Below are 144,179 nucleotides of genomic sequence, written 5' to 3'. Positions count from 1 at the left end.
ATAAGTTGCCTTGGCCTTTTGCATTTATTTGTTGTAGTGATTTGTGGGGATGTGTTATCCCCCATCTTGCGTCGCCCCTTATATTTATTATCAAAAAATAAGTTAATGTAATTAATAATTATTTAGTCATAATTATTTAAGTAACGAATTAATCAATTAATTACATTAATTAATAATTACAAATTATATTAACTATTAATCAACGTAATTAATTACATTACTTAATTAAATACATTAATCTAGACCATTTTTGAAGACGAAACCGGGCCGGTTTAATACTTGAAACTGGTCTAAATCGGCTTAAACTTTATTAATTGTGGGTGGATGTCCGACCCATTTACTTCATCTTCTTAACCCGGAATTAATGAACAGTGTCGTTCGACACAGATGACAATAACCGAACTTGGGGTGGGTTCCTCGGTGTTTGTTTCTATCCCATTCACCCCCAAAAATGTCGGAAATTACTGTTTTAGATTTTGGAGTGTGTGATATTGCTCCTTGTTGGCGGACCGGGTAGGAAATGGGATTCATCTACTGATATTTTCCTTGTGGATTCTCTTCTGGTTCTGAGTTGCCAAGTTCTATCTTTTCTACAATACTAATCTGAGTCTAGTTTACTAATTTTTTTTCTACTTTGGAACCTTGGTTATCGTACTTGGTTTGACTCGTAATCTGGTTTTGAACTGGTTCATACACGTACTTGTGTCTGATTGAAAAAGACACACGGAAAGTGAGAAACTGATTTTCCAAAAAACCGATGGAGAGTCCAAAAACGACTGAAGAACCGACGGAGAGTTCACTTATTGGTTAGCAAAGAAAAATCTGAGAGTCTGAGACAGATTCAAGTACCGCAACATGCTCCCCTATTCAAGTATGAAACGTTAGTCTGAGAATGAAAGATCGCAATGAACTCTGCAAAAGCATCACTATACATACCTCTTGAATTAAGAAAAAACAATAGAGATTAAAGGAAACAGTTGGAATCAAAGAACACAGAGAAAAAAGGTGCTCGAATGGAAAAAATAGAGGAAAATCGTACGTTATCTAAACATACCTCTTTAGAACCCTACGTTCTCTAAAACTCTATTTATATATAAGTTCATTCAAAGAAAACCGATACGTGATTCCCGCTTCTATCCACGACGTGGCATTTCCCTTTTTTTTCCTACTTTTTCCTTCAAACCAAACACAACCGTTTGGTTTTATGGGAAGATTTGGGTGGAATGGAAAAGTGTAAAAATCTAATTTTCCATTGTTTGGTTTTATTGGGATGGGATGGGATGGAAAAATGTAAAAGGGGACCCCGAAGTCGCACTATTCACCTACATTCGAGACGAATAGAGGCGAGTTAGGTGATGGCTACCCCCTTCATCTCCCACCACTAAAATGGGACTGTTCATCTTCCTCCTTCGTTCAAGCCGAACAGAGGCGAGTCAGGTGACGGCTACCCCCTTCAAACCTTCCCTTTATCGATCCAACCGCTCTATAAAAGACCGAAAGGTTCCTTTCCTTGTCAAACCTTCTCTATTGATCCTCTTTTTGCTTGCTTACACAATACTGGTTCTTTTGTTACAAAAACATCTCACTTTCTCAACCGATACCGACTGCACCTCTTCGATTTCTTTTCTTCTGTTGGTTCGACGAGGATGAAAAAAATCTAATTCAAAAGGAGTTGTGGAGAATGGAAAGAATGAGGCGATTCGTTGGGAGCTTAGACCTGGTTGTATGCTTTTATAGAAGGAGGATGGAATAGGTGCTTCAAGACCTATGATCAAGGTCAAGGTCTCTCATGGTTTTTACCACCACAAGATCAGTGTTCCTACTCAGGCCACTTTCGGTAGTTTCTTTCTTTTATCGATGGTTTATTCATTGATGCTTGCCCATTTGTATTGTCCGGTGTTTCTCAAGTGGGTTCTCTAATTTTGGTCATTCTCACATTCTTTTCAGGCTATTCTTCCAAAAATCATTCTAGATTTGCTAAAATTTGTCTTAATGATAGATTTGGCATTCAAGTTAATTTTCACATTCTTCTTCTTCTTCTTCTTTCAACCTCTCTGTTTATTCCCAATTGACATGGTAATTTGTATGGTCGTGCTCTTCTAACTCTGCCGTAACTTGTTCAGTCATCATCGTTGCCGCCTTCGGCTCATGCTCTTCTAACTCTGACAACGACGATCCCACCATGGTCATGCTCTGACATCGCTGCCACCTTACAGAATGAGGAAGGGAGGAGAGAGATTGCAACTCGAGTTTTCCCATCGGGGTCACACTGTTTTGGTGCGACCCCGAATCCATGCTTGTACCAAATAACAATTATTATTATTATTATTAAATTTTGTATTTCATTTATATCATAAATAAAATTAACTTTTATTTTAAAACTTTTATTTTAAGAATTATTTTGATTTAATATGATGAATACATAACATTAGAAATGTTACCAAATGTTTTTGATAAAATTCTGTACATTTTCATTTTTGGTTTTCTATCTTTTTTAAATACTTTTTATTCAATTGTGGCATCATGGGTTTCTTAGAAAAGTTGGATCATTGACCCACCATCTAAATAAGAAAATAACTTAGCTTTCAGATTAGTTTTAAATTAGAAAAAATTATAGTTAGAATCGGTCATACATTGAAAATTAGGCTACAGGTTAGTCTAGAGATCAAAAAAACTTTGACAATCAATTCTAAATTTCAAATTATAAAAACCCCTACCATGTCATTGGAGGCTTATGTGGCTATTGCCAACATGAGACTCTTAATCCATGTTGGACACAACAAAAAGCTTATACTGAAATTGCCCTTTAATTCTAGGTGATTGGAAAATAAGAAATGGTTTTTAGTTTCTCTCCTACTCCCTCCCTCCCTCTCTCTCTCTCTCTCTCTCACACACAAACATACACACACAATCATCTCTCTCTGCTCAACGATTATGTGATTTTAAAATAAATAAAAATGGTTTTTGGTTTCTATATTTATGTTCTCTCTCTACCTATCAATTTCTCTCAATCTCTCTCTACTTATCATTCCCACTCAATCTATCTTAATATATTGTTCTCCCTCAGTTTCTCTCACACTCCTCCTATTGTTTTTTTTTCTTACACATTTATATGGTATTAATCAGACCATATAAAAAAACATGAGACCAACTTGGTATAGTTCAAAAATCATTACACCAATTTGATAAAATTTTACAAGAAACTCTTGGCTATGAAATTTACACCAACTTGATAGAAATTTATAATTGGATTGTACAAGTGGTTGGTCCCTTTAGTTCTTTTATACAGTTTGATTAATATTATAAAAGTTTGTATGAAAAATAAAAAAGAATGAGAGAGATAGAAGGAGAAAGACTAAGAAAGAATGATAGATATTGATGGAGAATGAGATATTAATCAAGAGGGAGACTGAGGAAGAAGAATGAGAGAGATTGGGAGAGGGAAAGAGGGAGAGAGAGAGAGAGAATGGAAGAGAAAATGTGGTTTTGATTTGGCTACATACCAAATTAAACTGAGAGAGTGGGAGATCGAGAGATGACTGAAAACCTATTTTCAGTCCCATGCTATCAACATGGGACGTGGATTAAGAGTTCCATGTTATCAAAGGGAGCAATATAGAAACTGAAAACCTATTTTTGGTATAGGCTTTTTTTTTTATGTCCAACATGGATTAAGAGTCTCATGTTGTTAACAACCACAAAAGCCTTTGATGACATGGTGGGGGTTTCATAATTTGAAATATAGAGCTAGTTGTTAGGATTTTGTTGGTTTCTTGACCAGCATACAACCTAATTTTAAATGTATAACCGGCTTTGACTATAATTTTTCTTTAAATTATATGTTTCATTTACATTATATAAATAATTTTTACTTATCACACTTAATTTTTGTATATCTATGATATTATTTGATCCAAACCACTAACCCACCACCCAAAAAGAAAAATAGTTTGATTTTTGGGTTGACATTAAATTTTGTATTACATTTCCATCATTGAATTTCTTTTATTATGTATAATACTTTTTTTTGTTCAATATAATGACTGCATAATATTAGAGATGTATCCAATCTTTTATTGTTTATAAATATATATAACATTAGATATGTGTGCAAAATTTTCTCTATCTTTTATTTATTTTTTTATTCTTTGTATTTTCTATTTTTTAAAATTTTATTATTTGACTATGATATCACTTAATTTCTAGGTAGATTTTAAATTTGGCATTCCATTTTCATCATTAATAAAAATATTTCTTATATTTCATACTTATTTATTTTAAAACTTTTATTATTTAATTATAGAATAATTTATTAGTCCATTTGACCCCAAATGATCGAATTGCTTGCCCACCACCGGGAAGGAAGAAAATGGTTTTGTTTTCAAATTACTTTTAAAAATATTTAATTTCATACTATTAAAATTAATATTGTGGATTTAATTACAAGAATTTAATGATGAGAAAAAATATAGGACTTAATGAGAGAATAGGAAAATAGTTTTATTTCTAATTGGTTTTAAATTTTACATCCAATTTATATCATTAATAAAAACATTTCTTATTTGTCATACTTATTGTTGTTTAATATGTATGTTAAAAATGCTCCCAATTCTTTTTAATTTCTATTTTTTCATTTTATCTATTTTTCATTTGATTATTTAATTGTGGTAACATGGATTAACCCATTTGACCCAAAATGGTTTAATTTCTTACCACCACCTAGATGAAAACTCTATTTTTTCTAGGTAGATTTTAAATGTACAAGCTTTTATGTTATTGGAATTATTAATTTATTAAGTATGGATTTAATTAATAGAACTTAATGATTAGAAGAAACAAAAATGACTTAAATATAAGATTCTTTGAACATGAATGCAAGTTAATAAATTAAATATTGGATTTATTGAGAAGGAATTGAAAGCAGTGAATATCATAAAATTACCTCTTTTCAACTTATTTAATATCAATAACTAATTACCCTATTTGCCCTCACTCTTTATCAATAAACTTAAATGTAGAGGGGTAAATTTTGTCCTAAAAAAATTCTAGAAATATTCTTGAGGCATGCTTGCCCACCACCGGGAGGAAAGAAAATGGCTTTGTTTTCAAATTACTTATCAAAATATTTATTTTTATACTATTAAAATTAATATTGTGGATTTAATTACAAAAATTTAATGATGAGAAAAATATATCTTAAATAAGGATTTAATGAGAAAGAATAGGAAAATACTTTTTATTTCTAATTTATTTTAAATTTTACATTCAATTTCCACCATTAATAATAACATTTCTTATTTATCATACTTATTATTGTTTAATACGTATGCTAATAATGTTCTCAATTTTTTCATTTTATCTATTTTGTAATTTTATTATTTAATTGTGGTAACATAGATTTACCCATTTGACCCAAAATGGTTTAATTTCTTACCACTTCCTAGATGAAAATTCTATTTTTTTCTTGGCAAATTTTACAAGTATAAGATTTTATATTATTGAAATTATTAATTTATTAAGTATGGATTTAATTAATAGAACTTAATGATGAGAAGAAACAAAAATAACTTAAATATAAGATTCATTGAACATGAATGCAAGTTAATAAATTAAATAATGGGTTTAATGAGAGGGAATTGAATGCATTGAATATCAGAAAATTAATTATTTTCAACTCATTTAATATCAATAACCAATTATCCTATTTGCCCTCACTTTTTATCAATCAATTTAAATGTAAAAGGGCAAATTTTGTCCTCAAAAACAAAATTCCAAAAATATTCTTGAGGCCATTTGTGCTTTTTAAAGTAGTATAGATTTATTTATAACATCATGGAATTATCAATTTGACCCAAATTGTTGAACTATTTACCCACCAACTAGATGAAAAATATGATTTTATTTCTATGTTTATTTTAAATATATAAAATTTCATTCTATTAATAATTATTGTGTATGGATTTATTAGTAGAATTTAATGATGATAAACAAAAAAGTATAAACGTTGAATTCAATGAAAGAATGTGATTTATTTAATGACTCAAATGTGAGATTTAATGAGAGGTAATTGAATGTATTTAATGGTATTCTTTTATTTACATTTTCCGCCCTTTCAATGGAGATGAAATAAATTCAAGAAGAGGGGTATTTCAGTAAAGAAATTTTCCAAAAGACAATATCTCCCCATTCACACTATTATAAGTAGTATAATAAAGACCTATGGGCTACATCTTACCACAAAAACAGGGCTAAATCTGTTTTACCTGTTTGCTACTTCCCAAAACAAAAGAAAAAAAGGTAAATCTGTTTAAGAGGAACTATATTAACAAAGGAATTATATTCAGTCGGCACTTGTTTATTCCACTTTTTTTTGGAACAAAATCTTGTGTAGTATATGGTTTAGGCATTTAGCTCTTATGCAAGTGCAAGCTAAATAGTTGCATCGTGATGAACTATATTAACATATGTCCACCAGCCACACTTAAAGTTGAATGGCAGATTGACATTACTTGATTTAATTCATTTTGTTTCTTGGAATATATCTGATGTGGCGTAATCCGGCTGCTCCCTGCTGGATTTGTTCTGGCTGCTCGCAACGATGAGAACTAGATTCCTGAAAGAAATGAGTCAGAGATCCCAGGGTTGGCTCACCTGACGAGAATACTCTAATGGCTAAGTTAGAGCACAATGATAGTGGAGAGAGCTTGATGATGATAACAGTGAGAGAGCTAGAAAGCTAGAGATAACACTCACAATAATAAGAATAGAACGTACCTCACCCCCGGGGGGGCGGAGTCTTTATATACTGGGGTCAATGCGGGTTGGCGAAACAGTTACTGGATCCTAGCTGTGACGGGACTTGCTTGCGTGTTAGGTGGGCGAAACGCCATCCAACGATAATATTGTCATACGCCGTCGAACAGTAATACTATCACACGCCGTCAAACGGTAATACTATCCCTTCTCATCAGAATCGGGGAGTTGGTGAACTAATGTGACCGTTATGAGGTATGACTCTGTAGGATACAGAGTATTGTGGTGTGCTCCTCGAGGTTGCCATTCGGAGGTCTGAACGGTAAGCGAGTTGCCTGTAGGATATCGAATTGTTCGATGGCGAGCTAACTGGTAGCGAGCTCCTCGAGCTCGTGCTCCTTAGGTCCACCCCAGCACGTATTCCGAAGTCCCCCATGGACCAAGGTGATCCATTGGTCCTGGTACGGTTTGTAACGAACTTGGTCTTGTTTTGTTTCGATCTGGTGCTAAGATGATCTTAGCTCGAAGTGACTTTAGTTCAGGGTACCTACCTACCCTAGCTCGCTTTGTAGCGAGCTTATTCATGCTGAGTTGTCACCCACATTGAGTCATGTCCACGTGTCAACCTGTCACGAGGTCGGGCCAAATCCTCCTTCATCAATATCATTAGAATACAAGAAAATAATTGTATTATGATGAATTACTTATGAAATGTCTTTTTTTTTTTCCTTTTATGATTTGTTGAGGTATGCATCAATTAGGAAAGTTAAATGTTGTTGAGTGTTGACACCATCAAAACTTTATATACAAAACCCTTTTAAAATCACTTCCAAGTCTGAAGGTCTACAGAAAGAATGGGCTTCCTTCTTGGTCTTTCATGATTTCTGAATTGATCTTTTTCTTTAATTTCAATTTGTTCATAAAAGTCCAATTATTTTTTTACATTTAATTTAGGTTTTCTTTCTAGATTGATGGTTTAATTGTTAGTTATTATTAAAGACTAAGAGTCTAAGAGTCTAAGACCGTGGTTTGACTTCCCAGGCACTAAATCAAAAGATATTCGTTTTTAACCCTATTATTAAGAATTGCCATTCAACATGCCTACTAGGCTACTATATGCACAGTTCAGTCCTACTCCTAGTTTGTAAGACACTAAGACCCAATGAACTTCATAGACTCATACAAGAGGTTAGTGAATAGGTTTAGTGCAATACAACTATGTAAGTATATGATATTTTACTAATTGAGGATCCTCGTGAATTGGTTTGACAAAATATACGAGTAGGAAAATAAGTATATTATAAAAAAAAAGAAAATATTTTGCATCCTCTACAGAAACCTATATAAACATATTTTAATGAATGAATAAATTAATGAATACTTATAAATAAAAAAAAAATGAACAAATGAATGAAAGAAGAGTTTTTTCTACTAATATTTATGTTGTTGACTCCAAACTTAAGAAGGTGCCAACTCCTAGAGAAACCTAGTGGTTTTGACTCCATTAGAAGCCTAGTGCATCCTCTAATATTGCCCTACTCTTTTCTTTTCTTACTCTTCAGTCTTCACTCTCTTTCTTAAATATTAAACAACATAGTCCAAACCTGTTCCACTTATTAATTTAAACAAAATTGATCATAAGGTATCTTGTTGTGCAAGAATGCCATCACCCCCTATCCATGATCACAATGTTTCATCAACAAATGTTCCCTCAACCTCAGTAGGACCCTCACCCTCTCATTCTGTGTTTGGTCCTTCCCCTATAATCATGGTTGACATTGCTTATGACTCATCATCAAATGAGACAAGTCAACAACAAATAATGCAAGCAATCCCATTGACACTCCTTCTACCGCAAATGGTACTCAGATTGAATCTCAGAACCCTATTGAAGAAGATGGTCTAATACCAAAATAAAAGACAAAAAACTTTAGATGTATGGAAAGAGTTCAAAGAGGTTGAGCTTGTTGATGGAACAAAGATGGTGCAGTGTGTCCATTGTAAGAGTAAATTATCTATACAATCTACTAGGGCAACATGTCACAAGGGGGATTTAAAATCAAAGAAGATTCAACAAGTCACTTGTTGAACTTCTATGAAAATTGCAGGCCTGGGTTTTGGCTTGTCAAGAGAGTAATCTACCTTCTATCTATTTTAGATATGGATTTATGGGAACAACTTTCAGTCCTTCCTTGTAGCCATTGTCAACCCCAACAAAGAAGCCCTAGAGCGTTGGGCTAAAGAGAACGGAATAGTTGGGACTTTAGTTCTCTATGCAAGAATCCCATGGCAAAAGAATACATCTTTGGAGAATTCACCAAGATTGCCAAAGAAAAGAAGGTTTCTTTTTTTTTTTCTTCGCTTGCTCTAAATATAGACTTTACTCTCATTTGGGACATGAGAGCTCCCACTACTTGAATTTAGGTGGTCCTGACTTGTCATTGTTCTTCGCAACTTAAGGGTTTTGCCCCTTTCTTAGAATTCCAAAACGTTCCCCTGATTTTAAATTGATGGGAGATCCGCCCAAAGTTTTCCTACTAATAGATGGCTCATTTCAAATGTTATCTATCTCTGCAATTATGCATGCTTTTTCCTTATTAGTTCTGAATTTGTACCCAACATGTGTGCTTTCCTTTGATTGGGTCTACATGACTTCCCTCTTATTTAATGTCAAACCCTCCTTCCCCCCCGAAAAAGAAAATTAGAGAAAAAAATGACTATACACTATAGTGTTCATGGAACCATGGGAGTCATGCTAGAACTCACAAGCCATCAACTCTTGCTTGGATGGACATAGAACAAAAGTTCACTACATGGGGGATTTAAAATCAAAGAATAATATTGTAGAAACAGGGCTTGGATCATCTAATTGTTATTTGTTACATGGTTTGTTTAATTCTTTCCCATTGAAGAAGCCCTTGGATTGAATTGTTTACTTCAAGGTAAGATGCATGTATAAGAAGAGAGGAAGAGATGAAGGAGTGATCACTGTAAAGAAAAGAAAATTCTTTCTTCATTCATCATTCTTTTTTAATTTCATCATTCACAACAACTTGCAAATTTATTTTTCCAGTGTTTTATATGTTTGTGCATGTTGTGTACAACCATACAGTATGCCTAGCTTTATTGACCGAATAACTTTTGTCTCAGATTGTCATCAACAACATGTACAAAAGTGTGAATTAATTTGATCCTGGAACAAAACCCCTGCTAGGTTTAGGATGCCATATCTTGAATAGTTTGCTTGAAAAGGAGAAAACTGATAGAATCCCAAAATGTTTTTCATACATTATATATATGCAAATCACCTCAAATAGGCTACTAGGAATTGGGAAATAAAGTCAAAGAAAATACTAATAAGTAATAACATTTGAAACACTAAAAGATACCTGTTCCAAGGCCACAGTGACATAATCCCTCATTAGCTCATGTGTTTCAGAAAGCTCGAATTCGAGCTCGAACACATAAATTCTATAATCGAGCCAAACTCGAGCTTCCATTTCTAATTCGAATCAAGCTCGAGCCCGAGCTTGAGCCTTGTATTTTTCTACCGAACCGAGCTTGAATACTCAATTATTTGGCTCGGCTTATGTCCACCCCTAATCTTTGTTCATCGTCTTCTTGACGGTGAACAAAGAACTACCACCGAAGAAACCTGTTGGTAGACCAGAGTTGTACCCTTTGTTAATCAGTGTACAAAAACTCAAGATGCCAACAATGAATCCTCATGAGCAATGGCCATGAGAGACAATTGGCACATGTCTGATTTAGTTATAGAAACAACACTGAGAAAAAATCTAGCCCGATCTCCCCACATCTCCACCTCGTCGGAGGACCAAACCAAAGAATTTAAGAGGCTGCTACATCCTAAATTGCTTTGCCTGCAAAGAGAGATGTTTGCATCTCATATGCAAATAGGAGTTGAGCGAAGGGGCCTGTAACATACCTACAATTGATCTATTGAGTGGGGACTCATGTAGTGACGGCCTAGATGGCTGATTTACTGAGACGAGATCAGATCATCGTCTCAGCATAGCTGATGGAAGACTCGACCGATGATTTTGAACAATGGAGCTCTAAATGGAGCAAAGCTCTGAGTTTCATGCTCGTTGTCTTATGAGTTGAGGGGAAGATTTGGTCTACTAGGTCGCCACGACTAGGATAAAGACAAATTTTGGATGGGGAAACCGAAGAAGGTGGAGTTGGCATCGACAAAACAGGAGCCATATTTATATCGGAAAGCTACAACGGAGATGGTGGGGTTGAAATCACTTTGACGCTTGGAGGACTCGAGATGGTTTCATAATTGAACAATATGTGATTACAAATCAGTAGTTACTCTATTTTCTATGTTGATGCCCAAGCTCAGTTTCCTTAGTCAATGTAACTAAATTGTTCAGTCTGCATACATCTTTGGTCTTGGAGTTACAGATTACAAATCCCTTCAGCACCTGCACCTCGGAGAGCGAGCCAAGACTCTTGGGGATGTACTCTAGCAAGAAACAATCAGACAAGTCCAAGTGAGTCAGGCTCTTTAGAGATGCTATCCCAACCAGCAGTTCCTCCAAATTTTGACATGCTCGGAGAGATCCAGAATTTTGATATTGGTGAGCTTGTCAATCGAGGTTGGAAGCTTCGTTGTTACATATATGCCCTGAAGACTCAAATAACTCAATTGCTTCATAGATCCCAAATATTTCAGAAAAACTTTGTCCTCCACCTCAACGTGATGCTTCGGCCATCTCTGCCATTTACCCAGTTGAAGAACAACCAACTTCCTCGTCATCGATAACCCATTACTCTTGCTATCCTTTTTGAAATCAAGATACTGTGTATTCACATTGAGCAGTGTCTATAGGTCCTCGTGATAGAAATTTCATAGATCTGGAGATCCTTTATTAATTGTCACCAAGCACGCTCAGTAAGAAAATTCACTTGTGCCATTTTCAGATAGGGAAAATTCAACGAGAGATATGGGATTTCCGCTCAAATCGATGTTAAAGAATCTCACTTCTTTACCAACAGAAATCACCATGCGTTGAATCCAAGGTTGCATTTTGCAACACTTTGCTGCTTTACATCCTCCTTTGTAGATGGGCTCGATCAAACCAACACTCATTAGCTTATGGAAGCATTCATTTCCCATCTCCCTGGCGCTATGGCTTGCGATGGGAGTTACAAATCCCTCACGCTTGCGCAATATGCGATTGAAGAGGTTTTTAATTGCCGCTTCCATCCATGAACTAGTTGTTTTCATTGTTTGTCTTGCTCTAACTCACTTATGACTCTGGACTCTATGTCAATTGTTGCTCTAGACTTTATGTCATTTGTTGATTTTCTTCTCAGAATTATAGATCTAGAGTTTACATTTCCTTTTCTCTCCTCCCCTCATCAGCAAACAAAAGTTCTTCAAGAACGAATTGATCGGAATTAATGTTTTACTTTGAAAAATTAAAAGAGAATAATTGATAAAATAGTCTACAAACAAAATGGTCAACCCCCCGTAACTACGATCTGCACGAGAATTCACAACTCTGTGCAAAGGCCTACCTACTCCCAGAGTGATGCAAACAAGGCTGGTCATCTTGCCTTGAACAACTCCAATCACCAAGGGCCTCCCGAAGAAGAGCTCCAACAGGGTTTCATTATTTTATTTTGAAATTTTGAAGAAGAATAAAGGGCAAAATAGTCTTTTTTGTCTTTCTATTAACGGGCACTGATGGTAAGGAAAGTATTAGTCAATTGTCATAAACAATAGGGGTAATGTTAGTAAATTTTTAAGTAGTAAGGGTACACTTAGTCAATTAGCTAAACCATAAGGGCAGTTTAAGAAATTTACCCAAAAAAGAGAGAAGCTTTTAACTTGTAGTTAGAAAATAAAAGCTTTAAGTTGTGTCCTGGTCTATTATTTGTTATTTCTCAAAGCAAAAAAAAAAAAAAAGAAAAAGAAAAAACACAACACAAACTCTATAGTTGTTAGTTCTTATAATGGAAGGAAAAAATGTTAGAAGTTCAACGGGAATATGATTCCTATATAGGTTGAGATGCTCATAGAACTGGAAGATAACTTATCCACCTACTCTAAAGTACAATTTATGATTCAAAATGTTCTAGGGACGTTAGAGAATCCCATAGGCTGCATTTGGAACCGATGCAAAGAAGTGTGAATGCAAATATGTAGAATGTAAAACGGTCCATATAAATTATAAAGTTGGGTTAGTTTTGCATTGACAAATTTACCTTTTTACCAAACAGACTTTTAGTTGTAATGGATGCAAAAACGAATTCCAATAAAGCATATGCATTTTTTTATCAAAAGCCCACTTAAAGGCAAATTTACTTCTTTTTTATTGATGCACTTTACATCTTATTATCAATGTAAACATGCATTGAAAAAATATGTTTTCTGTCATTATTCAATGCATAAATGTAGTGTTACCAAACACAAGTAAAAGTGAACCAAAGTTCAAATTTACCTTGAACCAGGATTTATACTTCATTTGCATCATTTCCAAACACAGCCAAGAATATTTCTACAACGAAAGGTATAGATAATACACGTATGTTAGAAATCCTATTCTCCGTTGTTCGATCCACTCCAGAGCCTTGTTGGAAATCCTATTCCCTCAATATTCAATTGGGCATACCTAGGAGAAATTTGTTAGAAATCATATTCTCTTCATTCTGTTCCACTCCAAATCCCTGTAGGCCATTCTACATCAATTAGTGAGTCCCATAAGAAGAGTTCTACAAGGTTTAAAAATAGAGTAACAAAACACAATATAGTTTGCTCTTTCATCTGAACTCTCAAATCCTACATTGATCTAAACTCTCAAAGAACAAGAAAAGCATAATCAGATCGGCCTTACCTTTTTGTAACTCTCAATGTGTTTGCCTTCAATCTCTCTCTAACTCTCAAAAGAGATATCTTGATCACTTGATGTAGAGGGAAATCGATGGGAGCATGCAAGTTAAGTGCTACGTTGGTGCAAGAACGGAAAGAAACATTCAATTAATAGATGTCAATTAGGATCTTAAAGCATATTAAATATTTTATTCTCTATGCAATCAAAGCCGTTTACTTTTTACTAGTGGGGCCCCGTGAGATGCACGTGATGGGGCATTCCTCTTTAACATTCACCTCCGTAGTCAAGACACACTACCCCATCCCTGCCCCATCCTCGGTGGCGGGGCGGGTTTGAGGCAAGACACCCATTCTCTATTGGGGATAGGGAATTCCCAAATTTTCCAAACCTAAGGCAATCACCTAAATATAATCTAATTTATGGATATTTTGCAAATAAGATTATGGGAACTTAGGGGGTATTTTAGGAATTAGATTATGACAATTTAGGGCTACTTTATAAATGCAATTGTGGGATTCCTAAGATTATAAGAATATGAGGAAAACTTAGAGATATTTTAAAAATCAACATTAAATCTACTAATATTTTACTAATTTATCATTGAGTTTGGGAAATTATATGCAAACCCCGTCCCTTCCTTGTCCCTAATTTCGAGCAAAAATATTTTCCCTATCCCCACCTTGTCTCTTTCCCATCTCTATTTAAAGTTTGAGAAAACTTGCCCCATTGGGGGTGGGGCTAGGTAGGAACCTTGTTTTACTGGGAAAATTTCCACCCCTACAGTTCTAATAATTTTCTATAACTAATTAACTAGCAGTAAATTAAATAACAATAATTTCCAAAAATTATTATTGACTAGAAAAATGTATAGTAAATTAATTATTTATAATAACAATAAATTAATGTGACTTAATGTAAATTATTTACTTTTAAGCCTAAATTATTTATTAATAATCAAAGTGATGTAATTATAGTAAATTAATATAATTATGCTAAATTAGAATAATTTTAATTAAAAGTAGATCATTTGTTGTTAATTAATGTAACCAAGTATGGTCGAAGTCAAGCAAGTGGTCTAGACTGGTGTAAATAGATATAATAACTTTCCGAAATTATTTCATAATTGTTTATTATAATAATTGATGGAGGGTGATTTGGCCCGACCTCGTAGCTCAGGTACACGTAAGCATGACCTAGCTCAAATAGTGACTTAGCATGACAACGCAGCGGACAAGAGCACAACTCGGTGGGGAAGTCCCACCAAGTTTAGCACGACAACTCAGCAAGTAAACTACTCGCCGAAAGCCACCTCACCCACACCTCCTCCCCGGGGTCGAGGGACTTCGAGGGGTCCCGAGTTCAGGGCACCCTGACCCCTTTAGAGATCTGAGCTCCTCCCAATGGACCTCGGGCCACTCCCAAGCAAGAATGCATCGATTCTTCTTTGAATGCCCCAAGGCACAAAGACCTCGAGTCGGTTAGCTCGGCATAACTGGCTGCAGGCAGGCCATCACTTAAGGGACGGCCCAGCTCAGGGCAATTCGCAGGAGAACAGCTCGGTATACCATAGGAGGGCTTCCTGCCCGACCGTCATACCAAACAAAACTGCGAATTGCAGGCATGTCCCCTCGCCGCGCCTGTCACCTTTAGGAAGGCGTCCCATACCTAACAGACACGTACCCTGCACGATAGCCCCGTGCGTGCCACCTTAACCTTGCCTGAAACAGCTATGGCAGACTGACAGTGGCGGTTATACCTACCCTATCAGAAGTCAGAGGGCCGGGAGCAACGGAATTCAGCTATAAGGAACTTACCCTCAAGGAACAAAGGATCTGGGATCACTAGCGTAACCTACACTCTTAGCCTTCATTCTCTCTTTGCTTCTTGTACACAATACTAACTTAGGCATCGGAGCGTTCCCGCCGGGAAACCCCCCAGGAGTTCTTCCGCCTTCCTCTTGTTCCAGGTACATCTCAGGAGCCAAGCGAGCGCCAGCTAGGAGTGACCGGATTGTGCTACATCATTTGGTGCCATCTGTGGGAATCACTTCAAAAAGCCTTTCTCTCTAAACTTTTTCAGTTCCTTCTTCTTCCTTGAAACAATCCAACGCTCATGGCTTCTTCTAGCAACGTCAGAGGAAGCACGGAGATGGATAACTCTAGGGAACAACCCCCGCTTCCTACTGTCTGTATCGGACAGATCATCGTCCCCCTCTCAGTGGACGGAATCCCCAGCTTGAATGTGCCACTCATAATGGCACCTGTCATCGCCCCACTCCCCGCTACAGTCAGAACGACATTCATCGAGCCTTCGGTCGTGCCCCCAGCGGCCAACCCGAACCAGCTGGAGGACCTGGTGCAGTGCATAAGGGCCATGCAGGCTCAAATGCAATAGTTCCAACAACTTCAACTCTATCAACAACACGTACTGCACCAGGTTCCCAGTATCAATATCAGCAGCAGTTCCCCCAACTGCCCCAACCTCAGCTTCAGTAGCCTCAACTCTCGCCTCAGTGCCTAGCTTCGCAGCAAGCCAAATCTCGTCGCCAGAGCAAGCACTCCGGCCGAGGAGAGGCCCCCCAAAATCTCCCAAAAATCCAGGCCTCCCCCCATGGCAGACGGGAGAGACTGGCTACCCCGATCTCACTGCGGGTGGACAAGTCGGTAGGACCCCTGCTCAGTAGGTCTACGTCGCCTCGACAGTCAAAGATTGTAACCCTGATCCTTGAAAACTGGTTCGAGATCCTGGCAACAGATTCCAAGTAGGATCCTTCTGTCCACAGCCATCACCAATGAACCGGGCCACTCCCAGCGCAAACCATTCTGGATAGCATGAAGGTGAGCAGCACGAACGCCAAGCCCATCAAGAAGCAGAGACGCCGCCGCTGAGCTCGTCGATCTGTCACCCGTGATTTGCCCAAGCTCATGGGCAAAGAAGAGGTAGGCTCGGCCGAAGCCAAAGCTCCCCTCCTCTTGGTTCCGTCCCCTTGTCTTCCGAACTCCTGGCAGTCCCGATGCCCAAGGATTTCAAGCTCCCCCCTCTTGATAAATATGATGGGTCGTTCGAATCGAATGATCATGTAGACGCCTTTCAGTCACAGATGCACCTGGTGTGAGCCAGCGAGTCATGCATGTGAGTGGCCTCCTCCACTACTTTTAGGGGAGCAGCCCGCACATGCTTCCGAAACTTGGCGCCCAGGTCAATAAGAAGTTGGGCGCAGTTCGCACAAGCTTTCACGTCCCACTTCATCACCAGCAAATGGTGCCCGCGAACTAAAGAAAGCATATTCAACGTAGCACAAAGAGAGGGAGAGTCCATCCAAAGCTAAATCAAGCGGTTCAACGACGCTTGTATGCAGATACCACGGCTGGACCCCGCCGTACGCCTTGCTGCAACCAAGAAAAGGCGTGATGCACAAAGAGTTCAAGTGGCACATGGTCGTCAACCAACCCACAACCATAACCGAGTTTCTAAAGCTTGCAGATAAGTTCATAGCCCTGAAGAGGAGATCAACCAGAAGGGCGAGGGCGTACCCAAAAAAAGAAAGAGAGAATGAGAGCCTTCCATTCAAGGGGACACCCGAAGAAAAAAGGAAACAATTCGGAGTGCAAAGCTGGGTCAATTGTTCTGAGCTCCTACACCGGACCGAGCTTATTACACCCCACTGAACTCAAAGCGGGCTGAAATCCTGATGGCGATCAAGGATGCCCCATACGTGAAGTGGCCACCCCGTCTGAGGGGGAATCCCAATGAAAGAAACAAGAGTTTGTATTGTAGTTTTCACAAAGACCACAGTCACAGTACCGAGAGTTGTAAAAACCTCTGCAGCGAGATAGAAGAGCTCATCCACCATGGATATTTGAGAAACTTTGCACAAAATAATAATAATAACAATAGTAATAGAACAGGTCGGCAAGGGGAGCACCGTAAAGATGCTCCTAAGTCCAACAGCAAGCCGACCGAACAACCGCAGAGGCAGCCTCCGGAGGAGAGGCCAGTTCGGGGAACCATCTACATGATAGTGGGAGGTTCAATCGTTGCGGGTTGCACCTCACAGCAGCTCGGACGTCGGTTCGTGAGGCCACCTGGGAAGAGCAGAACCCCCCAAAGCGGCCGAAGATGGGAGATCCAATTTTCTTCACAGAAGACGATGCGCGAGGGGTCCACTATCCCCATGATGATACACTCGTAATAAAGCTAAGAATCAATGACTTCGAGGTCAGGCGCGTACTCGTAGACTCAGGCAGCTCATCCAACATCCTCTTCAAAGTTGCATTTGACCAGCTTTAGTTGCAGAGAAGTGATCTGAGGCCTACGGACACCCTTTAGTGGGCTTCAACGGAGAGGAAGTCCGCCCTCTTGGGAAAATAACAGTACCTGTAGAGATCGGCACATGGCTTTGTGTGGTCAGATTCGAACACAACTTCCTGGTGGTAGCAACCCCCTCTCCCTACAATGCCATAATAGGTCGACCAATCACCCATATCCTGCGAGCGGTGGTCTCCACTTACCACTTGGCTATGAAATTCCCAACAGATTTCAGTGTGGAAGTAGCGCAGGCAACCAGCTCGAGTCCCGCAAGTGCTACGTTGCCGCCCTAAAGGGGAAAACCAAGGTGGCCGATGACCTCGAATTGGAATGACCCATGGAGCAAGGCAAAGGGTGACCCACGCCCAAGGAAGAAACAGTCGCAGTCCCGACCTCAACAGCAGACCCAACTCGAACGCTTCAGATTGGCGCTTCCGTCCAGGAGCACCTACGATCCGAACTGGTAAGTTTTTTGCTTCAAATTTTAGATATTTTTGCATGGTTCACAGCAGAAATGCCTGGTAAGGACCCCAAACTCATAACTCACAAGCTGAACATTGATCCTATAGCTATGCCCGTTAGACAGAAGAAACGTAACCTAGCCCCGAAATGGTGGAAAGCGGTCGACGAGGAAGTCGAGAAGCTCCTCGCAGCGGACTTCATAAGAGAAGCCCACTACCCGAGCTGGGTAGCCAACCCCGTCCTGGTAAAAAAGGCCAACGGCAAGTGGTGCATATGCGTCAACTACGCCGACCTAAATCGGGCTTGCCCGAAAGACTGCTTGCCGCTCCTCATAATTGACCATTTGGTGGACGCGAACTCAGGGCATGAGTTGCTAAGTTTCTTGGACGCCTATTTGGGCCATAACCAGATCAAGATGGACACGGCGGATGAAGAAAAGACTACCTTCATCACGGAGTTCGGCCTATACTGTTACAAGGTTATGCCCTTCGGGCTGAAAAACGCAGGGGCAACCTTTCAAAGGCTTGTAACAGTAGCGAGATTGAAATTTTGCGTCGGTTAGAACGTCGTTATGCCCTTCATGCGTTCTGTTTTTGAAATTTTGCGTAAGTTTCATATGAGATTGAATCCAAACAAGTGTGTTCGGTGTAACCTCGGGTAAGTTCCTAGGATACATCGTTAACCGACGCGGCATTGAAGCCAACCCGGGTAAGGTTAAGGCCATCTTGGACATGAAACCACCCCGAAAGCTTAAGGAAGTTCAGAGGTTGAATGGCCGCATAGCCGCCCTAAGTTGTTTCATGTCTAGATCAGCAAACCGCTGTCTGTCGTTCTTTAAGGCAATAAAGAGCAAAAAGTTTGAATGGACCCAAGATTGCCAGCTCGCATTCGACGAGCTCAAAGAATACTTTACTAGCGTGTCGACCTTAACCCGACCCGACGAGGGCGATGTTTTAGAACTCTACCTCTCGGCGAGCGATGAGGTGGTCAGTTCGGTACTAATCAAGGAAGTAGATCGGGTCCAATGACCCATTTATTATGTTAGTAAAGTATTGTAGGGAGCAGAAACGAGATACCTAGAGATGGAAAAGCTAGCGTACGCATTAATAATTGCAGCTTGGAAGCTCCGCCTGTACTTCCAAACTCATACTGTTATCGTCCTTACCGACAAACCTCTAAGGCAAGTATTGCTTAAGCCCAAGGTCTCCGATCGGTTGACAAAGTGGGCCATTGAGCTTAGCGAGTACGACCTCCAGTACAAGCCGCGAACTACTATTAAGGCACAAGCCTTAGCAGATTTCATAGCCGAATGCACATTCAGCTCCGAAGTTCCCAGTCCGGTTGAGCACGAGGCTCCCAACTCGGGTGAGCCCGAAGCTCCCGGATTGGTCGAGTCCGAACACCGTGAAGTAGTAGCCAGTGTGGCACCTCTCCTAGCTCGGCCAACCGCGAGTTGGGATGAGGAGCCATGAATCCTTCACGTAGATGGCTCCTTGAACCAATAGGGTAGCGGTGCCGGAATAGTTCTGCACAGCCCAAGCGGCATGAAACTAGTACGCGCTATGCTTCGAGTTCGAAGTAATCAACAATGAAGCAGAATAGGAGGCGTTGATAACCAGACTAGCCTTAGCCAAAGAAGTAAAAGCCAAGCACATCGTTATCTGCAGTGACTCCCAGCTCATTGTCAACCAAGTCACAGGTGAATATGAAGCTCGCGAGGCGACCATGGTCGCCTACTTAGCCAAAGTTAGAGAGGCCCTGCTCAACTTCCAGTCACACTTCATTAGTCGGTCCCTAGGTCGGAGAACGCCAAGGCCGATGCCCTGTTCAAGTTAGCCAGCACTAGCGACGTTACCATGAGAACTGTGTACATGGAGGACCTGTCTCGCCCTAGCATTCTCGGGGGGGGGGGGGGGGGGGGGGGGCAGAGGAGGTCGCTCCTGTCATTCGAGCAGATCCAAGCTGGATTGACCCACTCATGAGCTTCTTATTACACGGGACCCTCCCTGTAGACCGCAATGTAGCTAGAAAGGTGCAGCGCCAGGCAAACAAATATGTCATGATAGACGAACAACTATATCGGAGATTTTACACACTCCCCTACTTGCACTGCTTGCGACCTACCGAAGCCAAGCTCGTACTCCGCGACATCCATGAGAGTCTGTGCGGTGGGCACTTGGGGGGCAAGGCCCTCGCCCAAAGGCACTTTGACAAAGGTACTATTGGCCAACAATGAAGGCAAACGCTATTGAGCTCGTAAGAAAATGTGACAAATGCCAGAGACATGCCAATATTCACCACCAACCAGTTGTCGACCTCATGTATCTCACCAGCCTGTGGCCCTTTGCGCAGTGGGGCATCGATCTACTTGGGCTATTCCTGCCAGCAATGGGTGGAAGGAAGTTCTTAGTAGTAGCAGTGGACTATTTTACCAAGTGGATAGAAGTCGAACCCCTCGTGACGATCACAGCCCGAAATGTTCAAAACTTCTTTTGGAAGAACATCATGTGTCGCTTCGGATTACCTCGGGTATTGATCTCCGACAACAGCAACCAGTTCGAGGACATTAAATTTCAAGACTGGTGTCGAGACATGGGAATGCAATAGAATTTTATTTTAGTTGCGCACCCTCAAGCAAACGGTCAGGCAAAAGTCACGAATAGAGCCATCCTCCGCAGACTAAAGGCACGGCTGGACAGAGCTAAAAGGATTGTGGGCAGATGAACTACCCAGTGTCCTGTGGGCCTACCGAAACATGGAGAAGACCACCATGGGATAAACACCCTTCAATCTCACCTACGGCACCGAAGCAGTGATTACCGCAGAGATCGAAGTACCTACGCTATGACTAGAAGAATACAGTGATCAGACAAACGAAGATGAGTTACGTACCAACCTCAATCTACTCGATGAAGTAAGGGACCTCGCGTACATTAGGACCGCAGCCTACCAGTAGAGAGTAGCTCGGTACTATAATGCTAGGGTCAAGAAGCGGAACCTCCGCGTTGGCGACCTGGTCCTTCGTAAAGTTATGGTACCTGAGCCCGGTGCTGGCAAGCTTGGGTCCAACTGGGAAGGTCCTTACCGAGTGAAACGAGTGCTTGGGGAAGGAACATACGAGCTCGACACCCTCAAAGGGAAATAATTACCTCGAGCATGGAATATTATCAACCTAAGACAATATTATTTGTAAGAATCGAGTAGGCCACGAGCCACTCCCCAAGCCTAAGGGCCAGAATATCGAGCTAACATGACCTCGGCACATAAGACTCAGCTGCCACTTCGGCCTGGGTGAAATCCAAGAGCGGACTATGGGTCCCTCCCTAAGCGTAAGGGCCACAAGAAGACCCCAGTCACCACTTTGGCCTGGGTGAAACCTAAGAACAGACTACGAGTCCCTTCTTAATCCTAAGGGCCACAAGAAAACCCCAGCTGTCACTTCAGCATAGCAAACTAACAAAAACCTAGTTATCTCTAACCCTTAAGGGAAAGACAACTCGGGTATAAACCCTACGGTGTCTATACCCTTGCTGCTCTTACTCAGCTCGGCAACCCGATAGTCCGGGGTAACCCGCGCAACCTGAAGTAACACAACTTCACTCAGTCACCCTTACCGCCAACTCGGTGGCTTGACAGCTCAGGTAACCTATACATTAAATTGACCAGTTTGGAGTCCTTTCACACTTAGAAGTATTTTTGCACTCAGAGATACTCGAAAGAAACTATATTTCATTAAAAAGAGAGTTCAAGTACAAGAATTTTTACTCGAGCTCGAAGGCTCAGGATGGTACATTCACAGTTCAGAAAGGGAAAAGATTAAGTTACAAATATAAAGAGAAAGCTACTTCGGGGACTCGCCGTCTCTATCAGGGACCCCCTCGGGGACAGTGTCTGAACCGACGTCCTCTTCTCCATCTTTGGGAACTTCGTCCTCAGAATCGGGGTCGTCTTTTGACTGATGCACGATGTCATCAGTAATCCACGAAGTAGTGATTGCGCTCGTGTCTAGCTCAGGGTAGAGGTGCCCAGCCACCGACTGAGCTTGAACCCTTTACGGTAGGCCTCCGTCATCACATCGTCGAATCTTAAAGAGTTGACGTAGTCAATGACGGCTTGGGTCTTGGCCTCCTCAAGAGCACCTTCGAAGATTGCAGTCTTCTCCCTTATGTCCTACTGGAGGTACCCCACTTCATGCTCTAGCTTCCCCTTCACCTCCTTGAGGCCTTGCACCTCGAGCTTCAAGGCATCCCGCTCAGCCTTGAGGCTGCTCACCTCGAGCCCTAAGGCCTCCTGACCGACCATAAGGCCGTTCACCTCGGCCCTCAACTTCTCCTTGTCTCGGGCCAGTTCTCCCTTCTCTACCATTAACATCTCGATAAAGCTCTTTTGAGTTGAGGCGTCACCCTCCAGGCGGTGAACCTGACAACGAGCTGCCCTCAACTCAATATGGGCTACACGAGACGACTTCTCAGCCTCCAGAGCCCACCTCAGGTGCCGATTTGATTGGAGGGTCAAGGCGCGAATGGCGGTGTTCACCTACGAAAGGGAAACCAGTCAACAAAAAAAAAGGGAAAAAGAGAAAAAGAAGAGAAACTCACCACCATAGTATGAGTGGCAGCTCGGGCGCCGAGCTGGCCAGGAGTGAGTTCGGCCCACTCGCTGACCTCCCCCGAGTATGCAGCAAGCATACTCTTCTTCAGGCTGCACTTGGGGTTCAGAACGGATTGGCTCCCCTGACCCTCCGAGCTGGAAGCCATCATCTCCACATCATGAGTAGAGCTCTCGGAGGTCTCGGCGGCAGCTTCAGCAGGATGAGCCCCGATAGTAGCGGCGTTAGCCTCGGTGACGCTTTCCCTAGCAAGTCGAGTAGGCTTAACAACAAGCTCGGTGGGCTTAACGGCAGGTTCCGCCGTCACCTCGAGCCCCTTGGGCACAGCCCCCTCTTCCAAATCTATGACGGGCACGGATGCCACCTCGGGCCCCGAGGCAAAGGTCTACGGAAGTCAAGGCTCGGCTGGAGCTGGCGGGGACCCAACACGCGCCTTCTTTGCCACGAGTTTCTTCCTCTTCATCTGGTGGAAGAGCTTCTGGTTGTCTATCTTTTCCGCCTCTATGGGACATGCAGTGAAATACGACATCAGTAACCCGAAGCAAATATATGAGCGAAAAAGCCGAAGTGGAAAAAACCTACCTGGACTCTAGCCCGCTCGGATGAGCTTCTCCTCAGAAGTGAAGTCTTTATAATGCAACCCGAGCTTAGCCAATGATTGGAGCTCCTTCTTGGTCTTCCCATCTAGGATGACACCAGGGTCTTGAACGGCTATCCTCCAATCGGTGGGGAAGGGCCACCCCGTGTTGCTCCGGTCCGGACTACGAAGTAGTCCCACTTCCATGCTGGGACTTTGCTCAGGAGCTTGTGCATGAGTTTAAAACCGGGGCGGGGGACAGGTAGTAAGACCGCCTATGCCCGGGGAGAGTGCCCGAAGTGCTCTTCTTTATAGCCAAGATCGTACTAAGAACATCTATGGAAAGGGAATGGTCAAAACAAAGAGAAATGGACCCCACCACATTCCGTATGGAGTTCGGGTGGAGTTGGTTCAGGGTAATGTTAAAGTGTACCAACACCTCAATGATTAAAGGGTGAAGTGGAAGTCTGAGCCCAGCTATTAGTTGCTCCCTGAAGATCACGATCTCGTTGGGACCGTGCTCCCATGGGAAGTTGCCGATGGGAAGACTATATGAGTACTCGCTTGGGGGGTGGAACCTCTGTATGAGGTCCTGAAGCCTCTCCAAGGTCATTATGGAAGTCCCGAACTGATCTGGTTCCCGACCTCGGTGGGAGGTAGACGCCAGATGACCCGAAGCCACCCGTACTTTGAATGGTTGGGTAGCAGAGGGGACATCCCAAGCCAAGGTACCTACCTCAGGCTCGTCGATGAGACTCTCTACACTAGACGACATACCGGACTATCAAAAAGAAGCAAACTATAAGGGAAAAGGAAGCTCGGGAGGACTCACTAAAGAAACGAAACCGGACTAGAAGAATAGAACGAACTGGAGGACTTGAGCTAAGAAACCCCTGGCGCGAGCTCAAATGCTAACGATGAAAGCTTTGTGGTGAAGAAAATGGCCAAGGGACCCCCTATTTATAGCCACAATCGTGGGTTCTTCGAGGCGAAAATGATTTAGCGCGTTTTTGACGTCCGCAAAGTCCAAGTCGCGTGAAGTCCGCGCACAACCCGGACATGACTCGAATCTCTTTTTGGTCGAGCCAGGCGCTAGACCGGTACAACTGGACGGAATGCACGACGACGCAGCACAAACACCGACACCAAATCCACCCGGCGCGTCATGACCTCCCCGCGCTGGGTCACCGCCGCCAGCGCGGGGAGTGGGGGGCATTGATGGAGGGTGATTTGGCCCGACCTCGTAGCTCAGGTACATGTAGGCGTGACCTAGCTCAAACAGTGACTCAGCATGACAGCGCAACGGACAAGAGCACAACTCGGTGGGGAAGTCCCACCGAGTTCAGCACGGCAACTCGGCAAGTAAACTACTCGCCGAAAGCCGCCTTGCCCGCACCTCCTCCCCGGGGTCTTTGGACTTCAGGGGGTCCCGAGTTCGGGGCACCCTGACCCCTTTAGAGACCCGAGCTCCTCCCAATGGACCTCGGGCCACTCCCAAGCAAGAACGCACCAATTCTTCTTTAGACGCCCCGAGGCACAAAGACCTCAAGTCAGCTAGCTTAGCATAACCGGCTGCAGGCATGCCGTCACTTAAGGGATGGCCCAACTCAGGGCAATTCACAGGAGAACAGCTCGATATACCATAGAAGGGCTTCTTGCCTGACCGCCATACCAAACAAACCTACGAATTGCAGGCATGTCCCCTTGTCACGCCTGCCACCTTTAGGAAGGCATCCCACACCTGACAGACACGTACCCTACACAACAGCCCCGCGTGTGCCACCTCAGCTCTGCCTAAAACGGCTATGGCAGACTGACAATGGCGGTTATACCTGCCCTGTCATAAGTGAGAGGAACGGGAGCAACGAAATTCAGCTTTAAGGAACTTACCCTCAAAGGAACAAGGTATCTGGAATCACTAGCGCAACCTACACTCTTAGCCTTCATTCTCTCTTTGCTTTCTGTACACAATACTAACTTAAGCATCGGAGCGTTCCCGCCAGGAAACCCCCCAGGAGTTCTTCCTCCTTCCTCTTGTTTCAGGTACATATCAAGAGCCATGCGAGCGCCAGCTAGGAGTGACCGGATTGTGCTACATCAATAATAATAGTAGTAGTAGTAGTAAAAATAGTATTGATAATAATAATAATAATAATAATCATCATCATCATCATAATATTAAAAAAGGATTTTATTTAAATAAATATGAAACAATTTCTCATAGATTAATTTTATAACTTAATTTTCCTAAAACTTTGAATAATAATAATAATGTACTATTATTTAAATAGTTTTGTAGAATTCATTTTCATATTAATTTCCTATTTTTTAATTATTATTTATTTAAAAGATTATGGATTATTATTTAAAGAATTCCCTTGAATTATTTGATAATTGTTAACTATAACTATTGATTTTATATAAATTAGTAAATTATACTAATTAGTAATATATTTTATGAATAAATAATTGTTGTAAAAATTTAATGAAATTTTATTAAATTACAATGATTAATGTAATTAAATTACTCTAAACGTAAAAAATTTGAATATTTATTAATTAACCAATGGTTAGTTTCACTAATGGTTAGTCGAGTAACCAACTCCCTAACTAGACTAGATCAGTTTGGCTAGCCAAACAATCTCCAACCGAACTGAATTGCCTCGTGAAAACTCCTAGTTTTAGCTAAATTAATAGTTTAATCTCTAATAGATAACAATAATTTAATCTCTAATAATTATTAAAAATTTATAGTGAAAATACACAATTGGTGAAAAAATATTTATGAAGAAACTACAATAAATGACTAATAAAAATCTTTAATACCTTTAAGTTATTTAATATACTTCCACTATTTCAATAATATTTATTTTTTCATTTATTTATATTTTAAATTCTTATTAAAGTTACTATACAATTTTGTTATTAATAATTTTTTGTTTTTTAAATAATATTTAAAATATGATTTAGTATTCAATTGTTTATATTGAAAACATTTAAATTTGGGAAATTGTCTAAAACTCACCATGAGTTTTCAACACTTCTCTTAAACTCACCACAAGTTTTCAAAATGTCTACAACTCATCATGTCTGTAAGTTTTTATTTTCCAAAGCTCACATTCCGTTAGTGCACTATTAATGCTTCTTAACAGAGGTGTCCATGTCAGCATAAATTATAATTTTCATGACCAAATTAACCTTGAATGGGAAATTAGAGGAAAACTGGTATTTTCAGTCAATTTTCTTTTCTTTTTTTTTTTTGCATTTTTGTGTTTTGTTACAATTTCCATTGTTTTTATAATTTATATTTTTTTTACATTTTTCTATTTTTTAAATGTTTACATTTTTCTGTATTTTTTGTTATTTATTTGCAAATTTGTATTTTTCTATAATTTTTTGTGTTTTTTCTACAATTTTTATTTTCTAATTTATATAGTTTATATAATTTGAAATTATTTTTATTTTGTTTTCAATTTCTATAAATTTTTTATATTTTTGTAATTTCTATGATTCTATGCATTTTATATTTGAAAATATTTTTTTGAAAAAAATTCCTTTTTCATGTCTAAATATTAAAATGGCAATATAATAACACTCGTTAATTTATTTTGCATATATTTTATATTTTTCCATGGAGGTTAATATAGTAATATATTAACACCCGTTAGTCTATTTAACGTGAAGTTAGTGACATGGTGAGTTTTAGACATATTTGGAAAGTTGTGGTGAGTTTAAGATAAATGTTGAAAACTCATGGTGAGTTTTAGACAAATTTCCTTTGAATTTTATTTGAAAATAGTATATAAAACACAAATAATTATTAAAAAATAGTATATAAAACATAAATAATACCTTGCCCCACCCCAAATGGGGCATGTTTCCTTGAATCTTAAATAGGGATGGAGAAGAGACAGGGTGGGGATGGGGAAAATATTTTTGCTCCAAATCAAGGATGGAGTTTGCATATAATTCCCCAAACTCGATGGTAAATTAGTAAAATATCAATAGTTTTAATATTGGCTTTTAAAATATCTCTAAGTTTTTCATCATATTTGTTATAATCCTAGGATCTCCCATTTTCACTTATAATATACCCCAAAATTGTCACAATCCAATACCTAAAATACCCAAAATTACAATAGTCCTATTTGTAAAATATCCACAAATTAGATTAATTTTAGGTGGTTGCCTCGGGTGGAGAAAATTTGGGGATTCCCTATCCTCAATATGGAATGGGTGCCTCGCCTCGAACCCACCCCACCACTGGGAATAAGGTGGGGATGGGGTAGAGTGTCTTAACTACGGGGGCAAGGGACAAGGAGGGGTGCCACATCCTGTGCTTCGCATGGAGCCTCATTAGTTAGAATTCCTCTTGTGCTTTTGATATTTTTTTTTTAAGTTATAACATTATTTTGTTATTTAATCTATTTTTTGTTTTTGAAATAATATGTAATATATGATTTAGTTATTAATATTTTGATATTTAAAGTATTTAATTTTTTTATTTATAATACTATTTAATTGTTTAAATAATACTATTATTTAAAAATTTAAAATATTAATTATTTATTAAATTAAATAATCCATGAAATTATAATAATTATTATACTCTTTATATAATTTTTAAAATTTATTACATAATTTCATTATTTTAACTATTTAAACTTAGTTGTGTTAAATATTTCATTATTTAAATATTAAAATAATATGTAAGATCTCTAATCTTTTTTGTTATTTAAATTTTATTTCTTTAAAGTTATTATATAATTTTAAATATTTTGTATATAATTATTTAGCTATTTTTAATAAATTTTATTTAAATATTTTTTGTTTATGTTTTTAAAATATTGTTTAGTTATTAAATTGAATAATCCATATAATTAAATTTTTAATATTATTACATAATTTCATTATGAACTTCATAAAAGTATAAAATTATTAATAATACGAATATTATTAAACCTATTATAATTATTTTTTGTGTTTTTAACAAATATTTTAAAGTTATTATATAATTTAATTATGATATTTAAATAGTTGTTAAATGTTTTAATTGAAACTTTCTTTAGATAGATATGGATGAATAGTGAGGGAGAGGATAAGTAGGAATTAGATATAATTTAGGAGATAAATAGGAATTAGGGAAAGATAGAGATAATCTAGGAGAAAGTGGGGGATAGTTAGTTTCCTAATAAAAATGTAAGGAAAAAAAGAGGAGATAATCCATGTTAGGTGGCAACTCCTAGTGCTTATAGAGGGAATTTTGCACCCCCTCTAGAATTGCTCGGTTTGGGTATCAGAGCAAGGAGAGAACTTCTTACATGGCAAGCTCTAGTTTAGTATATATATATATATATCGAGAGAGAGAGAGAGAGAGAGAGAGAGAGAGATTGATAGATAAGGACACACCTACATTAGTTAAGATTATGAAGTGCGGGACTTGGGAGTCTAAAGAGTCGTGCATGATTTTTCCTGCTAAATATGTACTCTAAATTTTTTGAAAGAGTGTGCCTTAATTAGATAAATACCTTTATCTGAATTAGAGATGGTAAATAGAAAGAGGCCTTGATGAGGTGGCTTCTTGAGAATAAAAAACAGTATTTTGAGGGGAGAGAGAGGAAATGTGGGAGAAACTATGATTGGAAAAAAGGGTAAAAGAGGGGGCATCTAATGGGGCCATCTTTGTTTTAATATATACTAATAAACTAGTGGGGACCCATGGGATGCATGGGATTTGTTATGTGAAAGCTAAATAATAGAAAGGGTCATTAACTAAAACACCCTTTATAGTTTCATTGATTTACTAAATTTACCCTATAGTTTGTATTTTACTAAAACACCACTTATAATTTGTTATATATTTAATCAATCTTCCATTAGACGACAGTGAAAATGACAATGTCAACCCTAATGTTCATTTAAATAAATTTTATCAAAAGAAAATAAAAATAAAAATACCATTTTTGCCCCTGATGAGGCACGAGCAACCACTCTAATGGCTATATTTGGTCAATTTTGTTTTATGTACAAAAAAGTGATAAGGGTGTTTTTGGAATAAAAAATCATGGCCCTAATGGCAAAACAAACACTCCTTAATGAAAGATTGATTAAGTAAATAAGTTGTAAATTATATGAGATATTTTATTAAAATGGAAACTATAAGGTAAATTTAAGTAAATATGTAAAACTCTAAGGTGTGTTCAACTAAATGACCCTAATAAAAACACATAAGAGTATACAATTATATTATATTTTCCAAAATTTTAAATAATTAATAATTATTTATATTTTATATACTACTTTTAATAATTTTTTTATAATACATAAATAACAATAATTAATTTTAGTTAGGTTTATTCATTAAATTGATGAAACCGACCAACTCGACCAACTTGACTTGACCATATTGGATCAGTTTCGCTTTGGCCATTTGTAAATCAACCAAAATCAAATGACTTGGCCATTGATATATATTAGTATTTTAGATTTTAAATATAATTTTTAATATGGAAAAAGTGGGAAATTTCCCATATTTCTTAGTCTAAAATGTTTTTACATCATAAATTTTATTTTTAACAATTGCACAATTAATTTTTAAATTTAAATATTTTGAACCAACTAACCAAACAAAAAAGCAAACCAAATTAATACAACTTGAGTGGATTAATTTTCACAAATGGTCAGTTAGTTTCAACTGACTAGGTCAATTTGGTTGGCAAAACAAGCTACAACAGAACCGAACCAACTCAAGAAAAATTAATAGTCTCATATTTGATAAATAACAATATTTTAATATCCAATAATTGTTGAAAATTAATATAAAAAATAGATAATTATGAAAAAATATATTGATAATGAAAAAAATACAGTAATTGCAAAAATACAATATGTACTAAAAATATATTAAATTAGTCAACAAATAGTATAATCTCTAATAAATATTAATCAACAAGTTATATAAAAAGTACAATAAGAACAATAAATAAAACTTAAAAATTTCAATAATAGTAGTTTAATCTCCAATAATTATTGAAACTTTTTGATAAATAACAAAACAAAAATAAATTTATACATAATTATTGAAAATACATTTATCACAAAAAACAATATATAATTACTGAAATACAGTAAATATTAACATTAGAATATATAGTTATATAACAAATATATATTAAGAGTTTAAAATTATTATTAATAAATATTAATTTTATGAATGTTATTTTCTTGAATTATTAATTGATATAAGTAAAATTAGTTACTTACAATATTATATACAAATATTAAATTATTATTAAAGTTATTTGATTATTAATTTTATAAAATATTTAATTATTATTAATTTTAATATTGTGTTATAATTATTTTTCTACTTTTCATATAATTTCAATATGGAAAACGATTGATTGCATACAATTTGAATTGAAGATTTTATGAAAACAACAAATGATAATGAGAATTTAGATCCAATAAGTGGAAAGACAATAAAAGTTTTTATATGTTGGTAAAAATATGGAATTATAAATATGAAAAAAAAGTCTATGGTGTCATAAAGTTTTTGACCAATCAAACTCTCCCTTTAAATGTTTAGTTTTTATGAAAACCCACTTGATTAGTTATCAGTTTTATGATAGGTTATAAGTTTTTACGTGTCACGTATTTTTGGCATAAGTTCAATAATATGAATAAAACAAGTTTACAAGTGCACATTTGAAGAAATTAGTGATTATCGAATGAACGCATATCTATTGCTTATCATTAAAATTAGAGATTATGAAAAAAAAAATGCCATGGCCCAATGTTGGGTTGAGTTGAGGGTCAACCGGTCCAACCCAAAATTAACCAATACAAGTACAACTTAAACTAGGTTTGTTTGGGTTGGGTCAGGCCAAGTTTAATTGGGCTTAGGTGGGCTAGTCAAGTTTGAAAGAATTTATGAGTGCATTTATATGTAATCATCTTTTTATTGGGCTTTATGGTTCAAATTAGTAGTACAGTCGATTGAATATACATACAAATTTCATCTTATGCATGTGTGCAAATAAAGATTGAATGATAAAAAACATTGATAAGATATTTAATTTCAGTTTTAAATGTATTTGTTTAGATGTCTCAATTCATTGGTTGAATATGAATTTTAAAATAATTAGACAATTAACATTTGTACTTTGTAAGTATTAACCTTATATGATAAATGCTCATGTAAACTAAGGGTATTATATAATATTAGATATATACACATAATTAAAGAGTATATATTTTATATAAACAAAATGCATGTATGTATTTGGCTGGTTTAGGGCATGATTGAGTTCTTTTCTTTTTTCGTCAGAAAAACTCAAACCCAACCAATACAAAAATTCGGGTTGGATTGGATTTGGGCCCAGGTTGTCAAAGTTGCAGCCCTAGCTAGACTATACGGTCTTAATCTTTGGTAATGATTAATTCAGATAAAATATAATTGCAAATGTTTGTTATGAATAGAAAATTGAGATGCAAAGCATGATTTTTGGTTTTTTACTGGCTTAATCGATTATCAATGAAATAAATAATCCAATTGTCCAAACTTAAATATATAATTTTTTATCATTAGAATTAAATACTGAACATGTTATATTATTTATGGAAAAGAAGTCACATGTACACAACATTTATAGCCATTGATTGATAGAACAAACCAAAGTGGGTTTGAATGCTTCCGTTATTGAATTATTAATGAATCATCAATAAATTGACTTGAATTGACCATCAAATTTAAATAATTTATCATCAAAATCAGATATCAACATCCTTGCTCTGATATAAAATAAAACAAATTCCCAATTATCATTTACACACAATTTATAAATGGCAATTGAAAATTGAAATGATATAAGCTTGTTTTTATTCATCAATAATAGATCACCACTACAATTGAATCTGTTTTTTTTTTTCCAATTAAAATTAAATCACTTTAACATTTTTTAAATAAAAGCATCAGTTATAAAAGAGAAAATTTAATGTAAAAATAGTTATTATTAATAAACAAAGTATTGAAATTTACCTATTTTACAAAGCTTTCTTATTCAAATTCCAAATTTAGAGTGAGAGTGAAAAGATGGAAAAATTTAGAAGCCTATCATGCCATAGAAGATGCCTGGTTGGTATAATATACGTAGAAGTATACGTAGGTGCGTGACTCATGTAAACATTTAACAAATTATTGTTTTATAGAGTGGTGCCTCTGGGTAAGTCTTCCGTGAGATGGGTATTTCTTTCTGCTCCCTCTTCCTCTTGACAAGGGTTTCGAGGCTCCGATTTTATTCTCTAAAAAGGGCGACAACCCAGTGAAATCGCATCCGATCTCTGAGACAAATTCCGTGGAGTCGTGTTCATGCGTTCCGCTCTATCTACTTCTTCGGTTTTGATTTTGGAGGGGGATATATTTACAGGGGTTCGTTTTTAATGTATGAAACATCGAAGCAGCAACAAAGGAGGGGACTTTGGGAAGGGTTGAAGATCTAGATTTTGTTTAAGCTTTTGAGCTGGAAATCTGGCGTCTTGAGAAGGGTTTGCCTGGTTTCAATCTGAGGAATGGGTAATTTTACTTTTATGGTGGTGGAGAAAAATGGGTTAAATTTCGAGGAGATACATTGATATCTAAGTCCTTGAATTGTTGGGGTATAGATTTTGAGTTCGAGAAATTAGGTTTAGTTTTTTTTTTTTTTTTTAATTTTTTTCGTGCAGGGTTGTTGATTCAAGAAGGGTTGAGATCTAGGGTTTCTGTATTGGTTTTGCGGTTGTATGATATATAGAATTGTGTTGTGATGGATATGGAACTCGTAGGGGACGCGGCTTCCCTTGACCCAGACTTGCTTCAGCTTCCGGAGGTATCTCCTTTGGCGCTTAAATCGAACCCTCTCCTTGCAGAAGAGCTCTTTTCCCAGTGGCTTGCACTTCCGGAGACCAGTCGACTGGTATTTGCCTTGATATTCTTTTATTTCCTTGAAAAATTTGGCGGGCTATCATGAATTTTGTCTGGCATTGGTTGCCTCTGTCGCATGCCCGTGTCCTAGGCTGTTCTTTGTAATGCCCTTGTTTATTTGTGGTGCTCATTTTTTGTTTCTATGCCATTTAGTCTCTGTTGGCAATGGAATGGATAACTTTTTAGGACGAATAGGGGATAAAGAATGCAATGGCAGCACAGTGATAATGGCATACATCTTAAGGACGGTAAAAAATTGCAAAGCACTATACCAATGCATATCTGCTTCTTTGCTGACTGATACAAAAAGAGAAGAAAAATGCAATTCATTACGAGGAGGATACATCATTGTTGATCTCAACACCCATGAGACAGACATATTGTATCTAAGTTAGAATATTCGTGGACATGATAATCCATTATTTATCATCTTAAGCACCAACTTAACAAAACTATTGCCAATACACGTTCTCTGTTGTCATTGTCCCTTAAGTTCAAGATATTTGATGCTAAGGAATCAACTGTATTTCCTTCTTCTCTTATTCCCTTTTATATTGCAAGCTGATGCAGCTACTGGAATCTGGCATATATATCATAGACTTTTTATGGTGCAAGATGCATACCATCTAGGTACTTTCTTGAGTGTAAGTTTTGTGCAAAGTAACATTTATTTACATGCGTGTCTTTGCTTGTAAAGTCTCACGCCTACAATTCTCAAGAAGGGAAGCCTCATCAAAGGTTTGGAGTATGACTGATTTTGGGCTAATTTTTGTTAAGGGTTTACGTTGTTGCTTTTGATGGTTTTGATCAGGACCATGGGGCCATTATATGTAGATTATGAGAAATCCCCTGTTTGGAGAGGAAATTGTTCAGTCATTCGAACTTTCTAAGACATGTTTTCAGAGTAACATTCAATTAATTAAAAGTTACTTTAAGAAGGTCATTGGATAGTAGTGGGCCTGCATGGGAAATGTCCTTCATATTTCTTATTGGCCAATCCTCAACAACATCATTCATGTAAATATTTTGAATGGAGGTGGCTAGCCTCCTTTGCTTATATCATATGCATTTTATATAAAAATGGTAAAGACAACAAAAGCAACAAAAACAAAAACAATAAATATTTATTTATTTTTTCTAAGGTGGCACATATAGCCTAGGTACTGACTTGCCTTGCCAGGCTAAAATGCCTAGGAAATTGCTTGGTTGCCTTAAGAATATTGGTACCTAGCTTCCCAATCTTTGGTTGGGAAGGTTCTCTCTTTTTTCTTATTTTTTTTTTGATGAATGTTGGGGAGATTCTCCACTGAAGAGTAGTCTTTGCTATTTGGTTATCAAGAACAAATATGGTTTGCACCAAAATGGGTGGGATGCTAGATGGGCTAACAAGATGACTTTGAGTTACCCTTGGAAAACTGTTACTTCTGTCCACTCCCTGCCAGTCAAGTTTTGGGAGAACCCCATGGTGTGGAGGCAGTCTATTGTCATTCAGATGCCAAAAATTATTTTTCTTGCCCATATTAAGAAAATCTTAATTCTCTTGTATGGTCTTCGGTCTTCCTGTTCCCTTTTGGAAGTCCATAGGACTTTGGGTTGAGGAGGGGTTTGGGGATCTTGATTATGCTAAGGTGGCTAGTCTCCTTGAAGCTGTTTTTTCTTTTGACTGTGTGCAGGATTTTAGAGTTTGATTATCTGATTTGTTTGGGACATTATCATCTCTTTTTGAAGTGTTGGATAATGCAGCCACCCTATCTCAACCTTTCATTGTAAAATTATTGTGGTTATTGCCGACCCCGACTAAAATTAAAACCTTTTGCTAGAAAGAAGCTCCTAAGGTTGCCAAAACTAGTGAAATGTGCCAAGGAGTAGGATGGTATCTATCCCTTCATGTGTGTCTCCTTCATAAAAGTAGTTGTTACTAATATTTTGAGTAGTTAGAAATGATTTGAGGGTCCGTAATTTAACGATGGTCGATGGATATGGCATTGGACGGGGTGGAATGGTAGAATGGAATTCATGCATCTGACCTCAACCTTGAATTTCTTGGATAAACATTTATTGTCTCCCAAACCTCCTTTGGAGGTTACAAGAGCAGTGATGTATTTTTTGGTTGGTAGTGAGGCTTTGGTTGGTGTTGGGTACTGGAAATCTGTTTTGATTGGTTGTTGGGCTTGAAGGTTTTTTGGATTTGGGTTGTTTCACTTTGTTTTGTTTGGGACGGGTATCCATGTGAGAGTTAGTTGTTTTTAATATTGATTGGGTGGTGTTGGGTTCTAATGTATTTTCTTTTCGTTGTCTTTTATTTGTGGTGATTCCTCATCATCTAGTTTTCTAATTTGCTCTTGTTCTCAATAAATTTTCTTCTTTATTTATCTTCAGAAAAAAAGGTGGTGGTTTGACACAGATTAGAATACACATGACTAGGTCTAGGGGTGCAAGTCGGGTGGGCTGGGCTGGGTTTAAGTTCAACCCAGGCCTAACCCTAAGAATTGGGCATAAGGCCCAAGCCCTCCTTTAAGTCTCTAGTTTCCTCTTCCTCCCCCCTCCCTCCCTATTAAAGGGATTTGGTGCTCCCCAATTCCACCCAAGGTCAGTGCTTTCTGCTTGGAAGTTGTCCATGGCTGCACCAATATTTGTGACTTGCTTCAGAGGAAAAGACCAAATTGGTCCTTGTCCCCCAGTTGGTGTGTTTTATGCAAGTTGAATGGCGATGCTGCTTTTCATCTCTTAATCTCATGCCATTTTGTTTGTTGTATCTAGGAATGGTTTCTTTCTCTTTTTGGTTGCAGATGGCTCCCCCTGCTAGTCTGGAGAGGTTGTTTATCCCTTCTGTGTTGAGGTGCACAAAAAAGGAGTGGCGGTATTATGTGGAGATGTACAAGAGCAGCTGCGGTCTGGACAGTTTGGGAAGAAAGAAATACAATAATCTTTGGAGGGAAGGAGAGAAGTAAGGAGACAGTGATAGAGATCATTACTTTTAGAGTTGCTCAATGGGTTAAGACCTTGGATTTTTTTTTTTTTGGATTTTAAGGTGTAGGACTTTTCAGGAGCTGAGGGGCTATAGCTGACTCTTCCTCTAGGAAACAAAAATGTTCAGAGGTTTGGTCACCCCAGGGGGAAGGTTAGGTGAAGTTGAATTTTGATGGTAGCAGTGCAGGTCATCCGGGCCCCTCAGGAATTGGAGGGGTGTTTAGAGATGATGATGGTACTATATGTGCTTTGTTTTCAGGCCCAATTGAACAAGGTGGCTCAGTAAGAGCTGAATTCCTAGCAGCAGTATTTGGGATTGAGAAAGCCAAGGAATTGGGAGTTGGTTGGCTGATCATTGAAGGTGACTCAAAGATTGTGGTGGGTTGGCTGGAAAAAAGGTGTAGAGGTCCTGTGAGCTGGCAGTTTCAAAATGAATTCAGGTCATCAGGTGCTTTAATTGGCTTTCAAAAGGTATAAATGTTCAAATCAGATGGATCACAAGAGCTGCTAACAGTTTGGGAGATAGTTTAGCTAAGCAAGGAGTTCAGAGACAACAGATGTTTTGGGTACAGTTGTAATTCCTTGGAGGTTAAGTCTGTAATGGGGTTGCTTTCTTTTCTTAACTTCTGGTTGTATCCTGTATCTTTTCATCTTTAATTAAATTCTGTTTTCTGGGTTGCTGATAAAAAAGAAAAAAGAAAAGACCAGAGGGATGCCAACTTTACCGTTGTATATACCTATTCTTTTCTCAAATCAATAAAAGTTTCAGTTACCAGATAAAAAATTTGCAGCCTTTATAGAAGAGAAGAAATGATGCATTGACTTTACCTTAATTCAAATATTTCACTGACTATACCTTTCAATTGGGAATGAAGAACATGAGGACATGAGAAGTAGGGAGGAGAAAATCTCCATTGGCAATGATAATATGGAAAGAAGAATATACTCTAATCAAGTAACAGGGGATTCTTCTTTTCTCTCATGCTTTCTGTGCACATGGTAAGGCAGTCCTTTTTCTGGGTAACAGGGCATGCGGCCTACTGCAATGGAATTATTTTACTGCAAACTCATATTTATACAAGTAGAATGGATACCAATGTCTTTGTCATGTGGATTTACTAGGTGAGGTCCAATTTCTAGAAGAGAAAATCACTGATTCTCTTGTGAAGATTAGGCCAGGTCTCACTCTCTTCTTCAAATAATATTGTTAAATCTCTCTCTTTGGCTCCTGTTTCTCCCAATAGTACTTTTTTGTGGGGTGCTTCAGCTTGTTGATTGGATAGGTGAAAATGTAAATTTGTCTGATTTGTACAATTCTGACGTGGGATCTGACAAGTTGGTTGCAAGTCAACTTTTGAATCCCACCCTCAAGGCTTACAAAAAAAGAATCCCGTCTTATATTGGGGTATCCACGCAATAGCTACTGGTATAAGTATCATCTTTCCATGGCAAGGAATCACCATCATCATTTTCCTTGATAAGCGGTATCATCTTTTTGGGAGAAGGTAAAATATTTCATTATGTTGATAACACAAAACATATACAAAGCCCTGCTGCCCTGCACAAGAAGGTACTGGGCAGGGCAAGTATTTTCTTTGTACAAACAAAAAATCCCATTTCAATCAACTGGATACAAAAAGGTTACTGGAATAAAAAAGAGTTATAAGGTGTATTCTTGAACATCCTGTGTGCTGCTGCCCATGAGTATATTCTTTTTATTTTTCCTTTTTTTTTGATCATCACACCCAAGAGTATATTCTTCCTCAACAACCTTTTAAGACTGTCTACTGTGCTGACTTTATTTTCAAAAAGCCTCCTATTTCCCTCTGTCCAGATTGACCGCGCCACTTCTGCTGGAACTACCCATAAAAACTTCCTTTCCTAGACAAACCACACAGATTCCAGCTCAAAAAAAATGTCAACAGAACTTTTGGAAAACCAAACCGTGCTCAAACAGCCTCAAAGACTTCAATCACAGTTCCCTTGAACTCGCAATGCATGAAAGATATTCTACCTCAGAATTTTCATTATCCCAACTAAGCCCTGTCCCAACTATATGGGGTTGGCTACATGACTCCTGTTTTTGCCATTCTGTTCTGTTCAGTGCCATATCCATTGTTAAATTATGGGCACTTATATCTTTTCTTTCTCAGGAGAGCTGTGCATCATGCCTTATCTGTCATGAAGATGTCAAATCATAAAAGGGGACTTCATTCATATACTGGGGTTTAAGTGGTGTTTTGTCTTGTCCTTTCATGATAAGAGGTCTGTAGTGGACAGGACTGCAAAGGTAATATCTGCTTTTGTAGGGTACTCCAAAAAATGTGCCTATGCTTGACTTAAGTCAAACTTAAAGATGGTTTTCAACTTTGATTTGGCTCGAAGTCTACACCTCATTGGTCAATTAGAAGTTCTTTTTTTGTTTGGTTAGCAACAAGCAGCTTCATTAATAAACCAGCGAAGAGTATAGAATAGAGAGTATAACATGTTGAATGACTAGACCCTTCCATGGCTGACTATATGCTAAAATACAATAATAAAAGGGCCATGAGTCCCTATTCTAGACCCCTCTTTCCCCCCTCAAAAAAGAAAAAAAAAAGAAAAAAAAAAGAAAAAGAAAGAAAAAAAAAGAAAAAGAAAGAAAAAAAAAGAAAAATCTGTTCCAAAACCATTTACTAAATTGCTGATCCAAGTGAATGAGATACGCCAAGGTCTCTCTTCCCATGATTCACCCATGATCCAACTGATAACTACCTGAGAATTACCTGCACTTGTAGCCTTTGTATACCAAGGAGTGCATTGATCCCAACTCCTGCAAATTGAGATCTCTTTTTCGGTAAACATAGAGGATTATTCATTCCCCTATATACAAGTAACATGTCTCAACATTTAGTTTTGACAATTTACAGTTGTTTGAATATTATAGTCTAGTATAAAAGCTTCTTCCTTGACATTGGACACTAAAATTACATCTTGGATTCTAATTTTCCTTTTGTGATAATAAAGGAGAACATGAATCAAATAAAAGAATTGTAGCATGCTTATGGTATCGAGAAAAGATACCTACATACTAAATGTAGATAGGTGAAATGCTTAAGTGATTGTCTAGGTTCTTGTGGCTCTATAGATTCATAATAAGATAAGTGAGACACTTGCTTGGACTCATAGATCAGCCAATAATCTGGCTGATGCTCTGATCAGACGAGGAGTACAAAAGAAATCCTTTGTTTTGGGGAGGTTCACCTGGGGGTCAGATTGCATTATGTAGAAAGAAACGGAATATAGAGACTCACAGAGTGGTATCAAGGTGCTAGACTAAAACTGTGAAAAGGAGTGCTGGGCATGTTTCATATTTTGTATAGTTCTCTTAACACAATTAATAAAATTTTGATTTTTCATCAATAAAAAATTGTAAATGTTGCTCTAACTTGATGGGATTGATTTCACTGGCAGATAGTGGGGAAAAAGGTACTGATGATGTTTATTAAGAATTTTCTTATTTGAAAGATTTTTGTGAATCGTGCAGGTAAAATCTTTGCTTGATGATGTGAAGGCGGGTGCTGCCTTAAATGTCCCTGGCAGTTGTACTAGTCCAAATGCTGCTGCAAGCAATTCATTGCCTTCCATGTTTCCTGCTGGAAGTGCACCTCCACTTTCACCAAGAAGCACATCAGGTTCACCACGTGTCATGAAACAGAGGACAGGGCCTTCTTCTTTTGGTTCTCCACTAAAATTAGTCAGTGAGCCAGTGAGAGAAGTTATTCCTCAGGTAATGATCGACTCTGGATGGGGATACTGGTTTATTCTGTGCTTAAGCTTGGAAGGACTGGATTTCACAGCATTTAGGAGATGAGTTTTGATGGAGCACTTAAAATGATTGCAGTTCTACTTTAAGAATGGCCGGCCTCCTCCGAAAGAACTGAAAGAGCAATGCTTGTCTAGAATTGATCAGCTTTTTTCTGGTCACATGGATGGACTGCAGGTTCATGGTGAGTCGTATGTTTTAGTGGTCTGGTCTTTATTTTTTTATTGGCAACTATTAGAATTTTATTCATTGAATAAATCTGTCTATGGCCTCTCTTGATGTATGTTTTCTTTAATAGAATTACTTTACCTCTTTTTCAAAAAAAAAAAAAGAATAATTATGCATGGCTGGTATCAGCTACCTGTTAGAGAATAAAAACCCATTCATGGACCTCACCTAACGGCTTGAGTTTTTAGGTTGAACGGTTTCTTGAGATGGTATCATAGCCTGTTTGATCAAATGGTCTAGTGTTTGATCCTCATCGCCCCCATTATAATTAATTAAATTTAAGCACAAGGTATGGGCCTGTGCTTGTCCATGCTTGAAGCCCAATGATGGGCTTTCATGTGAGGGGGTGTGTTAGAGAATAAAAACATATTCATGGACCTCACCTAACAGCTTAAGTTTTTAGGTTGAACAGTTCCTTGAGATGGCGAGGTCCATGAATAGGTTTTTAATCTGTAACATTACCTAGCCCAGTCCCTTGTTTTTTACATTTCTTCTACATGCACAAGACCCCTAAACAATCAGCATCTTGATTGTTTCCCCTCCCCTGCTAAGAGCATGGTAAATTCAGATATTTTTGAATTTTTTTGGGGTGTGAATTTTGGCTATTTTTTTTTCCTGATGTGGGATAAGCTTTCCATATTTTGTAATGGCAGAGTTCAAGGCAGTTACAAAGGAAATATGCAAGCTACCATCATTTTTTTCCAGTGCTCTTTTCAGAAAGATTGACACTGGTTGCATTGGGATTGTGACAAGGTAATTCTGTTATTGTTAAAAGAACAAGTCTCACATCAATGGATTTGTGAGTCAAAGAAAGATATTTTAATTATCTGCTTGAATAGGAAATGACATAATCTTGATAGTGTTTGTTTCACTTACATAGTTGCTCTTTTTTGGGTGAACCCATTGCTGCTCAATTTTGCCACCTAGAGTTCAATTTTGTTGGTGGTGGAGTGGGTGATTAACATCGTGAAAGAGTTCAGTATGTTATTTTTTTTTTTTTTTGCATTTGGTAATTGAAATGTTTTTTTTTTTTAATCTAATCAGTAACCATAGTTTTCAAGGCACCAAGGCGAGGCTAGGTGACGGGGGCATCTTGTCGCCTAGTCGCCTTAGTAATGGATTTTTATAAGTAAAAAACTTATATCCTAGGGTAGTTCCCTAGGTTACATAACCATATTTCCTTAATAGTTAGCCATAATTTTCATAAGAAAAGTATAAACTTCATGTAAAGTATAGAAAATCAACATATTCATGAGAAGAAAAAGAGGAAAGTAAAGAAAATTCGAAAAATATAGGGCTGGACCCCAATTTTTGGTGTAGGAAAAGAAGAATATAGGTGGAAGAAGAAGAAGAAGAAGAAGAAGAAGAAGTGTTGCTCTTCCTTACTTATTGGTTCAGGTTTTGAAGTCTTTGAGGGTTCAATACAGCATTTAGCAATGCCTGTGTTGATTAAACCTTGGAAAATAAGAAAATAACAAAAAGAAATTAGTAAAAAACACACAAAGAGCATTGTAGGAACAGGCTGTTTGGGTATTACTGCATCTATCATTTGAAGGTTTAGTCAAAAGAAGATGGAGGTTAGCGTGACTTCAAAGAGGAGTGCTTTTGGACGTCTAAGTTTGCTGAAAAGGAGTTTAGTGGGTTGATTTGTCAATTTGGACCTAGACGAAGAAGTTGTGAAGAAGTGGGCAATCGCAGTATGGAGACCTACTAACTCCTTTCAAGTAAGGAAAATGAATGCTGGTTTCTTCCTATTCATTTTCGAAAACAAGGTGTATGAAACCATGATACGTAGAGTCGTAGACAATCTCAGGTCCATTCTCCTGAACTGAGGATTGAGAGATGGAATCCATTAGTTGGAGCTCTCAAAGATTTGGGTCCGATGAGTCCGGTGTGGATAAACATTTACGACATTCCTCTACGTGCATGGGGTTCCTAGACGTCTGAAACAATGGGAGAAGCTTGTAGGAGATTTGGGTCTGTTGATCCTAGAACTAGTTCGTGGAAGAATCTGGTTTGTGCACACGTTCTGGTTGAAGTGGAAGAAGTTCATCGTTGTCGTTACGGTTCGCTAGAGAGATTTTTGATATGAGACTTGTTGTTGAGGGATCTTATCCATTAAGGTGGGTTCTAAATATGGGAGTTTGGGGAAAGGCGAGGGAGGAAGCTTCTTTGGTTCCTGCTGAGAAGAAGAGGAAGGTGAATGATTAGTTTAATCGGTTCAGTCTAGAGGTTGAAGATGATGGTATGTTTGGAATTTTGGAAAAGGTCCTCACTAACGGATGTGGTAAGTTGGGTCTTGAGCTTTGCGGTAGCAATTGGAAGTTTAAAAATCAAGAAGGGATTATTAAGAGGGCCGGCCCCAAGATAGACCTGCAACCCTTAGATCCTACTGAGGTTGGAAGGGTGAGACACGTGGAGGGACAGAAGTTTAATTGTGTGGCGCTGGTGAAGGATTTTAAGACAGTGGCCTTTAAAGGATAGTGAGAGATGGGGGTCCAACCTGAGGTGGGCCTAGAAATTGTCGAAGGGGCAAGTGAAAAGATAATTGCCGAAGCAGCGCCAGGTGGGGTCCATTTACCTAATTCTGACACGGTAGGGGGTCCGTCTCGTTGTAAGTTGAGGATTGGAAAAGAGGGGGGCCCAATTACTTTGATCCCAATGGTTGCTGAGTCACCTCAAGATGTGGGCCCAGGTAGGAAGGATGGTGTCTTTGAGAATTTAGGTTCTCCCGATTTGGCATTTGTGCAAAAGGGGATCCTTTTATGGATTATAACCCTTATCTATCATTGTCGTCCTACTTCATCCAGTCAGTTCATCTGAAGACGTTGAGCCCAAAAGAAGGCTGGAATGAAGTTAAGGTTTTGAATACTGGCTGCTTTGATAGTCGGTTTAGGAAAGGTAAAAAAGACAAGAGGATGATCTTAGGCCTCAACAGATCAAGATTTAGAAGGTTCAGGATGTTTGGAAGGTCTATCGTGTCGGAGGCTGGGAAGAGAAGGGAGGTGATTGCCAGGTATGATAAATACGGAAATAAGGGTTTGTGGTTGGAGGAGCAGGGGCTAGTGTTGTTGATGATCAGGCCTCTTTGATGGAGAGTGGTGTCTGCTGCTGCTCATAGGCTGATATTGTGCTTGTGGGTTTGTTCCCCTTCCAAATGCAGATGTGATTTCGGAAGATTCTGGTTATGAAATCAAAATCCCAGTTTCTTTGGGTACTGTGGAGGTTGGTTCCAAGGGGTTGGGGAAGTCGGAGGAGGTTTTGAAAGCGGTTGGGAATGGAATCACTAATTCAGATGTTGATTCTGAGGCTGTAACTGTGACCACAGAAGAGGAGATTACAGATGGTGGCGCCATTGTTGGCGGTGAGGAGGAGAGTCATTTGGAAGACAATCATTGCTTTAAGGAAGTGAAGGTTGGGAGGCTGGATGTAGATCTGGGTCGAAGAAGCAACTTCGAGGAGGAGGAGGAGGAGGCATCTTCTGAGGTGACTGTCAAAAAACCATGTAGTTTAAGAATTCGTAATGTCGTGCATGTGACAAAAATCTTTTCAAGGTTGAAGCTTGGTCTTGTTGGAACAGGACCACCAAAGAATTATAAATGGGTCTATAGGAGAAAAGGTGCGAAAGGTAGTGGGTCTGCTGAACCTGATCTTAAGGGGTCGATGATGCAGGCTAAATTCTCGGGTTCCCATTTGAGGAAAGAACAACAAGAAGACAAGGTGAGTGTTAATGATGGTCCTGTTGCTGAAGAGATTTTGTTGTTACAATCTGGTGCGGATAAGGAGGGTGTTTCTGGCTGTGTGCCTCTCCAGAAATTAGTGGAAAGAGAGGTCACAGTTGATGAGGACAGGAATAGAGAGGAAGAGCAGAACAGATATAAAAGGACCAAGAAGTCAAGGAAATAGTTCAAAATGGGAAGGTGAATATTAATAAATTGGTGGAGAGGGAGGTTGAGATAGGAAAGTCTCTTGGTTTAGTTTTTTGGGGAGGAGAAGGATTCACGAAAATAGCATTTGAGAAGTACGAAAAAAAGAAAAGAGAAGGGAAGAATACCTAGAAAAAATCAAGGGGTGGGATGAGGAAGGGGGAGAAGAGGAGGGGCTGGATGAAATTGAGTGAACTCGGGGTTGGTGGGAAGACAGGGAGGGGGGGGAGTAAGATGAGGTTTCTTAGCTGGATTGTGAGGGGTTTGAGAGAAGGTAAGAGATTAGGAGGGAGGAGAATCGGTGGAGCATTGAAATTTTGATTGTAGGAGTGGGTGTTTTGATGGCAGTTTGGGCTCTCTGTCTTCCTGAGTTTGTTCAAGTCAACGAGTCTGATCTGTTTGAGAATTTCTGGAGTTCTTTGGAGTTGAATCCTTGTAATTTGATTCTTTTCAGTGTCATTTTTGTTTTGTAGTTGGTTTGTCAACTAGACAACCATCTTCTTGAGTTATACGGCGTTTTTTTTTATGTTTAATGAATTTTCCATTGATCTTTCGAAACACACACACAAAATGAACATTTTAGTTTAATAATGTCTATTTTATAATTATAATCTCAAACAATTAGGAATATGATAGCATTTTATAACACAATGTACAAAGCTACTTGTCAATTAGGTGAGGCGAGCCTCCAATGGCGTCTCGTTGCCTAGGCACCCACCTATAGATGTCGTCTTGGCAACTATGTCAGTAACTGAGATTTTACTAACAATAAAAGATGATGGGAAATAGTTTCAAACAATAAAATGTTAATGCGCTGCAAAACATGATAGAGTGCAAATGTACAATAAGAACCTGCTAATATGACTTAGGGAATCATGACTCCCTTTTACTCATCTGGGAAAAAGAACTGAGGAAAATCAGAATGTAAAGACGCCTTGAACAATTAAACTATAAGGCCCTGAAAAATCATAAAGAAAAAACAGACATATTTACTAACAAAACTGCTTTAATCCGGGGTTCCAAGGTGATGCTGAAACAAAATATAACAAAATAAATCCATACCATGTTCTCCCTAGTTCAAAACCTCATCAAAAGTCAACCTTCCTCAATAGTTAATAGGTTTGTGGTGCTGCTGGAGGTTTCCTTTTTTCTTTTCTTAGGGGAGCATTATTTCTGTTCTCAAACCTTGGTCAGAAACAAACTATTTCTATTTCTTTCATTTTCTAGGTTATTTAAGAAATACATAGATTATTAGATATGCCCTGGCTAAAATATTGCTTATATAGAAAATTAGACTGATTAATTAATTTAATTGTCTGATGTAGCCAATATTTACAGTTTCTTCTCTACTTGAGAAGTACCTTTTACAGTTCAATTAAATTCAGTGAAAATCACATCGTTATATTCTTCTATCCATCTCTGAATTTAACGGGCTTACTAGGAAAAAATAGGTGTTACTTTTGGGTGTCAACTGTTAGGTGACAAGCTTTCTTTAAATTGCTGTTGGTTGATTTTGTCTTCATAGAAGTATTAGAAGTATTGACTGCACCCGCCTGATATTTTTGTAGGGATACATTAGTTGATTATTGGGTCAATGACAATATGCTGACAATGGACATAGCAACCCAGATATTTACCATCTTAAAGCAACCAGATCGCAAATATCTTACTCAGGTTCTTTTTTCTGTTTCCTTGAATTTATACATTGCACCAACAATAGTTCTTTGTCATATAGTGAGCTTGGAACTGTCTGCTTCAGTACATAAGCTTCCTTTGGATCAGATCTTTTTTTGTTTTCAAGCACTGATTTTGATGTTTTTTTAATTAGGGCATTATCTCTGCTGTTCTGTAAATCTATTCATCTTGATTGCAGGATGATTTTAAACCAGTTCTTAGAGAACTTTTGGCATCTCATCCAGGGTTGGAGTTCTTACAAAGCACACCTGAGTTTCAGGAAAGATATGGTATGTTTGTTAATTTGTTGATGCGTTCTGACTTCTGAGTTGTTAGAAAAAAAAATTAAGCCCTAATATACCTTATTACCTTCCTTTCTCATGCATTTGTGATTCTTATGATGAATTTTAATCTCAATTTCTGTTGCTATGATCAGCTGAAACTGTTATATACAGAATATTTTACTACATAAATAGGTCAGGAAATGGCCAACTTACCCTCAGGGAGCTGAAACGTGGGAACCTGATTGCTGCAATGCAACATGTAGATGAGGAGGAGGATATTAACAAAGTTTTGAGGTAAGCATGTTATCTGAAAATTTCCTGACTTATTTACACTATGAAAGATACTATGTTGTGAGGGTTTTCATATTATTTGGTTATCCTTTTGCACGTTTCAACATACTTGGGTCTGTTACTTTGAGTGCTTGTGAGAGTAACATCTACTGACATTGCTTTTGAGATTTACCAGTTTGTGTTAATTGCTCTCATGTGTGGATGGAAGTTATTATTTTTTTCCCAACCATCTAATTATATAGTATGATGGAGATGCCCTTATTAAGACTTACATGTGCAGGTGCAAAATATTAAGTGGTGAATACGAGCCTTAAGATGGGTTTAACATTTTGTTTCAAGATGGCTGAGGTTGAGCCTTTGGATGGGACATTATTTAGGGTACACTGGGCCCACATCCAGCTAATCCATGAATTGGGACAAATATTACTTAAATCTGTCAAGTACCCCACCTCCAGTATTTAGAATATAATGTTTTTAAAATTTATTAGATATGCACGGATTTGTTTAGATAACCTTTAGGTTTCCTAGGATTATTCTTGGTCTTTATTTAGAATAATCTTTAGATAAATCTTTATGATTTTTATTATGCGTTATGCAATGGTAAAATTTTGATCTAACAAGCATGGGAACATGTTGAGTCTGAGAATGGTGGCTTCATACAAAAAATGATTGGGTTTGGGTAATGACTACTCTCCAAAACTGGAACTTGGGGAGATACCAAAGGGATTTTCTTGTAAGCTTTACATTTACCACTATAATTCTCCTTTTAGACGATGTGGAATTGGTTTCTAATTTGCAAGCATTTTCTCTTTGGTGCAACTCCATGCATCAATTATGAGATCTACAAGGTTTTCTTGTTCATGAATAATGAGAATTGAGTTGTTGTGTAAGATTAGAGGTTGGCCTTCTCAAAAAGTACTCCTCCTATTCTAAAGAAGTGAGTCTTCTAAAGTATTGTTTCTTTGTTTATGTTCATTTTCTGTTTCTCTTAAATGTGTTAACTATAGCTTGGTTTTCTTTCGATCCTAAACTTCTAGGTACCCTTGTTGATATGATAGCACATTAGGTATGCCATCAATTTCACCCAATTTTCATATGTTTAAGTGTAGTTGCCAAACCCTTGTGGATATGGATCCTAAGCACAACAAAGAGAAAGGGAGAGGGGTGGATGGTGGTTTTACAAGGGAGTAGGCTCTAGGGAATGAAGCAGTGCTTTCAACCCGCTTTTGACCCGACCTAAGGTTGGGTGACGATTCAAATTGATAATGTTTTATGTTTTTAGCTTTTTATATGAAATTTATACTCATTTGGATGATTTATAGTGTTAATAGTTAGTGTACATGCTTGCTAGTTAGCACACAAAACCAATAAAATAGCTTAGAAAAGCATAGGAAAAGTAAAAACTCAAGAGAACTAGCATTTTAAAATTCCAACACCTATGGTTAATTCATTACTTCTTTTTTCCTTTCTTTCATTGAGGACTTAAGCTGTCTTTGGAAGACAAGAGTGTTTGTCTTCCTTGATGTAACTATTCCTCTCATATTTCAATGAAATTTATGAAGTTGTTATTGATAAAAAAATGTCCATAAGTATGCCACTAATCAACTAAAAAGTACAAATTACAAATAGAGAAAAAATTAAATTAGAGAATACAAATTCAAAGATAACAATACAAAAAAAATTAATGAATTAACCATAAGATTCTAGAGGTAGATATTATTTGGTTGTTTTGTTTCCTATTGTCTAATTGCCATTTCCTTAGAAAATGCACCATGGGCATGCTTATAATCTTCCATTTGATGGGAGATCTTATCTTGAATTTAAATCTCAGTCACAATCCTTTCAATACAATCTATAAAGCCCATCTTAAACTTCCCACTTGATGCTTTATCATCGGCTTTAGCTTTATAAAAGAGGGCTGGGTTGAGGAAGAAATCAGCAAGGTGCAAAGGATGTTGCATCATATTATTCCAATGCCTGCCAAAAATTTCCAAAATGGGCTTATATTCTTTCTTTCCCACCAAAATTTGCTTTTATCTTTTGTCTTGCTCGTTCCATTTCAAAGTAGAAGTACCCCATTGCAGGTTTTTTTATCACCATCAACCAACTGTAAGACCTCCACAATTAGTTGGGAAGCTAAAAGGGAAATCCTTACATTTTTCCAAAATGTAACAGAAAGAATGGTAGTTGAAACTCTTAAACCCTCTAGTTTGTTTGCCCATTTACTTTTATTCCACACATAACTAACAAATAAAGAACGCAATGGCTCTTTGAAGGTGAATAGGTTTTGCAAAGTAAAAAATGATGTGGCAAACCTTGTAACAACACATCTAACAAGATCCCTTCCATGTGTTTTCTCCCTCATATAAGCAAGGAGAAGAGGATGTCTGTAGATAGAGGCCATCACCTATCTTGCCTTGGTAATGCAACTCTTAGTAGTAGACTTCAATCCTCCAACCTCCTTCAACATGAGGTCCAAACAATGAACAGTGCAAGAAGTCCAAAATAAGTTCTTTCTCTTTATCTTCAAAAGGTCACCTACAAGAATATAAGTAACCACTTGCACCACATGTTCTTCTCCTATTTCCTCAACAACCTTATCAAGCAATTCATACAAGTAAGCTGCATTGTGGATTTCATTGGAGGCATCAATTGATTTCAAGAAGGTACCTTTAGGAGAATTCACCCAAAAGTTTATCAATCTTTGCCTCTTATTTGTCCATCCATTAGACATACTAGTGCAACCATAAGTTCTCCAAGAGGCCTCATACTTCTTGCAAAGCAACTTTGTTTTCTCAACGTCCCCTTTCAAGGGTGGCTCTCTTAGCTCATGGTAACTTGGAGGTTTGTACTTAGACCCAAATTGTGTAATTGCTTCCACCATAATATCAAAACTCTTCAACTTTACTGTGTTGAAGGGTATTTCAACTTGATAAAACCACTTTGCGACATATTCATTCACCTATTTTCTTTCTTATTTTTCAATCAGCTTTCTATGCTTGTTTGCATCAAGTGTCCCTTGTGCCTTACCTCTACCACTTCTTCTGGACTTGGCCTCACAAAAGCATCCATGGGTCCTCTAACATTTTCCTTCTTTGTTTTTTTGTGAGAATGGGGTTTAATGGTTGCGCATTCCTACTAGTTGAAATGGAGCCACCTACTTCCGTAGGTTGGTTACTTTCATGGTGAAAATTTCCTCTCAGAAACCATTCACTCCCATGACCCACAAGTGTCCTCCATTGTGAAATCATCTAACGATTTATTCCTCTTATTTTTGCATATGCATTTGCATTTCCTTTGCAGTACTCGTTGTTTTTGGGCACTTGGTAACATCCCCAAATCCTCCAATTAAATGTTGTTTTATTCTCTTAATTCGTCATTTGAGAATCTTTCCACACAAGGAACATGTAAAAATATTTTTGTCCTCTAAATCATGCCAATATGCATATTTCCATGCTGGATCTTTTGACTGAGCTTTATTCTTAGTGTTAGAAGTGTTTTGGTTTCCCTCATTTGCCATTATCTAATGAAAATAAAATCAAATACTAATGGGCAATGAGTCAATGAAAACAACAAATTAACTTAATTAACATACACAAATAAACAAATAATGAACATAAAAGGGAACACATTTCTGATTCACTAATGATAAATGATACATCATAGATCATACACGAAGGCATGAACAAAATCTGATTGACATTCACTAAATCTGATTCACATCCACTTTCCACTAACACTAATGATATTAAAAAGGCTAATTAAGTAAAAAATTTATGGACGAACATACGAACATAATACACAAAAAACTGATACAAAATAAATTGATTTCATTCTAATAATAGCCCCTGTTTTTTCACACAAAAATGAACAAAAAACAACAAAAAACTGATACAAAATAAATTGATTTCATTCTAATAACAGCTCCTATTTTTTCACACAACAATGAACTAAAAACTGGTATAAAATAAATTGATTTCACACCTATTTTCTAATGGAACAGCCACTTTTTTCACACAACAAATGAACAAAAAACAGATACAAAATAAATCGATTTCCTTCTAATGGAACAGCCCCTCACACAACAATGAACAAAAAACTAATACAAAATTGATTCCTTGTGGCTTTGAGAAAGGGGATGAGAAGATAACAGGTGAAGAGTCCTTGAGGACAATGAAGGGAAAGAAGGGAATGAAGGGAAAGAAAAACAAAAAGATCAGAAGTGGAGCGATTAATTTCGGATATTGAGGGGGACATTGGATTTAGTGGGAGAGGGGAGAGAAGGAAGAGTTCCAAGTAGTGGGGGAGAGTGACTGAAATTAGTCTTCTATATGTGTTGCCAATGAAAATAGTTAGTTGGAATGTGAGGGGGCTTGGAAGTGCTAGCAAAAGAAGGCTAATAAAGGATTTGTTGAGAAGAGAAAAGCCTGAGATGGATTTATTCACCCGCTTTGAGAAAGGGGAAACTAAGTTACCAGAGTTAGGTGGAAGGTGGGTAAGAAGTGTTTGGAAGATTAGAGGAGTGAGATGGACTTATGCACCCGCTTGGGGTGCCTCGGGGGGACTAGTCACTTTCTGGAAAGAGGATGTGGTGGAAGCTCTGGAGGAATTAATAGGCAATTTCTCAATTTCTTTGAAACTTAGGAACCTGGAGGATGGCTTTGTGTGGGTGCTAACAAATGTGTATGGGCCCAACAACTATAGAGAGAGAAATGAGTTATGTGATGAGCTCTATGCAATTAAAGGATTATGGGAGGGCCCTTGGTGCTTGGGTGGGGATTTTAATGTAATTAGATTTGTAGAGGAATTAAATAACCCCCAACCTTTGTGAGTTAAAGGAATTCCCATTACTTCAAGTCATCTTTACTTGGACTAACTTCTAGGAAAGCCCAACCTGCTCAAAGCTGGATTGTTTTCTCTTTAATGCAGCGTGGGAGAATTTTTGGAGGGGTTTGGTGACAAAAGCCTTACCTAGAGCCACCTTTGATCACTGCCCTATTATGTTAGGACAGGAACGATTAGGTAGTTGGCTAGGCCTTTTAGATTTGAGAACATGTGGTTAACAAACCCGGATTTTGTAAAGAAGGTTGAGAAATGATGGAGCGAGGAATTGAGGGGTGTAAAATGGAAATGAGTGCGGTTCCACAAAAAAAACTGAAAATGTTGAGGGCCACAATAAAAGAGTGGAACGAAGATCAATTTGGGAGAATAGAGGAGCACAAGTCCAATTTACTTTCAAGCATTGAGGCTTTGGATGAGGAGGAAGCCCAAAGAACAATGAATGAATAGTAGAGGGAGTCAAGATGGAAACTAAAAAAAGAATTAGAAGAAGTGTTCTATAGAGAGAAAATTTCTTGGAAGCAAAAGTTAAGGCATAGATGGATTAAGGAAGGTGATGGAATGCCAAATATTTTCATGCTTTGGCCAATGGGAGTTGAAGAAAGAATTCTATGACCAAATTAGAAATTGATGGAGAAATTTTCTCCTCTCAAGAAGAGATAGCAAGGATTTTTGTGGATCACTTCAAGTCAAGGATGAGAGGACCTCTAAACATTAGAGTGAGGTTGGAAGGCTAGATGAGAACATTTCAGGTTGGTTGGAAAGGAGCTTTGAGAAAGAAGAAATCAAACAAGTGGTGTTCTCTATGGATAGACCAAAGGCACCAGGTCCAAATGGTTTCACCATGGTCTTTTACCAAGATTGTTGGAGAATAATAAAGGAGGATTTGGTTGAGGTTTTCAAGGAGTTTGAAGAGAGACATGTGATTAGCCCTGGAATAAATGTCACTTTCTTAGCTCTCATTCCGAAAAAGATTGATGCTAAACACCTAAAAGAGTACATGCCCATTAGTTTGGTGACGAGCATCTATAAAATCTTGGCAAATGTGCTATCCTTAAGGATCAAAGTGGTCTTATCATCTATCATTAGTCAAGCTCAATGTGCGTTCATACAAGGTAGGCAGATAACCAATCAAATCCTATTAGCAAAGGAGTGTGTGGAGGATATGAGGAAATCAGGGGGCCCAAGCTTTGCTTGCAAGTTGGACCTTGAGAAGGCATATGATATGATGGACTAGAGTTTCCTCTTGGAGATACTTAAGACTTGTTGGTTTAGGGAGAGATGGTGCTTATGGATGATTGATTGCCTCACTTCGCTTCATTACTCTGTGCTAATGAATGGAGTGGTAAAGGATTTATTTCCAACCTGCAAAGGGTTGAGACAAGGTGATCCTCTTTCTCTTTTTCTTTTTACTTTGGTGGCAGATGTGTTGAGTAGATTGATATCAAAAGTAGATAGGGAGGGGGTAATAGATGGTTGGAAGATCGGAAGGAATAATGTCTCTGTAACTCATCTCCAGTTTGCAGATGATATTATCTTTTTTTGTGAGGAAAGTGAGCCAAGAAGAGTGGGAAATCTTAAGGATCTAATATTACACTTTGAGAGAGTTCCCAATCTAAGAATCAACTTTGAAAAAAGTTGTGTAGTAGGGGTCAATTTGGCTGACAATGAAGTTGAGTCTATTGCAAACTCTTTGGACTGCTCTATTTCTTCTTGGCCCTTGACTTATTTGGGTTTACCTTTGGGTTGAAATCCTAGGGAAAGCAGATTTTGGTACCCAGTTGTTGAGAAATTTGAAAGAAAGTTGGCAGCTTGGAAAAAGAATTATATCACTATGGGAGGAAGGATAAACTTTGGTTAAGGCTATACTTGCCATTTTACCGGTCTATTATCTCTCTGTGGTTAGGATCCCCCGTAGGGAGGCTAGGAAATTAGAAAAATTGATGAGAGATTTTCTTTGTGAACCAGGGGAGGAGAAAAAGGATCACTTAGTTAATTGGGAGACAATTTATCGAAGTAAAGAGGCAGGGGGTCTAAGCTTAGGGCATTTGGTCCTAAAAGTGAAGCTTTATTGGGAAAGTGGCTATGGAGATGGCCTCTGGAAAGAGAAAGTTTGTGGCACAGGGTTGTGCTTAGTATTCATGGCTGTTTTGTCTTTGGTTGGGATGCTGGGGTATCTCATCGGGCTACCCAAACAACATCGTGGAAGGCCATGGCGTCCTTTCCAATATCTTTCAATTTGTAAGGTATGACACTTGCTCTGAAAATTTGGTTCTTTTTTGGGAAGACACTTGGGTGGGTAATCAACCTCTAAAAGACCTATTTCCTTCTCTTTATGCCCTTTCCCTTTATAAAAAGGAGGTTATCTCAGTCTTTCTTCCCCCTCCAGTTTAACCTTTATCCTTGAATTGGGACTTTGGCTTTCGTAGGGGCTTAAGGGAGGAGAAGCTTGCTTGTGTTACTGAATTTTTATCCATTCTAGAGAGTGTTTGCTTGGACCCCTCTTCTCCTGATAAAAGGGTGTGGACTCCCATCCCAAAAGGTTCTTTCACTTGTGCATCATTCTTCAAATTTCTTTGTTTGAGTATTTCTTTTGAGCCTTTCCTAGTGAAAGAAGTTTGGACAATGCCTATGCCCCCCGAAATTGCTGTTTTTTGCTGAGAAGTGTACCTTGGTAAAATTAATACTTAAGAGAACTTACAAAAGAAAAAGCCTTTCATTTGTTTATTCCCTAACTGGTGTGTACTGTGCAATTCTCATAGTGAGGATTGTTACCACTTACTGGTTTCTTGTTCCTTTGCTGCAACTCTTTGGGACTGGATGTTTGTTTTGTTTGGATTTAGGTGGAATCAACCAACAGAAGTAACATCATTATTCTCACCAACTACCTTTGCTTGCCTAACAAAACGAGGGAGAGTATGTGGAGATGTTTCAGAGCAGCCACCCTATGGACAATTTGGGAAGAAAGAAATGCTAGAATTTTCCAAGATAAAGAGAGGTCCTTTACAGAAGTGAATTTTCCAAGGAATGTATCTTTTTCATTTGATGACATTTGGAGGAATTGAGCCACAGTTGCACACACTTTGGTTAGAAAAACCAGAGCCACTACAGTTTGGGTAACTCCCCCAGAAGGATTTTTTAAACTGAATTTTGACGGAAGCAGCCAGGGTAACCCAGGACCGTTTGGCATTGGAGGAGTATTGAGGAATAAGAATGGCAACATCATATCCTTATTCTCTGGCCCAATGGGGATAGGGGACTCTACAAGAGTTGAGATATTGGCTGCAGTACAGGGAAGTTGAACCTATTGATTGAAGGGGATTCTAAGGTGATTGTGGCTGGCTGTCAAATCCAGACTCAGTTGTTTGGAGTTATAGGGGTCTCATAAAAAAAGTTAAATGTTTAACAAGACACATAACATGTAGATATCAGTGGGTGGGTAGGGAGGCAAATGCCTTGGCTGATCATCTTTTTAAACAGGGGTCTACTAGGGACCATTTATTCTGGGCAGCATTTTAATTTTATTTCTGATTTCTTGTAATGTTTAGGGGAGGCTGCATCTCGTGCCTCTCCAAGGGATTCTTGTAAAATCTTATTTCTCTTGTTTAATGAAATCATTTTCAATTAAAAAAAAACTGATACAAAATAAATCGTTTTCATACCTATTTTCTAATGGAACAACCACTGTTTCTTCACACAACAATGAACCAAAAAATGATATAAAATAAATTGATTTCACATGGTTGTGAACCAATAAGCATAAAATGAAAACAAAAAAAGAGGGGGCAGAGCCAGTTTCTTCACTCAAAACTGAGCAAGAAAATGGGGGGCAGAGCCCCTGTTTTGTAACTTAAAACTGAAGAAAAAATCTGCCCGTGAAAGAAGAACTGAAGAACTGAAATAATAGTAATAATAATAATAATAATAAGAACTGAAGAAAAAAAAGTTCTGAAATCTGGGCCTGGGCGAACTGAAAGAAGAGGAAGAGAAGACAAAACAAGGTCTGGACCGTCTGGTTCGTTCTTGCCATTCTGGTCTTCTGGAGCTGAAGACCAGAAGAAGAAGAAACTCGAGCTGAAGCTGAAGCATTCTGGTGGAGTAACTGGAGTTCCTGTTCACCCTCTCCTTCCTACAGACTTCGTTCGACGGAATGAGAAAGCCCTACAAGAAGAAGAAACAAAACCATTTTAGTGTATTAGAAGACAGTAGACAAATAAAACATTTTAATATATGACAGGTCCTATCTTATAAATGTAAGATGCATAACTGGAGTTCCTGCTCACCCTCTCCTTCCTACAGACTTCGTTCGATGGAATGAGAAAGCCCTACAAGAAGAAGAAACAAAACCATTTTAGTGTATTAGAAGACATTAGCCAAATAAAAAATTTTAATATATGACAGGTCCTATCTTATAAATGTAAGACACCCAATGATATTTCACAAAAAAATGATGGACTAATAACACTAGGCGCCCAACTGCCAAGTATTGGGGGAGTAATCAGAAATTCTGAAAGGAGAATATTAGTTTTGTTCTCTGGACCGATTGGCATGTACAACTCTCTAAAAGCTGAGTTAATGGTATTGCTACAAGGACTGAAGATAGCTAAGCAACTTGGAATGAGGCATATTGAGGTTGAAGGGGACTCTAAGGTGATAATTTCTTGGGCTAAAAACAATAGAAGTACTCCGTGGACATTCAAACAAGTGATAAGGGAAGTGGAAAAGGTTGCAAGGGAGGTAGATGCTGAATTCAAATGGGTTAGAAGGACTGCAAATGGGCTAGCTGATTGTCGTGCTAAACATGGGGCTTTAAGGCAACCTTTGTTTTGGGCTGCAATGTAAAGTGGGACAGAAATTTGTAATAGTGTGGGAGATTTAATCTCATATACAAAGCTGTAAAACCTTATTTTAACCTAATTTCAAATAAAATTCTCTTTTGCCGATAAAAAAAAACACTAGGTGCCCGATTTGAATATATGTGCCCACCTAATAATCTGGGCGGGTGTCTAATGTAAAAACCATCAGTCATCTGAGCAATGAGACATCAGGAAACCACCTAGTCACCCGCCTAGGCGTCGCCTTGACAACTATAACTATACATTTTTAGTCATTTTTTTGAAAGGTATGGTAAGCATTTTATTGATGATAGAGGAAAAAGATTACAACATCTTCCTGGTGCATCACACCAGTGAAGAAGACAGGTTACAAATTCCACACAGACCGAGAGCAAAGCATCTGGAACACATTCTGATGCTTAAACTCAGGAATTACAGATATCCAAGAGCCAAGCTTGTTCACTGTTAGCTGGATTGGGTCCTCTGAATTTCTCACTAAACAAGCCACAGGAATGGTCTTCCAAATCAGCTTCCCCTTTTTCTTCAGACCAGGCAGCTTCCAGCAGCATAATAACTCTGACAGATCCAGGCATGATGCAGTTAATAACAGCAGCTTTGAGGAAATGCTCCCAAATCTCAGCTGATATTGAGCAGTGAATGCTAAGGTGATCAATCATTTCTGGGATGAGCCCACACAGATCACATTTTAGGTCTGGAATCTGCACTCCTTGCCTATCCAAATTGACTTTGATAGGCACTTGTTTAGAACCGGCACCCAAACAAGAAAGTTTGACTTGGAGGGACTGATTGGGTTCCACACCTGTTTACTAGGAAAGCCAGTAATATTCATCTTGCAAAGCTTGATGCCAAAGATTTGACTGAAAAGCAGCCATCTGCACTCCATTTCCAACTTCCAAGTCCATTCTTCCTCCATATTTACTGAAATAATTTGCCTCTGTAAAAGCTGCAGTAGATCCAGCATCTGATCCAACTCCAAGTCAAAAAGATTTTACCTGAAAAGAGGGCAAATACATGTTTATACATACCTAGAAACACATATACATATGCACACACACACACACCCCTTACACATTTGCTGATGTGGCATGGTCTGACCTGTTCGTCCTGAATGGTCGAACCTGTGAGCTGGAGGCAAAAATAGTTCAGCCTCCGAGGTAGTGAACGGTGAACCGGTTTAGAAATGCTCCTCGTAACGAGGTAGTGAACGGTGAAACAAGAAATGCTCCTTGTAAGCTATTGGGAGAGGCTGCAGCCATTGTTTAGAAAACTAGATCGGACTGGGTGGTTGAACCATGGCAAGGGGCCCTGACTGGTTTGGTCATACCCCAATAACCGGACTTGCTTAAGACCCGCTAAAAATCGGCTAACCGGCTGGTTGAACTGGTGAACCGGTCTTGGTTTCATGAAACCGCCCGGGTCCATACATACGTGAAATTTTAAAACGTTGTTAACAAGATTTGAAATCAAGACCTCTTATTCTCACATATTACTTAATTACCACTAATCTACCTCTTTACTCATGTAATTAATGACTATTTATTATATATACTACATTATTATGCATGTATTTTAAAGAAAATGTAAGTTAAAAGGCTTATATATAGTATTCATATGACTGGTAGTATATATATGTATATGCTACATCATCATGGTTCGACCTCCAGTTTGACCTTTGACCCGTGAACCTCTCCCTTTTTTGGTTCCATGCCCGGTCCGATTCTTTGAACATTTTCTGCAGCTTGCGCCTTTCCAAGGGATGTTGTATGAGATTACAAATCTAAATCAGTTTATGAATTAATAAAATTTCACTATTACTCATAAAAAACAGTGAAATAAGAAATATAATTTACACAGAGGTGGCATTCGGGGTGGAGTGGTCAACAGAGGGTAAAACAGGGTGGAAGGGTTGTTGTGAACAAATTTTTCTAGAGGTGGACAAAGGAGGAGAGGCGAATCTTTGAAAACAGATCAAACTCTAAAGAGGTGCCTCAAAACAGACTTCAAAGGCACCTTATGTTTATGGTTATCGACAATTCAACACAGGCTGTTCGGGGGTATACCCTTTAGTAGATTTTTTGGTCAATCCCTCTTGACAGAATACTGTTTCAATAAAATATTGTATTTTATTATTAATTGCATGGCTTGCTTATTATCAATATATATATATATATATATATATATATTATTACGAAATGTGGATGTGTGGATGCATTTAGCGTTGAGAAAATGGTATCCCCACATGTGGGTTTTAAAGTGAGCGTGCGAGGAAAATCTTGATTTTGCGTGTGGCTCCCCTTCCTACGTGTGAGAAGTCCACCATTCAGCTTCTTAAACAGGATTATATGCTTTGCACTGAGTCCCTCCTTTTTTCTCTTATAAGTTATAACCCATCTCTCTCTCTCTCTCTCTCTCTCTCTCTCGTGTAGAGCTAGTTGGGTCTGGGTCGGGGCTAGTTGGAATTGGAATTGACCTGACATGAAATACTGAGGACCTGAACCCGATAGGGTCTGTAATTTATAGACCTAGAATGGAATCGATCGGTTCTCAAGACAATCGGATCTGACATGACAGACATGATTATAAAAATAAATAAATAAATAAATAAATGTGTAATATATATATATATATTAAATATTATATATATTATCTATATAGCTTGGGTCGGGTCTGAATCAGTTCGTGGCTGGACTGGGAACTGATAATAATTGCGACACTATATCAGGAGTTGGAACTGACCCGTTGGTTCCAGTTCTTGGAACTACAACCGGCCCAATCGGTTCAGGTCCATCGGGTCCGTTGGGTTGGATCCAGTCCATTGACAGCCCTACTTGTGTGCTGAGACAACATGTGTAAAGAGATCATATTATATCATCTTATTTATAGGGTTGAAACCGGATCGGGTTCAGATCGAATTCAGCAAAATCCGAACCTCGATCTGATTATTAAAAATATACAATAATTTACCTTTTGCAAGCCCCTACAATGCAGGGCCCCTCTGCTTGTATGTAATAATAACCATGTTCACATACAGAGTAATATTATTGGACTCAATCTTAATTCTTAAATGGACTGGATTAGGGTAGATCCAAATTTGATCTAATTACAAATGGATTTGATTTTTGAGATTCAAATCTAGTTGAGCCGGACTGGATTTTGAGCTCAGATTTTGATAACTGGATAACGTGACTTACTTATATGTCATTAGCACAATGCTTACTTTGTTGCTAATGAAAGAGGGTAGGTGGGTGGGGGAGTGCCAGCCCCATCTTCGGTATGCAAATCATTGCTTGGATATTATCTGGTGTCATGCAGTATAGCAATTTTTATGGTCCCCTAAATATCATGTCATATCTCTTGAATAACAATATGTTCTTCAGGAAATACAAGCAAATATGAGTCAATACCTCAAACCATACAAGCAAATATGAGTCAATACTAATGTATGCCATCTAATAGGTTGATTAGGTTCTTAAAGGTGAAACTTATTTATTTTCCATGGAAAGCTATTTTCCTTTCCAGAGTTGATTTGTAGAAACCTACTATAGGACATTTGTTTTGCATTTTGTTTGAAGGCTCAGTCAAAATAACCTCCATCAATATAGAAAAATGTATATTCACTGTTCCAGGTTTAGTGTCCCCAATGTAAGTGCTAAACAATGTTTTAAAAGGAGTACACCTCATGAGGCATATGCCTCCTTAGTACTTTATATGTACACCTTGTATATTTTCCCTTTAAAATAGCTTTTTAATAGTGACAAAATTATAAACATTAACATGCTCCTTATTGTATATTTGCAAAACACAATTTCACATTAAGCTTTATGGATGTATGGATGTATCTTTATGGATGTATCTTTTTGAAAATTTGAATTTGACAATTTCACATTAAGCTTTATGGATGTATCTTTTTTAAATATCATTTTTTTTTCTTTATTTCAATGTGATGTTTTTTAATAAAAATTACAGCTATCACTTTTCTAGTTTTTCCTATTTTTTTTTGTGGGAAATTTCATAACTTTTATATTTGTTTGTTATATTTTTAATTATTTTTTAATTAAAAATATGTGCTCAGGAGATTTATGCCTCATGCCTTGGGATAGTGAAGCACCTTGCATCACATCTCTGTGTTTGAAGATGTTAGTGCTACATGAATCTAAATCCGTTACTTTTTTCATCTGTAGATACTTCTCTTATGAACACTTCTATGTTATATACTGCAAGTTTTGGGAGCTGGATACGGATCATGATTTCTTAATTGATAAGGAGAACCTTATCAGATATGGTAACCATGCTCTCACATACAGGATCGTTGACAGAATCTTTTCACAGGTTTGTTCTCCCAACCAATTTTCCGAAAATCGTAATTGTATTGTAAATCATAGAGAAAGTTTTGTTTTCTTGAAACTGTATGGTAAAGTATTTCAATAAGATAAAAAGACAAAATACAATGAAGCCTCTGTACAATGGGAAACTGAACAGAGGATATACAGTTCTGCTCATTACAGCCCCATGCCCAAAACAAACTATCCATTCCTTACAAATAGGAAATCAAAAGCAAAAAAAGAGCCAGAATATCTATTTCTAAATAAAGGGTGAACTGCCAACCATGAATGAGCCATCCCCAGTATTTTCCTTAAGATTGCTTCCTTTGGAGTGATTCCCTTCAAACAATCTCCTGTTTCTTTCTCACCCCACAGCCCAGAAAACTGCTGAGGGGAGTATGCTCTATGCTAGTTTGCTACCTTTCTGGCCCTACTTAAACCTTCTAGACACCATGCCTCTATGAATCCCTTCACATTGGCTGGGGAACACAGCTTTACACCAAACAGACCTACCATTCTTAACCAGATCCATTGCGTAAACTCACAGTGAATCAGCAAATGGCTAGGCGACTCCACATTTCCATTGCATAAAGGACAAGCCAAATCTGCCACCTCTAAGCCTCTTCTGACTAGATTCTGTTTTGTTAGGATCTTGTCCAGCACTGCTGACCATACAAAGAAAGCCAGTTTAGTTCTGTAACTAGTTTTAAAGGAAAGGTCACATCTCATGCCTTTTCCATGGGTTGCATGTAACTCTTATTTGCTGGTTTAATAAAATCCTCTCATTTATCTAAAAAAAAAGGTACATCTTTGATCCGAATCTTGTCACTTGGAAAAGAAGTGGTATCCTCCCTTGCTACATAATTGAAAAATGATTTTACAGAAAAGCTACCCGATTTCTCAAACATCCAATTTCTTTTGTCTTCCCCTATACCAGTCGTCTCTGAGTCATATAGAATCTGAAGCAAGCTGATCTGAGAAGGAACCTTCCAATCGTTTAAATTCCTCCTGAATGGGGGTTCCACATGCAATATTCACTCTGTCTTACCAAATAATCAGCTACAGTTGCATTCTTATTTGTAGCTATTTCAAATAGATCAGGAAATATGGACATCAAAGGACCTTCACACAAGTGATCCTTCCAAAAGAGATCTCTCCGGCCATTTCTCACTTTATATTTTATGCCCTTCAAAAATTGAGGCTGTATATTCTGAATTGCCTTTCAGTTTGAACATCCATAGGCTGATCTGACCTCTTCTATTTCCCACTCTCTGCTACTAGACCCATATTTGGCTACAATTAACCTTCTCCACAGGCTATCTGACTGCTCACCAAATCTCAATAACCATTTTCGAAGCAATGCAGTGTTTACATCTTTCACTGATCTGATCCCTAGACCCCCATTAGCTTTAGTGCAGCAAATTTTCTTCCTGTTTACAAAGTGACATTTTGATTCTTCCTTCCGTCCCCTCCACAAAAAGTCCCTCATCTTTTTTTTTCCCAAAGCTGCAGCCCACTTTGCTGGAATTGGGAATAGAGATAGAACACAGGGAGGGAGGACAACACTCTTTTAATTAAAGTGACTTTGTCCTCTTTCGACAAGTATTTGGTCCTCCACAATGTTAAATTTTTGTCCACCTTCTCCAAGATGGGCTCCCAAATGGATTTGGATTTACAGTTTTCCCCCAAAGGCATGCCCAAATATTTAGACGGGAGTTTACCAACTTTACAACCCAATCATCTGCCCACTCTTTCAAATTTGCCACCTCCTCAACAGCCATTATATCACTCTTCAGGATGTTAATATGCAAACCTGTTTCCACCTCCAACCATCTCAAGATTGCCTTCACGTTCCAAATTTGATCCCAAGCTGCATCACAGAAGAAAAGGGTGTCATCTGCAAATTGCAGTAGTGTTGTCTCCACTTCTCCACTGCCTACTTTAAATCCATCTAACAGTCTTCCCATCCGAGCTCTCTCTACTTTAAATCGTAGAGAAAGTTGAATTGAATCAAATCGTTAATCATATAGTAAATTAGTAAATTGTAAGATTATATCTATATTTTTGAAACTTGTTAAAAAAATTAAATATAGATATACTAAAAGGCTAAATATATAAAGAAAAGTGATTTTGCCCTATTTTTAATCAATTTCCATCATATATGTACCTAAAACAATAGAATTTACCACTTGTACAATGGAAGCCTAAGACGATACTATCAAGTTTGACTTGAAAGTCAAATAATTCACATACAATAGCTCTGTAACCCATATATGGTGGAAAATAAACAAATAAACTCAATTATGGTCTTAGGCACCATGGATATATCATTTTCTAGTAAGGGATTTAAAACAAGTATCCCTTGAGAAAATTAAATGTAAACAATAACAGTGACAAAGTAGAGGGCTAGTTTTAATTGAATTTATTTGAACCGCAGTTAATTGTAAGAATTGTATAAGTTATAGGGTTTATGAATCAAATCATGGGATTCAAACAAAAATCGTAAGAATTTTTTTTTTTCAAAAAAGGATTCAGACAGAAGATTCAAATTTGAATTGTATTATAAAACAAAAGAGAATTTTGTCATTGAAAGAAAAATGGTACATATATGTTGTTGATTTTTATGCTTTAATCTTCTTACAGGTTCCAAGAAAGTTTACTAGCAAGTTTGAAGGGAAGATGGGTTATGAAGATTTTGTGTACTTTATGCTGTCAGAGGAGGATAAATCATCTGAACCAAGCCTTGAGTATTGGTATATCTGCACCCCTTTATTTTTTAGCATAAAATATACTGGCAATAATGTCATCACCTGTTGTAGATTCTTGAAAACGAGGAAATTGAAAAAACCAAATCAGTCTTGGAAAAATATTCAGAATTAGCAAATTGAATGGCATGCTACTCTTAAAAGTTTCTCTTCTCATTCCAAGGGAAATTCTTCTAAATGGGAATGATGGACTGGCAGTACTGCAATAGACATAAGGTTCTTCATATAGCTGGCACCATAAGAGATGTGATTTTTTTTTTTTTTTATGAATACCATAAGAAATGTGATTACCACTGTAATTCTTCCACTGTTAGGAATTACGGTTGATTCTTACCAAACTTGAGGGAAGAATTTGAATAATGGCATTTTTTAAACCATCTCTTGTATGGTGAAAAGCATTTCAGAGCTTTGGGCTGTTTGGTAACTACTGATATAGGTGTTGAAACTGAAAGTGGAATTCTGAAAAGATTCCAAGCTTAGTAATGGATTAACCTCAGAGTCATTACTGGTATATGATAAAACTTTTGGGGGTAAAATAATCAACCCAATGTCTGTACTTCATCATTTGATTGAATGCACAATGGTTCTTTGGTGCCTCATACTGAAGCAATTTCATGGCTGTACCTTGGTGCATTTTGGGATCTATGAGGGGGAGATATGTGTCAATGCTGATTTTAATGATTAATGTTTTTGGCTCTTTGTTCATTTTTCTCTCAGTAGTGACCTAGCTTAAAGGTTTCTACTCATTTAAGAGTGGATCATGAAACATCAAAATGGAGCAGACAGTGATTCACAACATATTTAAATAAAATCTTAACAATAGACCACCTAATATATTTCTAGGGTTGGGATTTAGGAAAATGCATGTGTGCTGGACCGAAGTGTTTGGAGACTGTCCCAGTTTATTGATTCGTGATACATTTTAATTCATGGTATGGAGTAATCAAATTGTTTGGAGGTCAATTGGTGTTTCTGGGATCTTTTGCTCATGTGATTGATTCATGTCCTGTGAAATGGTTCAACAAGCAAGGTAAACTTTGGAACCTTACTCCATTTTCCATATGCTGGTGTTCATGGAGAGAGGTATAACAGAACTTTTGAATATAAGAGATGTGAAGGAAATTCTGTCATTGTAAAGGTGGAGTGCATCATTTATCTTTCAGGTGTCTATGTTTGCAGCCTTTGGAAAATGAAGTTTTTCTGATATTGCAATTGCCAAGTCAATATTATTTTTTGTTCTTTGTGAGGGTAATTTTGTAGTCTAAATATCAAATGGCCAGAGCTAGTTTACATATGACTTTATATGGGCATTGCCATTCAGTACTTCTTGATACTTGTGTAATAAAAATCTGATTTATCTGTCAAAAAAAAAGAAGACAAAAATATGCATGCTGGTTGTGCCCCTTGGGTGGTGGTGTTGTTGGCAGTGCTTTTCAATTTTATCAATGCTGATTCTCATCAAGGGATGAAAAGATTATTCATCCATTGCAATTTTTTCTGGAGTTTTTTTTTAAAACTCCTCCTGTATACGGTTTTATTTGTCAGTATGCTGTGCATCATCTGTCTTGTCAAAATCTACTTTTCAGGTTCAAGTGTATAGATTTGGATGGAAATGGAATTCTTACGCCCAATGAAATGCAGTTCTTTTATGAAGAGCAGTTGCATAGAATGGAGTGCATGGCTCAAGAGCCAGTGCTCTTTGAGGACATTTTATGCCAGATGGTTGACATGGTTGGACCAGAGGTCACACCTTGCCTTTTGCTGAATCTTTTGGATCTTTCTTGTATTTTAGCAACAGGTGGTTGCAGTATTTGTAACAGTTCAATTTTTCTTGCAGAACGAGTCCTATTTCACACTACGTGACTTAAAAGGATGCAAACTATCTGGAAATGTCTTCAATATCCTTTTTAATCTTAATAAGTTCATGGCTTTTGAAACACGTGATCCATTTCTCATTCGTCAGGTATGTGCAGTGTTTCTGCCTAATTGCGATCTACATACTAATGAGAAGATGTGGTGAGTGGTGAACCACATTGATGTTTGCATTCATGAGTTTTATTGCTGCTATGCTGTGCACAGGAACGTGAAGATCCAACTTTGACAGAGTGGGATCGCTTTGCACACAGAGAATATATTAGGCTTTCCATGGAAGAAGATGGTGAAGATGCCTCCAATGGCAGTGCAGAAGTTTGGGACGAATCACTTGAGGCTCCTTTTTGAGTTCAAATCAGTAAGTGGAATTTCCTAACCATTTCTTCTTGGTTGTCACTGGTCATGGTTATTTTATTTGTATCCATGCTACCTATCTGCAAGTGGGGTGTATGTTACTAAATTGTTATTCTATTTGTATCCATGCTACCTATCTGCGAGTGGGGTGCATTCTTTTCTGTGTTAATGTTTAAATTTTTATATTGATTGTTCCTTATAAAATGAATAATATGAATAAACACTCGTAGTGATTTAACTATCAAAGTTGGGGTACTTGTGATTGGAAGGGTTATAGTGTCTTTCTACAACATGTAGCTGAAGCCACAGAAATACAGCCACCTAGAATGCTCATATTGCTTCATAATTGAAACAACTAGGACAATCACGCTAGCTACCTGAAGTAATGCAGCTAACATAAATAAAAGAACTTTGTTATGATCCACATATTTTTGCTTTGACTAATTCACTTCCACTCACTGTGCATGTTTTATATATTTTGCTTGTGTATTTTAACTTGAGCTAATAGGTTTTTTTAAAACATTTGTTTTTTTTTTTTAATTCAGGTTCGCATTTTTTATGTATTGCTTTTTGTTTTTTTCTATTTTTTGATTTTTTTTTCCGAAAATTGGACCTTGCTTCGAAAAGGCACATACCTGAAGTAATGCAGCTAACATAAATAAAAAAACTTTGTTATGATCCACATATTTTTGCTTTGACTAATTCACTTCCACTCACTGTGCATGTTTTATATATTTTGCTTATGTATTTTAACCTGAGCTAATAGTTTTTTTTTAAACATTTGTTTTTTTTTTTAAATTCAGGTTTGCATTTTTTATGTATTGCTTTTTTTTTCCTATTTTTTGATTTTTTTTTCCAAAAATGGACCTTGCTTCGAAAAGGCACATGCCTTGTATCTCAGGCACTAGAACTATTGACATCCTTAGCTGGATCAGTTGTGGTCTGATATTAGATTCTGGTTTGGTTACTAATTTCTCCTGAATTTGAATCTTGAAGTCTTTGGTCATATTGTCTATGGTAATAGGTTTGTTTATTATCAAATGAAAGTAAGTACAGTCCTTACTGATAAAAAATGAAAGCAAGTACAGGTACTAAACTTGTGTTAAGATATATTTGCTGTCCAATGTTTTTTTTAGAGTTTCCTAAGCCATACTTTCTGTAATTAGTTATGTGATGATTGAGAAACATAATGGAGTGCTACTTTACTTGATTGGTTGTGACATTTCAACTGTGAAAACATGTGGTGTGACTTTAATTGGAACAACTGGTGTGGATTTGGCTTCACTTTTCTCTTGCCCTTGGTCATGTAGGCAGCATATCATAAACTGACTAGTATGTTGAGGGCCAAACTGACTGCATCATCAACTAGTTGTTCAATATCTATGATGTAGTCACCTTGGATGACTGATTTTTCACTAAATAGTGAATATTGTTATTAATAAAGGTAATACAAGAGACCTCTCCAATGCTGCAGCATCTCATAAAATCTGATGGCATTGGTCTTCCATTCTTGAGTTCAGTGACTTTTTCTTTGGGTTTAGAGATCATCTGGGGCTTGTATTGTGCTAGTATGGAGTTGCCATCAACAAGGGGATCCCATCAGATGGTTAAGCTCTTCAAAAGGATATTATTCCCGGCCTCAGCATTATCCAACCTAGCCTTTTTGTTTGCAAAGCGTTTTGTATCATATCCTTTATTTCCTAATTTAATTCTTATTAACTAATATATGAGATAGCATTAAATGCATTTTTTTGGGTGAAGACTAGTCAGCATCTAGCCATTGACTACTTGCTGCATGCGTGTGTGGGGTGGGGATGGGGGGATAAAAGAACCAGTCATTGCCTCACCAAATTGGCAGCACTCATACAAAGGTAGAAACTCCTAATCTTTTCATGCTTGTTTCACTTCAGAGCTGGTATGTTAGATTTGGAAAGGATCAAGTGCAGGATTTGTAGACAAGGAGAAAAAAACTTTGAACATAGTGTGCAACCAAAGTTTGTTTTCATGTTTTGTTATGAAAAAAAATTTCAGGGAGTTGGATTCAATGAGTGAGGTCTATAGATAATGTAATGGGATTGTAAGGCATTTATCTTGTAAGAGTAAATTGAACAGTGTTTCTGATTTGATTAAAATCCTGGATGAGGTGGTAGTAGATCCCTTAGGAGGGATAGTAGGATTTGGACCCCTTCTCCCTCGGCTGTCTTTTCTTGTTCCTCCTTCAGAGAGTTGGTTCAATCCTCATATGTTATTGGGCAACCTTTCCTAGTCTTGGAAATTTGGGGTAAACCAATTCCTCCCAGAATAGATGCTTTTTGTTGGAAAGCTTTCTTAGAAAAGTTTAACACTTCGATTTATTTAAAAGAAAAAGGCCTAATTGGTGCTTGTCCCCACACTGGTGCATCCTATGTAAGGATAATGCTGAGAGCTGCTATCACTTAGTGATATCCTGTCCTCTTGTTTCAAAGATCTGGAGTTGGTTTCTCTCTCTATTTGGTTGTAGGTGGACCTAGGGGTGCTCACGGTACCGGACTGTGGGTCTATTTTCCAAACTGAACGGCTAGTACCGGTTTTTGGGAAACCAGTAATCGAACCCGAACCCAAACCGGTTGGTTAACCGGTTGATCGGTTTGGTTAACCGCTGGTTGGGTTCATTTTTTTTTGGGTTTTTATAACATATATATATATATTCATTTATAATATATAGATAATATAAAATATATAGTATACATAAACAAATATAGTATGTTATAAATATATGTAAACCGGTTGGTTTGGTTAGTCGACGATATACATATATTTATAAATATATTATATATGTTTATGTATATTATATATTATACATATATTTATATGTTATAAATATATGAGTCCACATATATTTATATATTATATACAATAAAAAACCAGTTGTGGACTCATCAGTTAGGTTCGGTTTTTCAGTTTTTCATGATCACCCCTAGGTGGACATCCCCTCCAAATGTGCAGAGCTTGTTTAATTCTACTCAGTTAGAGGGTCAAAGAGGAGAGGTAAAATTATGTGGAGATGTGTAAGAGCAGCTATCTGTTGGATAGTTTAGGAGGAAAGAAATCAAAGAACTTTCTATGAAAAAGAAAGAAATAAGGATGCCATTATTGAAACAATAACTGTGAGGGTGGCTTCATTGGGTTAAGACTATGAAGCTATTTGAAGATTTTTCACCAGGAGATATTTTAAGAATTGGATAGCCTGTTCAGCTCCTAGTAATTCCTAATCCATTTTGGTCTCCTCCGGTTGTGGGGTTTACCAAATTGAATTTTGACGGTAGCAGTGAAGGAAACCCTGGCCCTTCGGGTGTAGGAGAATTCGGGGATGAGGAAGGACAAATTATTGCTTTGTATTCTAGTCTTATTGGAAGTGGGGATTCGGGGCTGGTTATTAGTTGGCTGCAGAAGGAAGAGATCAGGTTTTGGAATTTCTTAAATGAGACAAAGAAGTGTAAACAGCTATCCCAGGACATGGGAATTAAGTTTTAGTGGATTAAGAGTGCCAATTCTTTTGTGGACTCACTTGCCAAACAATGGGTGGTGGAAGAGTCAATCTTTTTTGGGTAATGTTATACTATGGAGTAACCTAAGACTAAGTGAGGGTTAAGAGGTTTTACCTGTCCCTCTTTTTTATTGTACTTTATCCCTTTTTTATTAATAAAAGTTTATGTTAATTATAAAAAAGCCTCTTGTCTATTGTTTTTACCTTCCTATTATTTTTTTTTCCGATAAATGAATAGTTAATTATAATATAAAGATTCAAGCTAGTACAAACAAGAAACAACCCATGGAAGGGCATGTGTTGCAACTTCTCCCAAAAACATGGTTAAGCATGATACAGAATATAATTAGAGGTGTAAATGGATTGAATTCAAGGCAAATCGGTCAATATTCGAATTTGAATTTGATTGGGAAATTAGATATTCTATTCAATTTGAATTCGACCGACATATTTGCAACTTTATATTCTAACCTCATAACAGAAAACATAAAAAAAAAAAAAAAACAGAATCGGGAACATCACAACTCTAATGCAAAAGTTTGTAAAATTTTACCTATAAAAAAGCAGGCTGTTCAAAAACTGAAACAAAAACCTAAAAAAACAATCCAACCATGTAGATTGAAACCATTGAACAAATACCAAATCCTTAGACATTAGAGTTCACAAAACCCTCTCATCTCTTCTTGTTCTCTTATGTTTTTTCTTTTCTCAACCGTAGTCTTCTTCCCTTTTTCTTCCTTTCGTTGGCATCAATGACGACCATATATTGTTTCTGAGAAACCTCTGCTCTAGCACTTGGTCAGATGGTCTGAGTCATGGCTGCACTTATCTTCCTCGTCAAAAAAAAAAAAAATCCATACAAGTTGGGGACTTTTGCACTACAAGATGTAGAAAAAAGTTTCCAAGTTTTCAAAGATAATGTTACGTACTACATCTTCAATCAACATCTCTCTATCTTCATGGCTGAGATCTATACGACCAATCTACTCTATGAGATGCTGCAACTGCAAGAAGCTCAGCCTGAACTATAGAGAAAGGAGAAAAAATAAATAAGTAAAAGATTAGTAGCAAAGAATTGAAATGGAGAAACAGAAATAGCATAGAAGAAAAGAACAGATGGAGAGATACAAAATGAGTGGTGCACGATTAGGGATAGGGAGAAATGTGAGAGGGGAGGATTTCTACAAAAGCCTTGTTCTTCACGAAAAAGTAAAGAGAGGTCAGCAGTTTTTGGATTCTTTCCATTAAAAATGTTAAAATATTGGTTTTGTTACATTCCCAAAGAATCATCATTACTTTTGAGATAGTACTTTTCATTGTTTTTTATTAGTTAATGTTAATATGATAATGTAGCAACTTTATTAAAACATCATTGTACCATTGTCAAGATAATATATTAATTTATTTGCTTCTCTCTTATAGCAAGTGCGTGTGTATTCGAATTTGGCCATTTATGGTATACAGATTATTTGTATCTGATTCGATTATGTTGAATCCCGAATTTGAAATAGGATTTGCAAATACCATTGACACCCCTAGATTCAATTACAATTGAGCCTAATGCCACTGATCCCTGTTTTCCCTATGCTTGGCTAGATATTCATTGCATTTTTTGATCTCTCCACCCATTGTATTCTTATGTTCATTCTGTTAGCCACTTGAATTTCTCGATTTCATTACTATAGCATGAAGTGAGACTTTGGATCCTTCAACCATCCCACTACCACCTTCAAATCTCCTACAATCAATAAATTGTCCAAATGTACTTTATTTGCAATTTGGATTCCTGTATTGCAGCATGAGCAATTCAGCCATAACAGAATCTCATTTCCCCACCTGTCTCTAGAATAAAACCATAACATTGCCCTCCTATTCTAGGTGAGATGAGGTTACCTTGACTACTCCCATTAAAATTCAGCTTCACATATCCTTTAGGAGGTATCCATACTAAGTTTACTCTATCCTTTTTGTAACTTGGGAGTGGTGCCACCATAGACTAATTCCTCCAAATACCTCAAAAGGAAAATTGGTGGAAAGTGTCCATGGTTTTTAACGAACGTGTCGTCTGGTCATCACACACTCCTTGATTTCTTGTCTCCTTCCCCTTTTCTTGGAATATTCTTGCATTTGTTTCTTCCCAGATAACCCAAATCATTGCTACTTGTATACACCACATTAATCTTACTCTTTTCCTGCCAAACAAGGGGATATAAATTAAATAGCATACTTACCTTTGTTGGCAAATTCCATCTGCACCCAAACAAGGGGAAAAACTAATCCTGAATATCTACAATAAAAGGACAAAATATTAGTAAGTGGTAACTGGTAACAATCCTTTACATTAGATTTGTAGAGTATACACCAATTCGGGGAAATACATAGGAAGGGTCTTCTCTTTTGTAGGTTGTCCAAAGTGTTTACTTTCCAATAGAAAACTTCCTAGGAAAACACATCAATTTGGGTTTGGGGGGGGTGAGCCTATACCAAACTTCTTTGGAAGGGAAAGCCTAAGGGTTAGAAGATCATCAAGGGACTTTAAAAAGGAGGCACAAAAAGCCCTCTGGGATGAGGATGCCATACTCATCTATTTGCTTTAAAGGGATCCAAACAGGCATTGCCAAGAGAATGCAAAAATCCCACACACAAAATCTCATCCCTCAACCCTCTTTGAAACCCAAAATCCCAATTCTTCACCAAAGGAAGTATAAGAGGGGTAACAAATTTTAAGACAACCTCTTTTTTGTACAAAATGGAGTATAGGGAGGGGAAGAGGTCCTTTAGAGCAAAGTCACCAACCTAAACATCCTTTCAACTCCCAGAACATATTGTAGCTAATAAACCTGAGAAATTGAGAAAGAATGTCATGAATTGCCTACGTTTCTCAACATGATACATCAGCATCCCATCCATTATCCAAGCTGCCATGAATACTTGCCCCCACCTTGTGCCCAAGGTTTAAAATGTCGATGTCGATGGAAATGTCGCTTATCAAAATATAGGACATATGTCGGAAATGTCGTGGGGAAATATTGTAAAAATTAGAGACATTGTGGAAATATTATGAAATATGTGGAAATATGCAAGGGTATTTTTGTAAAATGATAAAAGAAGCATGAATACATATTTCTAGATTATTATCTTATTCCCAACCATTATATAAAGCTAAGAAACTAAGATCAATAACAAATTAGTAAATGGTGATTTACTGATTTATTATGCATTTTGATGTTTTTACAAGGTTATCTGATATTTTCTTTTCTTATTTTTAATTCTGGTTTATTATAAATTCTAATGTATTTATTTCACACTAGTAAATAGAAATACATTTATTCTGATTTTTTAAATATTAAAGTTATAATACATTATGTTTTATTATAAATTTAATAAACTGATTTTCCTTTTTGTAGTATTAAGATTATGATAAATTCTGATTTCCTATAAAACTTAATGAATTTATTATGATTTTTAGTACTACATTTATAATAAATTATGATTTAGTATAAAATTTATTAAATTTATTCTGATTTTTTATATTAAATGTAGAATATGGTTTATTATCAAATTTAATAAACATTTTCTGATTTTAATAAATATTTTAAAAAATACTAACTAGTTAATATTTTATTACTTGAAAAATATTTTATGTTTTATATTATAAAGTAATTAATTTACTCTTTTGTTTTTTATATTTTGTTAATTCTTTTTTATAAATATTTTGTTTGAAATATTAAATAGAAATTATTAATGGAAATATTATTAATGTACATTAGTCGACATCCTGTTGACATAATAGGAAAAACTACATTTTTTTGGTTATTTGGATCGATTTGGTTGACATTTACGAAATATAGGAAATGTTGACCGAAATAATGTAATTTTTATATTACCATCCATTTTCATGTTGGTGAGCCTCAACATTGACATATGCCGGGCGACATTAGCGACATTTGGCGACATTTGAAACCATGCTCTCTCTAGAGCTCATCTCCACAACCATTTCCCTAACAACACTATTCTTTTGAATCATATTCCCTATACCCAAATCACCCTCTTCCTTACTCCAACAAACTATCTCGTACGTGGTTAGATGGTCTTTTTTACCTTCCCCCTCTCAAAGAAACTCCATTATTTTCTCTAGGTTCTTGGCTTTCCTAGGCAGGATCCTAAAGACAAAGGAAAATTAATCAGTAAATTGGCAAGTGTGGCTCATATCAAAGTGATTCTACGTCCCAAAGAGATATGATTCTTTTTCCATATCTCTAATCTTTAGCTTTTTTCATTTAAATGAAAAATTATTTTTATTATAAAAAATCTCTTTTCAAAATTTTCTATAATTAGCTTGCAAAATCTATTCTCCTTAGAATTAGCACCTAGGCGAAGGCCTAGGTAAGTGAAAGGCCAAGTAGAGGTGGAGCACTCTAGACACTTTGCTACAGTCTCAGCATCTGGAACCTCTCTATTGACACCTGCTATGCAGCTCTTTTCAAGATTGATTTTCAAAATAGAGATCCTTTCAAACTTTTTTTATCTCTTTTAAGTTCCTTACCTTCCTCATATCACCCTCTTCCCTCTTCACAATATATATATAGATAGATATAATGCCATTTGCAAATTGGAGATGGTTAACTGGAACACTGTTTCACTCTTGTAACAAAATGAAAAGGAAAGGTGAGGGACACCTTGCCTTAAAACTCTGCACAATCACTCTCCAAATCCACAAATTTACAACACCTCTACAGTCAAGTCCTCCAAATCATAGCTTCTTTAGGTCCAATTTGCACACAAAACCATTTAGCCTACATCTCCTTATCTCTTCCACACAGTCATTGGCTATTAGAATTTTACTTGTCTCCCTTGTATATAAGCCCCTTGAGATTTGACTTATGATAGAGGAAGTACTGCTTTAGTCCTGAGTGAAAGAATCCTAATAAAAAGTGGCATTGGCTACACTAATCTACAAACTCTTCAAACACCTTATATAATTCATTTTTCAACATTTCTCAACAATCCTAATAAAAACCCATTGTAAACCCATTCGGACTTGGGGCGTTAGATCTATCCATAGAGAACATTGGTCGTCTTATCTCCTTTTCTTCAAAGTTCCTCTTCAATCACCTTACTTATACATCACTTAAACTTGGCCAATCAATCTGTTCAACCTTAAATCTATCATCCAATGGTCTGTAAATGGATATAAATCCACAAAGTTCCTGACAAATATCACTTCCCCATCTATCTCCAACTTGGCCATAGAATCTATTCTCCTTCCATTAGCCAAATCATGGAAAAATTTAGTATCCCCATCACCTTAATCCACTTGTCTTGATTTCTGTGTCCAGCAAACCTCCTCTCTATGTAGAACTTCTTTCAATTCCCAATGGATTTGTATCTACTAACCTTGAGTTATCTATAGGACATTCAATTCAAGATCATACCAATGTGGTCCCTGCTATGCTGGGTCTCGGGAGGAGTGATCATATATTGACCTAACCTTCAGAGTTTTCTTTCACAAAGTTGCAACCCCACTATTGGTCAAGTTTAAATGGTTCTCAAGTTCCTTTTAACTTGGTTTGGGGTTTTGTCTTTTTTTTTGTCTTTTTTTTTAACTAGTTTAGTTGGTTGTTGTTATTATTTTCAGTTGGGTCATTTGTATTGGTTATTGTTGTCTGAGAGAATAGGAGCATGATTATATTGTATAGCTGTTTCAGACAATATTGAGGAGAATATCCGGTCACTTTTGATGATATTCAATAGTTTAGGATCTAGTCCGAAAGTTGTTTGCAAAGTTTAAATGTTGTCAGGCTCCAGCAAAGATGTTACTTTAAAGCTTTATCATGGACTCTCTCTCTCTCTCTCTCTCTGATTCATCTTCTGCAAGATCATCAATAGTTATTGGATTGCAACTTGGTATCAGTGCAGATGTCACCATGATACAATGATGACATCAGCATCTATGCTGACACCAAATCTTACATAACTAGATCTTTCTTTAGCTTGACAGTGGAAGATTTTAGGTATTGAAATATCATTTTTTTTTCAGTTCTTCGGTGTAGAGATTGTTTTTATGAGATTTTATGAAGAATTTGCAAAACAAAGTTTTGATGTTTCTGTTGATGCTGACTTTTGGGGGTTGTTATGGTACTCAAGGCTGACAATGTTTGAGTTGTACAGCTTTCTGGGATCCCCAGAATTAGTTTTGTTTGGTTTGGGTGAGATTTGAGCTTCCAGCAGTGGTTTCTCTACATCATATTTACCACCCAATTTATTTGACTCTAAACATGGCCGTTTTCCCTATCTAAATGATGGTAAATATAATCTGGACAAATCTGCTGATGGTCTGTGATCTTGCGTATTTTTCTTCGATGGATTGGATTGCTGCATGTCTGATCTCTGAAGGATATTCTTGCATGAAGTCTTATTGATCATTTATTTCCATCATCTGGTGTTTTCTGGAATTGTGAATTGTGATATGCCTTGTTTAAGTATTTGAAATAGTAGTACAACATTTCTGAGGTGTTCTAGAAGTCTGTACATGTTCCTAGATTGTTAGAGTGAAGGTGTTGATTTCAAAAATGTTTCAGAGGGGACATGTGTAATGTCTGGTGCAGGATCATATTTGGGTTATTTATCACCACTGTGAAGCTTAATGGAAGTAATGACATACTATTTAAAGTCAGCTTGTATTTATGTTAACATGAGATGTAAGACATAGGACATCAATGGTAAAATAAAAGAACCCAATGAGGATGACCCCAAATATGAGGAGTTGGGCTCAGAATGTCATGGTGGTGTCTTAGATTTGCATTCCATGCTTCCCCTCATAAGCAGGAGGATCTTATTTCTTAGGATGGCAAAGGAGATATTGAATGCAGCAACCAATCTTAGGTTAGTGAAATTAAACTGTATCTTTTTTTTTTTTTTCCTTTTTTCCCTCTATTTTTGGTTTTAACACAATACACATTACAGGGTGATTAACTGATTAAGGGGTGGGGACAGAGAAAGGTGCATATGAGGTCTACTGACCTTACCACGGAGAGCCTGCAGTTATGACAGGTTTGATCCCACACTTCCACTGTAAGAGAGATGCAAGTGACCATCTCAGCTACTGGGTCATTGTAAAAGGGTCCAAAAAAACCTTAGAAGACCAATTTTTTATTGTGTCAATAAAATGGGTTTAGGACATACCATGACAGCAATGGGAAAGTAATGTGTTCTCTATGATAGCGCATCAACTAATGTTTATAATGGTGTTCTTTGCTTTCTCTTTTTCCCTTCTAATTCTTATAAGAAAACAGAGCATCATCTCTCTTTTCATGGCAAATCAATGGCTCTTCCTCTTCATTACTTTTGTTTTTCTTTTTTTTTTTTTTTTTTTAAATCACTCCTCCAAGTCTTATTATTAGCTCAATGGTTTCTCCCCTTCATTTTTCCCCTTCTCTTTTCTCTACAATTACCACCTATATACCTTTTTTCTCTGCATCTCTGTACATACGGGATTATTGAATTACCTAACGCATAAATATTCTATTTGTATTTTCTCTACCATTGATTGAGTTTTAATTGGATCTTTGTTTGAGTTGCTGCGCTTCCGAATTCATTTGGATTTGATGGATGGAAATGTTCTGGGGTTTCTTTTTCTTCTCTTATTTGATACTTCCGTTCTCCTTATTACTTATAATTTCTTGGAGTGGCATATCAACAATGCAGAAGCATACATTTGATTGTGTTACGTGTCAAATATAACAAATCTCATGGTTTCATTTCCAGGGATCTGGACAATGCATGTTTACTTGAACCTGGGCCATTGAATGAACACTGCATGGAAATACTCTTTCGGACAAATTTAGCCACAGCATTGAACCTTATCCTAGGAAGATTTGAGCTGTGGCCAATGCATCTCTGATGTCCATAAGTTTTCTGAAGGTGGTATTCAGACCTTTGTGCAAATGAATTGAACCGCACAATGGAGTTCTGCATTAGAAGTCCGTACTTAGAAACATCTGATTCCTCATTGGCAAAGGAGGATGGGCACTTGCTGACCAGTGATTAATCATTCAGGTAACATAGTTGCAGAATATTACTAGTGATTTTTTCCTTGGTCTTTTTTGTAAGGAAATCAGTTCCATGGCACCTTGCCTTTTTTTTTCCTTCTCATCTTCCATGGTGGTTTGTGGAAGTGCGGGCAGGCGTTGTCTTTTTTTTTTTTCTTTTTTATTGCACTTTTTTTTTTTGTCTCGGAGGGTATGTCTTGGTCATATTGTCGGTATCAGAGTTCCTATTTCTGTCGTTATTGGATTTGTGTTGATAGAAAAAAAAAAACATTTTATCATTGTATTTTGATCTTTGAAATGTCATGTCCTTTGTTGTCTAATAAAAACAGAAGCATTGTCAATATCTGGCAATTATTTTCAATTTCTGAATTTTCCACCAAGAGAAGTTGACATCATTCGATGGAATGTGATTCATTTTCATATTAAATACAATTTTTCTTTTTCAATTTCAAGGAGATTTCAGAAGTAGGAGAAATTTCTGATAGCAAAGGAGTACTTGAAAATATTTAACAGATAATTAATAGCTAGATGTCGGTCAAGGCTATCAACGGATCGGATCTGGATTGGAGCAATAAGAAAGCATCCAGACTTGGATCGTAGATGTTACATGATTTTTAAGTGACAGACCCAGCATCGACCTTAAAATGGGCTTTTTTGAGTATGATCCGAAAAGGCCTAATTATAACTTAGGCCTCCAGCATAATTTCCTTGTTCTCTTTCTTCAAATTGTCTCACATATCCCCTATTAAATGATAATTTCAGACATTTTAAATGAAAATATACAGTTAAACCATGGGTAACAATTGGGACACCAAAAGTAGATCCTATTTGGATACTCTGTTGTATGATTAGTCCAAAGGGGGACCAAGTGTTTGGGGTCAAAGTGCTGGAAAGGAAATCATTTGTAGACCAAGACTGTGCTGCTATATGTGGGGAGGGCGCGTGGAAAGGAAATCAAGCGTGAGGGACCAAACATATATCATCTCGAGTTATCTAAGACGAGTTAGGATATGCTGAGTGATTACAATACATTGCTGGTGAAGTTCACCCAATTATGCGTCGGGAACATCGGTTATGCTATACATTGCCAATATTGGGTTTTCAATCATAGTTTTTAAGGTGACAAGGTGAGGCTAGAAGACAGGGTGGGGTGCCTTGTCGCTTGGTCACCTAGGTGATTGATTTTTTTTTTATGTTAAAAACATAAATCCTAGGGTAGTTTCGTAATTATCATAATTATATTTTTTTTAATAATTATTCATAATTTTTTTTAAAAAAATATAAAATTCATATTAAAGTATAGAAAATCAATATATTCATGAAAAGAAAAAAAATAAAATTCAAAATATATAGGGGCTGAAGAAGAAGAAGAAGAAGAAGAAGAAGAAGAAGAAGAAGATGATGATGTGTTGATTAAATAAAATTTTAAGTTCTTCCTTATTTGTTCAGGTTTTAAGTCTTTGAGGATTCAATACAACATTTAGCAATATTTGTGTTGATTAAACCCTAGTAAATAAAAATAATAAACAGAAATTAGTATATAAACATACAAAATGATTATTTTAGTTTAATAATGTCTATTTTATAATTATAACCTCAAAAAAGAATGAACAAAAAGTATTTTATAATAGAAAGTTAAAAACTGCTTGGCAATTAGGCGAGGTGAGCCTCAAAGGGCGCCTTGGTGTCGCCTTGACAACTATGTTTCCAATATGCGGCTGGGTGAATGTCGCCAACAAATCCGGATTCATCTAGGATTTGATGTGACTATGTGCAATGAATCCAAATTCTTTGTATGAAATTAACTTTAAAACACATGCCAAACGTTTGACCCCTTTGTTGGTTGGTAATGTCTCCTCCTGGTTATGTAATGAACTTGGGATCGAATCTTGCCTACACTTGGGTTTATGGGTTTAGGGGATGGGCTTGGGCTATCCCTGTTGTGTAACACTTGAGTACCCTGAATTTTCAAAAGTAGACACTTATGTCTATCTGTTAGTATTCCGTCAGTTAAATATTACATAATGCCAAAAATACCATTTTCATGTATTTTTGAAGTCATTCTCAAGTAACCAAACATCTCCCCATGATGACATTCTCACATAGACAACAAATAACATATTCAAAATTTCCAATGATGGCATTCTATGGGGATGATTTTACTCCATAGAATGATCTCAAAAATACATGATAAGGATATTTTTGATATTATATAATGTTTAATTGATAGAATACTAATGGATGCACCCGTGTCTATTTTTGAGAGTTCAGGATATACAAGTGTTGCAATTGAAAGTTCAGGGTACCTATCTGTCACTGCCCCTAAAGTATAGAATACCTATATTAAGGTTTTAAAAACCAATCCGGAAACGGAACCGATCTAACTATCGGTTTCCAGGTTAGCGGTTTGACCGTTTGAGTTAAACGGTTTGGACGGTTTGCTATACTTATATATGAGAAAGGAGAATTGGAGAAGAGAGTCAGGAGAATGTCGTCAGCTGAGAAAGAAGAAAAGAAGGAAAGAAAAAAAGGAGAAAGGAAAAAAGAAAGGAGAGAAAAAAAAGGAAGGAAAGAGTGAAGGAAGAGGAAATGAGGGAAGAAGAAGGAAGAGGAGGAGAATAATTTGATGCTCATTGGCGACAATAATGGTGAATGTGACGGCGAGGCAGCGGTAATGGGCACTCTAAGACTGATTTCTCTTCAACTTCTATGTGTGTGTGTGTGTGCTGGATCTCAAATCTGAGTTCATGTCTCAAATTCTCAGCTTCTCCCCTCTCTGCAATTTTCCTAAATCGCGAGTTACTGTTTGGGTCAAACGATTTGATGGTTCAACCGCTCAAGTCAACTATTTTTTACCCAAGAATGAACTAGTGGTGAAACGGAACCCATTGTTTGGACGATTTCCAGGTGGAAAGGTCCAACCGTTTGGATCAACCATGCTTCAAAAACATTGACATATATTACCTATATATAATTTACCCTCACACCCCCTAAAAAAATAACGAAACACGACCTATATTACCACGTCTCAAAAGGTGCAGTAGATGATGGCCTTTTCTTCTTTCACGTTTCCATTTCGTTTCTGAGACTAAGGAATTGGATATTAATTTCACAAGCATTCCGCATTCTGAGCAGCTCGAAATTCATAACGACGTTAAATTGGAGATGACGAATCAAAGATCAAATCCATGATTGGGAAGGTAAGCCTTTTATCAGATATCAACTGGTCTTTGCTTTAATACAGGATTTTTTTTTTCTTTTTTCATTTAGCCTAGTTATGAATTCGGATGCGTAGTTGAGCTTTAATTGTCGAGTTACATGAATTATTATTATATGACAACTTGACAAGGAATCACTGTTCTATCTCTGTGAAAGTTTAACAAGTCCAAAGTATGTAGTTTCATGGTTCTACACAAGAATACAATGAATGTATGATGGACAACAAAGACAAATTCCTCTTCATCGTAAGTCGTAACAAATCTGACCTCAGAAGTCAGAGGACTTGGTTCTATTACCAATTAATCTGCGGATCGGCTCCTTCCTTTCTTTTTGATATTTAGGGTTACTTCCTAGTACTCCGTATATATAGCCCAAGGAATCAGCTTCTACACGATGCTTCTCATAGATTGCGGAGGTATTCATAGCTCATACCTCTATACAAGATTGACGATTAAGATAGCTGTAAAAGATGGCAAAAGCTTTTATTTTACATCCTGTATGGAAATTGGTTGGAGTGAACACAAAATCTTTGAAGATAATATTCCATCCATTTCACTCTATCAGCATCAATCTTGAGCTTTAGAAGAGAATAAACTATGGAGTTGTCCATAGTGGAGTTTCCTGTGACACTAAAAATACAATGCAAAATCAAATTGAATATATCCTTAGCTTTATAGTTTATTCTTCTTTTTTGAAATCATAGTGTTTAATAAGGTCTGGAATAGGAATTGAAGATAGACAAACATTGTGACCCAGAAATTCAGATCTGATCCACAACCAAGTCAGCCATGCAACTATGCTATAAAGCACCACTAGACTCTCTCTCTCTCTCTCTCTCTCTCTCTCTTGTTACACATGATGAGAAGAAAGAGAGAGTTAATTATGAACTAGTTACTCAGCCTTTTGTTGTGATTATTGCATGATCAAGTTTGTTACCTGAGGCTTTTATTGTCATTATACCCTTCAACAGACATGCTTAAGCGTTTAAACAGTTGGTTTTTTCTCATGGAAATCACATAGTTTGGAGAGTTCTTCTCCCACAGTATCATGGATGCCTCCCTGAAAGGGTTTTTTGTTTTTGTTTTGGTGTCGGACCTATCAAGAAGGTAAGGAAAACAAAGGTCTGTAAGAGAAGCAAAGAAGTTAGCGTTCAAGCCACAGGAGTAGCTGAGTAATCGAGCAAATTTTTATGACGTGTCAAGTTGAAGTCTAGTGATTATTTGTTGTTGGGGAATTGGAGTCTTATGACGGTAGGTTAGGTAGGCAGTATCTTGTTTGTTTGGACATTTGCATGGGTTTGGATGGTTGTGTTCAATTTTGGTTGTGATGCTGAGGGATTGGAGCCTGGTTTGTCGCGGGTGAAGGGCTTCTTTTTTTTTTTCTTCTCTCGGGTGATTTCTGGCCATCTTTCTTGTATTTGTAGTTTCTATTTTTTTTTTCTTTTAGTAAAATTTCTATTTTACTACACAAAAAATAAATAAAAGTCTCTCAGGTCCTTTGTATCTTGTAATGGAGACATAATTTATTTCCATTGGAATGGTTCTTGACAGGTTATACCTAAACTTGTAGTGTTATTCACTTATCATCAATACTTTATTGCTAAGCTTTAAATCCTGTATATTGCATGCATCATGGATAAATCATCTTCCTATTTAAATGACCAAAATTTGGAATCCTTTATAAAAATTCAGCAAAGCTGATTATAATGTGATTCTGAAAGTGGTTAAATTTTTAATGTATCCATACGATGAAGGTTTTTTTCTTCTCTGGTCACAACCCAATGATCCCTGGTCAATCTTTCCAATATATTAACATTTGATCAAATTCTGTAACATACTCCTTTCTATTTGGTTTTCCTTCAACATTGTACCTTCTGATATTCTTGACATATCGAAGGATGATGTCATTATTTTCAAATGCTTTACTGCTACTATTAATGAAGTGGCCCTTTTACTTAAAAACCAGAAACGCTTTGTTGATTTGGTCTTTCTATTAGATCAACCGATCTTTATATCCCAAATTCTGAATTGCCTGGTGTTAATGGTAGAATACTTGAACATGATTTCCTGCATTTCATCTCATCTGATTTTTGCTTTCATAGTCCCAATTGCAGTCAACTAGATATGAAACATTTCTATTTTATTTGTTCAGATTTCCATGATGATGGATGGGTTACAATTGCTGCTACTGATACTACAGGAGATTGAGAAAACAGGGTTGCTTTCCAATGGTAGACCATTCGTGTGTTGTTGAAGAAAATCCTGAGAAAAACAAATAATGACTTGGCAGATGAATCAACTGAGGAGAAATACAAGAAATTATTTTGCGCTGGAGGAGTATATTGATTTAGAACATGGGATAGCTATAGCTATAGAGCCAGGTCTCTCTCAAGAGGATCGACAATTTTGATGAGGATACTTAGAATTAATTCAACTTATTACTCTGTGAAGTTGGAATTGAAAGACATATCATTACTGCAAATATAGCTGGTGTAACAAGTGATAAGATGGAGGACAGAAATAAAAATACTTGCTTTGGCTTCTGGTAGGAAATAGGCAACGCCCAGGGGAAGGCCAGGACCTGCCAGTCACCGTCTGTACTCAACAGGTTCAACAGATGAACGGGAAGCCGTTGGAGTGGCAGTGGCAATGATTAAGAAGCTAGAAGAAAATGCAGGGAGTGGAAAAAAAGTTGAGAACTGCTGCTGAAGAAGCACCAACTAGATCACTAATTGACCAAAGCGTAATAGATTACGGATTTGTGATGGTTTCTCATTCTCAAACAAATAAAGCATGGTACTGGGTGGACATAAGTGACAAGTAAACATCTCCGGAATTTTTGACAGGGTTTCAAAAAGTTCCTACACTATAATTTTTTTTTTCTTTTAAAAACTACATGGTTGGCCTAGCATAAAAAGTATAAACTTGGATCAACATTAACCAACCCTGATTGCAAAAAGGCACCAGTAAGGCAAAATACTAGTAGTACATGTATATCTTAAATTCAGCCAGCCAATGGCAGCTCCAAACAAGCCCCAATAACTAGAGTCTAGACCAGATATATATCTAGAGTTTTCAAAAAAATAATTGAAGCACAAGTGAGTGCATTGACAAGTGGCACAAAACCAACTTAAGAAGATTACATGGTATTTGACACGGCAAAGAAGCATTATTAATGAGAAATGATGGTATAGTATATAGAATGGAGAGACGAAGGACCAACCATCCGCTCGTTCTGGTTCATCAGCCAATTTTTGTCCGTCTTTGATCCTGCTGCCTGAAAGTGCAACACGTAACTCTACGACTACGTTGATGATAATTAATACCACCGGCAGGCGGCACCCATTGTTAATTTATTATGTTATGTTAACCCTTAAACGTTGCCTTGCCGGAGACGGGAAAATACGAATACAAAATCTAATCCCCTCGTACTCAACACCACCAACTTGGAAATCATTTACTAAAATGGAGCAGCAGCCACCATGAGTCTCCATGATGACATTCAACAACCAGAAGGCAGAAGCGACTCGTGAGAACTGAGACGGCTAGAGATTATAGCTGGCCTAGTGGAGTAGGGACTTTGTTTGGTGAGAATTTAATTTGAGACCCGCGTCGTCATTTTTGTGGGTAGACGGGAAAGGCCGAGAAAGGGCGTTAATAGTAACAGTTCCAAGGGGCAAGAGGAGACAAGACAGCAAACAAGTTGTAATTTACTGTCGATGAAAACTAAAATTCTTAAGCTCTTAGAATTAGCAACCCCTCACTGTACATCAGAGTGCAGTACCAACGTATTTTCTATCAATACCAAAATATAATCTCCACCAATATGCAATGTAACTGTCAGCTGCTGATACATATTACATAATTCAAGTTCCCTAGGTTGCATGCATTCTCAGACTCTCTCAAGAAGATGCGTCACTCAATCTCAATCTGCTGCTTCAACTCATAGGGGAGGCTTATTTATCTCTTCCTGCCCACGAGCTATACCATCAACTGGCGTGTGCATCTAGCGCTGGTTTTCTCTACGTCTCACATATCTGGTTCTATCATTGTATCTGGGTCTGTCCTGAGCTCTCTGGGGCACCGGCTCCACCCTCCTCTGTCTTTCTGGGGATCTTTGCACTATCTCTCCATTCACGAACAGTTCAGCTGCAAACAAATAAAACTGCGTAAGAAATCCAAGGAAAGGGCATCATGATATTTCTGAGCTCTAATATGATTAACAATTCCAATTCTGTTTCTAACTGCATAATTTTCAGTTAGTGTCATGTTCTGAAAAGTTTTTAACTACACATCATGTTTCATTTATACTCATCTGCAACTTGATTTGATCGAGAAGCCCAAAGCAGTATGTTCATTACTCTTGGAGGGATCTTCTACCTTCCCCAGATGGACTGAGAAAGCCAATAGTTCAGCACGATAGCTACATATCAGAAATGAACTCATTTGAAGGAACCTAGAGCAGCACCAATAGGCAATAAAATGTAGGAACGTAGACCAAGACTAAGATGGTTTGGTTGGTCACATGCAGAGAAGACCATCTATGTACCGGTAATGAGAGGTGATCTGTGACAAAAGTTGATGAGGGTAGAAGAGTCGGCAGACCAAAATGGGCAATGGTTGAAATCGAGAAAAACTATATAGTTTAATGGATATGGCACTGAACAGAATGGAATGGCAAATCAGAAATCATGTAGCTGAACCCATACACACAGAATGGGTTGGACCCCGCTAGTGGGGACAGGGAGAGCACTCCCTGCTCCGTGGGATCCCCACTAATATATTGTATACACACATATATAAATATTAATATTTTTAAAAATATGGTTAAATATGTTTTAATCTTTTTTAATAGGATTATAAATTTTAATTATATTATTTTTAAATAAAATAAAAAACAAAAACAAAATGATTGACATTATAAAAAATCACAGGGAGTGAAGATCCTTGTGGGGATGGGGATAACCTTGTCCATGTTAGTAGGGAGTCGGGGATGGGGAGAAGCTCCCTGTCCCCACCTCGTTGCCATTCCTAAATTGATGATTACTTTCCTTGTCACGTTTAATACTTGTGATCATGAGGTTTTAAATTGCAGATTAGTTTAAGACAAAAAACAGCCTTAACCATTTTCTGTTTAAAAACAAATGACAAAAAAAGAACGTATGCCTCATGGCTAGTTCCAAGAGGTAATTGAAGCAATGCTCTTCCCTAAGATGATGGAATATGAGATTACCCATCAAAAGAAGACTTCCCAGAAGGGAAGACCATCAATGTTTCTGATCGCTTTTTGTGACATCTACAGTGGAATATACAAACATGATTATGTTTGCTCCATCAGAGCAAGTAAAGGAGATCATGATCAAGAATACCTCCCCCATCACATAAAGCACCTCAAACATGTACCTGCACTAAAAATGCCTGATTCCCAATTCTCCATATTTTTTTTTCTATCAAGAATAAAACAGCATATGAATGTATGTCTCATGGCCAGTCCCAAGACGCAATAGCAGCAATGCTGCTCCCCAAGGCAATGGAATATGAGACCACCCATCAATGGAGGAATTTCCAGAAGGAAGACCATCAACATTTCTGAGCTCTTTTTGTAACGTTTACAATGGAATATACAAACATGATTGGTTTGCTCCATCACCAAGTAAGAAATATTTATCAAGAACACCTCTCCCATCACATATAGTGCTTCATGCCCTCAACACATTGACAACTACACCTCCAATAATCGAAAAGCAAAATTTATACCACAGATGCTGTGATTTTCTAAAAAGAGAAATCATATTGTTAGGATTCAAAGCAAGGATTTCTAGCTAACAGTTTGGAATTTTGCCAAAAAAGGATTGTTAGCACATTTTATAATCCCCCTATGTTTTTATTAACATGTTTCAACTATGTAATGTAACCTTTCCATGGCAACGACCAAGTCTCGTTTCGATAAGGGCAGTTCAATTTCATCCTGAATTTTTACTACACCATAGGAGCTTCAAAGCTCTAAATATATATTTTCTTTACTACTCGAAAGCATTTGAACAATTGCACATTACTATAAGTAAACACACCCATAGCTACTAATCATATGAAAGACAAGAATATCATACTAATATCCCCTAATATCTTTGACATTACCATAGTAAATGGAATTGAAGAACCTGGGCATACCAAGCCAGAGGATGCACTAATAGTTGTCTATCTTGATTAGGTATTCCTAACTTCAACATCAGCCAATGGAAAGTAAGGTGAACTAAAAAAGTTGCAGAACTAAACGACAACTAGGTATAGACTGCCCGGAGTGTAGAAAAGTAAATATGAAATCCAGTCAAATATATCAACAATAATACAAGCACATAAATGGTATAAACCTAAGCATAAATCAATAAAACATAGCACATTATACTAACAAAGATGAACAATGGATAATTCATGATGATCAAATTAATGTTTTAAATCCTCTTATTGTTTAAGTCTTACCTCCGTAATCTTTGTTCTCAGCATCGACGTAAGAATCAGGAAGCACAAACAGAACACCAGGGAGACCTACATAGGAGAAGAAAATTTGTCAAATTTGCAGTGCCACAACCTAATTGTGATAGTTGACCATTCATTACAAACCTTCGAGTTTATTTGATGTTTCCTCATCAATCTCACATCCGAAGCCAAAATATCTCTCGCATGATACATTGTATATCTTCTTCTTTGCTTCCTCTTCACTGAGATTTTGTAACAGTAAAAGAAAAACCAAAATGACAAAAGAACAAAAACGAGATGGAATGAGGCCTCATTGCAAATATTTTCTAACAACCAATAAAAAGAAGGAATGATTAACTTGTTGAAATGGTTAAAAGTTGCAGAACCTATTGAGCTTCAACGCTACCAGAAAACAATTGATCCAATCACCCATAAAAAAACAAAGCAACTAAGCGGTTTCTTTAGTTCACGAAATTCACTATCTAAAATCCCCAAGAGAAATAAATCCTGACTTCAGCAACTACAATATCATTCCGTTCTGCCTGACTCTATCGTGTTCTTTACCTTCCGACAACCTTGGCTAGGGTTTGGATGTAACAGTCGATCATCTGCTGCTTCGTGGCACCTTCGCCGCCGGGCTTATCCATAACGATGAGCCAGTGCTCGTAGTCGCAGCCAGGAAAGAGCGGCGCCATCTCCGTCGGCGGCCTGTCGCTGAAGTTGGAAGACGAGTTCAACGGCGAATACGCCGAGTCTCCAGATCGCTGCACCCTGCATCGAATAGGGTTCAACCTTAACGCGCTTGGCGCGACAACTCGGATTGAGTGCGAGAGCAGTGACGAAGGACGACTATTCCGGACAAAGCCGGGTAGTGGCGGGGAACCTGCGAAAGAAGTGGAAGAAGAAGCAAAGAAGCGTTTAGAGAGGAATAGCGCCGGTTTTGAGCAGCGAGACGATGCGACGGCTCGAGCTACGGCTGCTGCCATTGTCGTAGCCACAGAAGAGATAGGGTTTGAGGAGTGAGAAGTGACTCAACGCGTGAAGGTGTCCACTGTTCGGTCTTCGGTCCCAAACTCCGAATGGCTAGGGTTTAGGGTGTATTTATAGCGTACATTGCAGATACTTTGGGGCTGAAAAAAAACAATTCATTATCTGGGCCATGCTCTGAGCCGGATGTATTAACATGATATTTACAAACGACAACTTTTGTTTTTTGTGTTTTGTTTTTCTTTTTTTTAATTTTAATTGTGCTGCATACAAGGTAAGAAGTAAAAAAAAATTAAAATTGTCTAAAACTCACTATTAGTTTTCAGTATTTCTCTTAAATAGACTGATGGGCGTTAATATATTACCAATTTAAAATATATATATAAAATAAATTAATGGATGTTAATATATTACCATTTTAATATTTAGACATGAAAAGGAAAAGATTCAAAAAAATATTTTCAAATATAAAATACATAAAAACATAAGAATTACAAAAAAAGTAGAAATTGCAAACAAAATAAAAATTATTTTCAAATTATAGAAACTATAGAAATTGAAAAACAAAATTAGAAAATAAAAATTGTAGAAAAAACACAAAAAAAATTATAGAAAAACACAGAAATTGTAAATAAATAACAAAAATACAGAAAAAAATTATAGATTGTAGAAAATATAAAAATTTAAAAAACAGAAATTATAAAAAACATTGGACATTATAGCAAAACAATAAAAATGCAAAAAAAAAAAAAGAAAGTTGAAAACTGAAAAAGACTATTTTTCCTCTAATTCACCATTCAAGGGTAATTTGGTCATGAAAATTGTTATTTATGCTGACATGGACACCTTTGTTAAGAAGCATTAACGGTGCACTAACGAAAGGTGAGTTTTGGAAAATAAAAACTTACTGACATTGTGAATTTTAGACATTTTGAAAAGTTGTAGTGAGTTTAAGCGAAATGCTGTAAACTCATGGTGAGTTTTAGACAATAAAAGTGTTGCCATGGGATAACATTCTTTTGGATGGCAACGGTAGGGTTTTGTAAATTCTAAACCCTATTTATTTCTTTAATTCTTCCAATTCCAAATCTTTCCCGTATATAAAAACGCAAAATTCTCCTAGGCCTTACTCTCCTTGCATTCAAGGGTAAGGCAAGTTGAGTTTAAAATCCACATCCAATTTTTTATTATATATAACCAATAAATAAGTAAAATAACTTGAACAAATAGCAAAATTTTCAATTATTTGATTAGGACATGTAAAAAACACACAAACTATTAATTATCCTTCACATAAAATTTAAAATATTATTAAATTTAACACCTAATTCATAAAGCTCATATGCTTTCCAATAATATGCGGGGTGGGCTGGGTTTAGCCTATCATCATCCCCTATCCATACTTGTACAAGTTGTAGAGTCTTAAAACCCTTCCTTCGTCCCATTAAGGCAAAGTAGACCTGTTCATGGGCCAGTTCGGGCGGGCTTGTATATGTATCAACAGAATACACTCAGGCCAGGCCATTGGGCCTAGGTCTTGAGCCCGAGCCTAGACCTCATATAAAGCCTGAAGCCCGAGCTTGGCTAGAAATTTGAAAATAGATTTTTTTTCTTTTTTTATTCAATAAAAAGTGTTTTATTTATATTAAAAACCTTCAAAACTCAAAAATAATAAACATCTCACTATTACTTGGAAAAAAGAGAAGCAGAACAAAGAAAAAATATTGTATATATTTATTTATTTATTATTTACTATATAGTATCAAGTCGGACTTAAGCTCGGGCCGGGTTTTATTGAGAAATCTCGTACCCCACTCAAAAAAAAAGTCAAGCCCAAGCCTGAGCCCGTGGGCCTAAAATTATGACCAAGCCCGACTTATAATGGGTCGGGTCGGGCCAACCTGTTAGGCTACCTAGCCCATGAACAAGTCTAAGGCAGAGTAGGAGAAGGTACCACCAGGTAGGGTAGAAATTGCCACACCTAATTGTAGGGATGTAAATAGATTGGATCATATTCAGGTCAAGTATATCCAAATTCAATTCGATTGGATAAAAATTTTATTTGAGGTTGAATATGTTAAGGATGTATGATATTTGAATATGATCGAATTTGATTTAATTTCTCTAAAATTCAACAACTTATTAGAAGGAAATAACATAATAATCTACATAAAGAAAAGCAAAAAGTGCAAGTATTTTTTCAATTATTTTAATCATATTTATACATGTATTTTTATAAAAAAGTAAATAATATAAAAATTACAAAAAATATAATATAAATAAATAAATAAATAACTAATATATATAAGGTCGGATATGGGTGATCCTAATTGGATTTAAATTCAATAAAATAGGACCAAATTTGAATTGTCACTTTTTCTTTTTTTTTAATAAAATTAACACTTTTTTTTTTCTAAAAGAAAAGGGTTAGATCATGACCCGATTCATTTTGCATCCCTACCCTATAGAGCTTAGACAAACAAAAGGACATCTGAAAAGATTTGAATTTCATTCCACCTTTCTTCCATATCAAAGCATAAGGCTTTCCAGATTGAAACGAGATCTGCACCTATGGCTATGGCTGATTCCTTTGTACCAAAATGACTAGTTATTGCAAATATGAAATCAGTTTTGTTAGATAGCACCACTCCAATTGAGAATTAGCCATCAGAGATTGCTCCATCACAAAAGAAAAAAAAAAAAAAGTTAAATTCTTTTTTTTCTTTGAACATTCCACTAAAGTTAACAAAATGGTCCCCTTGACCTTTTGGTCCCAAATCTTCCTCAATCCATGGATCATCCTAGTGAGAAGCTTAAAAGGGTTTGGGTGGGGGTAGGGATTTAGTACCAACAAAATGTTACCAATAATAGAATCAGTAGGTTTGAATCCAAATTAGACACCTTGTTGACCCAAGGTGAAATAATGTGAGCACAAAGGGCCATAATTAATTGGTTAAAGCTACGAGATAGGAACACCAGATTTTTTCATGTGATGATCCAAAAAAGTAGAGCCAACAAAAGAATCCTAAAACTCAAGAATGTGAATAACCTTTCGGACTTGGGTTGAAGGTGAAGAGGAGATTACATGTCATTTCAAGCCATTTTGAGAAAGTTTATAGATCTAGTAATCCTTCAGGTATTGAGGCCCTTCTAGAAGTTTGTGAAAGGAAAATCACCCCTGAGGAAAACCTAGTTCTAGAATTGGATGTTTCTAATATAGAAATAAGAGAAGCCCTCTTTTAGATGGAACCCTCTTCCCAAACTCATTTTTTTTAGAAATGTTGGGATGTGGTAGGTTAGGATGTTTGCCAGGCTGTTAAAGAGATTTTTTCGAAAATTGATTGAGACCTAAATGCCACTCTAATCTCAAAAAAAAAAAAAAAAAGCTTCAAATTCCAACTCATTTTATGCCAATCAGTAGTCTGTGTAACACTTTGTATAAGATAATTGCAAAAGTCTTGGTTAATAGACTAAAGCCTTTGCTAAACAAGCTCATTAGCACCAACCAAAGTGCCTTCGTTTTAGGAAGAGTTATCAATGATAACATTTTTATTGCACATGAACTCATCCATCATCTAAAGACAAGCAAAAAGTAGAAAAAGGCATGATGGCAATCAAACTTGATCTGAGTAAGGCCTACGATAGAATGGAGCGAATCTTCTTAGAAAAAGTATTAACTAAAGTGGGTTTCGGGCCTAAATGGATAGGGTGGGTTATGGAATGTATGACATTAGTTTCCTACAAGTTATTAGTCAATGGAATCCCATGCACTGCTTTTTGTCTTGAGCGAGTGTTGCGACAGGGGGACCCTCTATCCCCTCATCTCTTTCTCTTGTGCTTTGAAGTGCTATTTGCTAAGCTAAATGACCTTGTAACTTGGATATTACTCTCTAGAATTAAACCAAATCATCAATGTCCTATAATCTCTCACCTCTTTTTTGCAGATGATAATTATATTTTTGTTAAGGAAAGTCTTACGTTGGTGGAAACTCTCTATGAATATGAAATGTCTTTGGGCCAATAGGTGAACTTCTCGAAATAAGAAGTTTTCTTTAATAAAAATCTTCATCCAAGACTGAGAAGGGTAATTGCGTATAACTTATTTCTACATGCATTATATAATGTTTCCTAATCCCCAAATCAATTTGTGATGAACTTCCTGCTCTCTAAAGAGATTTGTGATGGGGGAAAATGCAAGTGGAAATAGGAAAATCCCCTAACTTAAATGTTTCCTAATTTAGCTCTTCTGGCTAAATTAGCTTGGAGATCGGCTGCAAAAGGAAGAAAGTCTTTGGGCCAAGGTTATAAGTGTTAAATATATTAAAGAAAAGGACTTTCTAAGGGATAATTTTCCTAGAAGGGACTCTTGGGATTGGAAGAGTATTTTAGAGGGGAGAAAATTATTCAAAAGGGATTCTACTAGGCTGTCAATCAGGGTGAGGGGATCTCCATTTGGGGTGATCCTTGGCTTAAAACCATCCCCAGTCATAGACTAGTTGGGCCTAAACTAGGCTTGGGATTCCCCTCCTTTGTAAAGGATCTTATAACTCCCTCCTTTAGATCTTGGAATATGGAGATAATCAGAGCAGATCTATTCCCTTGGCTCTTGGCAAGATAAAAATTTTGGAGTCCATCAGCAAATGACAAGATTTCAGTAAGGTTAGCCTACTTTACAACTAGATCCCTTAATGATCCTTTACACTATAACATTTATCCTTCCAACAGAAGTCAGTGGTTTATTCCGATTGAACCAAAAGTAAAAACTTTTATTTGGAGAGCCATTCATAACGGTCTAGCAGTGTGCACTAATTTAGCCAAAAGAAGCATCCTCCCCATGGACATCTGTTGTTTGTGCCATAAGAAACTTGAAACCATAACCCACACCCTGGTGTCATGTGACCACGCCAGAAGATTTTGGTTAGGAAGCATCTTCAATGCTAGAGTGGGAGAGGTGCAATCAAACAAGGTGTTTTGTTAGCTAAGTGTTGCAACTTTAGGAAAGTGATTCTCGAGTCAGATTGCCAAAACTTGATCAAATGTGTGAATCAGAAGATTTCGGATTTTAGTCTAGGCGTCTTCTTCATTCTTAAAGATATTTTTGATACTTTAGTTGGGTTAGACATCTCCTTTTTGTATGTTAATAGAAAAACTAATACTATTGCTCACGCCTTAGCTAGGAGAGGATTGTAGGATTAGGGTCTTTTTGTTTACAATTGTCCTGACTAGTTATTATCTTTAGTTAATGATGATCATTCTTCCTCTCTTGCTTGATTCTCTTTGTACTATTGCTATTATGAATGAAACTTTTTTGATTTGGGAGTTTAAAAAAAAAAGAAGAGAAAAGCTTATTTTTCTAAAGAAAAAAATAGAACACTACAGCCTCACATTGAGAACATCCCCCTTTTCATTCACAGGGGGAGATGTTCTAGATGTACTGTTGCAATAGCGAGTTGGGATGTTGTTGGCACTGTATGATGGTAGCTAATACAAACTCCTTGGGTGAGAATACTTTGGTTATGAAGTATTTTCTGGTTCTTAGAATTTCATAAGTAGTTTAAAAAAAAGCATTCTATAAGTAGTATAAGGTAATTTCTATCCAACCAAAAATGCAAAAAAATTGTCTCCTTATCTTTTGTGTGCATGGGCATGTCTATTTAAATTTTAGTCCACATGTTTTCTTTTGCATAATCAAACTTGAAGCCCCAAAGAGATCTAAGTCTTACTCAAGGTTCAAAGTATCAGAAACGCCAAGTGTACCGGAAAGACAATTTTAAGAAATGGATCAGGATGCAACTTGAATATGCATGTGTATCAGAAAAAAATTAAGATAACATGGAAACATTATAAATGCTTCAATAAATCATAAAATTACATCAATAACACTAAATATAAGGCCTTAATAAGGTGTACATACATTAAATTAATATATTTTAATGGTTTTATGAAGAAATACATCTTAGTCAATTATAATTTCATTAAAAAACCTTGTGCTTAACTATAATTTATAAATTATAATTCTTAAGTTTTAAGGGATGGAAAAAGCCCAATTATTCTATCCATCCATAAAACATGCATTGACACAACTTGTAAGTGAAAATAAAATTAATAATGATTTCTTATTTAAATAATTATTTATTTTTTATGTTAAAAAATTATAAAAAATAAAAAAATAAATAAACATTGCACAATATATTCAAACAAATAATTATTGAAGAAGAAATTTCAATTGCTCTTTAGATATGATAGATCATCCATATATGTATATATAATATTCAATCCTTGTGGTTAGATCATAAAATATAACTAATTATTATTTTTTTTTGACTCTAAAATTATAAAAATAAAAAAATATTGCATAAAAATTTTCAATTGCTCTATGGATATGATAGATAATATGGGGCATATTATGTTGAAATTTGAAACCTTGGTCTTACTACAAGGCACTGGAAGAAAAGATAAGCCAAAGTCTCTTCATGTTCACCAGACATTAAGAACATACAATCCAAAGAGGAATTGAACATTGACAGTTTAGATTTAACAGGGACATATTTGCAGAAAACATGCCACATAAACAAAATACATCTTGGGGGAGCCTTTGATTTCTAAGGGAGTTTAAGAATTTTACTATCACCGGGATTAAAATTGGAAGTATTCTTCTTGCGGATGTCCTGATAATAGCTTTTTGGAGTGAATTTACCATTTGAATCGGGAATACAGATTCATTTACCTTTGTCTTACCATTGGAGTTTCAAGGATTGATCTCTCACCAATAGCCAATGGGGCAATGGTTTGGTTTTTTTTTTTCCCCTAATCCAATGACTCCCATGGATATAAGGTCCTTGGTTTTTATTTTACATCGAATTTTATTAGGGGGAGCCACGAGAGACATATATTGATTATTATTATTTTGAATCCATAGCACATTCCAGATTGGTCAATCATCTTGATTATACATCTCAATTTAAATCTGGCCTATACAAAACAAAAATTTCTACCCTTTACAATGAATTAAATGCAACCTAAAGAAAAATAAAAAGAAAACCAAGTATTTACAAACCATTTATGCCCCGTTCGCTTTTCGGTAAGTCACTTATCCGGATAAATACACTTATCTGAGTAAATGTTTCCTAGGAAAGACTTACTCGGGTAAGTGCATTTATCTATGTTTTTTTTTATTTCTCATGTAAATAAGGCAATGACCATCTTAACCATAAAAATTTCAATATTAAAAGGGGCATTTTTGTCCCATCAAAGTATTGGCAAGTTTCCCCAAGATAAAAAAGTTAATTTACCCACTTAGAGGATGGGTATCACTTACCAGATAAATGATACCTAGGAAAATAATCTTTCACTGATTACTACATAAATCTGAAAAATGAATATAAGTTTCTTGGTCAATGGAAATTTGACCAACTTTCTTCCTTTCAAAATCCAAAATAACGCCCTTAAGGGTAAATTTGTTTCAATAAATTAGATTCAATCAAATCCCAATAATAACTGGGAATCACTGAATGAGTTTTCCAAGAAAAAACATTTGATGGAAATAATGATGATGAGACTTTTTTTTTCTGAAGTACATTCAACTATCACAGCAACATTGGTTTGCACATCATTGGCATGGACATGTCATTTCCGGTCAGAATTCAGAAATACATTGCCCGAAACCATGAGAAGGAATCTACCGATTTTCAAGAAATTGGAAGGTAGATGCTAGTGTGTGAAAACATTGATCATTTCATATCAACAATTAGGACCCAAATTGGAATTGACAACTCAATTACCCTCACCACACATCCCCCGAGGGTTGAGGCTATGATGTACCCAAAACTTATTGGAGGCAAGAATTAAAAAAGTGTTTGACAATGGAAAGAATAAAGAAAGCTAAGTTGGAGGGCATGGCCCATGATAAAACTCAACTCTTATACTCCCTCAAATGATGGGACATACAATCAGCAGACTGGAATCAATGTGTGTGTGTGTGAGAGAGAGAGAGGGAGAGAGAGAGAGAGAGAGGTCTGCTGCTAAAGCCACAAAGTGGGAACTGAATTCAATCTTACAATGTATATATCAGTGCTTAAAAGACATTGATACAATGATTTTTGTAAACAAATGTGTAACCACAGTTCGAAAGAAGAAGATAATGTGGAAGACAAGGAACTCAGAAGAAGATCTTGGTTAACTGCGCTTCTTGATCTCAAATGAATAATTGAGTTCCAAATGACATCTCTTGTCATCATCTTCAAACTGCATGAAACAATATAATCATAAAACAAAATTGGGGAAATAAACATTCAATTCTACAACTAAATTAAAACATAAAAAGAAAGAATATATTTAAGTTTTTTAGAAGATTTATAATCTGAAGTGGAACAGTAAAATAACCAGGCCAAGTGCATGGCTGAATCTGTGGTTTCAACCAACCTCTCTATCACCAATCACAACTCTAGCTTGTTGCATTTGATTGCTCTTTTTGAAATTAAAAGGCTGTTTAGTGAATCCTTGTTTTGCCTCATAAAATACCAATTGCACAGCAAAAGCTTATGATTGCTGCCAATGGCTTATATTCCTCTTTTAACCACAGGAAAAAAGGAAGAAGGCTTGTTTATTTATCATGTTAACAAAATGAAAAGAAAAATGAATGCAAAGCTTTTACAGGGTAGTTTACCTATATCCAGTAAGAGCCTAGGGGGATTGATATAATGTACTTGAGATTTGCAACACATGGCAACCTACCATTTAATCTTAATGAAACCTCTCTGCAAAGGTTAGAATTTGAGACAATTGAGTGCATAATTCTATTACTACATTTCAATATGAGCTTGCAGATTTGCCAAAATTGAATGCAATATCATGGCAAACTAACTGAATCTAATTGATTGAGATAAAACTCTAGGTTCAAAGCAATATGTTTGGCAAATTGACTTAGATAAAACTCGAGATGTGTATCCCAATTCATGTATCAACAGAAAATATAGTTTCAAATACACATATTAAAATACAACTAAGAAATATGTTGGAGAAATCCCAAGAACTCTGTTTGTCCAAAAGAATAAACTTTGGGGGGTTGATTACACTAGGGGCACAAATCTGCCATAACAGTACTACAAATTGCTATAGCTTTTACCTCTTCAACCATCGACTTGTAAAGAGAAATTGAGATAGAAGAATAGTAGCTTCCAAGTTCTTTAATTGTATGCTTAAGTATCTGTCTTTGTATTTGTAGCCCACAACAGTCCTGGCAAACCCCATCCCCACCCCCCCCCCAAAAAAAAATAAAAATAAAAATAACTAGCAAATGGAAAATATAAGAATTGTAAAGATAGGAAGCAAACATTTAGCAGTTTATTATATAGTGTTACTTTTACATTTTATATAACTTTAGATATAAATTTTGCATATATAAGCATAAGAAATTGCAATCACCTTCAGTTTTGCCAAGTAAGTTCCACGTGCAAGCACACCAGTAGGAGTGGTCTCTTCTTCCAAGCAGTGTATGTAGGGTTCCCGCTGTGGAGCGAAAGTACCTAACATCCCCCTTGTCTGATCAACTGAGTTCAAGATCATAAAAGAGATGAAAACAACCATGGGTTACTCCACTGAATACAAAATCTTGGGGAATTAACAAATCACGTGGAATCACATATTAAGTAAACTCCATAATGATAATCCCTATACACGTTTAACCTACCTGATCCACTAGTGTAAGCATGAAAGAGCTAGGTTATTTATATGAAAATTACAGAGAGGCTACAATCAGGGGGCTCTCATTGTAAGTGCAAAGAGGTGCCCTCCCTTCAATCACCATGTGTCCTATGTATACTGTATAGAGGATCTGGACCCACCATTATGTATACTGTATAGAGGATCTGGACCCACCATTATGTATACTGTATAGAGGATCTGGACCCACCATTAAATAGGTACCACCTAATCACCAAAAAGACCACCTGTCTAAAAAACCTGAAAGATCAGAGAAGTTTCAACCATCTGATTTGTGAATTTTTCTTTTGGAATTTTCTTAGCTTATTCAATTAGAAATCTAACTTTCTCAGCAAATATTTTTTGATAGTAAATTTTATATGCAAATATATATAAATAAAATCATTTGTTCGTGCTGATTTTTCACATAGTTATTGTTTAGAGTGGGACCTATCCGATGGAAGATCCCAATCTTCTTAATTCAGATACATGGCAGCCTTGGTTCAAATAATCAATATGTACCATATGATACTTATTGGTTTTCAGGGCCATTAAAATGCTAAATACAAAGATTTAGAGGGTGACTATGGGCTCAAACACCCTCCTATTATATCTATCCTTGAATTATTGGAACTGAAACAATAGAAAAAGGAGCATCAATGATTTTAGATGCTTGATGCTGAAAAATTTAGAATTTGAGTGTATCGATACTTTGAACCATGATGGCAGATTAAGAGGACACCTTATTGCAGTTGTCATGGGAGCATATGCGCATTACAACATACCTCTATGGACAAATATAATTGAAACTGAAAATACCATTCAAAAACAGATCTATTGATTAAGCAGAATGAAAAAACAAAATGTGACAAGTAATTCTAACACTTCCTCACTTCGTTTTCCAGTAGAATAGAGAAAACTAGGAAATTTAACAGTCTTTTTATACAGATGTATTGAAAAACCAGAACAAAAAACAAAATGGAGGATTACTGTTAAACACATGTAATTTCAAATTTCCTCTCTCCATTTTCCAGTAGAATAGAGAACATCAGAAAATTAAATATATTAACACTCATGCTTTTTGGGTCCACATATACAAAAGAGTGAACAGTAACCAAATAGGTCATATAACACTAATGCTTTTCTCCAGAAATGAGAATGTTTTGAATGAGTTTCTTATAGTGTTATGACTGAAGCAAATCCAATGGAACTTTGAGTTTCTACCTATCTTCTTCACCTTGAATTCTCATAATCTTAGAATTCTTAAAATTAATTCAACTCTCAAGCTAATAATCTAATTAGTGCACTTTCTAAGAGACGCCATTTTATGTTTTGCCCTTAAAAAGTTAAGTATAAAGTAAAGAAGAAGGGGGATACTAACCTTGGATGCCCCCCTTCCACACCGTGTTGGAGTAGGCCAAGCCAGAAACAATATTGTGCTTAACTATGAATGTCAGCTTAAGTCGATATTGTGATCCCTCTCTCAGTATAAACAGGACTCGGCTGCTCTGTTTCTCATCCACGGGCAAGGGGGTACTTATTTCTCCACAATCCTCAGAGATGATTCCTATTGAATGGAATGTAACTTCGGGCTCCATTTGGCCTAACAAAAGCAGAAACCAAAATTTGCAAGAATCAAATACTAATAAATAAGGTCTGGAACATTATTGTAACAGGAAATATAGGAAGGCCAGTAGGGAAAACCATTTAAATCTTCTTGGACACAACCAAGTAGCTTTTCTTTCCACCTCCTTAAACTCTCATCGTCCTGCAAAATAAAAGCATTAACATTAGAAAAATAGAACCAGGAAAATTCACTCCATAAGACTATTAACATAACGGCTGAGTCACCATTGACTTGTATGAACGAAAGATCTAGGAATTCTACCAAATCTTCAGGCTTACAGACCATGGAAAAAAAAGAAGAAAGAAATCAAACCTCCAAAGCAGAACTCAACAAACAACAATGCTCCAATCTCGACAACAACCATGTTAATGCAGAAGACTCGAAAACACTCAAAAGCCTAATTCAGGGCAGATACAATCATACAACACAGAAATGCTAAATATGCAACAATGGAACAACCCCATCTGAAAGTAACACCCAAGAGTGAAATCGAAAATGGTTTAGCGGTAAATCTCTAGGGAATCAGAAACCCACTAAACCACTTAGCAAAACAATGCCATTTCGCACTCAAAATTTATTTCCACCTAAGACCAAGTGGACCTTTGTTTTGGTGAGGTGTGGTTGGATCACAGTAAAGCGAAAGAAGAAAGAAGACCTTGTCTTTCTCAAGCTGTTCCTTGAGAGGAACCAAAGGACCGGGAACAAAACCAACATCAACCCCATCGTCTTCTTCGTCTTCCTCTTCAGCAACCTCATCATCACGAACCTTCTCACTGGTCTTCTCAGTTATCATCTCTCCTCCCTGTTGCTGCTGCTGTTTCTGTTCCTGCTTTTCACCAACCATGGAAGAAGAACCACCCGAAGAGGGGCTTGCTGCTTCCATTCTCCCACCACTCTCCATCACTGACACTACCAACTTCCACTCTAAAAACTCCCACTTTCTAATTATCAAACTAAAAAAAAGCAAAATAGAAAAAGAAAAGGAGAAAACTCACTCAACATTTCGAACTTTAAAGCAGATCACCCCAGAAGTGAAAAGTAAAAAACCGTATACTCTACAGTCTACAGCTGTGGTGTATTTATACTAAAAAATACGGTTACTATTGGTCTTTGTTCTCTGTGTCTCTACTCTCGTTCTCCTCCGTAGTTGATTAATTGTAAGAACTTAAACATCAAGACGGAGAAGATAAGAGACAAAGGACCAGAGATATCGTCCGTTTACCGAGTACATTTGTTAACTGGGTTCTCATGCATTATACGTGAGAATGTGGGACCCAGTAATGGCTTTGTGGTCATCACCAATCACCACCGGCGTGATGGGTGGAGTGAGTGTTATTTTTATGGGTCCCACCGTCACCTACTTCGTATGTACGGTTGAAATTCATGCATTTCGTTGAAATTGCTCACAAATCCACAAGTCAAAAAAGCTATTAAGGAAAAGAAATTTTAAGAAAGAAGAAAGAAATAAAGAATGAAAGATTTAAAGAATCTGGGTGTTTTGGCGCCAAAATCAGTAGTAGTGATTTGTATTCGAATATGATAATAGAAGAGAGAGGTCAGGCCACAGAAACCATGGATCATAAAGTCATAAACCCCCTTTTGTTATTTCGAGAAAAAAAGAAGACATGGGATTAAAATTCTTGGAAAAAGGTATGGTTAATGGATGGAGGTTTTCTATGTTTGCTTGTTGGGTCTGGGGCTCTGGGCAACCAGCAATGATATATAGAATAGTGACACCAATTTTTCAGAATTGAGACAGTACATGGCAATGATATTATTGTGTGGGAGACACGACACACGAGGGGACCGTGCCCGACTGAAGAGAAGTCATTCTGGGCTCTGGGCGGCCACCATCATCATCATGCCACAAGACTCCGGCAAGAGAAGAAACATTCTACCGTTAAATTACAGAGAGCCACACTGTACTTAGGAGTGATAACACTTGCCCCCTTAGGCCTTAGTAGAGGGTGGCTGCCTATCCTTTACCCTATTTTTTTTACATTGGATATGGGTCAAGGGTAAAATGGGATATGCAAAGAATGCAAACCTACAACATTTCTCACCCAAAACCCATCAAGCTGCAACTTTTTTCAACTCAACCCTAGAAGTTTTTCCCCACTACTGGTGGGCACCACCATGACTCAACTCTGTTGTGCCATCAAGGCTTTGTGAAGGGCTGATATGACAGATTCAGACCATCTGTGTGCTAACACTTTTCTTTTGTAGAATAAATAATGTCAAAATGCCCGCATCACATGTTTGCCTACTAATTATCCTGTGAAATGGAGCTCCACTTTCCACTTCCTTGTCCATATAAACTCCATATCCACCATTAAGAAGTGTAGATGTTCACCACTCCGGGTTAAGGTCCTCTAGTGTTTTTCTGAATCAAAAACCCAGTAGTCAGCTTTGAATAGAAAGGTTTCCACATGCTCATGTGCTGATGTGAGATGCGACAAAGAAGGATGATCAACTTCTTTAACATATGCATCCTTAATTAGTGACAATGCCAATAAGAACAAATTACAGATGCATCTCTCTCGTAAATGGCACAGTAGGCAGTGAGACTGAGGTGTAATTAGCCATAGAACATCTTGCTTTTGTGATTCAGCTACAAAGCTTTTTTTTTTTTTTTTTGATAGGTAGCTACAAAGCACATGCTGCAAATAAGATAATGATATAACACTAGGATTCAAATAAAATACCAGAGACATAATGAGGTCCAACTTATTGAAGCCATATGTTGGGCCCTCTTCTTTTGCAGAATTTCTCCCCAACCATTACAAGGATGGATATTCTGTCCTATTCTATTATCTTAAATATCGAAGAAAGATATAGAGCCTTTGCTGGCTCTGATTAAAAGATCCCCTAAACCAATTCCTATTCCACAACTCATAAAGTGAAACTGATAGGCAATCAGTTGGAAAGCAGATCCCCTGTTAACATCAGGATCAATAGCATATTGCCATTAATATCTTCTTTTAAAGGTTTCTGATGAGAATCCACCATGCTTTATCTGTTTAGCAACAGAAGTCCATAATAAAGTCTTAAAGTATAAATTTGATTTCAGTTATCTATCAGAATGCAGAAAGATACTTACAGAACAAGAAATTCTGAATAGCATTTCTTGATCCATTACCTGACTAAAGTACAAGAGTTCAGTAGCAAAGAAGCCATAGTTTCTCCAACCTAGATATTACTATGATACATTAAAAGAAAACAAAATAAGAATCACGAGGAAATAAGGCATCTATCCAAATATAGTGTTCAAGCCATTAATTTGCAGTTGCATGTCAAGAACAAGTGCCATGAATGAGCACATATCCTATTCTGTGCCAATTAATGCCAGAGACCACAATGTTTTTCATTGCATGGATTCTTCAGGAACTTCCAAAGCAGTAGGAAAATCCCCCTACATTTATTCTTTTTTCCCAATTATTAAATCCAACCTAGAAAATAGCACCTTAATTTCTAATCATGATTCATGCACCAGAAACTGTCCCTTGTTATTTTGAAGATAAACAATGTGAGCATTACAATATCAATGAACCAGTTTTCATGATTCACCATTCACCTCAATATGATTTAGGATCTGTATAGATGTAAGGAGAATCATAAAAATAGTAAATATGTCACAACTTCCTAAGATTTGTACCTTAAACCACATTTGTAGAGAAATTTAGAGAAAAATGTCATTAGCTTTGTATAAGACCAGACCCTTTTTTTCTGAGCGGTGTACTTCATTGTTTGTAACTTCACATGAAAGTCAATAATGCCTGACAACAATTACTGTGAAAATAATCCATAAAAAAACCAAAATTTCTTGCACCCATCCAGAATTAAAAACCTGAAATGCATGGGGACCTTTACATAACCCAAACTAACTCGCATAAGAGCAGCTCTACTTTGGTGAGCAAACAAAATTTTTGAGCATTGAGTAAGACAACAATGCTAAGGCACTTTATGCTACCTTCAGGAAACCACTGAATATAGCTTCTTGATCAGTATCATGTACCAATTTCCTTACCAATCCAAATAGGTTATATCCCTCGCTCTAACATATATGTGCTCTGAATGTTAATGGTTTCAACCAGTTATCTCTTATATTAATAAAACCTACAATTGTGCCAGAGCTTGAAGAGTGAAGAGTCAAAAGGTTTAGAACAGAACAAAATAAAGGGAAAAAACTCTATTTTATTGCTTCTTTTTCAGATTACAATGCATGAATTGTATGGAAATACATTGATATAAATAAGAGGATTACATGGAGATGTACATGGATGCTTACAGAGAGCATGTGTCCATTCTAGACTAATCATCTGAAGGGTTCAACTGGTGCAGATTCTTCAAGAAGAACTGCAGCCTCAAAACATTCAACAGCTTCAGATGTTGATGCACCACCTTCAGCTTTGTAAATAAGTCCAAGGTTGTACCAAGCAAAATGGTTTGTCTTGTCTAGCCGCAGTGCATCTGTTAGAAAGCTTCTGACAACTGGCAATGATGGCTCACCAAGTTTTCTGAGTACAACAGCTGTAGAGACCAAACTTGGGACATGGTTAGGTTCAATGTCTAATGCGCTTGCAAATGCTTTCAGAGCTTCTCTGTAAAGACTTTTCGCTTCATAGAGTGCGCCTACAAGTTCAGAACAAAGAATCCCTTTATCTCAATGTCTTGGCCAAAAGTTCAGTTTGTTATCATTTATTTCTAGCCATTGTAATGTCTAGGTGAAAAAATATGAACTGCACTAAATCAAATCAAAGATAACATTTTCCTGAAACAGAGGACAAGAATATTAGGCATGAAAATAGTTAGTGATCAGAAAAACTTTGAGATTAAGCAATTTTATGCAGTTTGGTTGAAAAAGAGTTGTTACAGCAAAGAAAGAAGAGAGTGAAGAAGATGTGAGACCCAGGTTCTTTTATCAGTAAACGTGGGACCCATGTTAAATAAATTTTTTTCTTGGGTAAATTTTTTACAACTTACCTAGGAAAGTCTTACCCTTCTTGTAGGTGGGTAAGTTGCTTTCCTACTTGGAGGAAAGATGCTAAAATTTAATGACACAAAAATGCCTATTGAACAGGCACTAAAAACAAAAAGGTACAAGGATAAAAATGGAAACAGGAAAAACTTACCTAGGCAGAAAAGAGCACAGGTAAATGCACTTATCTGGGTAAGCATTACCTGGGAAACAGTTAATTAGGTAAGTGATTTACCTGAAAATGAATAGGGCCTAAAGAATAACCCACAATCAACTAAAGAATAAAGAAAATAAAACACTAGCTACGACTAGTCCCATCCCATAGGCCCACTAAATTCTTTTCTACAAAATAGAAAGTGATTGATTAGTTAGCAAGAAGCAAGCCACAAGCTGGTGGGAAACATCCCTACTCAATCCATCATCCTTGGAGGCTTAGACATAAGCTCTTAATTTGGAAAAATTACAACATGATACTGGTAAATTTGAACTTTATACCTTGAGTCAAAGCAGGTTTCACAGACAGAATCAAGAAATCATGAATAGCGACATGGAAGACTCCTTGGAAATTTAAGTGTCTTTACTCAGTGACTTGGCAGGCAGTCCTGCTCCCTTGGTATTATTACTTCCTAGCCCAACATGACCTGACCTCTTTGGGCCTTTTCTCTGTCCCATGATTTTTGTCAATTATAAAAATCAAGTTATTGAATTTTATTACCTTCCTACATTACCCCACTCCATAGATTTTTATTCTTTACCTTTTTTCATATTTTGAGGGGTTTTCCCCACATTAAGACCAATTGTAGGGTAATATTGGAAAATAAATGTAACTAAAGGAGACAAACAAAACATCAGTAATTATCACCTTAAATTATTATTTTTTTTCAGAAATTCTGTCTTAGATAGAGAAGTACAACTTTTGTGGAATGGGAAAACCTTGCAATAGTACTGGTTTCAGTTAAACCGAGAATGAAAACCCACAAGTTGAAAAAGGTTTGAAGAGGATGGTGGATATTGTTAACCATAAAGCAATACAACAAACCTAATAAGGTCAGCATACTGTTTGATCCAGTGCTTGGGAATTCCTAATCATGAACCTTCATTATGGTTTTCAAGAAGGATATTCAAGATAGAATAGTTTATGTGCTAATCCAAATACCTCACATGTTTGGTTTGTTAATGTAGTGTATTTTAGTGGTTTTTCCTGCTTTTCATTTTCTATTTTTTCACTTCACTTCTTTTTAGGTAAGAGAGGTGTGGCGGATGACATTCTTATATGGTAGTATTATTACCTCACCTGATCATTACATCTAATTACTTCAGTTCTTTACTCTTTTAGTACTCAAAATATTGAGAGAAAAACATTTTTTCTCTTTGACCCTTTGCCATTTTTAGTTTCTCAGTGTTATCAAAGTGTCAACTAATCAGTTGAGTCAGTTAAGGGCCATACCAAGTAGTTTGTTGATACCCACCATGTTGTTGCCTGGGATGAGTAGCATTAAACTAGGTTGACTAACAATTAGCTGTCTAATTGGCCTGGTTGACCTAGTGAACTACAAAGTTTTTTTAAAGACTTATTTCTTTGTTTTTATATCTAATTATCTAAAAATAATGTCATATCAGTGTTTACAAGCCACTGTTTACCTGACTGGTCAGACCAGTGACCTGGTGACTCAGTCATTCTGGTTCTATTCAACTTCTAATCCATCATTTTTTTTTGATAAATGGTAAAAATGATTGTATTAAGTATAAACTATAGAGGAGGGCAAGAAATCCTCAAACATATACAGAATGTCTGCCTGTATATATGCACAGTACATATCCAAATTACATTCAGCTCCCATACAAGAATCAAAGTAGAAGAAATGTCCAATGGTCAGTAAAATGACTAGCTGGAGTTCCTGCAAAAATCCTTGAATCGCCATCCCATCTTTTCAGAGTCCATTCCACATTGTTAATAACCACCTCCATCGGAGCATATTTAGCCTAAAAAATTCTATAATGACCACATCTACCTTGTTAGTCCATCATATTACAAAAAAACTGTTAATTTAGTCAATGGCCTATCAACCAAGATGTTGAACCATTGACCCATCTGAGCAGTTTAATGGGTTACAGGTTTTTTGTATTATTTCTTGAGTTTTTTTGTTGTTAATGACATCCTGGGTTGACCAATTGACCTGGACTGTTGAATTGTTAATCTGTTGACCCAGAGGGAATGGTCGTTCAGCTTCCAAGGCATACACAAAAGAACAATGGTGAAGTTCTTTTAGGTCTTCTTCCAAACAGTGGTGTGTTGATATGGAGTTATCACAATAAGAGGACCAACTCAAATAGTCAAAGTTGCACTTAATCTTTGAAAACAAAGACTGCAGCTCCTTAGCATATCCAGCCTTTTGCTTACAACAAGAAGATTGTAAACTAAATTTTCTACTTCATTATTTTACTGCATATTTGCAATACATATTAACTTATTCATGACATTACATCAATATCTTAAATTTAGAACATATCTTTTTTGAGACCAACTAATTACCACATCGCCTAGAGGGACCATAACAATTAGTCATCACCTCACCATATTAGCAATGCTGACTTCCCATAAGTTGGAACTAGTTATTCAATTCCAATTTCAAAGTTCACAGGTGTCAGAGTTTATAAAATATGGTTAAAAAAGAAGCATTTCATTTAATTGTTACTATTTTTGCTCATGATGCTCTTTGTATCTTATTGAGTGTTTGTTCATTTTATAGAATATCTAGATGAGAAGAAAATATTTACAGATTGACTATTCAGCCAAAGTTGTGATTGTGGTCACTCAGATATCAAAATTCATTTGTGCTTAATGCTTTGTTTGCAACCATAAAATATGACTCTGATTTCCCCCTCACACAATTTTTAGGAACCAATTAAGTACATTCAATGTAGCTACCATAACAAATGGAATGGACATATATCACTATCTTGCTTCCACATGTTTGTAAAGAATACTGATTTTTGACTTAGCATAACATCATGTCTTCCAAAGCTTACTCTGCGAAGGAAACAAACACTAAAAGAAAATTCAAAAAATTGCAACAGTTTTTCCTCCATTTTTGCAGTGCTTCAAGTTTTTATATCTGAACTTGTAGAAATACATGTAAAAGATAACTCAAATTAACATAAGAGCCTCAAAGGAGAAAGCCCAAGGCAAGAATAAATAACTAAATAAATAGATAAAGTAAACAAACCTGTGGCGTGCCATCTAGAGGCAGAATGAGGATTGATTTGTTTGGATTTGGTAAGGCAAACTTCAGCATCCTGCCACTGTGACAAACTTGCGTAGATATAAGCCAGATCATGCCATGTTTCCATTTCCAAAGCTCTATTGTGATCTACACTTCCCTGTAACAAAGAAGTTGACAAAATACCATTTTAAATCAACTAAGCTTTGGTAGAAAAATACATATAAAGTTATCCTTCATATTTCCACAGAAGAAAAAGAAATATATTGTATTGAGTTTCCAAGCTGTTTACCAAAAGAAAGAAAATTTGTAGTCATAATCCATTTTAAACATTCAGTATATATGTAACACACCTTCAAAATCTTCTTGGACACACTGAAGTTTCTCCTCTGAACTTCAAGAACAGCAAGAAGATGTGTATATGTTTTAATTGCATTTTTTAACTGACCCTGCACAATTTGGAGTTTTGCCTTTGTTCGTAATAACTCTCCCTGATCCCACCTTCCAGTCTGATCCAAAGCAGCATTAATGATAGTCTCAGCATCCACAAACCGTTTTTGAGCAGACAATATTCGAGCCAAGAGGATCCACCCTTTAATGTTAGATCCGGCTTCTAGTTTCAGCAATTGCTTTGCATAATAAAGTGCAGCGTCCAACTTTCTCTGCTCAGCATTTTCTAGGCTGAGATAGAATATAACTTTAGGTTCTCTTTCTCTCATTTTTTTCTCAGCAGTTTCTAGGGCTCTGAGTGCATCAATTTGTCTCATGCTCCTTTCAGAATCAGATCTAACTAATCTGGCCTGAGCTGACAGCGAGATACCTAACAAGTAATTGGTGACACTTATCATTTGATTGCATCCTCCATGCAAGAGAGCAATTGCTTTACGAGCAAAAGCTTCCCCTTCTTCAGGCAGGTTTAGATCTTCTCCACTAATCTTTGAAGCCAGTAATAAAGCTCCAATGCAATTGGGATTCTCTCTGCCACTCAACAATTTCCTTAGTAGATTCAGAGCAACCACATTTTCACCTTCTGCATAGTAACACAACGCTAGGGTGTAATATCTTTCTTTCTTATCCAAAATCTCAGGAAGCAATTCTTCAACCTGATTGGCCAAGGTTCTTAGTTCCCCTGACACAGAGAGAGCAAATGATAGGTGGTCTATAATTGATGGGTCCCACTCAATCCTTCTGAGAGCAAATTTTTTTAGCAGAATGAGTAACAAAAGAATAGCCTCTTCTATATTGTTCTTTGGTACAAAGGAGCCTTCCATTTGGGAACGGAGGTTTGGGGGGCTTGCATCACAACCACCATAGAGAAGAAAAATGGCAAATTCTTTCTCTATTTTTGCTATGGTGTCTGGATCAAGGTTCCAATGATGAAGGAGGGCACGCCTATATGATAAGATTGCTTCATGGGAGAAGCCAGCAAGTTTCCATAACTCTGGAAGCAACTCGACAGTCTTGTTTAGAGTCTCCTGCAATTTAAAATCAGTACCAAAGTTTTCGGGCAAGCCTTCTGGTAAGGCAGATTCAACAGTGTCCAGAATAACTTTGCATGATTGAGCAGCTTCTGCAAAAACCGATTAGAAAAAAATTAGCAATGAAATGATTATTTAAACAACGCTTTTTTGTATAACTTGGAAGGCTTTCTTTGAGAAAGTTATAAGTTAAAATAAGTCTCCCTAAGCTTTCTTCTAATCAACATAAACGAATACATGCAAATCTTCTAAATAGCTTAAACATCCACTGTCTATAAATAAAAGTTCAATGGCCTTACAGTACAATTGAAGGTTTGTTAATTCATGAAAGAGAGAAATGCACTAAAAAGATAGCCAGCTGGTTTCAAAGATATGGGTGCTTATATACTCAAGACTTGAGATGCTCAGGTTGATGACTGCCCTACAAAATAATATAATTAAAAAGAAAACAAAAGGCAAAATAGATAGAAAGGTGCATTAGATCCCTCTATGGAATAAACAGAAATCACAAAATTTTTCCTTATTCAGATCAAGGGACCCATAACTGGAAAAAAATATACAAATAAAATGAAAGTGCATAAGAAACAGAAAATAAAGACAAACAACCAATTGGCTTATTGAAGGCAGGTTTCAGCTTTATCAACAAGATTACCTTGAAACCTTCCAAGATCCTGCAGTGATCTTGCTTTGAGATAGATTGCTTCAAAGAGCAAACTGACAGCATGCATAGACATCGGTGGGGCAACATCGCTGTGGGAACGACGCTTTCGGTGCTCTCCTCTTTGAGTAACGGAAAGTATGGAGAGTTTTATCTTTGGTGTCACAGAAGCAATGTCTATTCCTTCAAATACATGAAGTGCAGCTTCAACATTTCCTCTTTGATATTCTAGTCTTCCTAGCAATGCTCTTGCTTCCTGCAATGTTGTAAAAGCCTATGAGATTTACAACCAGATTTATGAAGATAACTAGGAGGTTTAAGCAAACCAGTTGTTGATTTAATGATGCAAGAAAAGCAATCACATAACATTTAATAAAAATAAAATGAATATAAACTTTTGGATTTTTCTATGTTTGAACAATGTTGCTGCAGGAAAGCAACCAACCATATAAAATCATCCATGTCCAGGGATTATTGGAAAAGTGAATTCACTCAAGAAACCTGCCTCTTGACATAGCAGAATGGGGAGACAAGATTTGTGTAACCGATCCCAAATCATTGTGGTTAAGGCTGAGATAAGTCAAGTAGAACAAATTGATGCAATACCAAGCAACGGGCAATGTCCCATGTGAAAAAGGAGACAACATCTAAAGTTTTGCATGATAAAACAGCTTTCCTGTGTAAATACTCCAAGATGAAATTTTCTGCATAATTTACTAGTTAACTGATAAGTAGGCTCCTGTGTAAAGCTATAGAGTAGCGATAGCCCTAAAAAAAAGAAATTAGATAAACCAACCTCATAGTTCAGAAAACCACTTTCACGGAGAGATGATTCAGCTTCTTCTATGTTTCCAATATCTGGCTTCTTCTTTCCTCCACCTACTTTAGAAGAAGGCTCGCCTGCTACCACAAAAAAGTCTTTTGTTCCCGGGGACTCAGATGAGAGAACCATTTCATCTGCTCCTAACTGCTCTCCGGAGCAAAGGCACTTCATTATCTTCCCCAACTTTGGTTTAGTACAAGTTCCTTGCCGTTGGATCCCCGTCTTCCGTTTCATACTGTTTCATTCACACGTTAAGGTCATCAGAACACCGTTGCCCACTAAAGAAATGTCTGAAACCAGGTTGCAACAGTCCGAGCATATAAGCTCACTAGGTGGTCGGTACTAGAAGATTGGCAAAATCTAGCATCCCCTACCAGAGAATTCATTGAACAAAAAAGGAAACATATAACCAGTTAAAGAAGTTTCCGTCCAAAATAAAGAAAATTAGTCATGGTTCATCAAAAACCAATTCGAATTCAAATGAAAATACAAGCAATAGAAAGAGGAAAAAAAAAAAAAAAAAGAAGAAAGAAAGAAACAGAAGAACAAACTTTACCAAGAAATAAAATCCACGACTCTATTTGTTAAAGTTTTCTTTCTAATAAAAGCTCGAAGGTAAAACCCTAAATTTAAAATTAAAGACTTCAAATTACCTTTCGAAACGGGAAAAAGAGAAGCCCAACAACGTTTCTGCAATTACAGTTCAGAAAGAAAGCAAAATATCGAAACTAATCTTTCAAACCACTATAGACCACACCCATCACAACCAGAGAACCCAATGTAGCTTTCAAAAGGAAGGAAAAAAAAAAGAAAAAAAAAAAAAAGAAAGAAGATAACGAAGAAGCAACCCAGAAACACCAAGTTCCCCCCAAACCGTGAAAAATTCGGCACCCACGTCATAATTTCCTTGAAAATAACTCAAAATAATGCGACTTTTAAAGCCTAAATTCAAGAAATATCCATTTCCATCATATAATCGTTTCAGAGCAACCGAAAGGAATCAAATTATTCTTAAAGGAAGTACCTTTTGTTCGAAAAAGAGTGGAGACTGAGCCCACACAACATCAAAGCAACCACCCATCCTTCCTCCAATTCCTGCAAAGGAAAAGTTTCTTTTGATTACTTTGATTGAATAGCCAAGAATACAACGCCTTAAGAACTCTTCCACTTTTATGAATACTCTTTCTTTTTTTTTTTTTTTTTTCTTTCTCCCCTTAACAGTCAACTGTTCAAAAATTTCAAGTCTCTGTATTTAATACGGGGGGACACGCTAAAAAGTCAGAATTTTCCTTTCAGAGGAGTGAGGGGGCGAGAGAGAGGCTTTGGGTAATGAATGATTTTTGAGGAAGAGAGTTTATTTGAAGAAACGCACAGTGGGATTTGGGAAATGGGAAGGGAAACAATTTTCGTGGAACCCAGGTTTGAAATTTACTACGTGGCTGTGGTTAGTTTTCTGCCACGTGGCAAAGCTGACGAACTGATTTGGCTGTTTTTAAAACGGTAGTTTGTTACAAAAATGTACTTCAGCCGAGGGTCCGTGGTACTTAGACCTGGAAAAAAAAAAAAAGTCGACCCAATTCACAACCCGACCCCATCCAATGAGGATGGTTGAACCCATCGGTCAACCCTAATTCTATTTAGGGTTAAGACCTAGCTTTTGCCGATCCGGCCAAAAAATCTGATCCGATCTAAAATGATCTGAAATTGCATTGACCCGATCGATCCGACCCCAACCGGCGTGGTCTAGTGGTCTACTTGACTACTTCTGCAACCATAAATATGAGAGGAAAATTCTAAGCGTACAAACCTTTTCTTCTCGTGCGCTATACGGTTGCACCTTTCCACAAGCCTAGAATATGGACTTTGCAAGGAAACAAAATATCCCAAACGTATGGTAGAAGATGTGTTCGTAAGGCCAGTAAGCCAGCCCAGGTCCTTCGGAATTATAACAAGCGTCTGGCTTACAAATTTGTCTGTGTTGTAAGAGGATGAGATATTCTTCATGTGTGACTGTGATTTGTGTGGGTAGGTGTGGGAAGAGTTGTGGTGGGTAAAAAATCCCAACTCTCCTTAAACAGCCACAACCCCTTCATTCATTAAAATATGAGTCCAATTACAACGCGTTAATGGATTTGAGATATGATAAATCAATTATGTTAAAGATGTCATATGGCCTATTTATTGTTTTTTTTTTTCATTCACATTTTATATGCTGCATTTACCATTAAAAATTAAATAATATTAAATATATCAATTATAACATAAAATGTTATTACTAATTACCAATTTTGCTTTACTAATTATAATTTATGCATCATATATGTTAAGTTTGGATAGGGGTGTTTATTTGGTCAATTAATTTGGAAATAGAAGTTAGGGGTGTTGATTTGTTCTTTTTATTTTTTTGATAATTATATCATTTTGTTATTCAATATTTATCTGGTAATTATATCTGATTTGAACTCCTAATTTCATTTAAATATTCAAATCAAGATTGATTTGTAGCTTAAAAGTTTAATATGGATTCTTTATCTTTTGGAGTGGATACTTTTCTTATAGGTAACTGATGTTGCGCAATCCGACCGGTCCTAGCTGTTGATGGCCTTGCCTCTAAACAGAGCTACAGGGAACCTAAAATGGAGAAGATGAGGGAACTCTTGGGGGAACCCGGTGAAATTGCTTTGAAGCTCAAGTTAGTATTCTCTCAAAGGCAAGATAAAACCAGATGGCGCAAAGTTCACATACCTTGTTCTTGGGGGGTAAGGATTTATAATCACTTCACACACTCACCCCGAGGCTTCTGTCAGGTCGGGTATCATTACTTTTGTGCTTTGCCAGTTCGAGTGTCATCCCCTCTGCTGGGACAGAAACGTCTCCGTAACTGGAGATGGCGGTGGCAGGTGGCAGTGGTAGGTGGTCGTTTGAAGTGCGGCTGTCAAGCGTCAGATCCCAAGTCAGTCAGGTGCGCCGCCCCGAGATACGAACTTCCTCGGTGTCAGGCATGGTACGGTTGTTCAGCTCGGCGTCATGGAGGCGAAGTGCTGGAGTGGTGAGCGAGGTGAAGTCTTGAGTTCGGATAGAAGTGTGTCCCAAACTGCCATGGGGCAGGCCAGTTTGGGCTATTGCCCTTTGTGTTTGGCTCGGGGCCAAGGGGAGAGTTCGGGCTCCTTGTAGGGAGTCCAGGCTCCTAGTAGGGAGTTCGGACTACTGGTAGGGAGTTCAAACTGTTGGTTCCTCCCTTTGGTGCTCGTGCCTTGGGCGTGCTGTTGTGTCGAGTTGTTGCCTTTGCCACGTGTTGCATAATTACGAGGTCGGGCCAAATCTTCCTTCATCAATTGCCCCCCACTCCTCGTGCTAAGGGTCTTGCCCTGGCGTGGGGAGTTTGTGAGGTGGCAGGTAGATTTGTCTCGTACTTCGAATTCCGATAGCGTGAGGTACGTTGTTAGGGTTCTTTGGGTTTCTCGAGCACCCAAAAGACGGGAAACGCGTCTACCTGCCTACAAATGCTGACAGACGTGGCGGCGCGCGCTTATTTCAAATTTCAAAAAAAGCGCGCCACCAGGAGACGTGACAGCGGGTCTTTTTGAATTTGAAAAAATGTGTCGCTGCTGTTTTTAATGCAAAGAGACGTGCACTGGTGTTCTGTCAGTTTCAGAAAGACATGCGCTGTCGTTCCATCAGTTTTAAAAAGACGTGCGTCGGTGTTTTGTCAGTTTCAGAAAGACATGTGCCAATCGCGTCTCGGTCTCATGGGACGTGTGGTCAACGCGACTGCGGGCCGTTGGATTGGCTTTGATCTGCACTGTTGGCTCTCGGTCACTGTGGGTATAAATAGTGGGGGACCCCGGTCGCTTTGTCACTTCTACGCTTTGCTTCTTGAGCTCGCATCCAGGCTTTTAGTTCGCCTTCAAGGTATTTTGCTCGTGTTCCAGTTCCCGTAGTCTGTTCAAGCCTTTTTTCTGGGTGAGTACTTTCCTGGAATCCATCTTTTCTCCTCGATGTCTAGCTCGAATAGCTCAGACGGTTCTTCAAGTGGGTCTGATGCAGGTTCTACGAATCGAGTTGCATCCCCCGATGGCTTTAGCGAACTTGAGGTAGAACTTGAGGAAGAGTTTGAGCCTGTAGGCCAAGCCGCCTCGGGCAGTTTGACATCCACCTCTCGTCGAGGTCGGATGTTAGAAAAGTTTGATCCCTCGACCATGATGCCTGAGGGGCTCCAGTCCCTTATTACCTATTACAACTTGCCTGGGGAGTACGCCTACTTCATACCTTCGGGTAGCTTTCCTTGGGAACACAGTCCTAAAGAGATCATGATATTCCAGGAGCAACTCGTTGTAGGGCTATGACTGCCTTTCCACCCCCTTCTTGTCGAGGTCATGAACCACTTCGGCGTTAATGTCGGCTAGCTTCACCTGAACTCCATTCATAACTTGGTGGGGACAATCTCCCTATTTCACGAACATGGCTTTCCTTTAGACTTGGAGATATTCTCTTCTATTTTAATGCTTAAGAAGCAAGCGGGTCCCCTTCCCGGGCATAGGCAGGCGTATTACCTGTCTCCTTGCCCAGGTTTTAAGCTCTTACATGAACTTCCCAACAAGGTCCTGGCGTGGAAGCATGACTACTTCGGGGTGCGAAGTGTACTAGGGTGGCCGTTTCAAACCGGGTGGGTGATGGCCGCCCCTGACTCCGGTGTTACGCTTGACAAAGAGACAGTGAAGGGCCTCCGGCAGTGGGCACGGCTTGAGCTAAAATGCCATCAATATCTAACGAAGGCCAAGCTCATTGCGGCCGGCCTGAGTTTGGGTAGGTTCCTTGCTCAAGTTTCTTGTTTTGCTTTGTTCTTTTTTTTTTTGATGTCGAATTATTTTTTGCAGGTGTGATGGACTGAGAAAGGACTCGTGGTGGGCACCAGTTTCAAGGCATGAAGAGGAGGAAGCGAGTCGCCAAGCGAACTCGTGTCGAGCTGCCCCAAGATGCAGAGCCTCAGGTACCAGACTACCCGTTAGAGGATCCGCCCAGGGAGCCCGAGGCGGCTCCTCCAATGCAAGAAGCGGCAGGGGCCCCTTATGCTGAGACTACTTACACTAGGGCTCCCGCCTACTCTAGTGCTCCCGCTTACTTTGGGTCTGCTTATACGCGAGCTGGGCCCTCAGGCTCAGGAGCCCAAGGGGAATTCAGGAGCATGTTGTCGCTGAACTACGCTCTTCGGAAGAGTAGGGAGGCCACCTTCCCCGAGGAGGTCATGGCATTGACCGATCTTCCTTTGAACCAGGTCGCCTGTCATGCTGCCACTCATGCTATGGTGGTGAGTCGGATTTCTTGTCGGGCTTCTTTGCTTTTATCCCTCTTGTTGTCGTTCTCTTAATTGCTTGTTCCTTTTGGAAGGTAAACTCTTCTATCCATGCCTTGGTGGCCCACGTGGAGAGGAACTCGAGGCAAGCGTGAGCTGCCGAAGAGGCTTTCCGTGCTGCCGAGGTGACTTCCAGAGCTGCTGAGGCGGCTGCTTGTGCTGTTGAGGCAGCTGCTTGTGCTGTTGAGGCAGCTACTCGCGCTGCTATGGCCAGGCAGGCGATGTATCAGAGAGATGCCAAGGCCATGGGGGTTGTTGTGAAGCACATGGCGGACCTGAGGCTGGATCTGCAGCATCAGGTCGCCATGCTTTGATGACTTGATGGTGGACTCGTACGGAAGGTGTTTTAAACTGAGCCGGTGGATGATTCGGAACACGTACCCCGAGCTCGATATCAGTGCTATATCCAGTTCGCGCATAACTTAGGAGATGGCCAACACTGTTGATGGTGAGCCAGATTATGAGGGCAAGGCAGGACCTTCGGGTATCGTTGAAGTGGCTTTTGATAATGAAGAAGTAGCTCCAGGCCTATAATTTTTTTTTTAATGTACACTCCCTTATTATGAAATGGAATGACTTTTCTTTTGGTTAGTGTTGGTTGTTCTTTCTCCCGAACTGACAATATTTGTCGAACTGACCATATGCCCGATCTGTTTCTTGCCCAGGCTACTGCACTCGCACAGCCTATTTTGATGTTTAATACTTAGTCTCTGAGAAGTCGATGCCCCTATTAGTTCATTGTTTCCACTTCGCTTGAGCCTTTGGCCGACAATTTTCTTTGCTTGCCTATGCCGAGGTTCTTTCGTTAGCTCAGTATCCAAGCCCTTAGGCTCTGGTAGCGATTTTGTCTACTTTACTTGGTGGTCTATGGGTAGTATCGCCTTAAGTTGACGATGTTCCACACTCGGGGTACTTGTTTTCCCTCTAAGGTTTCAAGCTCGTATGCCCCCCCCCCCCGATCGCTCTCTTTAGGCCCTTCCCAATTTGGTCCAAGTTTGCACACGCCGAGTTCGGGCACCATGATCTTACGGGGAACCAGGTGGCCGACGTGGAAGCTCCGCTTCTTTACTCTGACATTATAGTACCAAGCTATTTTTTGCTGGTAGGTTGTTGTCCGGATATGCACGAGGTCTCTTACCTCATCCAGTAGGTCAAGGTTAGTACGTAACTCATCTCCGTTTGTCTGGTCGTCATATGCTTCTAGTCGTAGTGTAGGTATTTCGTTTCCGTCGGGATTACTGCTTCAGTGCCGTAGGTGAGGTTAAAGGGGGTCTCTCCCGTGGCGATTTTTTTATGTAGTTCGGTGAGCCCATAGAACACTTAGTAGCTCATCCGCCCACAACCCTTTAGCTCGGTCTAGTCGTGCTTTCAGTCCGTGGAGGATGGCTCTGTTCATTACTTTTGTATGACCGTTTGCCTGCGGGTGTGCGACCGATGTTAAGTTCTGACGAATTCCCATATTTTGGCACCATTCTTGGAACTTGATATCCTCGAACTGCTTGCCGTTGTCGGAGATCAGTACCTGAAGTAGCCCGAAGCGACATACTATGTTCTTCCAAAAGAAGTTTTGTATGTTTCGGGCTGTAACTGTTGCCAGAGGTTCATCTTCTATCCATTTTGTGAAGTAATCTACTACCACCACTAGGAACTTTCTCCCACCTGTTGCTGGTGGGAATGGCCCCAAGAGGTCGATGCCCCATTGTGCAAAGGGCCATGGACTAGTGAGGTACTTGAGGTCGGAAGCAGGCTGATGGTGGATATTGACATGCTTTTGACACTTGTCACATTTTTTGACGAGCTCGACAACTTTTGCCTTCATCGTTGGCCAGTAGTATCCTTGTTGAAGTGCCTTTTGGGTGAGGGCTCTGCCCCCCAGGTGTCCGCCGCACTGTCCTTCATGAGTGTTGTGAAGTACGAGCTTGACTTCGGCAGGTCGCAAGCAACACAAGTAGGGGAGCGTGTAGGACCGTCGGTACAACCGGTTGTCTATTGCGATGCATTTGGCTACCTGGCGCTGCACTCTCTTGGCTGCATTGCGGTCTACAGGGAGGGTTCCATCTAGCAAGAAGCTCGCGAGTGGGTCGATCCAGCTCGGCTCTGCTTCAAGGACGGGAGCGACCTCCTCTGCCCCACCGAGAATGCTAGGCCGAGGTAAGTCCTCTATGTACACGATTCTCATGGTGTTGTGACTCGTGTTGGCTAATCGGGACAGGGCGTCAGCCTCAATGTTCTCTGACCTCGGGATTTGCCTGATGAAGTGTGACTGGAAGTTGAGCAGAGCCTCCTTTAGTTTTGCCAAGTATGCGATCATAGAGAGCTCGCGTGCTTCGTATTCGCCCATAACCTGGTTGACCACGAGTTGGGAATCACTGCAGATAACTATGTGTTTTGCTCTTACCTTTTGCGCTAGGTTTAGCCCGACTATCAATGCCTCGTACTCCGCCTCGTTGTTGGATGCCACGAACTCAAAGCGTAGTGCGTATTCCAATTTCGTGCCACACTGGCCGCGCTGGACTATTCCAGCCCCGCTGCCCTGCTGGTTCGAGGAGCCATCTACGTGAAGGATCCAGGGCTCCTCATCCCAGTTCGCGCTTGGCCTAACTAGGAGAGATGCTACACTGGGTGCTACTTCACGGGGTTCAGGCTCTATTGGCTTGGGAGCTCCGGGTTCACCCGAACTGGGGATCTCGGGCTCAACCGGCCCAGGGGCTTCGAGGCTGAATGAGCACTTAGCGATAAAATCTACTAAGGCTTGGGCCTTAATGGCAATTCGTGGCTTATACTAGAGGTCGTACTCGCTGAGCTCGATGGCCCACTTCGTCAGCTGACCGGAACCTCAGGCTTGAGTAAGACTTGCCTCAGAGGTTTGTCAGTCAAGACGATGATGGTGTGAGCCTGGAAATATGGGCAGAGTTTCCGAGTTGCAATTACCAGTGCGTATGCTAACTTTTCTATTTGCGGGTATCTCATCTCTACTCCCTACAGAATTTTACTAACATAATAGATGGGCCGTTGGACCCGATTTACTTCTTTTATTAGTACTGAACTGACCACCTCGTCGCTTGCCGAGAGGTACAGTTCTAAGACCTCGCCCTCCTCGGGCCTGGCTAAGGTTGGCACAGTAGCGAGGTAGCTCTTTATCTCGTCCAACGCGAGCTGGCAGTCTCGGGTTGGAACCCTTTGCCTTTGATTGCCTTAAAGAAAGGCAGACAGTGGTTTTCCGATTTGGACATGAAGCGGCTTAGAGCGGTTATGCGGCCGTTTATCCTCTGAACTTCTTTTGCTTTTCAGGGTGGTCTTATATCTAGGATGGCCTTTATCTTGTCCGGGTTGGCATCAATACCGCGCCGGTTGACAATGTACCCTAGGAACTTACCCGAGGTGACACCGAAGACACATTTGTTGGGGTTCAGTTTCATGCTAAATCGACCCAAAATTTGGAAGACAGAATCTAAGTCTTGTATTAATTCCTGTGAGAACTGTGTCTTAACGACCATGTCGTCTACATAACATTCTATTTTCGTGCCAATTAAGGCCCGAAACAGCTTATTTAGAAGTCTTTGGAAGGTCGCCCCAGCATTCTTCAATCCGAAGGGCATGACCTTGTAGTAGTACAGGCCGAACTCAGTTATGTAGACGTCCAAGAAGCTTAGCAACTCAGTTATGTAGACGTCCAAGGTTTTTTCCTCATCGGACTGGTCCATCCTGATTTGGTTGTAGCCTGAGTAGGCGTCCAAGAAGCTTAGCAACTCATGTCCCGAGGTCGCGTCCACTAGGTGGTCAATTCTGGGGAGGGGGAAGCAGTCTTTTGGGCAAGCTCGATTCAGGTCGGTGTAGTCGACGCACATGCGCCACTTGCCGTTTGCCTTTTTCACTAGTACAGGGTTGGTTACCCAACTCGGGTAATGAACTTCCCTTATGAAGTCAGCTGCGAGGAGCTTTTCGACCTCCTCGTCGACCGCCCTCCAGCGTTTTGGGGCTAAGTTGCGTTTCTTCTGTCTAATGAGTCTGACTACAGGGTCAGTATTAAGTTTGTGAGTTATAAGGCCAGGGTCAATACCGGGCATATCAGCCGCGGACCATACAAAAATATCTAAATTTTGAAGTAGGAAACTCACCAGTTTGGTTCGTAGAGGCTCTTTGACAGAAGCACCGATCTATAGCGTTCGAGTCGTATCCATAGCCGAGGTCGAATTGCGACCATTTCCTCTATGGGCGAAGCTCGTTCCTCGTCCTGCTTTGTAGGTCACTCCAACTCAAGGTCGTCGGTTGCCTTGGTTTTTCCCTTCAGGGCGGTAACATAACACTTTCGGGACTCAAGCTGGTCGCCCCGCGCTACCCCCACACTGAAGTCTATGGGGAACTTCATTGCCAGATAGTAGGTGGAGACCACTGCCCATAGAATATGCGTAATTGGCCACCCTATTATGGCATTGTATGGGGAGGGGGTCGCGACCACCAGGAAATCGTGGTTGAGTCTGACCGCACAAGGCCATGTGCTGACTTCCACAGGTACTGTTATCTTCCCGAGGGGCCTGACTTCCTCTCCGCTGAAGCCCACCAGAGGAGTGTTTGCGGGCTTCAACTCGCTTCTCTGCAACTATAGCTGGTCAAATGCCGACTTGAAGAGGATATCCGCCGAACTATTTGAATCCACAAGTACGCGCCTGACTTCGAAGTCGTTGATCCTTAGTTTTATGACAAGCGCGTCATCGTGGGGGTAGTGGACACCTCGCGCATCATCTTCCGTGAAGAAGATCGGTCTCGCTAACTAACATCCGGGTTGCTGCCGAAGTACACCCTGCTACCACCGAACCTCCCACTATCACATGGATGGTTCCCCGAACTGGCCTCTCTTCTGGAGGCTGCTGTTGCAACGCTTCGGCTGGTCTGCGGTTGGATTCGGGGGCATCCTTTCTGTACTCCCCTTGCCGACCTGCCTTATTATTATTATCATTATGCTGTATAAAATTTCTCAAGTATCCGCGACGGATGAGTCCCTCTATCTCGTCCTGGAGATTATTACACTGTTTGGTACTGTGACCGTGATCTCTATGAAAACTACAGTACATATTTTTATTTCTCTTGTTTGGATTCCCCTTTAGGCGAGGTGGCCACTTCACGTATGGGGCGCCTTTGATCGTCATCAAGATCTTGGTCTGCCTTGTGTTTAACGGTGTGTAATCCGTCCGAACTGCTAAGAGAGCTCAGGACGGCTAGCTTGGCTTCGCCTCCCGGGTCAGGTTTCTTCTGTCGCCTGGGTTAGAGGGCTCACCTTCTCTTTTCCTTTTCTCGACCCCGCCTTTGATTCTTTGGTTGATTTCTTCCTCTGTTCTCATGAACTTGTCTGCGAGCTTGAGGAATTCGGCCACGATTGCGGGCTGGCTGGCTACCATGTGCCATTTGAACTCCTTGTGCATTACTCTTCTCTTGGTCGCTGCGAGCTGTACTGTGGGGTCTAATCGTGGTATCTGCAAGCATGCTTCATTGAACCGCTTGATGTAGCCCTAGATGGATTCTCCTTCTCTCTGGACTACTCTGAAGATGCTTTCCTCAGTTTTGGGGCACCACTTACTGGTGACAAAGTGTGCGGTGAAGACCTGCACGAACTAGGCCCAACATTTTATTGATCCGGGGGCCAGGTTCCTGTACCAAGCATGGGCTACCCCCTGAAGGTGGTGGTGAAGGCCACGCATCACTGGCCCTAGCGAGGTGCATTTGGGATTGGAAAGCATCGACATGGTCGTTGGGGTCAAAGGATCCATCATACTTGTCCAAAGGTGGGAGCTTGAAGTCTCTGGGCATGGGGACTGCCAGGAGTTCTGATGTGAGGGGGGAAGGAATTGAGAGAATTGGGGCATCTTTTACCTCGTCTGAGCTCGTCTCTTCCTTACCTCTAAGCTCGGGCAGGACACGGGTGGCAGTTCGGCGACTTCGTCGGCGCCTTCGTTGTTGAGTGGGCCTGATACTGGCACTGCTGGCCTCTGTGTTGCCAAGCTCGATGGGCCTGGAATGCTGGTAGTCTGCTGCTAGGGCACTGAATCGGTTCTCTGTGAGCGGGAACTCAGGCTTGGAGTGCCGAGGTGCTGACTTTGCGGGTGAGGATCCTGACCCGCCTGCGAGCTACGATGCGGGGGTGATTTTCCTTTCCCTTCGGCCTAGGGATGAGGCCTGGCTATTAGGGGGGTTCTGGAGTTGAGAGGCTTCTCCTCGGTGAGAGCATCCACCTTGAGGGTAGGCCTTAACCGGTTCCGAAGCAGGGTGCCGAGGTGGAAGCAGTGACTGGTTCAAGGGTAGTTGAGGGAACTGCTGCTGATAGTGATGTTGAGGGAGATGGTGTAGTACTTGGTGCTGCTGGAGTTGATGCTGTTGGAACTGTTGCATTTGGGCTTGCATTGCCCGCATGCATTGCATCAGGTCATCAAACTAGTTCTAGCGGGTCGCCAGTGGGACAGCAGTTGGTTCAGCAAAAGTTGTTTTGATAGGGAGTGGAAGAGGGACGTTCATGGCAGGAAGGTTTACGGGCGCCACTGTTTGTGGCGCATTCAAGCTGGGGATCCCATCCACCGTAAGAGGGATGGTGAACTGTCCGGTGCACACCACAGGGACTTGAAGTTGTTCCCCGGTGGTATTCGTCTCTATGCCACGTCCGACATTGCTGGAAGAAGCCATGAATGTTGGAGTTTTTGGAAGAAGAAGAGGTTATGAGAGTTTTAGAGGGAGGCTTTTAGAAGCGTATTCCCACAGACGGTGTCAATTGATGTTGCGCAATCTGGCCGGTCCTAGCTGTCGATGGCTTTGCCTCTGAATGGAGCTACAGGGAACCTGAAACGGAGAAGATGAGGGAACTCTGGGGGGAACCCAATGAGATTGCTCCGAAGCTCAAGTTAGTATCCTCTCAAAGGCAAGATAAAACCAGATGGCGCAAAGTTCACATACCTTGTTCTTGGGGGGTAGGGAGCCTTTTATAACCACTTCGCGCACTCACTCCGAGGCTTCTGTCAGGTCGGGTATGATTACTTCTGTGCTCTGCCAGTTCGGGTGTCATCCCCTCTACTGGGACAGAACCGTCACTGCTCCTTGTCGGAGCCGTCTCTGTAACTGGAGATGGCGGTGGCAGGTGGCGGTGGCAGGTGGCCGTTTGAAGTGCGGCTGTCAAGCGTCAGATCCCAAGTCAATCAGGTGCGCCGCCCTTGGATACGAACTTCCTCGGTGTCAGGCATGGTATGGTTGTTCAGTTCGGCGTCATGGAGGCGAAGTGCTGGAGTGGTGAGCGAGGTGAAGTCTTGAGTTTGGATAGAGGTGTGTCCCGAACTGCCATGGGGCAGGCCAGTTCGGGTTATTGCCCTTTGTGATTGGCTCGGGGCCAAGGGGAGAGTTCGGGCTCCTTGTAGGGAGTTCGGGCTCCTAGTAGGGAGTTCGGGCTGCTGGTTTCTCCCTTTGGTGCTCGCGCCTTGAGCACGTTGTTGTGCCGAGCTGTCGCCTTTGCCACATGTTGCGTAATTACAAGGTTGGGCCAAATCTTCCTTCATCAGTAACCATGTATCTAAAGTTAGTACTTTTTCTAAGCTATTTTCACTATTTTGGGGGTGAATAGACACAAGCCTAACAATCCAAGCAACAAAGTTTTTATTTGAGTGGAAAATGCCACTTCTTAGATACTATTTCTTAAAAAATATATTGCCATGTGTCCAACAATTGTTTTTTTATCATTGTAATATTGGTTTGATTTGTCTTTTCAGTGGTAGTGTGTTTGGTTTGGCCTCCTCATGCCTATCCATTTATTTTTCTTTAGGTTTGGAAGGAATACAAATACAAGTATATTGTACAGCATAAATACATACAAAATAATATAAAATATAAGGTTTTGCGTTCTACTATTTGTATTGTAGTCCTTCCAAATGGAGCCTTATCCTTTTGTACATGCAAATGCATGTGTAACTCAATTAGCTTTTGTATAAGTGAATTACATGCCAACCTCTAAATGGAGCTAAACTTACATGTGACACATTCCTAGAAGAGATTCAATTTGGCCACATCAAAAACTAGGTGACTCATCCATAATTGGGGAATTTTTAGTATTAGATTCAACATCTAAAACCCCATATAAGGGCATTCTTGATATTGCTCCTATTTTGTCAAAGATAAAAGCAGAATCATTCAATATGGGGGTGTTCAAGGATTAGAATAAAACTGAAGGAGATTTTAGTATTTGTAAAAACCCCAGAGGAGGTTTAAGGATTTTCCCTTAATTTTAATAACAGAAAACCTCTTGCTTGATCAGAGAAAAAGGCCATTACCCAATTTGAGTCCCACTGTTCCAAAATCATGGAAGGGTGAGCTGGATATCTACTGTTGATTCTTCTACTTCAAAGATGTTGGACTTAAGCAGTAAGTTTTGTTTATTGATTAATATACATAATAAAAAGGAATATAAATAGAAGGTAAACATGCTAATTTATGTTTATTAAAAAGATGGAACGCAGAAAAGCAGCATCGAAATCTCTGACACTGAGTTTGGTCATGAATAAGATAAAAGAAAGGAAAAGAAGATTCAAAAGAAAGTGGCTTTTCTTAGTTCGGTGGACAAGGTAGACAAAAGGAGAAAAAAAATGTTGAGACCAAATAGGGAGGTAAAATTTTCTTTGACCTCTCATCTTGTTTCCCAAAAAGAAGATAAAGCTGAGGAAAAGTGGAGAGTGAGAGACAAACTGGTCCCATTTCTCTCTTTAATTTTATTTTCTTCTCTCATTTATTTCCTTTCACAAACAAACACAAATGCAACTTGAAAAGCAAAACCCAATTTGTTTCATATAACCTCAACGATTGCTTTTTAGAGCAATGCTAGTGTTATGGACATGGAGGTTTAAAAGTCATAAATAAAGAAATTACATAATTTCTTTTCTATTTAATTATGTTTTTGGTTTTGTTTGTTTGCAATGTAATTTTATTTACACTAGTACAAAATTTAAGGGACGAATGTACATTTTGGTTCACTATTGCTTTGAGCTTCATTGTACTTTGCTTCAGAATTTATTTTACTTGATTTGCACTGCAAACAAACAAAACAAAGAGAAATTTGAAACTGAAAACTCAATCAGAATTTGCAATAAATCCTTGTACATCTACTCCCAATTATCTCACCCCAAAACCAATTTATACATGCCAAATCATAAAATGCATGGTTATTGGCATATAATACACTATTTCCTTCCATAATCTAGATATGATTTTAGCTTTCACATTTTCATAACATTATGGCTCAGTTTGCTAGAAATATAAATGCAAATTTGTAGAGTACCGATCTTTGTATTTTGTATATATTTACATAGTACATATTTGTATTTGTATTCTTCCCTAATTGAATTCTATGGATGCTATGTACATCTCATTATGCATTGAGAACATCTTCCAAAATTGTCAATGGGAGATATTTCCAATACATGATTGGAATGCGTTTGTGGGGTGCACTCTTTGGGGTGTAAATGTGAATTCATAGTAAGAGATTGGAGCTGGTATGCAGGCCTTTCCTTAATATACCAATTAGTCCCTATATATGGGTTAAAGCCAACAAACCATATTTAACTAATTGTTGATGGAACGGGGTACTCAACTCAAATGCCTAGAAAACCATAAGGGGGAGCTGGTTCATTCTAGCCCCATGCAATTCCTTTTTTCCTTAACTCTTTTGTTGAAAAGGATTATGCAGAAAATTAACTTTCTTTGGTTCGGCCCAGAACAAGTTTTATTTGACGAACTGGTGTAATTATGAGATTCTTCCCACCATGGTTTTTGAACCATTATTGACCCAGATGGTTGGACCATTCAACCAAAAAGCCATTTAGGTAATAGTTCTGTTTCACTCTTAATTTATTCCTTGGCCAAAAACTTTTGACTTGATCTGCAACCTATTGACCTGGGCAATCGAACCGTCAATCCATTCAACCTGAACAACAGTTTTGGGTCATTTTTATTTTCATTATATTTTTTTATTTTTCAAATTGAAATGAGCTATCCATTTGAACCAAAAGATATTGAACTGTTGACCCAAAAACCAGTGGCTAAAACAGTTTCGATTCCAAGTCAGTTTTTAAAATATTGCTCCCCACTATTAAGCCGATGACTCAGTAATTTGTTGGTCACTCGGCATCTCTCCATTTGAGGAGAAACAGGCTCAAAAACATTCTTCTGGGGAACATCTCCCCTTGCATGATAACATACAAATAGAGAGAATGTTCCCCCCAAGTGTGATTACAATGTTATGTGGGTAAGAGATCTAAACTGGCTCAAAAACCCGAAAATTCTTTAGGCCGCATGTATACCCTACAACCACCACCACCACCACCACTAACCCACTAACATATTTGGGTTTATGCTTATATGAGCCAAGAAAACTATTTTTGATAATTTTTTCAAAGTAGCTTATATCAATACTTCTCATTTCTCAATGGATGCTGAAACCCTCCCAAACAGGGTCCAGTGTAGAATCCCACCCCTGTTGGCGCCAAAGATGTCATGTGAAGTGCTTGGCCCATCTGTATTTGATTTTTCAATTGGACCCGTAACCCAAGGGCAGACTATACCTCACACTGACCTCACAGCCCTATCCCACTGTGTATTGGGAACATCTCTCTATGAATAACAACACAAAAAAAGGGAGATGTTCTTGATGTATGTGCAGCTGGAAGGCATTGTGAGGTTGGTGTGACACTGAGGAGTGTATGTGGGTTTCACAAACCTTATTGAGTCCAGATCTCCTACCCATGACGATTCTACCTACGCCTATCCATAAGAAATTGCAGTCACATGTGAGGAATATCTCATGCTCTTACATGCAATTATGCGTAGGGAGATGTTTCCAATGCAAAGAGGTAGTGTTTTGTGGATAAGAGATCCGTAGTCAACCTTACCACAGAGAGCATACAGTGAAGTGGGCTTGATTGATCCCATGCCTCCAAATTCTATAGGGACGCTCAGTGGCCATCAGCATTGTGATAGTTTTTAGGGTAAAAGAATTAAACGTCCCCTAATATTTCACTTAAATACTAAAACATCTCGTACTTTTTAAATTGGACTAAGACCTCCCCTATGAGTGATGTCAGCGGACAAAAACCTCTCATCCGTTGGTTCTCCATTTATCATGTGCAGTTTAAGTTTTTTGAAAAATCCAATTTTGCCCTTGGAAAAACTTTCTCCATTTTCACTGTGCCGCTTTTGTCTAATGTGGACGAAACCTCCCCTTTCCTGCACTTTCTTCCATAGAAAATGTAAGAAAAAAAAAAAAAAAACGAATCAGTGACCAAAGATGTCGATTGACATCAGGCTGATTAACACTCTATGGAGGCAAAATTTATAAAAACAATCAAAATGTAATCAAACCCAGAACATGTTCTTATTTCCCCATAGATAAAGAACTGATTTTTTTTTTTGGAAAACTAAAGAAATCAAACAAGATTCTGATTTCCCCATATAATTTCCTTATAAAAGAATGATAATGAAGACATCTATCTATTCGTTAGAAAAAGAACTGATTTTTTTGGTAGAAAACTAAAATAGAAATCAGAACAGATTCTTATTTCTCGGTGTGATTTCCTTGTAAAAGAACTGACAATTTATCCATCTAACCAGAAACCCAGCAGCAATATAAACATCAGTTAAGTTTTCACTATTCCAATATTGAAGGCCATGGGGTTTTTTCTCTAAATTAATTAGACTCATTAAATCCTAAATTTAATGTAGGGTTGTATTAGTCATTTTAATTATTCTATTATTGGAAATGGTTTATGATTTTGACAGGGAGAGGTTTAAGTCCAAAAGAGAAATCTCAGCGGAGGTTTAAGTCTTTTACCCTACCTTTTTTATTGTTTCACATATTCGTTACTCACCGGTTCATGGTTTTATTGTTTTTTTTTTGATACAAAGGTGATGATTTTATTGCTTTAAACAGCTAATAACCACCTCGTAGTAATTACTGGGCAGTCACACGACTCACACTCAATATTTTGTTTGGGATCCACTAATGATAAATTAATTTGACAAATTTTGATTATGTTTTATCATCATCAGAGTGGTGCAGCGGAAGCGTGGTGGGCCCACAACCCACAGCTCCCAGGATCGAGACCTGGCTCATAGCTTTTTTCATCTGAAATTTTTATCTGCCCACAAAAAGGTTTGATAAGTCTCTGACCGTTGCTAAACCTCCTTCAAGTTTGGTAATTATAATCACCGCCCCCTCTGAATTTTCTACCTCTTCATGCGTTGGGCCCGTCTTTTGCTCTACATTAGAAAGTTTTCAGGCCCGAGTCCGAGCCCGAGCCTGACCCTAATAAAAAGTCTGAAGCCCAGGCCCGAGCTTGAAACCTGACCAGGGAGTTTGAGCGTCGGTGCCTGAATTTGCCTCTAAGAGTGAGAATAGTCCCTGAGTTTGCCGGTTTCTTGTTTGTCACCCTCTTCCATTTTGCAAAATCAACTTTACATCCATTACAGATTTATAGTTAGGGTGATCATTTCAGCCCGACTCAGCCTTTATATATTTAAACTTACACATTTTGTATATATTGTATTCATATGTATACATGTTATTTTACATTATATTATATATTTTATATATAAATATAATAACATGACATGTATAATTTATATTATATGTAATATTCTATATTATATAATGTATAAAATAAGTTTATATGCATGTTATGCCATTTAATATATAAACATATAATATTTTATATATGAGTGACATTGGCCCAGAATCAGGCCTGGCTTGACCGGACCCATATAGACTTGGGTTAGGACTTATGTTTAAGACCCACAACCCCGAGCCTAAGCTATAACCCTTATCATAAGTGCAAAGCTTAGCCTGAGCCCGGCCCATGATCACCCCTATTTATACTACATGGTCCAAAAATGGGTATAGAATGCAACAGACATGAACTAATATCAGGGCAGTTGCACTTGAGAGCGATCCGGAGGATCCCCTATTGCATTTCTTTGACAAGAACGTAAGTGGGTATGGTAAGTTCGAAGAGAAGGGAGGGCTTGCAATTCAGACGATCTTGTTGAATGTAGAAAAACACGTGGCTCTGTGGTGGCCATAGATGGTACCAGTCACCACCGATTTTGATGGACGCGGTGGGACTTGATCGTTGCTGTCAGTTTCTTCCGTGGTTGTTGTCGACTCTTCTTGATTATCTTGGTGGTGGTGGTGGTCATCCCTTAACGAGGTGCTTAAGTGCTTCTTGGTGGTGGCCGTCGCCGCTGTGGTTGTAGTACTGGTGGGGAAGCAAGGGAGGAGATATTGATGGAGGGAGTCGAATATTGTCATGGCTTCTTGATGATCTTGGGGGGGGGGGGGGGAAGAGAGAGAGAGAACGCTATTGAAAAGAGGGAAATGGGAAAGAGTTAGGCGGTTTAGGAATTTAGGGTTTAAACTATAAAAAAATCAGGTTGGGTCGGTTGAGCTCTTTTGACAAATCCCGAGCCCAGCCCGAAAAAATCGAGCTGGGCTTTTTAGGCCCGAGGTCAAGCCCATCCAGGGGCCAGGCCGGGCTGGTCCGTCAGGTTACCGGGCCCATGAACAAGTTTAGGTGCAAGTATAGGGATGCAAGTGGATCTCTATTTGGATTTTTGGATCGGATAATAGGATTCAATAAGAACTTGGATTAGGTTCGGATTACTCTCTTATCTAATATGAGAAGATCCGATCCGATATATGTTATATATTTATTTATAGAAATATATATGCAATTTATTTATTTATAAATATATTATTCATAACGTATTTTTAAAAATATGTTATATTATTTATTTTTATAATATATATATATATATATATATGATAAAAATAATTAAACATTACTTGTATTTTTTGTTTTTTCTTTATTTAAATTGATATATTTTAATTTTCTTTTAATAATTTATTAAGTTTTAAAGAAAACAAATCGAATCGAATAAGATCCTAAGATCTGAATTCCCATTAGATTCGAATTCATATCCTTGCCTATAAGATCTGATTGGATCTTCAGATCGAAACAGATCTGCCATGAATAATATCAGATCGGATTCGGATATACCTTGATTAGAATCCTATCAATTTGTTTGTGTCCCTATGCAAGTAGACTTTCTTGGTTAGAATTCTCTAACAAAAAGCAATAAAATGCCCATGCAATTACATACTAACTTACTACCAAAAAAAATGAAAATATAAATTTCATTACAACAAGAGAGAGAGAGAGAGAATTTAAAGTTGCAACTTTACCTTTGAGGGATTGATCTGAGTGGTAAATTTAAAAAATAAATCAATTTCAAAAAAGAGATTAAAAGGGCTTATGGTAACAATTTATATAAATATTTTAGTTAAAAGTAAACTATATAGGTATTTTGGGCATTTTCATACTTTTTTTTAGAGGATTTTTGGAAGAGGGTCTACTTGCAACTATGTCAAAAAAAAAAATTAGGGGAGGTGATTGTAATTTTTTTGATAAATGACTTGGGATTGAATCCTAAGATTACATGGATTAACCATACGTGCAAATGGATCCTTTTGGCTTTTATCCTGGTTTTTGGAGGAGGGTCTATTTGCAACTTCTCACAGCGCATTTCTGTTTTATTTTATTTTATTTTATTTTATTTTTTTTGTGGCTGGATCCTTTTGGCTTTTATCCTGGTTTTGTTGTATAATTTCAGTTTGATCCCAGCAAAGGCATGCCTATTCCATATAAATGTGTAATCAATGCCAAATGTCAAGCCTAAAGGGACCTTGGGTGATCAGGTTAAGAATAAGGCCCTATCTCTAGATATGAGAAAAGAAATTGATGAATAATATAGAGCCATGACGTACAAGTGAGATAGCCATGGCTTCAGCCTTGGGGACCATGGCTTTTGTAAATCCCTTGGAATTACTCTTCCTCAACCACCACCTCAAACGTTTGTTCCAGCGAGTTGCGAATGACATCTTCCACAGCATCCGCTTGGTTCCTTCGGCCTCATCTCAGGTTTTTGAGGGATAATTGTCAAAAAGACTTCATCGGAATTTTCAACTTCTTTTCGGATGAGGACTTTTCGTTTTAGGCTTAGAAGTAATGTTTGGGCTAAACGTTTGAGGCCGGTCTATTTTCTGAAAGGGTATTTTAGGAATTAAAAAAAAAATTATCAGGTGAATAGAGTGTAATGGAAATTTAACGATAAGGGAGGTTTTAGACAATTGTCAGACGTATTTTAAGACAATATGTAAAAAATAAAAGTAGAGTTAGTCAATTAGCTAAACCATAAGGATAGTTTAAGAAAATTGTCCTAATAATAATATGTGTACAAAGTTCTCTACCGTACCAAAATTTTCCATGTGTGTTGATATAGGCATATTTGGCCGACTCACTTAGGTGTTGACACGTAGCACCACCCAAGGGTATTTCCGCCACTTTGTCCTCATCTGAGGGCAATAGTGTAACTCCCACAAGCCATTACTTTGGGGCATTTAATACGGACTCCACATTGTCGATGTAATTACTCCCAACACACTTATGAAGAGATTTGACGACTCTCTAGCTACTTTCTTCATGACCACAATTCATGGGATGATTATTTGTTGTTCATCGCTCCAATTCCGAGCGACTTCGACTATAAAAGGGATACCATAGCCTAAAGGTAGAATTACACACACTTGAGTTAATCTTTACTCTCTTGGTGTGACTTTAACTTTCCTTTAGCCCTCGTCTAAATTGACCATTAGAGTCATCGCCCCTATGAACACTCCCAAGGCTTTTGATGTCTTTCCACTCTTAGTAGGTGGGACTCTCAGCCTTCCAACCTCAGAAGTTACCAAGCTACCCTCGGCTCTGGATTTGGCAGCAACAAGTATAAATTAATTCTTATTTATCACACTTATTTTTGTTTAATATGATAAATATATAATATTAAATATCCGTCTAATTGTTTTTTCTATAATATATGTGTTTTATCTTTTATTTTTATTTTTATTTAATTTTGACATCAAGGGTTAACACATTTGACTTGAAAGGTAGAACTGCTAACTTGCCACCAATAGAAAAACAATTTCATTTTTGTCAATTTTAAATTTTGTATTTCAATTTCATTATCAATAAAAAACAATTCTTGTTTATATACTTATTTTTCTTTAATGCAGCTATTATAACATATCAGAGAGGTTCCACTTTTTTTTACTTTTTAATATGTATTTCTATTTAAAAAATTTTATTATTCAACTATAACATCATTAGTTGATTCATTTGACCTGGATAATATGGGACAACCACATCTATTGTTTTGTTTGGGATGCACTACTACTTTATGTGGTAAATTTGGATTTAGTTTAAACATCATCAGAGTGGTGCAACATAAGCATGGTAAAACTAAAGGGACTTGCGTGAAAGTAATAAGAAATTATTTAAGCATCCATAATTTAATTATAGATATGGCACTTAATAGCATGGAATGGTGAAACAAGATTCCTATTTCATGTAGCTGATACCCCATATAGTTGGGATAAGGCTTAGATGACGGCGATGATCCGGGTCATCCCGACCAGGTCCCTTTGGGCGAGAATCCTTCTAGTTTTTTACTTTTACAATTAGCGCTATTGGGCAGCATGTCTCTCCATCACAACCTATTTTCCAATAAGTTCAACTTTTAACTTTTTGTCTGGGAGAAAATGAAAGGATGGATTTGTTCTGATTTGTGTTTGGATTTGTTTTATTAAATATTAAATTTCAAGTTTTTTGCTCTTGGCAGCTAAGTTTTAATTGGTGTATGAGGTCTGGATCTAACGAGTATCAAAATTAATCATCAAAATTTCTCACCTGTTTCTCTGTTCTGATCACAAATTATCAATTATAATCTTGTTAACATTCAATAATGAGATCCTTCAGTTCCATTTTTCTGAACAATATTATCAAAATTTTAGTGGAAAAGATGACACCCATAAATATGAATTCTGAAGTTGTTTCTTGTGCAATCAATATTATATTCTCACTATTAATTGCAGCTCGAGGTTATTCACACAGGGTTTGGCGAAGATGAGAAAGTTGGGCACAAGTCTAAGACTAATTCAAATGCATCAAATTTCAATGAAAGTTGGGCACAAGTTGATATATCAGGCTTGACTTTGGTTTGAAGACTTAGGTCTAATGCATAGGGTTGGGACTAGGTTAAGCTTAAATTCAGCCCAACCTACTTGACTTGCACCATAATGGTCAAATTATTTGGGTAATTGGTTTAACCAATGCTGCCATAATTAAATAATAAAAATTTAAAAAATAATTAGAAACATAAAAAATACATAAAATTTATAAATTTTTTTGACACATCTAAGATATTATAAACATATCATATATATCAAACAAAAATAAGTGTGGTAAACACAAATTATTTTTAGATTTTAATTATGTAAATGGAATAAAAAATTTAAAGGTGCCCAAAAATGAGATTAGGGGTGGATTTGAGCCGAGCCAAGTTGAATATCTAGCAATTCAAGGTCGAATTGATAATACATTATGAGGCTCGAGCTTGATTCGAGCTAGAGACTTGAGATCGAATTTGGCTCAAGTCAAAAGCTCGTAAGTTCAAGCTCAACTTAGCTCAAGCTCGAATATGAGCCAAATGTTTTATAAAAATAAAAAATTAAGAATTATAACAGCTAGTTATTATTGTATATATAAAAAATATTATACATAATATATATATATATATATATATATATATATACGTTATTTTTTTATATGTTTAATATGTACGTATGTAGAATATACACACATATGTATGTATGTATGTGTGTATGTATGTGTGTTGATGTGTGTGTGTATGTATGTGTGTGTGTATAAAAGCTTGATTACGTTCGCGAGTCTCACGAGTTGAGCTTTATTGGCCTTGAGCTTGGCTCAAAACTCGATTTAGATTAAGCCGAATTGAGCTTTTCACAAATCGAGCTTGAATAACTCATGAAAAGCTCAACTCATTGCTACCCCTAAATGAGATTGCTTTTCTTAAGTCAAACAGGCCAACACATGATGTCATAATTATATACTAAAAACTTAAAAAAAATATATAAATAAAAAATATAGAAACACGAAAATTTGTCTATAAAATTTGTGTAGATCTCTAATATTATATATCTATCATATTAAACAAAGTAAATAGAATAAATAAGAAACATTTTTATTAACAATGAAAATAAAATATTAAATCTAAATCCACCAACACACCATGTGAGAGGCTCATGACTTAAGCTTTATCAGACTCAAACTTGACTTGATTAGCAAATAAGCCTATATATTGGGCTTGAGTTTGGCTCAAAGCTCAGTTTAGGCCAAGCCAAATCAAGCTTTTCATGAGTAGAACTCAAATAGCTTTTGAAAAGCTTGATTTGTACCCATCCCAACTTGTGGGCCAACACAACTTGGTCATTGTAGCAAGCAGCATGCCAAGCTTGATCCAAATCCTCATGTCATGTTAGGTTTTGAGGCCTACATGGCCATTCAACACTACCCACATATATTGTATTTTTTTTAGTTTTATTTTATTATTTCATATATAAACAATTGTATACATCAAAATTCATTATTTTGTTTTCATTTTTTCTAAAAAAATCATGTTACCCAGGACCCACCCACAAAAGTGATTACACCTCTATGAGGAAGGTAGCCATGAGAAGAGTGAAGAGGTTCCCACTTTGTATAAGAGAAAATTAAGGTAGAAAATAGGTTGTGAGAATTTTGCATTAGTTTTTTGGATGCAAAATTTACACTATCAATAAATGCAAATCTATACTACTTTAAAAAGTACAAATGGCCTCAAGAATATTTTTGGAATTTTTTGAGGACAAAATTTACCCCCTCTATATTTAAATTTATTGATATAAGTGAGGACAAATATGATAATCGATTATTGATATTAAATGAGCTGGAAAGAGGTAATTTTAAGATATTCAATACATTCAATTCCCTCCCATTAAATCCAACATCTAAGTTATTAACTTGCATTCATGTTCATTGAATCATATATTGAAGTCATTTTTGTTTCTTCTCAAGTTCTCATCATTAAGTTCTATTAATTAAATGCATACTTGATAAATTAATAATTTCAATAACATAAAATCTTATACTTTTAAAATCTACCTAGAAAAAATAGTATTTTCATCTAGGCAGTGGTAAGAAATTAAACCATTTGGGGTCAAATAGGTCAATCCATGTTGCCACGATCAAATAATAAAATTAGAAATTTAAAAAGTTGGGAACATTTTTATCATATATATTAAACAATAATAAGTATGACAAATAAGAAATATTTTTATTAATGATGAAAATGAAATGTAAATTTAATTGGAAATAAAAATATTTCCTATTCTCTCTCATTAAATCCTATATTTAAGATATATTTTTTTCATCATTAAATTGTTGTAATGAAATCCACAATATTAATTTTAATAGTAAAAAAATAAATATTTTGAAAAGTAATTTGAAAACAAAACCATTTTCTTCCCTCCCGGTGGTGGGCAAGTAATTCGGCCATTTGAGGTCAAATGGACTAATAAATAATACCATAATTAAATAATAAAAATTAAAATAAAAAAATGAAATGTAAGAAGTATTTTTATTAATGATGAAAATGAAATGCTAAATTTAAAATCTACCTAAAAATTAAATGATGTCATTAGTGGTGAGCAAGAAAGCCCTAAAAATCAAATTATTTTTCTTTTTGGGTGTTGGGTTAGTGGTTTGGGTCAAATGATATCATAGACAAACAAAAATTAAGTGTGATAAGTAAAAATTATTTATATAATGTAAATAAAACATATAATTTAAAGAGAAAATTATAATTAAAGCCGATTGTACATTTAAAATTAGGTTGCAAGTTAGTCTAGAAACCAACAAAACTCTTACAACCAGGTCTACATTTCAAATCATAAAAACCCCCGCCATGTCATCGAAGGCTTATTTGACTATTACCAACATGGGACTCTTAATCCATGTTGGACACAACAAAAAGTCTATATTGAAAATAGGTATTTAGTTTCTCTCATGCTCCCTCTATCTCTCGATCTCCCTCTCTTCTCTCTCACTCTCACAATCATCTCTGGATCTCCTGCTCCCTCTGCTCTCCCACTCTCTCAACTTTGGTCTGTAGCGAAACCAAAATCTCTCTCTCTCTCTCTCTCTATCGTTCTCCCTCAATCTCTCTCATTTTTTTGCCTCTTAGTCAATATCTCCTTCTCCCTCAGTCTTTCTCCCACTCCCTTTATCGATCTTTTTATTTTTCTTACATACTTATACAATATTAATCAGAAAATATAAAAAAACTAAATGGACCAACCACTTGTACAATCAAGTTATAAATTTCTATCAAGTTGGTGTAAATTTCATAGTCAAGAGTTTCTTGTGAAGTTTTATCAAATTGGTGTAATGATTTTTGAACCATACCAAGTTGGTCTCATGTTCTTTTATATGGTATGATTAATACCATATAAGTGTGTAAGAAAAAAAAAAAAGAATGAGAGAGGGAGCATGGGAGAAACTGAGGGAGAACAACAGAAATTAAGAGAAAAGGAGAAATCGATCGAGAATGAGAATGAGAGAGATTGAGGAAGAAGAGAGAGAGAGAGAGAGAGAGAGAGAGAGAGAGAGAGAGAGAGAGAGAGAGAGAGAGAGACTAAAACCCTTTTTTAATTTTCCAATCACCTAACAGTAAAGGGCAATTTCAGTATAAGAGTTTTGTTGGGTCCAACATGGATTAAGAGTCTCATGTTGGCAACAGCCACGTAAGCCTCCAATGACATTTCAGGGGTTTTTATAATTTAAAATGTAAATCCAGTTGTTAGAGTTTTGTCGGTTTCAGGATCAACTTGTAGCCTAATTTTAAATGTACAACCCACTTTGAATATAATTTTCACTAATTTAAAACTAATCCGAAAGCAAAACTATTTTCTTATTTAGATGGTGGTCAATGATCCAACTTTTCAAAGAAATCCATAATGTCATAATTTAATAATAAATATTTAAAAAATGATAGAACACAAAAAATAAAATTGTACAGATTTTATAGAAAACATTTGAGAATATTTCTAATGTCATATATTCATCATATTAAATAAAAATAATTGTTAAAATAAAAGTTATTTTTTATTTATGATAGAAATAGAAATCAAAATTTAATAATAATAATAATAATAATAATAATAATAATAATAATAATAATAATAATAATAATAATTGTTATTTGATACAAGCACTTAAGTTTATTTTTAATCATATTATTACTTTTGTTAATTTTCAATTTCTATCTTAACTATGATATATCTAAAATTCTAGTAATTAATATGAAAAAAAAGTTCTCACGTGCAACGCATGCACTTAATTACTAATTAGATAAATAGTGCAAATTTTGTATTAAGTAGAGTGCATATCACAATTAAAAACAAGGTTAATTACCTATATATACCATGTATATTTAAGAAATTATTTAAACAAGGTTACTAAAAACAAGATTAATTACTTATACATACCTTATATTTACTTAACCTTTCAAAGGTTAAGTGTAAGAGACAAAAATATCCTTAACTTTTCATTAAATTTTTAAAATATATCATTTTCTTTCTTTTTGTTTTTTACTTTTCGATGAGAGTGTGGCATTCTTATTGATCTTGGTTTCTTGGGGGAAATTTGTAAACCACATCAAGACTAGGATTGTCAAATGAAATCTCCTATAAACATGGGTTTGTCACATAATCACATAGGAAGTTGTTCTACAATTTCAAACATCCAATGCGTGGACTAGGGCTGTTCATAAGAATGTCCAACCCGACCAAACTGACCAACCCGGACCGACCCAATCCGAGTCGGCCAGGTTTTCATTAGTATCGGTCGGTTTCAGGTTGGACAAACCCATGTTTGTCCTAGTTTGAGTACTTTTCTACTTAACTATAACTAGTCTTCTACTAGAACTAGAAGCTCCATTAGGCAATTACAATTAGAATAGACAATCTATCATAGTTTCTAACTTTCTATAGTCTTTTACACCAAATAGGCAACCCATTAGGCATTTACAATTAGAATTCAATTAGGTGTCCTTTTGTATAGGAGCAAAACCGAAATCGACCGAAACCGACCTAACCCGACTCAAACCGACTAGGTCGGTTTGGCCTATAAGTGGGTTGGTTTTGGTTTCCACCTCAGGTAACCCGACCAGGTCGGGTCGATTGGGAAAACCCCAATAAATCGACCCAACCCAACCCGTGAACACCTCTAGCGTGGACTATTCATTGGTGGTTACATGCAACCGTGACTTCTTCTAAGCGGGTTTTAAAAGAGCTTGCACGCCACTTCAGGAGCATCTCAAATACATTGATTACTCAGTTTGGAAAGAGTACAAATACAAATATGTATAGCATAAATACATATAAAATATAAGGTTTTGCACTCTACATATTTGTATTTGTACTCCTTCCAAACTGAGCCAAAAAAAAAAAAAAGCTAAATATGTATACATATTTCTTTTTTTAATATCCCCAAGTTTACTCCAAGAGACGGCCACCTAAAAAATTTATTAATCATTATTAAATGGGAAATAAATTAAAAGAGGGGAGGACATAGCCCGCCTTGCCCCAAAATCCAACAACAGAACGCACAACCAAATAGGTATTGGTCAATAAAAATGCTAAAAGTAAGACCATAATTTTTTCTATAGCGTCTTGTAATGTTTCACCATCTCCGGTGACCTAATTATTTACATTCAGGTAATATTGGTCACTAAGGTTATGCTTGGTTTGAAGGAAAATGCAGGGAAAGGTAGGAAAACCTTTATGAACATTGTATAGGTTTCTCTGTCTTTCCCTTCCATTTCCTACCTTTTCCTTCAAATCAAACATAGCCTAACAGCTGTAGAGGAGCTCACATCATGGTTTTTAAAATCGAATCGGTTTAGGGTCCAGTTATCGGTTCGAACGGTCCGACCATTTGACCCAAATGATCGGACTGTCCTGACAAAAAAAAAGAAAATTAGAAAACGGTTAAAACCATTCGAACGATTAACCGCCTGATTCAACGGTTTTCTGTCCAAAATCAACGATTTTGATAAAAACGGAACCGATCAAGTCACAGATTTGCTGTGACAGATTGTTATTGGTTTGGGACAAAAAATTTTCTATATATACCAAGGGAACAGACGATGTGAGGTCGCTGCAGAGCCCCACTATGAGAATCCTTCCACACAACCGGTTATAGTTCACATATTAATGAATTGCAGATTCAATTCCGTTAGCTACTTGGGGATGTTCCCACGAATCCTGTTGCGTGACAGGTCTAGATATGTCAAAGTCTTCGGAAACCTCATTTTGGATAGATCAAATTGAACTGGTTCCGTAACAAATCGATTTGCTCGGTTGTTTAATTCCTTTTTTTTTTTTTTAATCAGCATGACTACCAGCTTGTTATTGGATAGAATAAAATTGCCTTCAAGTTCAATTCGCTCAAAGATTTCCTTATCTTACCACAATACTCATTGGTTTCTCCTTCAACAATTTTTTTTTTTTAATTTTGATTTTTAGTCAAAATTTATGAGAGAGTTTGAAATAAGGTACTAATGGCCAACAGTGATCCTATTTATCTTATGCAGTGGCAGTTTTGAAAGTTCAAGTTACACTTAACTTTTTCCTGTCTTATGTAAATGTGTTACTTTGATTGGCAAACCGATTATATACTGGGTGTTAATTCTAATAGAACATGATTATGTGATTCAAGAGCTTATCTTTTTCTGAAGTCCGAACCGTGTTTTTCTAATGTAAATGTGTAGAGTGCAAAACCTTATATTTTATATTATTTTTTATGTATTTATATTGTACATATTTGTATTTGTATTCTTTTCAAACTGGGCTAATATTGGAAAAACAATTTTGCTAAGTTAATACACAATCAACTCTTCTATACAGTACATAGGAGTAAATCTTCAAACTGATAGCACTGAGAAAAAAAATTAGAGTTTGGAAATTTGTTTCCAAATTGTGCCTATGATTTACAGTCATCTTTACTATGGATTGGCCTCACATCTTTACATATAAATTGAGGTACAAGTCACATGCACTTGTCAAGGAGTAAGAATTTATCTACTCAAATTTCTATAAATATTGATTCCAATGACTCTCTTTTATTGGATGCAAAATTTATTCTACCTTCCTCTCATCTTATTTTTCTCTCATATACATTAGGGACCACATCACCTTGCTTCCTATTTCACTCCCAACCAAATAATCCTCCTCTTACCTCCATCTTCTTTCGTATAAGGCAGTTATTACATTATTTTACTTCTCACAGGCTGATGAGATAAAATCAAATCTAAAGCAAAAGTATTAAAAGATAATTTACACTACTCGCATGCATGCATTTACACCAATACAAATAAAATTTGTACTACAAACAAACTGAGCCTAAAGAATTTTCTAATGCATTCATTTCTCCTCATCAAGGTTTTTAAAACTGAATCAGACAATAAACTGGTCAGGGGTCCGATTTCTGGGTTAAACGATTCGACCATTCAAACCAAATGAATGGCCCGTTTTGACAAAAAATAAAAAAAAATTAAAAAAATTAAAAATGGTCAAAACCATTGAACAGTTTGACCACCCGAGTTAGTGATTTGCTGACCAAATCAACGGTTTTTGGCAAAATAACAGTTCTGGGATAAAATAAAACCGATCGCCTTATCAATTCCCAATTTTTCCGGTCTGACCGTCCAGTTTTAAAAACCATGCTCCCCACCCTACTCTCTCTCTCTCTCTCTCCCCATGACTCATCTATCATCGCATTTATGCCTTCTTATTTTTCTGTCTTCTCCCTCCCATTTGCCCCTCTACAAAGCACAACTGCCTCCATTTCACTCACCTCTCCAATACGGTTTCATCAAACGTGCAACAGGCAAATCCAATAATTATTTACATCATATATAAAAAGTTCATTACGACTGTCATCTGCTTTTCTATTTTCTATCGTATCTTTTCTATTAGTCTCTCATCAATTAAATGCAGCTCTATTCCTCAATCCCCTTTACCAGAAAAAAGGTTTACTCGGTAACTCTTGACTCTTGTTACCTTATTTTTACCAGGCTTAAATTCATCTTCACCAACAAGAGCAAACCTGATTGTGAAAATTCCATTTGCTAATAAGTTCCTAGTCTACATGCTAGACAAGGACGAGATAACTGCAACTTCAAAGGATGGTCTAAAGAAGCTAATTCGATAATGAAGGAAACCAGTATTTCACCTACTTCTTGGCAGAAGTTGGAGGCATAAATTAGAACCCTCTGAATAGTAGATTTCAATACTGTGTTACCCTTATACGGAATGAACATGGGTAGACACTAGAGGAAGTGTCAGACACAAAATTAATTAATCTATCAGTGTCTGACTCTATATGTATGGCTTCCAAAAATAGATAGATGTGGCAATTTTGCCTTTCTTATTTATGTATCCATCCAACAGTCCAACTATTTCAATTTCTATGTGTTTTAAGGAAATGGGTTCATCAAATGTAGAACTGAAGAGGGACTACTGATCTTCTGGTAGAGTTACCATTGGATCTTTGATTTGCCTGGAATCATCAAGGGCCGGATGGCAGAATTTGGTTGAACAATTAATCGTAGCCAATTATTAATAGCAAATGTACCTGATGATCAAAGAAAGACTCAAGCCATATATTCAATTCCAATTTTCATTGTTTGTGGGCCATAAAAACCCAGCCTTTCCCAACCTTATTTTCATGTTCATGTGACCAACCTCATTGGTAGGGCTCAAGCTTTGTTGAATTACTTTTAGCTGAATTTCTTTAAAACAAGCAACCGAAAGTAGTTTCAGAGAGCTCGAGAGAAAACATAAACAATAACGAGAGAGAGAGAGAGAGAGAGTATAAACAATAACAAGCCGCGAAGAATTCATATTATTAAGTTACACAATAGAGAAAAGAAAGCACAAATAAGTTTAAAAGATAGACATGCACTCCACGTATTGAAAATAACACTTGAAATGAAAATACGAGGTTGGTCTGTTTGGAATTGCCATGCAACGTAGAAACTTGATTTATATATGTCTACCGGCCGATTCCACCCCCACCTCCTAAGCCGCCGCCACCACCGAAGCCTCCACCTGCACCTCCTCCGAATCCTCCACCAATTCCACCTCCACCACCTCCTCCAAACCCACCTCCAATTCCACCACCATTACCAAATCCTCCTCCAATTCCACCTCCAGAACCTCCTCCTATTCCACCACCAAACCCTCCTCCAGAGCCACCTCCTATGCCCCCACCAAGTCCACCACCCTTGCCAAATCCTCCCCCAATACCACCACCTTTACCAAATCCACCACCCATTCCGCCTCCAATTCCACCACCCTTTCCGAACCCGCCACCCATTCCACCACCTTTGCCAAAACCACCACCAATGCCACCTCCCTTTCCAAAGCCACCACCAAGACCACCACCTGCACCACCACCAATACCGCCACCCTTACCAAATCCACCACCAATACCACCACCCTTGCCAAAGCCACCACCAAGGCCACCACCCTTACCAAAACCACCACCAGCACCACCACCTGCGCCACCGCCAATTCCACCACCAATACCGCCACCCTTACCAAATCCACCACCAAGGCCACCACCCTTACCAAATCCACCACCAAGGCCACCACCCTTGCCAAATCCACCACCAATACCACCACCCTTTCCAAAGCCACCACCAAGGCCACCACCCTTACCAAAACCACCACCTAATCCACCACCCTTACCAAAACCACCACCAACGCCACCACCTAATCCACCACCCTTACCAAAACCACCACCAAGTCCACCACCCTTACCAAAACCACCACCAGCACCACCGCCAAGTCCACCACCTTTGCCAAATCCACCACCAAGGCCACCGCCCTTGCCAAAGCCACCACCAAGTCCACCACCGGCTCCCCCACCAAAACCACCACCTTTGCCAAATCCACCACCAAGGCCGCCACCCTTGCCAAAGCCACCACCAAGTCCACCACCGGCTCCACCGCCAAGTCCACCACCGGCTCCCCCACCAAAACCACCACCTTTGCCAAATCCACCACCAAGGCCGCCACCCTTGCCAAAGCCACCGCCAAGTCCACCGCCAGCTCCCCCACCAAAACCACCACCAATGCCACCTCCTTTGCCAAATCCACCACCAATACCACCGCCTTTACCAAATCCACCACCAACACCTCCACCTAGCCCAACGCCATGACCCACACCAAAACCACCACCAATGCCATGGCCGAATCCAACTCCCTTGCCGGCAAAGAGGAACTTCTCGTCGCCGTTTTTCACACTGTCAACATCTTTAGCAAGAACACTGAGGATAAGAGCGTTAAAACAAAGCAGTGATACAAGCAGAGCTACTCTTTGTGCCATTCTGGATGGCATTTGTTTCAAATTTCAAGTGGTCGTGAAGAATATAAAGATTGAGACTCCTTATATAGAGATCATTGTGGGGCGTGTTTGCATTAAATGATCCTAACGGCTAACAGTAACATCTCATCACAAGTAAATGCCCATATTTATCATGACGCATGGTGCAGTTGGGGATCTGGCCTCAAAACTGTCATTAATTCTCCCTAATTTTGCAGAAAACCTCAGCCAGATCAGAACCTACAAACCTCACACTTATATGTTCATTACTACTCTGCCCAGATCTTAATCTTTCATTCTTGGCTTTCAAAAAAAAACTTGCATTCTTATTTCCTAAACGGTTTTTCTTTTGATCTTCAGCTCTCATAAATATTTATTGTCTCTGCACTAACATGCACTATAAAATTAGGGTTTGCATGGCCCCTGAAAATCTCTGAGCCTTCCTGACCCGATTGTCTGAGCAATATTTGTACACCCAAACCAATGTCCAAAATATGGCACAATCTACATGGTATATATGTATATGCAAGTACATAATCCTGACCGTTCCATGCACGGATTTGATTTCAAGACCACTGTTCATAATATTATGGTCCTACAAAAAAGAATGACATTAATTGGATGGAATCCATTAATAGGGCGGGTGGGGTGGGGGGGTTCATTCCCTCCTACGTGCATATATCCAGTTCATCTTAGGCCCCATATGTGCAACAATAAATTCATCACAGACCCTAGTTAGAATCTCTTCCAACAAATCTGTGGATTTTGACATTTTGCTTGTAAACATAATCTAGCTATAAATCGTAACACAATGCAAGGAAAACATCATTTTCCAGTGTAACAAATTCTATATATGATAAAAAGAAGTCTATAATTATAACTTAATTGGCACTATTCATTTAGGGTTGTTTGGTGTGGGTTAATTAACGTTATTGAAAGAGAGAT

General features: G+C 37.7%; 5 protein-coding genes across 11 annotated transcripts; 1 reads left to right on the top strand and 4 right to left on the bottom strand.

Moving 5' to 3' along the window:
* The first annotated feature begins 32,787 nt into the window (after positions 1-32,787).
* LOC148878769 (serine/threonine protein phosphatase 2A regulatory subunit B''beta-like) lies at positions 32,788-77,660 on the top strand. Of its 2 annotated transcripts, XR_016103831.1 has the most exons (15): positions 32,811-33,528; positions 40,033-40,275; positions 40,390-40,495; positions 41,193-41,292; positions 46,034-46,139; positions 46,339-46,429; positions 46,576-46,717; positions 60,591-60,738; positions 63,375-63,484; positions 65,083-65,239; positions 65,334-65,459; positions 65,576-65,726; positions 75,857-76,133; positions 76,215-76,301; positions 77,016-77,660. XR_016103831.1 is itself a non-coding variant. In XM_088959950.1 (13 exons), exons 1-12 carry the CDS (start codon positions 33,379-33,381, stop codon positions 65,714-65,716), a joined length of 1,620 nt encoding a protein of 539 aa, XP_088816076.1. In that variant the 5' UTR covers positions 32,788-33,378; the 3' UTR covers positions 65,717-65,726; positions 77,016-77,660. The 2 variants fall into 2 exon arrangements, 1 of the variants encoding a protein (XP_088816076.1); XM_088959950.1 differs by lacking the exons at positions 75,857-76,133; positions 76,215-76,301 and having other exon boundaries at positions 32,788-33,528.
* A 6,566-nt stretch (positions 77,661-84,226) lies between these two features.
* Positions 84,227-88,064, bottom strand: LOC148878768 (multiple organellar RNA editing factor 2, chloroplastic-like). Its single transcript, XM_088959938.1, has 4 exons — positions 87,559-88,064; positions 87,139-87,236; positions 86,998-87,063; positions 84,227-84,666 (listed from the first exon to the last, which is right to left on the bottom strand). The coding sequence occupies exons 1-4, from the start codon at positions 87,978-87,980 to the stop codon at positions 84,524-84,526; spliced, it is 729 nt and encodes a 242-aa protein (XP_088816064.1). The 5' UTR covers positions 87,981-88,064; the 3' UTR covers positions 84,227-84,523.
* Positions 88,065-95,997: 7,933 nt separating this feature from the next.
* Positions 95,998-100,530, bottom strand: LOC148878767 (rho GDP-dissociation inhibitor 1-like). Of its 2 annotated transcripts, XM_088959921.1 has the most exons (6): positions 99,963-100,530; positions 99,385-99,448; positions 99,062-99,283; positions 97,405-97,529; positions 97,106-97,216; positions 95,998-96,225 (listed from the first exon to the last, which is right to left on the bottom strand). In XM_088959921.1, exons 1-6 carry the CDS (start codon positions 100,206-100,208, stop codon positions 96,157-96,159), a joined length of 837 nt encoding a protein of 278 aa, XP_088816047.1. In that variant the 5' UTR covers positions 100,209-100,530; the 3' UTR covers positions 95,998-96,156. The 2 variants fall into 2 exon arrangements, with proteins under 2 accessions (XP_088816047.1, XP_088816055.1); XM_088959929.1 differs by lacking the exon at positions 97,106-97,216.
* A 2,951-nt stretch (positions 100,531-103,481) lies between these two features.
* On the bottom strand, positions 103,482-111,930 carry LOC148878766 (protein NPGR2-like). Of its 5 annotated transcripts, none has more exons than XM_088959879.1 (6): positions 111,490-111,930; positions 110,439-110,700; positions 109,637-109,898; positions 107,860-109,076; positions 107,513-107,666; positions 103,482-103,939 (listed from the first exon to the last, which is right to left on the bottom strand). In XM_088959879.1, the coding sequence occupies exons 1-6, from the start codon at positions 111,528-111,530 to the stop codon at positions 103,623-103,625; spliced, it is 2,253 nt and encodes a 750-aa protein (XP_088816005.1). In that variant the 5' UTR covers positions 111,531-111,930; the 3' UTR covers positions 103,482-103,622. The 5 variants fall into 5 exon arrangements, with proteins under 5 accessions (XP_088816005.1, XP_088816012.1, XP_088816029.1 ...); XM_088959886.1 differs by having other exon boundaries at positions 110,439-110,835; positions 111,490-111,815; XM_088959903.1 differs by lacking the exon at positions 111,490-111,930 and adding an exon at positions 111,119-111,450 and having other exon boundaries at positions 110,439-110,835.
* A 29,789-nt stretch (positions 111,931-141,719) lies between these two features.
* LOC148878765 (uncharacterized) lies at positions 141,720-143,701 on the bottom strand. The gene has a single exon (XM_088959858.1). It carries the CDS (start codon positions 143,247-143,249, stop codon positions 141,900-141,902), a length of 1,350 nt encoding a protein of 449 aa, XP_088815984.1. The 5' UTR covers positions 143,250-143,701; the 3' UTR covers positions 141,720-141,899.
* Positions 143,702-144,179: the final 478 nt, after the last annotated feature.

This window comes from Nelumbo lutea, chromosome 1, assembly GCF_056320005.1.
Source record: "Nelumbo lutea isolate HS-2025 chromosome 1, American lotus-T2T, whole genome shotgun sequence".
NCBI classification, from domain to species: domain Eukaryota; kingdom Viridiplantae; phylum Streptophyta; class Magnoliopsida; order Proteales; family Nelumbonaceae; genus Nelumbo; species Nelumbo lutea.
Note: the sequence above shows the minus strand (reverse complement) of the source record. Positions and strands in the feature narration are given on the sequence as shown.

What these genes read in the sequence shown, in the direction of transcription:
- LOC148878769 (XM_088959950.1), top strand. Translation starts at nt 33,379, where the DNA reads ATGGATATGGAACTCGTAGGGGACGCGGCTTCCCTTGACCCAGACTTG. An exon ending in GAACCAAGCCTTGAGTATTG is followed by an intron (nt 63,485 to 65,082) that starts GTATATCTGCAC and finishes TCTACTTTTCAG; the next exon opens with GTTCAAGTGTATAGATTTGG. An exon ending in ATCCATTTCTCATTCGTCAG is followed by an intron (nt 65,460 to 65,575) that starts GTATGTGCAGTG and finishes TGCTGTGCACAG; the next exon opens with GAACGTGAAGATCCAACTTT.
- LOC148878768 (XM_088959938.1), bottom strand. Translation starts at nt 87,980, where the DNA reads ATGGCAGCAGCCGTAGCTCGAGCCGTCGCATCGTCTCGCTGCTCAAAA. An exon ending in CTAGCCAAGGTTGTCGGAAG is followed by an intron (nt 87,237 to 87,558) that starts GTAAAGAACACG and finishes ACAAAATCTCAG; the next exon opens with TGAAGAGGAAGCAAAGAAGA. An exon ending in AACATCAAATAAACTCGAAG is followed by an intron (nt 87,064 to 87,138) that starts GTTTGTAATGAA and finishes TCTCCTATGTAG; the next exon opens with GTCTCCCTGGTGTTCTGTTT.
- LOC148878767 (XM_088959921.1), bottom strand. Translation starts at nt 100,208, where the DNA reads ATGGAGAGTGGTGGGAGAATGGAAGCAGCAAGCCCCTCTTCGGGTGGT. An exon ending in TGTCCAAGAAGATTTAAATG is followed by an intron (nt 99,284 to 99,384) that starts GTTTTCCCTACT and finishes TGCTTTTGTTAG; the next exon opens with GCCAAATGGAGCCCGAAGTT. An exon ending in CTTACTTGGCAAAACTGAAG is followed by an intron (nt 97,217 to 97,404) that starts GTGATTGCAATT and finishes GGGGTTTGCCAG; the next exon opens with GACTGTTGTGGGCTACAAAT.
- LOC148878766 (XM_088959879.1), bottom strand. Translation starts at nt 111,530, where the DNA reads ATGTTGTGTGGGCTCAGTCTCCACTCTTTTTCGAACAAAAG. An exon ending in CACTCTTTTTCGAACAAAAG is followed by an intron (nt 110,701 to 111,489) that starts GTACTTCCTTTA and finishes TGAATGAAACAG; the next exon opens with TATGAAACGGAAGACGGGGA. An exon ending in GGATCTTGGAAGGTTTCAAG is followed by an intron (nt 109,077 to 109,636) that starts GTAATCTTGTTG and finishes CGGTTTTTGCAG; the next exon opens with AAGCTGCTCAATCATGCAAA.
- LOC148878765 (XM_088959858.1), bottom strand. Translation starts at nt 143,249, where the DNA reads ATGCCATCCAGAATGGCACAAAGAGTAGCTCTGCTTGTATCACTGCTT.